Below are 144179 nucleotides of genomic sequence, written 5' to 3'. Positions count from 1 at the left end.
GTGGCAGCCCCTGAGATATTGGAACACTGCTATCATGTCTCCCCTAGTCCTTTTTTTCATCAAACTAGATATACCCAGTTCCAGCAACCATTCTTTATATGTTTTAGCCTCCAGTCCCTTAATCATCTTTCTTGCTCTTTTCTAGAGTCTCAACATCTTTTTTAGATCGTGGTGACCAAAACTGGATGCAGTATTCCAAGTGTGGCCTTACCAAGGCATTATAAAATGGTATTAATTACATATTAATATTCTGAATTAGTTCACTGTGTGAGATGTATTTTATCTGACTTATAAAAGTTACTCTCTCCGAACTGAAATTCTGACTAGACAATTTGCTTCTTCTTTTGTACTAAAAATGTTTAAAAGAGAAGGAGAAACCTTTAAAAAAAAGAACGAAAGAAAGATGATAGATGACTACTTTTGGAATGTGATTTGACTTAGACTTCTAGATAAAAAGAGAACTCTGGCTTTCTGGATGTGTGTGTGTGTGTATGCATGTGTGGTATGTATATATGTGTGTGTGTGTGTGTGGCACATAGATACACACAAACATACATATAAAAATTCCTTTTTCACATTTAGGGGGGAGTATGTGTCTTCATATTATTTGCTGAACCCTTTTCAAAAGAGTAAACAGTTCAGAAAAGTGATCTAGATGTTGATAAATAACATCATATATAAAGTTTATTGTCATTGTACGTATATACACAGTATACCCATACAACAAAATTCACATAACACCCAGAGACCAAGCCCAACACACATGACAATCCCCAGAGACACCCCCACCCACCAAAATTCTCCACCCCTAAACCACCCAAACATCCACACAACAGACCAAATAATGCTGTCCAACAGCTCACTGATGGTGGCCCTTTAGTTCATTGTTGAGTGCAATTCTAACTCTGGGATAAAAACTATTCAGAAGATGTATGGTCCAAGTTTTAATTGTTCTGTATCATCTGCCAGAAGGCAACAGTCCAAAAAGATTGTAAGCAGGATGGGAAGAGTCTCTGAGAATGTTGTCATGCCAATTACTCAAATTACTTGAAGGGATTACAAGGGATTATTAAAATATTTAAAACAATCACCATTACCTAATAGAACACATTAATAACACAGGGGTAAAATATGAAAATGAAAGTATCGAAAAGCCGATATCCCAATTTAAGGGCAGGCATTTAAAATCAAAATCAAAACTAAAATAAACATTAAAATTAAAATCAAAATTAAAAACCAATTCTGGAAAATTGTAAATTAAGTTAAATTGTGTATTCAAATTAACTTAATTCAAATAAAGTTTCAGTGCCACTGATAGGACTGGGTCATAATAAGATGCATTTCTGAGCTCCTACAGCTTGGAGAACATTTGTGTCAAAAGTTATTTGCACATCAAAGTTTTGAAACACTTGGGGATCATCTCTAGTCCCAATGTATCTCCCATTTATCTTTGTTTTGGGAAGCCACAATTTATTTTTGTCTTGGCTTCAGTTTATTGGAAAGTGCAACAACACTGGCATTTTTTAAAAAACCACAGGCTGGGGGAACAGTCCATTTTTCCTACTGCAACCAGATTGTGTTCTCTGTACAGACTCTGCATTTCAAGGTCAACAGAAGTCAAGGAAACAGAGAGTTATTTTCAAACTGCATTGAGGATAGAAAGTCAGGTGGAAGGGAAGTGCCCTCTGGAGGTTTTTTCAGAAGTCTATACTTCCCCAATCTATTTAGATATGCAGTAAAACTCTAGGGGGCGGTGCTTATCTCTGTTTCTTAGCTAAGGGAGCCAATATTGTCTGAGGATGCTTCCGTGGTCATGTGGCAAGCATGGCTATACACCGAGGTGCACAGAACACTGTTACCTTCCCACTGAAGTGGTACCTATTTATCTACTCACATTTGCATGCTTTCGAACTGCTAGGTGGGCAGGAGCTTAAGGGAGCTCACCCCATTGTATGGCATTTGGGTCTCGAACCCAGGCTGTCAGCTTTTCAGTGTCTTTAACTGCCAAGCCACCACGCCACCTCCCCAAAAAATACAATTATTCAATTAATTTTCTTCTGGTTCCTTTTCCAGGAAAAACACAAGGAATTTTTGCAGCACCATCCAGGCCCAACCGCAATTCATCTCATGGTTAAGACTTTATGTCAACAGCTCTTGGTTTACCATTGTATTGATATGACTAAGCAAAATGGTCAGGCCCATTGCTTGCAGTGATAATAAATAATGTGCATTATTGCCACCTGGCTGGTTTTAACCTTGTATGTGTGTGTCCAATCTATTTTTGAAGCCTCCAGGACGGCTTTATTTTTAGTTCAGGTTCACAGCAAGCCAATGAGGAAGTTAAATTTACTGTCTGTTTGTGTGTGCAGGCATGCATGCGCCTACACACCCTATAATGTTCACTTGGTTGCTCAGCTGGCCTGCAAATGTAGCTCTTCAGAAGGTTTCCTTACAACTGAGCCACTTCTCCATGGGCAATGATGCAACGGTGATAACCCTGGAAGTCGGTTTTTATAGCTGAAGGACATCCAGGTTTGGAGGACATAAGGCACTCTTTTAGAAGATGCTGTCCATGATTTTTTTTCCCAAGTTTTTATTTTATTTTATATTATTTATTATCGATGCGTGAATGGTGTGATACCTGAGTTTCATACATTTCAATAAAAATAAACATAATATTATTACGCACAATTATTACATTTCATTTTCATTGTTTCCTATTATTTGCACATATCCTTTACTTCAGTTCTAAACCTTCTTCTTACTCTTTGTATATCTTAATATATTGGAATATATATATACTGTAATTCCCCTCTTATTTCTATCTATTTTAGCTTTCCCCCCTCCTGTCACTATAATATTCAAAGACGTGATAATAACATTTCTTTTCTGTTCCCTACTATTACCGCACATATTTTTCTTACAATACATTCTTTCATTTTCTACTCTCCCATTATTTAATTCTAGCATATTTTTATACTTATTTAATAATACTATCATTCAAATTCTAATTTTCCAATTAAAAACTTAATTCTTCTTAATTCTTAATTCTTCTTCATACCAGATGCTATCCATTATTTTGTGTATACAAGAAAATAATGCCTCTACCACAAGGAACCGAAAATATGTATTTCAGCAACTTGGCTAAAACTCCTCAAATCTGGAGAGTCAATGCTTTATTGGTAGAAGTACTTAGGACCAGGGGTGGGTTCTACTTACCTTTACTACTAGTTCGCAATAGGGCCCTGCGCGTGCGCACTCTTCTGCACGAGTGCAGAAGCTTCTGCACATGCGCAGAAGCATTTTGATGACGTCAGGGTCAGTGGGCAGAGCCTCTTGCCAGTTTTACTACCGGTTCTATAGAACCGGTGCGAACCAGGGGCAACCCACCACTGCTTAGGACCCCTCTGTTTCTGTCTCCTTCCAAAGGCAATTATTATTCTGTTAAACATTGTATTAAAAAAGGAGAATATTTGTAGCTCAGGGTTGAAATGAGGGGTCTTTGGTGCTCTCTGAGCTTGCTTGTTTTCATGCAAATGTTTCATTACCCAAACTAGGTAACATCATCAATGCTAATAAGGAGTGCTGTTTGCCAGGCAAGAAACCAGAATGTAAACTGACAGCAAACTGCACTCCTTACTAGCACTGTTGATGTTGCTTAGTTAGGGTTAGGGTCAGTGGTGGGATTCAGCCAGTTCACACTTATTCAGTAGAACCGGTTGTTAATTTTCTAAGCAATTCGGAGAACCAGTTCTTGGAAGAAATCTTATTTTGTTTTTTCCCCACTTTACAGGGCTAATCCTGTAAGGAAGGCAGGAAGGAAACATTCTGGTGGTGTTTCTAGCCTAATTTTTATTGCCCTGCTTATAGAAACTGCCTCTCTGATTAACCCTTATTACATTGTAACAGTAAGGTGAAGCACCATTGACGTGAGTGACATTGAGTTGGCCACACCCACACGGTCACATGACCACCAAGCCATGCCTACCCAGCTGGTCATTAGGGCAGAGAACCGGTTGTTAAATTATTTGAATCCCACCATTGGTTAGGGTAATGAAATATCTGCAAGAAAACAAGCAAGCTCAGAGAGCACCACACACACCTCAAACATTGTATTATTGTTCAGGCAGTTCCTGGGTTATGCAAGCCATGATTGGCAAAATCCCAACTTTAAGGAATGTACTTGCCATGAGATTTTTAGCATGCATGCAAGCATGCAATCCAGCATATATTAAAATCAGTTTTGGCAAGGATTCCTCAAACTGCCTGTAGACAGAATACAGCACCTTTACCAGAGAATTGACTGTCTCTGAATGGGTGAAAGAAATGCTACAGACTATGTGCCAATTGTGGTTGAAAATCCTTTGCACCCATTCATACTGCTGCCTCCCAAAAAATAATGAATGGAAACTAATCAAGGAGAGAAGCAACCTGGAATTAAGGAGAAACTTTCTAACAGTGAGAACAATTAAACAGCAGAACAGCTTGCCTTCAGAGGTTGTGGCTGCTTAGTCACTGGAAGTCTTGAAGAGACTTTAGTGAAGCGTGCAAACCATTATTTGCATTTCCTGCGTCGGATAAGGAGACCACATCTTTTTTCTTCTGTCCTGGCCACTTTTTGCAGAGGCACAATTGAGAGTGTTTTAACAAACTGCATCCCTGTTTGGTTTGGTGGCAGCAGTGCCTCAGATAGAAAGCCCATACAGAGAGTGGTGAGGACAGTGGAGAAGATTATAGGAAGCTCGCTTCCTGTTATTCAGGATACTGCTTATAAGCGCTATGTGCTTAGGGCTCGAAGCATTGTTAGAGACCAGACACACTCACTTCGTGGTCTGTTTCTGTTGCGCCCCTCTGGGATGAGGTTTTGAAGTATCAATAGCAGGATTACTAGATTCTGTGACAGCTTTGTTTCCTATGCCATCTGTCTTGTAAACTCGCAGGATTCTTTTTTTTTTCGCCATGTACATGTATACATTTGAACTAGACTGTGATGTTTCTCTGTGTCATACAGTATATGTGTGTACAGGTAGTCCTCAACTTACGAAACACAATTGAGCGCAAAATTTATGTTACTAAGTGAGAAATTTGTTAAGTGAGTTTTGCCCCATGTGAAGTGAATCTCTGTTGTTGTTAAATTTAAGTAACAGTTGTTAAGTGAATCTTATTTCCCCATTGACTTCGCTTGTTAGGTCGCAAAAGGTGATTATTTGAGTCCGGGACACTACAACTGTCATAAATATGAGTCAGTTGCCAAGCCTTTGAATTTTGATCACATGATCATGGGGATGCTGCAATGGTTATAAGTGCGAAAAACTATCATAAATCACTTTTTTTTCAATGCTGTTGTAACTTTGAATGATCACTAAATAAACTGTTATAAGTTCGAGGACTACCTGTATATGGGTATGTGCATAATGATTATCTTTTGAGAACTGAATACAAAGAAGTTTCATTTTAATGTAGTATACATTTAAAGTGACAATAATTTTTTTTTTTATTCTGTTCTAAGAGACTGGACAGCCACCTGTCTGAAATGGTATAGAGTAGTGGTAATTTTTTTTTACTACCGGTTCTGTGGGCATGGCTTGGTGGCCGTGGTGTGGTTTGGTGAACATGGCAGGGGAAGGATACTGCAAAAACTCCATTCCCACCCCACTCCAGGGGAAGGATACTGCAAAATCCCCATTCCCTCCCCACTCTGGGGCCAGCCAGAGGTGATATTTGCCAGTTCTCCGAACTACTCAAAATTTCCGCTATCGGTTCTCCAGAACCTGTCAGAACCTGCTGGATTTCACCCCTGGTATAGAGTCTCCTGCTTGAGAAGGGGGTTGGACCAGAAAACCTCCTAGGTCCCTCCTAGCTCTTTTCAGATTGATTAACCCTTGGTTTTCCTTTCCCCACTCCTCATCGTCCCCACTGGAGACAGTTGTATGTTTACATTTTTCTGTCTCCCAGTCTAGATAGCTACCATAATTTAGGCTGTGATTTCCCTACCACTCGCAGAATCCTGGAATTATGTCTGTCATATTGACGAATGAAAGGCAGGATAATGGAACAAACAGAAATCCAGTCTTTAAAAGGTAGGCTACTTCTTCAGAAAGTCATAATGTTTTCAGGCATTCTATACCAGGGGTGTCAAACTCAAGGCCCGGGGGCCAAATCTGGCCCGTGGGCTGCTTAGATCTGGCCCGCAGAACTGCCCTCAAAAAAGCAAAGGATGGACTTGTGGTGCTTCTGCCAGTGAAAACGGAGCTTGGGACACGCTCTGTTTTCACTGGCAGGGGGTTGCAGGAGGCCGTTGCAGCCAGAAACGGAGTTCGTGAGAGCCATGCGCGCCCCCCCCCCGAGCTCTGTTTTCACTGGCAATTTTCACTGGTCAAGGGTTGCAGGAGACCGTCACAGCCAAAAACGGAGCTTGGGAGCCCATTTTCGCTGGCAGAGCACTCAAGCTACCACAGGCACCCCCGACACAAGTGACGTTGAGCTGGCCACATCCACAATGGCCACACCCACACATGACCACACACATACACACACAGCCCCCTGAGGTCAAACACAACCCAAAGCGGCCCTCAATGAAATAAAGTTTGACACCCTTGTTCTATAGCATGTTCCCCCTCCCTCCAACCAGATGTATTGGAAATTCAGTTGGTCTTGATCCTGCTGGCTGTCAGAAAAGCTGCAGAGACTTGGCTCCCTCCCTGAGCCTTTATGTGCCAGAGTCCTGATTGGATGGTGGTGGTCACTGTTGTATATTCTGCCATGCCGGAGCATAGTAATAAGGAAACGCCTCCCATTGGCTGAAGCATGACAGTTCTGCTGGTGGGAAAATGGATGCCCGCTATTGGTCAGCCTGTTTGACAGCTGCTATATAAACAGCTGTCCTGTTCTGTTGTTGCTGCCGGTTTCCCTGTTGCCTGTTAGTAAACTGCTGTTACTGATTAAATGGCTTAAGTTCTAGCCGTCTGTGCCTCACATCTATCCACCCTTGTTCTCCTGAGTCAGAATAAATTGGCGACGAGGATGGGATTAAATTGAGGAGACGGTTCAGAGCTAGTCACGTACAAAGAGCTGAATCCTGTCCTTTTAAGGATGGCAACCCCAACTACGTTCGCGCGTTCCGAACCGGCAATTGAAACTTGGGATGCGTATATGGAGCGATTTGAGGGCTAATGATTATGCGGGGCTCTCCAACGATAGGAAACAAACCCATTTCTTCAACGCATGTGGTCCTCAAATCTTCATGACAGCAAGAGCTTTACTGGCCCCTCAGCTGGTATCCACAGTATCTTGAGATACCCTGCTGGCCAAGCTGAGGGCACATTACACACCAGCCCCTTCCCGCATTGCGTGGCGTTATGGAAGGCGAGTCCATAAATCAATATATGCCATCCCTCAGGACAGCTGCCATTGACTGTTGTTTCATTGTTGTTTGTATTGTGGGGAGGTTTGTTTGTTTTTGTAAGCCACCCAGTGTCACCATGGGTGGCCATCTAAATGTCTGAAATAAATGAGCAGTATTCTAATGTCTAGAAGATTACTCATTTAATATTGAAGTCAAGAATGCCTATCTTGACTAGACTATCTAATCAAGATGGCTTTGAGCCATGTTCTGGAAAACGAAGCCCCAAGACACGTGGTAGGTACTGATATGCACAACCCAGTGGTGGGTTGCTACCAGTTCACCCCGGTTTGGGCGAATCGGTAGCTATGGTAGGAGGCCCCACCCACCAACCCAGACGTCATCAAAAACACTCTACACATACGCAGAACCTTCTGCACGTGCACAGGAGCGCCGTGCTCCTAATAGTGAACCGGTAGTGCCGGAATTTGAATCCCACTATTGGCACCACGCTAAATTTTGTGATAGCAAATTCTGCTGCTTAACAGTGAGATATCTTGAGTTAGAAGATACACAGGGAAACCAAGAAACACGAGGAAAAACACAGTGAACACAATGCAATAATTTTCTCCCAGGTTCACCAAAGAATACATGGCTAATTCTTCTAGCAAATGGGTAAAGCAACTGATGTTTTTGAAAGGATCCAAGGGTAGCAGACACCATGTGGGGGAGGGAGGGCAGGAATCCTAACCATCATATGAATACCCAGACCCACACCCAGGAGAAATGTTTCCAGAATTAACTCAATTTGACAATTTGTTAAATCTTGTAACCAGTGTTGTATTTTGCTCCAATACTTCTTGACAAAAAAATAAGCTATTTGATTCTACTTGTACTTACAGCAGCAAGAATTGCATTCGCCCAATATTGGAAAGAGCATAACTTACCACCAGAGGGATTGTTTATTCAAAAAATATTTGAATGTGCCAAAATGAATATATCAACTTTAGAATTAAAAGAAAAAGATGATTCAGAATATTATGCGGTGTGGGGAAAATGGTATGGATGGATAGACAACAGAAATAAAAATAGGTAGCGTTTATATAGGAAGTTGATGATATATATCATATACATATATATCATATACATATATACATACATACATACATACATACATACATACATACATACATATATATGTAGGTCTTTGGTTATTCGGGTCTTCTCCCACGTAAAATTGGAAGTGTCTTGGCGACGTTTCGACGAAGTCTCATTCGTCATCTTCAGGCTGGTGTTCTCGGCTTCGTGCTTCCAGGAGCAATGTGAGATCGCAGCTGTCTCTTCCTTTTAACTGCTAGTGGAGGTGTGAGCTGATTGGGTGGGAACTTGGCTGTGTTCTGATTGGGTGGAGGTGTGTTCTGATTGGTTAGGGGCTTGGCTGTGCTCTGATTGGCTGGGGTTGTGTTCTGTTTGGGTGGGGGCTTGGTTGTGCTCAGCTTAGTCTGAGTTGCAGGGGGATTTGAGCTGGTGAGCTGCGTTGTTGTTGTTTGGCTTCGTGTTTGTGGCCGTGCGAGCTCTTCATGGTGGGTGTCAGTCTGCTTCATGTATGGATTGGAGGGGTTTAAAGTGGCTAATGATGCAGCTGCGGTCTGGCTTCTGGTCCTTGGTCGTGGCTCATTATCAGTGTGGGTTTGAGTCTGCTTTCTGCGTGGATGTGTGGTGGTGACATCAGGTGTGGCACTCGTGAGTGTAGGTCTGGTGTCATTCGTCGTGTTAGGGACTCGTTTGTCAATAAGGGCGGGTTTCCAAATGGCTGGTAGGCGGGAGGTATCGTCTCGTTTGTTCATGCTGTGTGGGCGTTTTTCTATCTCAATGGCTTCTCTGATTATTCTGTTGTTAAAGTGTTCAGTTTTGGCGATAGTTCTGGTCTTTTTAAAGTCAATATCATGTCCTGTGGCTTTAAGGTGTTGGACCAGGGAGACAGAAGAAGAAGACACCAGCATAATAATCCTACCAGCAGACAAGGGCAATGCCACGGTGGTTATGAACACTTCTGACTACCAAACCAAATTAACCAACCTACTCCAAGACTCCATATACAAACCCCTAAACACAGACCCCACCACCTACCTGGAAAAAACCACCAGATCCAAAATAAAAGCCTCCCCCATCAGCGAAGAGATTCAGCAAAGAATCATACCCAGAGAGAAATCATCCAGATGCCCTAAGCTTTATGGTCTCCCCAAGATACACAAAGAAGGAACCCCACTTAGACCCATAGTCAGCTCCATAGGCTCACCTCTACAAAACCTAGCCAAATTTCTCGCCAAACAACTACAGCCCTATGCAGAATCCATCACCTCATACGTAAAAAACTCATTCCAGTTCATAGACATCATAAAGCAACAAAACTTACAGCCCAGTGACCTACTCGTGAGCTTTGATGTCATATCCCTCTTCACCCAAGTACCAATCAAAGAAGCCTTGACAGTTATCCAAAACAAATATAACCCCCCCAAGCACATCTTAGATCTGACCAACCACTGCCTATCCAACACATACTTCATCTATAATGGACAGAAATTCAAACAAACAGAAGGAGCACCCATGGGATCACCCCTCTCACCTGTCATTGCCAACCTCTATATGGAATACTTTGAAACCCAAGCTCTAGAAAAATCCGATCACAAACCCAAACTCTGGCTCAGATATGTGGACGACACCTTCATAATCTGGCCACATGGGAAAGAAAAACTGGACAACTTCCTCACACACCTCAACAGCCTACACCCCAAAATATAGTTCACCATGGAAACAGAAGTGAACAACCAACTTCCCTTCCTGGATGTCTTAGTCTACAGAAAATCCAATGGCTCCCTAGGACACACTATATACCAGAAGAAAACACACACAAACCGCTATCTGCACGCACTCTCACACCACCACCCTGCCCAGATCAACTCTGTAGCCAAGACACTCATTTCCAGAACAAAACGCTTAGCTGACGAACAACACCTAAAAACCGAACTACACACCCTCACTAACGTACTCACATCCAATGGATTCCAAAGAAATAAGATCACCAACCTAATCCAAAAAGAAACCCCCACTAAAATCCAAGACAGAGAACAAGAAAACGGCAAGGCCCTCCTCCCATACATAAAAGGCACCACAGACAGAATAAGCAAAATCCTCCACAAACATAACATCAAGACAGCATTCTGCACAAACCGAAAAATATCCACCATCCTAAGGAACCCCAAAGACAAAATTGAGTTAGAAAATCAAGGAGTATATGAAATCCCATGCACCGCCTGCCCCACCACATACATCGGACAAACCAACAGACGAATAAGTGCATGCATAGAAGAACACAAGAACTCAGTCAGAAAAGAGGAACCAACTTCTTCCCTGGTCCAACACCTTAAAGCCACAGGACATGATATTGACTTTAAAAAGACCAGAACTATCGCCAAAACTGAACACTTTAACAACAGAATAATCAGAGAAGCCATTGAGATAGAAAAACGCCCACACAGCATGAACAAACGAGACGATACCTCCCGCCTACCAGCCATTTGGAAACCCGCCCTTATTGACAAACGAGTCCCTAACACGACGAATGACACCAGACCTACACTCACGAGTGCCACACCTGATGTCACCACCACACATCCACGCAGAAAGCAGACTCAAACCCACACTGATAATGAGCCACGACCAAGGACCAGAAGCCAGACCGCAGCTGCATCATTAGCCACTTTAAACCCCTCCAATCCATACATGAAGCAGACTGACACCCACCATGAAGAGCTCGCACGGCCACAAACACGAAGCCAAACAACAACAACGCAGCTCACCAGCTCAAATCCCCCTGCAACTCAGACTAAGCTGAGCACAACCAAGCCCCCACCCAAACAGAACACAACCCCAGCCAATCAGAGCACAGCCAAGCCCCTAACCAATCAGAACACACCTCCACCCAATCAGAACACAGCCAAGTTCCCACCCAATCAGCTCACACCTCCACTAGCAGTTAAAAGGAAGAGACAGCTGCGATCTCACATTGCTCCTGGAAGCACGAAGCCGAGAACACCAGCCTGAAGATGACGAATGAGACTTCGTCGAAACGTCGCCATAGTTGGGTGACATCTCAAATCACCACTTTCAGGCTTTGTCAGACATTTTGTGTTGTCTGCTGTGAGACTTAAGGGAGACTGGGATAGATCTATTTCGGCCTTATAAGGCCTCTTCAGCCAGCCACACCCTTATTTTATGACTTCTCCCTGTAAAGGTCAAATATTTATTTTGTTCTTTTATTCGTAGGATTATATGTGCAATACTTTCCTAGTCAGGGTTTTTATATATATATATATATATATATATATTCTTTTTTCATAGGCTTTTATGTGCATATTCTTTCTAGCCAGGTTTTACCTATGTAAAATTTTTTTACATAGGTAAAAATGTAAAAAATTTTTTTACATAGGTAAAACCTGGCTAGAAAGAATATGCATATATATATATATATATATATATATATATATATATATATATATGTATATATATATATATATATATATGTATATATATACATACACACACACACACACATACATACGCGGGAGAAAACCCGAATAACCAAAGACCTACATATAGATAGATAGATAGATAGATAGATAGATAGATAGATAGATAGATATAGATATATAATGTAGATCTTATATGAACTGTTAATCCAACGTCTATAAAAATGACAATGTCTGTTTGATTATGTATTAGAGTTTTGGAAAAGGAAAAATTACAATAAAAAATATTTTTTAAAAAGAATGAATACCCAGACCCAGACCCAGGTAATTCTTGATTTACAAAAGTTCATTTAGTGACCATTCAAAGTTACAACAGCACTGAAAAAAGTGACATGACCATTTTTTACATATATGACCATTGCAGCATCTCTGTGGTCAGGTGATCAAAATTCAGACGCTTGGCAACTGACTCATATTTATGACAGTTGCAGTGTCCCAGGGTCAGTGGTGGGTTGTCCCGGTTTGGACCGGTTCGCAAGAACTGGTAGTAAAACCGGCGGGAGGCCCCGCCCACCACCCTAAATGTCATCATCAGTGATCTGCACAAGTGCAGAAGCTTCTGCACATGTGCAGAAGCAAGGCGCGTGCACGAGCGAAGCAAGCACGCGCAATCAATTTGCGAACCGGTGGTAAAGGTAAGTAGAACCTACCCCTGCCCAGGGTTATGTGATTGCCTTTTGCAACCTTCTGAAAAGCAAGGTCAATGGGGAAGACAGATTCACTTAACAATCATGTCACCAACTTAACAACTGCGTAAAATGGGACAAAAATCCTTTAGCAAATGTCTCACATAGCAACAGAAATTTTGGGCTCAGTTATGGTCGTAGGTCGAGGACTACCTGTACATATAAATTTGATTTGTAAAGAAGAATGTGAATTCCTTCCAAGCCTTTGTTCCATTTTCTTGGTCCATCTTCTGTTCTTCCTCACTTTCTGTGGAGATTCTCAGTCATCCAAGTCATGGTTGTCCCAAAGGTGCTTTTTTTCAAGAGGCAACTGGACTTTCTTGTTTTTCTTTGAAGACGTTTCGCTCACCCAAAAAGCTTCTTCAGTTCTGACTGGAGGGTGGGGAATGGAAGGATTTATACTCCTTGCAGAGAGCTGGTCATTTGCATCCTTTTAGGGAGTCGTTGAGGCCATTTGGACGTTTATCTGTCTCCTCAGGATCACTTTCTTGGTTGCAGGATGTTTTCTGCTCTGTGTTCCTTCACTCTGTTCTTCCTCACCTTCCTCACCATCATCCATAGGATGTCTGTATTGTGGCCATTTAATAATTTTGCCTTTGTCCAGCAAAATCATCTTTCTAAACGGCTAGGGTTAATACAGTTCTTAACCTGGCTGTTCTGCCCCAGCTCCGGATTTCCGAAGATATTGACACACACCAACGGTCCTTATCAAATTTATTAAGTAGCAAGAATAAACAAGACCAGCAAAGGTTGGCAACCAAACCAGAAAGCAAGATATGATAAACCAAAATACTCTGATTATAAATACGAGTTGTTTCCAGCAAGAAAGCACTAGTTGCGTGCGACTTAAATAGGCTAAGGGAGTGGCCAATTATCCTCAAGCCCTACTCTCGAGTAGACCTCCTCGTCCTGAGTAGCCACTCCTGCCTTTTGGCAGCCCTGCATGCTCGAGCATTGAGGAGAGGCTCCTCCACTTCGCTCTCTCCATTTGAAGGAGCCTCTGGAGGTTTTGAAGGCCCTGGCTGAGTCTCTGCCTCTGGCACCACATCCTTTTCAGCGTCCTCGCTGTCCAACACGCGCGCTGGCTGCGCAGGCTGCTGGCGCAACACTACACCAGCCTCCTCTTCGTCGGGATCAGCCATGATCCGCGCAGGCCGCTGGCGGGCCACAACCCTGGCTTTGAAACCAGGAATGAGTTGCCTATTATAAGAAAGGGGGAAATAGGCCCTTTTTTCATAGGTGTAAGCCATGTGGTAGTTAAAAATTTTCCCCCTATGCATATATATACACATAGAGAGGGGGGAGGGAGGGGAGAACATGAGAGAGAGAGACAAAAGAGAGCAAAAGAAACCAGATGTTTGTTTTAGTGCTTAAGGAGAATGTGTCTCATCCATAGAAAAAGATATTTAAATCCAGAGACTGTGATCTTGGGAGGGGGAGGTGTGGTGGTAGTTTGTTGTTGAATAAACAACACATCTGCATTTTTGCATACATATTGCCAAAGCCAAACCAAAACATTTTACTTCCTAAGACAAACAGGGAGGTGACCAACCAACCCCCATTTAAAAATTCTGTTGCGTTGTAGCTTGAACAATTACACTCAGGGGTGGGCTGCTGAGGTTTCACAGGGGTTCGGGAGAACCTCTAGCTAAGATTCTGTGCAGTTTGGAGAACTCCCAAATCCCACTTCTGGCTGGCCCCGCCTACCCCTCCCCTCCCAGGAGTCCACATGCGGCCCATTTTGGATGCAGATAAGTGCAGGGCATGCGCGGAGGCTTGGGGAGGGTGAAAAACAGACCTATCGGAAACTCGGGAAGGCTGGAAACAGGCTGGTTTCCAGGCTCCAGAGGGCCTCCAGAGCCTGGGGAGGCCGTTTTTGCCCTCCTGGAGGATCGAGGAAAGCCTCCGGGGCCCAGGGAGGGCAAAAACGTCCCTCCGCCATGCTGCAGGAGGCCAACTAGGCCATTCCCACCATGGCCACACCCACCCAGCAACCGGGCAGAGAAGTCCTTGCTAAAATTTTTGAAGCCCACTCCTGATTACACTCAGCTACCAGCCCCCAGCCCCCATCCCCCGTTTCCTGTGAAGCTTGTATTGCTGTGTGAATGTCCTCCATTATTGTTTTATGGAGCTTGGGTAGATAAAGAAAGGGGAAAGGGGAAGGACTATTTAAATGGCCAGTAGGGAAGTAAAAAATCAATATTGGCTTTCCATTGAACACCCTTTCTTTGTAATGGGATGTGAGAATAACCTTGGGAGACAGAAGGAAGATTCACAGCCTACATAATAGCCTGCAAAAAAATGACCTCTAAGGGACCTTCCCTAGTTGTCTGGAAAGTAAAGGCGAGGGAGGGAAATGCTTTCAGATCTGCAATATTCTGTTTCTGTAACTGTAAAGTAAAGGTAACCAGGAAAGGCACCCCCATGCTAGAAACCAGGACACTGTGAGTTCTAGTCCCATCCTAAGCATGAAAACCAGCTGTGTGACTTTGGACAGTCTTTCAATCCAACCTGCCTAACAGGACAGTTGTTGTGGGGGAACTAGGAGGAAGAAAGAGATTAGAGATGTTTGACACTTTGGGTTGTTTATACAAATAATAAAGGCGGGACAATAAATAAATAAATAAATAAATACATAAATACATACATACTAATAATTTTGATTTTCTGTCTGGATTACTTTGAAGAGCTGTCACCTCCTTTTCTATGTGTGGGCATCTCTCCCTCCCTCCCTCCCTCCCTCTTTCTCTTTCTCTCTTTCTCTCTCTCTCTCTCTCTTTTATCTATCTATCTATCTATCTATCTATCTATCTATCTATCTATCTATCTACCTACCTACCTACCTACCTACCTACCTACCTACCTACCTACCTACCTATCTATCCATCCATCCATCATCTTATCTATCTATCTATCTATCTATCTATCTATCTATCTATCTATCTATCTATCCATCCACTTGATTGGAGAGGGAAAATTCAGAAAACCAAGCAAAAAGAGATTTTAAGACTTTCTGTTAGTGGGAAATCTCCCTCCCTGTCAGCTCTTGAGGAAGTGCTGCAAAATGTCTGTGCAACATTTTGTCTGGAGCAATTTAGCTTTCCAACCTCTCTGCTAGCCTGACGTCATGAGCAAACTGGGGTTAAGGTGGCATACTCACATGCGGTAGATGCCCTATTTTGACACTGGTAAGGAGTTAAGTTATTTTAGTTGTGCACATGAAAGATACCTGTCACAACCCTGGCAGCACTTACAACTAAAAAAAGCAAGATTCATCAAGTCTTCTTTAATCAGATTTATTGAAAGATAACCGGGATTAGATTACAGAAATTTTGGCAACTGGATATACTGAGCATCCAACTTTATCTCCAAATTAATTAGGTGGGATTCACATACTATAGCAACTGGTTCGCCCAGTACCGGAAATATGCACGTGCGCCATCCGCACATGCGTGCGGCATCACAAAACATGGCAATTAGCGCATGCCATCCACACATGTGTGCGACATCAAACAACACGGCAATTCGCACACGGGCACCATCCACACATGCATGAGGCATAAAAAACACAGCAATATAGGACGGGATTGTGCCCGGGCGGGTGGGTGGGGAGGGCAAAAACGGCCTTCCCCACCACACCGGAGGCCCTCCAGAGACAGGAAACTGCAGGATAGGAAGGCCCAAAAATCAGCTGGCTGGTGCGCGCATGCGCGCTGGATCTGAGCTAGAGCAATGCTCACCTGCCCACAGATATGGCTCCGTGTGCCACCTGTGGCACGCGTGCCATAGGTTTGCCATCACGGATATAGGGTCTCCTGCTTCAGAAGGGGGGTAGACTAGAAGACCTCCAAGATCCCTTCCAACTCTGTTTATTTTGTACTCTGTCTTCATGCTAATTTAGAAGCCTAAAAGGAAATGAGGGGCAGTTGCATACATTTTCTGCCATTCCCAAACATTCAATGATCTTAAGGAAACCACTTCAACCTTCCCAATAATACAAGCAAGACTTCCTGCAACTTTTCTTTACTTCCAACACCATAAACAAAAATATTGAGGTTTCTTAGCAATTTTTCATTATCTGGGGGACTGTATAGCTCAATTAAGGTTGACACTCTTGACCAGCTAATAACAGAGTGTTCCAACTGCGTTCTGCAAAATATAACACCAGCTCAAAGCGCTTGCTATATTTGTGTGATGCATTTTCAATAGCACGTCTATCACTTCTCTAATTTTTTTTTTAATACCTAGGAGAGTGCAGACGAATTTGCTATTTTGCTGTTTGCTGCTTGCTATTTAGCATGCATTTATTCAGTTATTACATAACTTGTTTTTGTAACCTGTGGCTATATGGTCACATGGGTCTCAGCGGTGGAACTAAATAAGATTAGAAAAATGTGATAACTGCGGTTCTGTTTGTTCAGAAGAAAGAATAAATCCCTTGTCACAGACATGAAATATACAAAATGCAACTTGGGGTCTTGTTTCTTCCATTACTTTTTAAAAAGAGGGGGGGAGGTTTGGTACACCCACAGGGCCTCAAAAAATCAGAGACGGCATCTTCGAAAGTCTTTCTCTTCCTTTCCATAAGTTGCACCAGTGTGGTAGATTGTAGTCTGGATTCCCAGGAGGGAGAGGCCACATTCCAGAGGACCAAGAGAGAGCAAAGCTTAAATATTTCACTTAGGAGAAAGAGAGTTAACACTCCCTAGCAATTCTCAGAGTATATCTTTTAGTGATGCAAAAAGTTGCTTCAATTTGGCAAGATTTATGTCTAGTGAGGAACAATAAAGGAAACTGCTCGGAGGTAACTCTACAGTAGCGGCCAAAATTGTGGAAACCTTTTGGGAAAAGTGTATTTTTGAGGTTTGATGGCTAATAACATCACTTTTTTGGAGGGGGGGGAGTTTCAAGATAATCATATTCCACTGCTAGAATGGCCTGGGAATAGATTAAAAATCTATGGAGCCGAAAGAAATTTGGTAGTCAGAAGCGACCCAGCAATAAAACCCAGTTAATAGAAGCAATCATTCAATCTTAGTTTCACATTCTAACTGCTGCAGAACTAAAAGACTTGGTTCACTCCATGGGAAGACGTTGTAAGGCCATAATTCATGCTAAAGGTTACCCAACTAAGTATTCACTGACATGGTGATAATTTTTGTATATCTCGTTTTTTCTACGTGTTTCACTTTTCTTCTTTATACTGTAACTGCTATTCTAATAGCAAATCCTTCCTAAAAGTTATTGCATTACATTTTTGATTAAATTATCTTTCCATTGATATATAATTTTATGGTACTACTCCAAAAAAAAGTGATGTTATTAGCAGTTTTAGAAAATACACTTTTCCTAAAATGTTTCCACAATTTTGGCCACCACTGTACATGTCTTACTTGGTTCTCGGGGCCTGACAAGTTGTGACACTTGTAAAAAAAAGTTGCAAGGCTTCTGTCATGTGATCACAGACATCATTTTGATTTGATTTGATTTTTTTGATGCCTTGGACATACTACTAACACTCATGAAGAAACCTGGGCCAGAAAACATGGTGCCTCCTACTGTGAGAGAAAGTTGATCTTAAAATTTGAATCATAACAAAATGGACCAAATCAACATCATTTTGAAAGATTTTTAAAATAACTAAAGAAACTATTGAGTTATTCCTGATATTTGTATATAGCTTGGGGACGGTCAGATGGTATACAGGTAGCCCTTGACGTACAACCACAATTGAGCCCAAAATTTTAGTTACTAAGCAAGACAGTTGTTAAGTGAATTTTGCACCATTTTATAACCTTTCTTGTCACAGTTGTTAAGTTAGTAACACAGTTCTTAAGTAAATCTGGTTTCTCCATTGACTTTGCTTATCAGAAGGTCACAAAAGGTGATCACATGACCCCAGGACATTGCAACTGTCATAAATACACATCAGCTGCCAAGCGTATGAATTTTGATCATGTGACCACGGGGGTACTACAACTGTTGTGTGAAAAATATTCATAAGTCACTTTTTTCAATGCTGTTGTAACTTCGAAGAGTCACTAAATGTTTGTAAATTGTGGACTATTTTTTATTTATTTATTCAATTTCTGTTGCTGCCTAACTCAACCAAGACAAGGAGGAAAGTACATTTCCTCCATTCTTCCATTTTCCCAATTTGGGAATTACATCCTTTAACTTAGTAACTGTTTGGCAGGTTGAATGAAATGTAGGCAGCACGTAGGATCAGTAAGGAACTAGGAAGATACGAGTCTTACAACCAGGGGTGGGCTGCTGGGGGTTTGCAGGAGTTTGGGAGAAGCTCTAGCTAAGATTCTGTGCAGTTCAGAGAACCCCCAAATCCCACTCCTGGCTGGCCCCATCCACCCCGCCCCGCCCCTTGCAGGAGTCCCTATGCGGCCCGTTTTGGATGCAAGTTAGTGCAGGGAGCGCATGGAGGCTCAAGGAGGGTGAAAAACGGGCCTACCAGAAGTTTGGGAAGGCTGGAAATGAGCCCGTTTCCAGCCTCCGGAGCTGGGGAGGCAGTTTTCGCCCACCTGGAGGCTCGAGGAAACCCTCCAGAGCCCAAGGAGCAGGGGTGAAATCTAGCAGGTTCTGACAGGTTCAGGAGAACCGGTAGCGGAAATTTTGAGTAGTTCGGCGAACTGGCAAATGCCACCTCTGGCTGGCCCCAGAGTGGGGTGGGAATGGAGATTTTGCAGTATCCTTCCCCTGGAGTGGGGTGGGAATGGAGATTTTGCAGTATCCTTCCCTTGCCACACCCACCAAGCCGCGCCCACACAACCAGCAGTAAAAAAAAAATGGATTTCACCACTGCCAGGGAGGGCAAAAACGCACCCCACCCCCCCGCCATGGTGCAGGAGGCTGACTAGGTCACGCCCACCATGGCCAGGCCCACCTAGCAACTGGGCAGAGAACTCCTTGCTAAAAATTTTAAAGCCCACCCCTGTTTACAACCAATTGGCCTTTTGTCCCAAAGGTGCTTTCTTCAGGAGGCAACTGAACTTTCTTGTTTTTTCTTTTGAAGACGTTTCGCTTCTCATCCAAGAAACTTCTTCAGCTCTGAGATCTTGGTCACCTGAGTAATGTTCCTGGTTTCTGACCCTGAGGAGAACCTCCAAGTGCTTCAAGGACCTTCTAAAAGGATGCAAATTAACAGCTGTCTGCAAGGAATATAAATCCTTCCACCACCACCACCACCCCACTATCCTGTCAGAGCTAGAGAAGCTTCTTGGATGGGAAGTGAAACATCTTCAAAAGTAAAAAAACAAGAAAAGTCCAGTTGCCTCCTGAAAAAGCACCTTTGGGACAACCATGACCAGGATGACTGAGAATCTCTATAGACAACTGGCCTTTTGTCTTTACTGATTCAGTTCTGAAGCAGTATTTACTCCTTCCTCCAGAGCAGTGGAAGAAGTCATAGTGGAGAAAGTGAATGTCGTTGTTTCCTTAACCTAAAAAGCACAATCCATGCTGCATTTGCTTGATGGTACATCCTTTAATGCCTCAGCATGTGGGAGATGTGATGTGTGCCCCAGATGGCACAACAGTGATTCAGCCACCAGACGGCTACGCCTTATGGATGGTTTGTTTTTCAGCATAATGAGGCAGGCTTAAATAAAGATATCAATGTTTAGGCCAGCCATGACTATTCAAAAAAGCTGTCCAGAGTTGCCTTGCAGAATGAGATGCGCAGGAAAAATAATAAAATAAATAAATAATAAAGTATAAAATAAAATAAAATATAAATTAAAGTAATAAAAGAGAATAATAAAATTATTCCTACTATCCTACTGTCCCCATTTATTTGTATTCATTCCTTCATTCATGTCCATGTTCATACTTATACCTGCTATCTTGTACATGTTTGACAAACTAATAAATAAAATAAAGTATAGTATAGTATAGTATAGTATAGTATAGTATAGTATAGTATAGTATAGTATAGTATAGGATAGGATAGGATAGGATAGGATAGGATAGGATAGGATAGGATAGGATAGGATAGGAAAGGAAAGGAAAGGAAAGGAAAGGAATGGAATGGAATGGAATGGAATAGAATAGAATAGAATAGAATAGAATAGAATAGAATAGAATAGAATAAAATAGAATAGAATAGAATAGAATAGAATAGAATAGAATAAAAAAATAGTACTCCAAGTACCAGGTCTGGAATAATAAATCAGATTTCTAGGTCCTCAGATAAAATGGTATCTGAGATTATTTTTTATAGATGGAATGATCAGCGGCCTACTTGAAAGCTGATGCATGATTTGAGCTAATTTTGAGTAGCATGACTCAGCCTTCATCTAAAGGAAGACCTTTTTAAAAAAGTGAAAGAGAACGTAATGAACAACATTCATTTAGAACATCCAAGTTCCAGAACCTTCTGAAAGTATAGGTCACTGATTCATAACATCACTATTTTAATCCAGGAATGTTAACTTGCCCTTGATGCAGGAATACTTTTTCAATTTTAATACATCTTAAAAAAAAAAAAAAGTTGGTTTTAATTGTCTCCAGAAATGGCTTTATAGAGGTTTTTAGAAAATAAAAATTGAGCTGTTGAGATTAACAACAGCTGTGTATATGATCCCATTTAGAGCCCTCTTGAAATCTTAATTCTGAAGGGGGCAGACAATATAAAACTCTTGAAACAAATAAAATTTTGGGAAGAAATACCACATCCTACAGTTACATACTGAAACATCCTTTTTTATAATAGATGGAATATAATAATTTTAAAAAAACCCTTACTCCCAATATTCTATGAGGGAGATAGCAATTTCAAAATTTGATAAGTAAATAAAATTATGTCATTCTACGGGAAGCATCTTTCAAACTGTTACAGTTATGGACCACAAAAATAAACACTTGGAAAATGTGTGACCGGTGGCCAGTTAAACATCCTCTCTCATACACTATTGTTACGCCACGGTGAAGGGAGGTGGCGAGTAAGATCATAACTGTGGTTGCATTTATGTACTGCTTCCCATTCCCTCCATTTTAAGAGGACTTTTAAAACTAAATTTTAAACCAAACCATTTAATCCAGAATTATTTCCTTACCAATTGAATCGTTTTATGTTTCCCGGTGCCATAATAACAATCCTAATAGCACACATTTGCTAGTCTGGAATATTTGTCCTTAGAGACTTCTGAATATTAAAGGACTGGAGAAGAGTAGATCTCCACTCAGTGAAATACCATTTTTTACATTTTCATCACCATCTTTCCTATTTGCAGTTGTCTTTGGAGAATGCAAATTGTTGTTGCACTTTGCACAACACACACTGGGTAACTTACACTTGAGAACATCCTCTGTTTTCAACTGTATGCATGTTAAGACTCATGTTATTGCTTGTCTTCTCGTTTCTCTGCTTCAGGGAACCAGTTTCTCAGCCACTGATCCATTCTTGCAAGACAGGGACTGAGTCAGAACCTGGGGCAACAAGCAGGATCTTGTGTGAAGCCTAAGACACAAACAAGGGGGTTAGAATGATACCAATTTAGAACACGGAACACATATGTCCAGTATATTTTTGAAAGCCTCCAGTGATGGAGCACCACCTCTGGAAGGCAAGCTATTCCATTGATTCATTGTCATTCCTCCTTACTTCTAGGTTGGAGATTTCTTTAACAAGCTTCCACCCATTTCTTCTTGTCTTGCCCTTTGATGCTTTGGAGAATAAGTCAATCCCTTCCTCTCTGTGTCAGTTTCTTAAGTATTAGAAGATAGTTATCATGATGTTCCCCCTAATCTTTCTCATCAATAGGCTAGCCGTACCTAGCTCTAACTTCCATTAGATGTTTTTAATGAAGAGGTGGGGTCAGACGTGGGCTTCACATAATTTAAACAACCGGTTCGCCCAGAATCAAAAATGTGAGCGTGCGCCTTGCGCATATGTGCGCTGCATCAAAAACACGGCAATTCACTCACCTACCCCGTCCACACATTATTTTTTTCCCCAGCCTGGACTGAACTATCATTTAGTAGGTAAGCTACTAATAAACTCTTTCCTGATCTTTTAGCTGTTTTTGTCCAACATTTTGTGTATTACTTTTCCATTTTCCTACCAATCTTTCACATGGAAGTTAGCCTTTGGCATATGTGGGGAATTAAGGCCGAAACTAGTCTGTGAAAAGGGAAAAGTTGTAGTGGATCCTTTGCTGAACTTCTGTAGATCACCAACAATCTGCAGGCTATAATTTGAGAATCATTGCATTAGTCTGAACTACATTAAGAAGCAGAATCCAGAATGGGGATTATGCAGATGTGATTTGCAGCAGTTGGGATCAACAACAGAGGTTTAGGGGAAGTTTTCCCAAAATATTTTTGCAAGTGAACTTTTGAAAAAATGATTTATGTCATATTTGAAAATTAATGTACTCCACTTTTTTTAAAAAGCCATTTGAGCAGTTATAAATCAAAGAGTTGTCATGCCAATACCAATATAAACCATCTCTACATTTTCACTTAGCTAGACAACAGGGTTTTGTTTTTTTTAATAATTAAGCATTTTTAACAAAAGGAGAAGGAAAAAAATTAAAACAGAAGAGAACATAGGCCCGAAGAGAAAAGGAAAGCACAAAAGCGGATAAACAACAAATTTACAAGTATCTAAAGTTAGATTAAAATTTTCAGTATTTTATTCATCAGTTTTAAATAAATTTCAAAAATTACAGATCATTGGTAAAATCCAACTAATATGCAAATATCAGCAACAATAATCAAGGCATATAAATCATAAAATGAGGTTAAGAATTACAGAAATTTCAATCGGAACAATTGATGATTTTATATTAATAGAAACCCAAATTCAGAGAACAAGGCTTTCTTGACACCAGCAATTTTCCTCCTTATCCATACAATTTTATCATTAACTACACTTTATTCATTATTAACTAATGTCATCATTAGCTTATGAATAAACTACTATTTATTCATTATTAACCAAGTCCATCATTAATGATTCTAATATTAAAATAGTGCATTCCCCTTATTCTAGCACCATCTAACAATGAGGTCTTTTGTAGACCATTTAGTTCAATAATGTGCTCAGAGCATGAGAAATTAAATGTGGCTTTCTTCCCTCAAAATTCCTGAAATTCTGGGACTTGTAGTCCCAACAAATCTGGAGGCCTTCAGGTTGTGAAATCTTCTATATGCCACTAAAACTCTCATTGTAATGACCTTTAACTGGGAAAAACACTGCATCATAGGGCATAATTTATGAACCAAACTACCTCGAATGGGCTAACATACAGAATGTGTCCAAAATCCAGGACTCCTGAAGGAGTCACATTTAAAGAGGTTGTGGCTGCTTCAGTGCTGCTGGGTTTTGCTGGGCTTCTGCTATAGTCATATCATCCAGTGGTGGGTTTCAAAATTTTTTACTATCAGTCCTGTGGGTGTGGCTTGGTGGGCGTGCCATGGCTTGGTGGGCATGGCTTGGTGGGCGTGGCAGGGGAAGGATACTGTAAAATCTCCATTCCCACCCCACTCCATTGGAAGATTACTGCACAATTCCCATTTCCTCCCAATCAGCTGGGACTTGGGAGGCAGAGAATAGATGGGGGCAGGGCCAGTCAGAATTTTTACTACCGGTTCTCGGAACTACTCAAAATTTCCGCTACCAGTTCTCCAGAACTGGTCAGAACCTGCTGAAAGCCACCTCTGATATGACCTTCATTTTCAATGTTTTGTGATTCCATGACAGTTTCCCAGCCACTCTTGCAATCCCTCAATAGGGAAGCCAGCAGGAAGTCAGAAGTTGCACCCATTCCCACTGCTTTTTTGTCCACCTGTGATTATTCTGTTTCTCTGTTTAGGTAAGAAAATGTCTCTGAAACAATAACCCACCAGGTAAGCATTGTCTTGTGTTGCTCTATAACTTGATTGTAATGGATTTACAGTGATGAACTTAGAAAGTCATTTCATTTCATTTTTATTGAGTAAAGCCCTCAACATCTGTTTGCCTTAGCAATCTGCAATTATGGTTCCACCAAAGCTTACAAAGATAGGCAGCTCACAAGAATGGGATCAATCTATTGGAGCAAATGGAATCAATCTATTGGAGCACAAAAATAAAACTAGTTTTGCTTTCCCGGAAAGATTTCAATTTAGATTCATGATAACCCTGTGTATCCATCTAGCCATAGTTTATAAAGCATCATAAAGATGTTGCCAAGATTGTCCTTACCTGTGTGGTAAGCCCCCAGCCCCCCCCCTCCGGAAAAATGAAATATATTGGGAAATATTTAAAAAGGTAGAATATTGTATTTCCCTAAAGGAGAAATGGAGAAACGTGTTTTTAGAGGCAGAAAGCAGCTCCCAGTCTTTCTTAATAGCCCACAGCAGATGCCAGCACTTAAGAAGATAAAGAGCTTATTGAAAGAGGAAGCCAACTATCTAGATGTCTCCATTCATAAACAAAGCAAATACTGCCGGCAGAAGCCCATTCAAGACAGGATATGTCGAAACTCCTTGCAGCAAAGTTTGACAGCTAACAAAGGCAGAATGGTAGGATTAGAACATTCAGCCCCTCACCCAAGATCTAGCACATCTAGGACGAAAGCCATTAACCACAATAGGAATTGCCGACATCCTTCCAGAACACCAGCCCCTTCATTGCACAATCACCCCCAGCAGCATTTCAGGACCTGTATAAAAATCCTGGCACTCATCTAGCTAACTGGTCAGCTGCCCCAGAACCACAAACCCTGGTGGTTCTGTCCATCAATAAACAGAATATTTTTTTCCAATCAGCCTCCAGCCTCCATTTTATTTCCAGCGACTTTCTCCCAGCTTGGAACTGAACCAGATGGATTTTCCTTCCAACACCTAGGAATAAAATAGAAAAAAAAGCAATGGCTTTGAACAGAATTTTTGTATCATCTGACGCAAAGCTAACCTTGTAGAGTCTTCATGCAAAGTTACCAAGTAGTGGCCAGAGATTTCCTGTCTCTACAGCTAAGTGCAAAGGAAATGTGGCGATCCCTCTTTGCAATATACAAAGCTGCTGCCTAGAGTTTGCTAGGAAACAGCTTGAGCAAAATCTCAACAATCTCTGATGCATTCCTCTTTCTGATTGGTCACTTTCCTGTACAACTGACATCATCTTGTTACCGGGCGAAAAACATCTGAAGCTGAAGCTTTGATGATATTGCACAATGAGCCAGTTGAGGAAAAGTAATTATTTTTGCACTTTAAAAAACAAAACAAATAGCTGTCATTTAGCAGCCTAGTTAAAGGTTAGACAATTAAAAAAAGCTCTTTTTAAACCTGTAGTTTAATATTAGCAGATCATTATTACACAAGCAAGAATTGGGGCATAATTCTGGTGTTTTTTGTTCATTAGGAAAGTAAATAGACACACTTCAGATATGTTGGACTATAAATACCATAATCCTTATAAGGTAGCCAAGAGGTTTGGGATGATGAATATTGTGGTATACCTTTCCATTTGTTGCCAAAGAGTTAACCTTTAGTGAGCTAAAATCAGTGGTGGGATTCAGCCAGTTCGCACCACTTTGGGAGAACCAGTTGTTAATTTTCTGAGCAGTTTGGCAAACTGGTTGTTGGAAAAAATCATTAGGGCAGAGAACCGGTTGTTAAATTACTTGAATCCCACCACTGGCTAAAATGTACTATCAGTGCATTGGTGAAATCCAAATTTTTTTACCACCGGTTCTGGAGGGCGTGGGTTGGTGGGTTGGTGTGGCTTGGTGGGCGTGGCAGGGGAAGGATACTGCAAAATCTCCATTCCCACCCCATTCCAGGGGAAGGATACTGCAAAATCCCCATTCCCTCCCCACTCCTGGGGGAAGGATACTGCAAAATCTTCATTCCCACCCCATTCTGGGGTCAGCCAAAGGTGGCATTTGCCAGTTCTTTGAACTACTCAAAATTGCCACTACCGGTTCTCCAAATTACTCAAAAGTTCCGCTACCGGTTCTCCAGAATCTGTCAGAACCTGCTGGATTACACCCCTGTATCAGTGTCATAATTGCTAAATGAACTTTGAAAGACATATGTAGACTTCATAAACTTCAAAATTAACCCCTGCATATGCAGAAGTGCTCAAATTATTTATTCATATACCACCATATTGTATATAGATGCCTAAAAGGATATACTAAAAACCACAATAATTGTAGGAAGCCCCCCGCCCCCGGAAGAATGAAATATTTTGAGAAATATTAAAAAGGCAGGATTAAATATTTCCCCTAAAGGCAGTGGTCGGATTCAAAAATGTTAGCAACCAGTTATCTGCCCAGTTGCTGGGTGGGCATGGCCATGGTGGATGTGGCCTACTTGGCCTCCTGCACCATGGCGGGTGGGGCGTTTTTGCCCTCCCCAGGCTCCGGAGGCTTCCCTGAGCCTCTGGGAAGGCAAAAACAGCCTACCCCGGGATCCAGAGGCCCTCCGGAAATCAGAAACGAGCCCGTTTCTGGACTTCTGGAAGACCCATTTTTCACCCTCTGGAGGTTCCGGAGGATGAAAACAGCCTTCCCTGGGCTCCGGAGCCCTCCGGAGCCCGGAAACAGGTCTGTTTTTGAACTTCCAGAACTTCCGGAAGGCCCATTTTTTGCCATCCCAGACCCTCCACGCAGGCCCTGTATTTACCTGCCATGATGAATGGGCCGTGCAGAGACTCCTGGGCGGGGAGGGGTGGGTGGAGCCAGCCAGTCCTTTCAACAACCGATTCGGAGAACCAGATGCAAATTCAGACGCCCGAACCGGTTTAAACCGGCTGAATCCCACCCCTGCCTAAAGGAGAAATGAAAAAATCTTAAGGGAGGCAGAAACCAGCCCCAGTCTCCCTGCCCCAAGTAGAAACTGAGGAGGCCAGCTTTTAGAAATGCAGATTTGGTAATCCATTCAAGACAGGGTATTTTGAAACTCCTTGCAGCACAGCTAACAAAGGCAGAATGATAGTATTAGAAAGCAGCTCCACACCCAAGATCCAACACAGGACAAAAGCTGTTAGCCACAATAGGAATTGCCCAACACCCTTTCAGAACACAAGCCCCTTCATTGCACCATTCCCAGAACAGGTAAAACTTCAAAGTCACAGAAACCTACAAAAATCCATCCTCTTATTCAACCATTTTGTTCAGTTGACCCAGGACTGTCTTTGTGGTTCCCCTCATTCCTAGTCTGCGTGGCTAATGATTTGATGAATTTGAATTATGGAAGCTATATTTCAAGAAATATATTCCTGGTGTAGGAAGTTAGCATCCACCCCTCTCCTAGGAAAATGAGATATTTTAGGAAATATTAAAAGGGCAGAATATTTCCCCTAAAAGGGAGGCAGAAACTCACACATCCCACCTTTGTTAATGGGCCATTAAGGCCTGGACCAGTCTATTCTACATAACAAAGATCTACCTCCTTCAGGCAGAGCCATAGTAGGAATTGCCCAAAGCCCTTTCATTACATCATCACCCAGCAAGGCTCAACCAAGCCTGGGACACAGACAACCTACAAAGTTACCCCTGCATGGCCCCATGGGAGTCTGACAACCAATCAGAATACAAGCTCAAATTCAAAAGCCCAGAGATGGCATTAGAACCCAGGCACTCTCAGCATCTCTTCGCTTTTTTTCCCAGGACCTCAAATCATGTGGTCCTGTCCACCATTAAAAACCATCTTTCCAATTAACCACCATGTTTCCAGTGTCTTTCTCCCCACTTGGAACTGAACCCAGATGGACATTTCTTCCAACACTGGGGACAACTGAACAGGTAGCCTCTATATTGAAATATTAATAGTCTCATCACCATGACCACCAGGTGGTACCAAAAAACTTAGTTACTCAGGAACGATAACTTTTTATATTAAAGAATAAAATAATTTTATAAACTCTTGAGTTCCATCCTACTTTTTCTGCCACAAGATCTTAAAAACCTATGCTGGTTATTGAGATTCTTCTATTTCAATTCCTACTTTTTTTCAGTTCTGCTTTTGTCCTCTATCACTTCCTCAATTACACTTTCTATGCTACTAGTCATTTTTAGATTGTGAGCCTAGCCCTAGAGGCCAACAAAATATTTTTAATAGTGCATGCCTCTAGGGAATTAAAGCAGCTTTTGAGAAAAAAAAAGTTACTGCTGTGACAGTCATTGAAACCTATTTCTGTGTTCAGTTTTCTACATCCCATATTGGGCATCAGTAAGCTGCGCTCACTTGCTTTCCTGACGGAGTATCCAGTGCTTTGGAAAACAAGTAAAAATAATAAATTGTACTTAATCATTGGAAAGTCAAGACTGATTTGAAAGACCATAAAAACAACAAGCAATATTGAAATGTTCATGTAGATGTCAAAAGTCAACTCTAGAATCAAATAGATTAACAGATTGGAAAGGACCTTGTACTGTAGGTCATCTAATCCAAACCCCCACCCCCACCCCATCCAAGCAGGAAACCCTACATCATCTTTGACAAATGGCAATTCAATCTCTTCTTAAAAGTCTCCAGTGATGAAGCTCCCACAACTTCTGAAGGCAACTTCTGTTCCATTGGTTGATTGTTCTCACTGTCAGAAAATTTCTCCTTATTTCTAGGTTGAATCTCTCCTTGATCAGCTTCCATCCATTTTTCCTTGTCTGGCCTTCGGGTGCCCTGGAAAATAGTTTGACCCCCTTCTCTCTGTGGCAGCCCCTCAAATATTGGAGTACTGCTATCATGTCTCCCCTGGTCCTTCTCTTCACTAGACTAGACTACAGTTCCTGCAACCGTTCTTCATATGTTTTAGCCTCCAGTCCCCTAATCATCCTGGTTGCTCTTCTCTGCACTCTTTCTAAAGTCTCAACATCTTTTTTACACCATGGCGACCAATTTCAACCAGGGTTAGAGGGAGCAGAGATCAAACCCAAGCCAAAAAAAGACAAACAGGAAGAAAACAAAAAACTTCAGAGTGCTATTAGAAGAAACAAAAAGCAGTGTTCTTGTCAGGCCTGGAAACCATATTTTGCATTGAATCTTCAGGCCTGCCACATTTTCTACTGTTGGAATTGTATGGAGCAAGGGTGATATATAGTCATAATAACATTCCTTTCTCAGAGAGTCAAGGTCATCTTGCCCTGCACCTGGACAGTTGGAATTGGGAGGCATCTCCAGGTTGAGATGGTGCTTTGATTGGACCATGTGGGTGCTGGGCAGGGACTTGGACTTTCCTTTGGGTGCGGAAAACTGGAAGCTTTCAGATTCGGGTTTCCCCAGATGTGCCAATATGACATCTCTAATAAAATGAAACTTTGAGGAAACTCAAGCCTCGGAGTTTTCTTTCATTGGGGATGTTTCTTGGAACCCTGACAGTTACAACATCTGTAAAAATGATGATAGAAAACTGAAACAGAAAAAGAGGATAAGTCTTCGAAAAAAAGAAGGTTCCAACCTCAATTGGAACACTAAAAAAATCTATAGATAGATGATAGATAGATAGATAGATAGATAGATAGATAGATAGATAGATAGATAGAAAGATAGATAGATAGATAGATAGATAGATAGATGATAGATGATAGATAGATAGATAGATAGATAGATAGATAGATAGATAGATAGATAGATAGATTAAAGTAACCAATCGTCCTCTTTTAGGGAGGACAGTCCTTCTTTTGTAAGTTCTGTCCTCTCTCAAAAAGTGTCCTCCTATATGTCCTCCTTTTCGATATTTGAAGACTAATCTGTAAATCTTCATATTTGATCGATGCCGATCCGATCCGTTGCGTGTGATGTGACGTATTTGTATTTGATATGACAATTTGTCAAGGCTCGGTACAGTGCGGCGAGATGCGATTATGAGACACATGCGCTCCGCACAGGAGAATTGTTTTGAGAGAGTGCGTGGCGCGCAAGTGGCTTTGTTTACTTCTTACCAAAACACGACATGGCACACACGCATGTGTCCTCCTTCTCATTGTAAAATAGTTGGTCCCCTTAAAATAGATAGATAGATAGATAGATAGATAGATAGATAGATAGATAGATAGATAGATAGACAGACAGATAGATAGATGAGAGATAGAGAGAAAGAAAGAGATACACACACACACACACACACACGTGTGTATCTATATAATGATTTAAAGAAAATTGAACAAAAGTATTCAACAATACGTTAGAAAATATTCCAAAGAACTTCTAGCACTAGATAATGAAGTTTGATTAGCTATCTAGTCAGTATCCCATTGGAAGGCGACAGATGATTTATCTACAGAAATGTGGCAAGCAACAGACAAATTGGTAGAAATTCCAGCTAAGCTATACTGTACCTGGAAAATTATATTGCTTGATCCATTAGGTCTTTTTAAAAAAAAATCTATCAAAGCAGCAAATAATTAAATAATTTTGTAGCCAGTATAAAACACTGATCGATGGCTGACCAGCTTTTCCTGAAAGCAGCCTGAGCATTGGTTAAAGCGAAGTTTCTCAAGGTAAGAGGCTTTTTTTTTTCCATTTAAATATCTTGAAGAAAGATTTCCCAGAACTAATAACAACCTAATTGGCCTATTATTGACAGGGACTTCAATTTCTCCCTTCTTATATAGGGGAATTATTACAGCCCTATTCCAGGATAAAGAGATTAAATCAGAACTATCTATTGCAGGGAACTCAATTTCATTGAGGGCCACATCAGGGTTGTGTTTGACCTTGGGGGGCCCGGGGGGGCGGGGTGTGTGTGTGGCCGGCTCAACGTCACTCATAGAGACTCTGTTTTCGGCCATGATGGCCTTCTGCAAATGAAAATGGAGCTTGGGAGGGCCACGAGCAGGAGGGCTGCAGGAGGCCATTGAGGCCGAAAACGGAGCCTAAAACACCCGCACATGTCCCTCCCGAGGTCTGTTTTCACTGGCAGAGGCACCGTGGGCCAGTACTTTTCTGTTTCCAGGACAGGCCCACAGGCCAGATCTAAGCACCGTGCTGGCCGGATCTGGCCCACGGGCCTTGAGTTTGACACCCCTGATCTATTGGGTAAACCGGGCTGTTAATAAAAGGCACTGCCCATCGAGATTTTTTTTTAATGAGTTCAATGGATATATTATCCTAGCCAGGAACCTTATCAGATTTTGCTTTTGAAATAAGGTCAATGATCACTTTTTCCAACACTGGTTCCTACTACGGACGGTAAGTTAACTTTGATCTCATCTTGTTTGCCGTATTTACAAAAGGCTGCTCCTGCTCCATAAAAATGGATTTGAAATATTTTTTCCCCAGGTCTTAGATGGTATGCAGCAATCTGGGATGGAGGGAGCAGTGAAAGCTCCGGAAATTAAATTCCAAAAGGTTTCAAATTCTTTGCAAAGAGAAGCATTTATTAATAATAACCAGCGAACTTTTTTTCTCTGCTTTCTGTTTCTTCTGGAGTATTAGCATCTTATAATGTTTCTTCATAATATCTCAAAGGAGGCTGTTGTAAATTAGACGTTCTCTATGCTAAATATAAAGCTCTTAAGTTCTTTTTAGAAGTGGCATAACAACTGGAGAAAGAGAATTGGTGAGGATTTTGGTTATAATGGGGAGAATTATAATTGCTAGATATTGGAAATTAAATGTTGACTTAAAATTAGAAGAATGGTACAATGAAACATGGAAATTTGCATTAAATGATAAATTGACTTGTGATATTAAAATTAGAAGTGGTATATTTTTTTAATTATTATTATTTGATGCAATAGATGCTTCAAATACTACAGGATTGCCTGCTTGCAATCAGAAATAAACCACAATTATTTAAGGATGTATAATTTCTAATGGCAAAAAAAATTACTGAGTTGGAATTAGAGAAGCAAAAGAGAAAGTGAGTAGATTAAAAAACAAGTATTTGAATTTCTGTCTGGAAATATACAGTATTACACACACATCTTTCTACAAAATATTATAGGAAGTGTACATCTTACCGCAAACCTCGGGGAATTTGGACTAGAACGAACATGTGGGGTTTTTTTAGCTACTTAAGAATCAAGAAATGGAGAGCCATTTCTGTTGGTATGAAGAACTTGATGCCCATAAGCTAAAGGAGAGAATTCAATGAAATAAAAACAAATTATAGAATTACAAGTCAAGAAGGGTTCTACCCAGGGGTGGGATTCAGCCGGTTCAGACAGGTTCAGGCGAACCGGATGTTAATTTTAATCTGGTTTGCCGAATTGGTAGTTGCAAGGACTGTCTGACCCCGCTCATCTCACCATGCGGACCATTTTGGATGCCAGGTAAGTGCAGGGCCCACGCAGAGGCTCTGGGAGGGCAAAAATTGGGCCTACGGGAAGTACCGGAAGTCTGGAAATGTGCCAATTTCCAGCCTCTGGAGGGCCTCCGGAGCCCGTGGGAGGTCATTTTCACACGCCTGGAGGCTTGAGGAAAGCCTCTGGAGCCTAGGGAGGGTGAAAAACAGGCCTATGGAAAGTACCGGAAGTCTGGAAACGGGCCCATTTCCAGCCTCTGGAGGGCCTCCGGAGCCTGGGGGAAGTCATTTTCACCCTCCTGAAGGCTTGAGGAAAGCCTCTGGAGCCTGGGGAGGGCAAAAACGCATGCTCCCTCCCTCGCCGTGTTGCAGGAAGCCAACTAGGCCACACCCCCATGGCCACATCCACACAGCAACCGGACAGAGAACCGGTTGCTAAAAGTTTTCAATCCAACCCCTGGTTCTACCTGTATGGATTTCAAGTCCCAGAATTCTTAACCTAGAGTATTCAAGCTGGAGAAATCAATACATCTGGAAGGCAGACAAGTTGAGCAAGTTAGATTAGATTATAATTCTCATCACGTCTTACCACAGACATGCTGGCTGAGGAATTCTGCGAATTGAAGGTCACACATCACTGAGATTGAGAACCACCAACCTAGAACATGTGGGCAGTGAACAAATGGGGTTACGTGTTGACCGCTTATGCATTAGAACAGGATAATAACCACAACCAATTACCAGGCTTCCATAGCAAGTCTGTTTGGAAATGTCTGCTGCCTGAGATTCTGGCTGCTATCTGTTGGATGGTATCATATAACTTCCAGCCTGTGAAAAGAATCTGAATGTCTTTCAGCTACAGGAAGTTTCATTTGCACAAAATTAATTAGAAGGTTCTCTGGCTGTAAAACAGCTTGGCATGCTGAAATTAGGAATTGTGACTCAGCACACACACCATTCTTGAACTTGGAGTAATCTGAAAGACTTTTAAAGCTGCTGCACAAACAGTGCCAGATATTTAGAGCAATTGCCCCATTGCCAAAATCGGTTGCTTAAGGATGGAGCATGATTGATTGGGATTGTTCCAGGTCTTCTTGAATTAATTTCTAGATCAGATGTCAGGAAATAAAAATGCACGAGAACAGTATTTTGTAGCTTATTCTGTACTGTTAAATTTATCTGCAATTTTCTGGAATGGTCACACATTTATTTTAGAAAATCCAGGCAGCATACAAAGATAAACATTTATCAATATGACTTGATTTGTGAAGACAGATAGTCCTCGATTTACGACAATTGAGCCCAACATTTCTGTTGTTAAGTGAAACATTTGTTAAGTGAGTTTTGCCCCATTTTACGATTTTTTTTGCCACAGTTGTTAAGTGAATCATTGACGTTGTTCAGTTAGTAATCCAGTTGTTAAGTGAATCTGGCTTCCCCGTTTGACTTTGCTTGTCAGAAGGTCGCAGAAGGACTCCGGGACAGTGCAACCGTCATAAATGTGAATCAGTTGCCAAGCATCTGAATTTTGATCTCGTGATCTTGCTGCAAAGGTTGTAACTGTGAAAAATGGTCATAAGTCACTTTATTCAGCACTGTTGTAACTTTGAACAGTCACTAAATAACCTTGTTGCAAGTCAAGGACTACCTGTATTCTATTTCATTATGGGTAGTCCTCAATTTATAACCAGAATTGCCGTTGCTAAGCAAGGCAGTTGTTAAGGGAGTCGCCCCCAATTTTACCACAGTTGATAATGAATCATATGAAGTTATTAAGCAAATCCAACTTCCTCCACTGACTTTGTTGGGAGCTCGCTAGAAAGATCACAAATATCAATCACATGACCCCTGAACACCGCTACCGTTATAAATACGTGCCCCTTGCTAAGCAACCAAATTTTGATCATGTGACTGTGGGGTCCTGTGACCACTTGTAAGTCATTTTTTTCAATGCAGCTGTAAATTCAAGCAGTGACTAAACAAATAGGTATAAGTCAAGGACTATCTGTATTCTCATTTTTCATCCTCTGCTCTTATATTGGAAAATAAACAGTGTAAAATACATTTTTGCTTCTTGCTCTGTCTACAGGAGCAGGAAAGAGATGGAGAATTTTTAAGTATTTTAAAAGGTGGGCTTTCATATTAGCTTACCGCAGGGATGTCAAACTCAATTTCATTGAGGGCCACGTCAGGGCTGTGGTTGACCTCGGAGGGAGGGGCGGGGTGTGTGTGGCCGACTGGGGGTGTGTGGCCAACATGGTGGGCATGACCAGCTTGACGCCACTCCCCAAACTGTTGGCATGTTTCCTCTTTGCATTAGATAGACCAGGACGGCCCTGCGGGCCGGATCCAGCCTGCAGGCCTTGAGTTTGACACTTACTGGTTCAAGGAAATTTGGGGGATAGAGACTGGGGTGCAGGACGATTGCAAAAACTAGTATCCATTTCCCTATGTTCAAAAGAAAGTCTGTCCAAGCAATATCTTTGGTCCTTACACTATTTCATTTAAATAATCAGATGCAGTTTTAAAATACTCGTGTCAGCATTTCTCTGTCTCTTCATAGCCGGGCCTCATGGAGAGTTTCATCATTTTAACTTGTTTTAACTTCTCCATTCTTGCTGAAAACAACATTACTCAGGGAAGGGAAGCAGCAAGATTATCCTTATTGGCCCAATTTTTAATTTGTTAGCAAGAGGTTGGAATCCAATGAAAATAAAGCATTAGCATTAAAGTTACCGTTTTCCAACTCTTCCCTAGATGAAATTTCAGCAACCCTGCAATAATTCAATACGGCAACCCTTTAATATAATAAATGAATTTATGTAAATCATCCTCAAGAATAATACTTATTCACACGCACACAATAACAACTGCTGCATTTGGCAGGTAGTTTTATCAGATGTCCAGATCTGCTTGGTTTAGCCCAGGGGTCGGCAACCTTAAACACTCAAAGAGCCACAAAGGTCCTAACCGGAAGCCCCCATTCAATTCTGGAGCCGACCGAAGTCTGTTCCCCCCACCATAGAGTCTCCTCCTAGCGTGGCATCCTTTTTCCTCTACCTGTCCTAACCAAAAGCCCTATCAATTGTGGAGCCGACCAGCAACACGGAGCCGCAGCAGAGGGATGAAAGAGCCACATGTGGCTCCAGAGCCGCAGGTTGCTGACCTCTGGTTTAGCCATTCCTGTCTGCACCAAGTATGGAAACTTTTAATTTCTACCTCAAATTAAGAATTTTTATATTCAATGCAGACTGGAATGAGAAATAGCTAACCTAAACCAGCAGAGTCCAGAGAGCCAAACACAGGAAAGTTGGTGGGTTTATGACTATGGCCACAGAACGATCTATTCAAGACATCAATCTTAAAAATGTTTTAGCTTTTCAGACCCCAATTAACTTGGCAGAGAAGATGTTGACAGGTGTTCAAAACCAATAATATAGTGAACAGCTGCCTCCCACAGAAGTGATTGATTCTATCCAGGAAACAAGGTACAGCTTTTGTTTAAATCAGCCCTGATAGCAGTTCTGAGCAGACTTGAATTTCAAAAGCTGCCTACTGCTTGCTTTAAGGACAAACAGGAATCTCAAACAGGCGAAAATGAATCTTGGAGAGATCAATTTAAATTGTAAAATGGGTCGGCCTGTGATGGTCAAAACCATATTGTGTTGTTGGAAGAAATGTCCATCTGGGTTCAATTCCAAGTGGGGAAAAAGACACTGGATTCATGGAAGTTCAATCTTAATAGCCCCCAGCAGATATTTTGTGCCCATTAAGAAAGACTAGGCCAGCCTATCTACAAAACAAAAGACCTTCAGATCCAGGATGATGGGTTATCCTTCCGGAAAAAGCCACTATATCACAATAGAATTGCCCAACACCCTCAGAGCTGCCCAAACGTCAACCAAACCTAGCTCAGACAAACACCTAGGATTTGTACTTTGCCTATAGAGCCAGCTATGACCCCTACATAATCCCTATGTGGCCCCATGGCAGTCTGACAACAGCCAATAGAATACATGTTCTTGCACAGGAACAGGAAGCTCAAGTGCAAAGCCCAAGAGAAAGTATAACCCCCCCCACACACACACACTCAACTCCATTTTGTCATCTGCACCAGAACCACAAACATGTGTTTCTGTTCATCAATAAATGAACCAGTGGTGGGTTTCAAAATTTTTTACTACCGGTTCTGTGGGTGTGGCTTGGTCGGCGTGGCTTGGTGGGCGTGGCAGGGGGAGAATACTGTAAAATCTCCATTTCCTCCCAATCAACTGGATCTCGGGAGGCAGAGAATAGATGGGGGCAGGGCCAGTCAGAATTTTTACTACCGGTTCTCCGAACTACTCAAAATTTCCGCTACCGGTTCTCCAGAACTGGTTAGAACCTGCTGAAATGGACCTTTTTTCCCAATCAGCCTCCATTTTGTCTCCAGTGCCTTTCTCCTGGTTTGGAGCTGAACCAGATGGATATTTCTTTCCCACATAACTTTCTCTTGACATTTTGCTGCGTGATTAGTCTGTCCGGGAGGTATTCTGAGGTGGCTTTGCAGGGTTGAGAAAACAAGTCCCCATCAGCGCTGTCCTAATTACATCTTCTCACTGCATTAGCACAGAGACCAGGTACTCTGACTCAGCATTTTCACTAACACTACAACCTGAGGCAAACAGACCTCACATACACTCTCCAACTTTTTTTCAACTTCCCCCCCAGAGCCAATATCTAATCTCCTGCTGCCTTCCAGCACAGTTATCTTGTTTCTGCATGTGCAAGCAAGCTAGGCTGTAGCTGTGGTTATTAATTCTTTTCTTCTTTTGCCAAAGGCAATGGCTGTTCCTGAAGAAGTATCATCGGGCTCGCTTGTGCAGTGCATGGTTATCTTCTCCAACCTGCTCCCTGATTTTTGTTATTTTTTTTTTTTGTCATTTCACAAATTCGCTCTACGATAAGGCTGGACTTTCCATATTCCACAAATTAAATATGTTCCGTCCGGGTGGGATGTTAACTTTTTGCCAACGGGAGTGATTTTAAAAGTTATATAAAAAGATATGGATTATCTCCAATGCCGTTGCAAGGAGAGCAAAGATGAGAAGAATTAGGCAAGGAAGTGGAATTTTTTAATTTCAACTGGATTTCTTTGAGGAAATTATTTCTTGGTGTTTTAACTACAGGCAGTCTTCCACTTACAACAGTTCATTTAGTAACTGTTCAACGTTACAACAGCACTGAAAAAAGTGACTTATGACCATTTTTCACACTTACGACCATTGCAACATCCCCAGGGTCACATGATTTACATTTAGATGCTTGACAATTGACTCATATTTATGACGGTTGGGGACATGTGGTCACCTTTCGCGGCCTTCTGACAAGCAAAGTCAATGGGGAAGCCAGATTCAGTTAACATTAGTGTTACTGATTTAAAAACTGCAGTGATTCACTTAACAACTGTGGCAAAAAAGGTCGTAAAATGGGGCAAAACCCACTTAACAAACGTCTCACTTAACAGCATGTTGGGCTCAAATGAGGTCGTAAGTCAAGGACTACCTGTATATCAATCCTGTATGGATTTATAAAACAGTTTTTACATATTTTCTGCCTCAGAAGAAGAAATTTAATGGAAGAAAATGCAAGGAAGGAAATGTAAAGAGATATTTAATGATACATTTGGAGAGAGCTACAGCAGTGGACACAAAGCTGGATTTAGAGAGATGCAAATTGCCAGCTTCCATTATATAGCTTTTTTTTTTTTTTTGCAGCATTTCCTGCCCTTTTGATTTAGTCTTAGGCAGGGGAGAAAGGATTTGCAAGCAGGAAATAATGGGTCACTTTCTTCTTTTTTTGAAGCTGCTTTTCACGATCACCTGTGCAGCTACAGAGCTGTGAATAACCACACGCTATTTTTTTGAGTCTGTAATTCCTGCACACAGTGTACAAATATGTAGCTGGTTGTCAGACCGAAAACGAGAACCACTTCACTTATAGTTCTTTAATAGGGCTTAGGGAAAGTACATAAAATATCAACTGAGCCATGACTTTAAACTCAGTACAACTACCACCATAGGTATTATTGTGGTTCTTGACTGAGTGATAATCACAGAGGACACTGTGTTTACACTTTTTTATCTACATTTTTATTTTATTCAAGGCAAGGTTAAAATACAAAACTCAACACAGAAAACAAAAAAGACAAAAGACAAAAACAAAAAACCAATCAAAGTGTTTAAAAACAAGAACAACACATAAACATATACAATCCACTCTGGTTGAATACTGATTAATACACTACTCAGTGGTGGGTTGCCCCCGGTTCAGACCGGTTCTATAGAACCAGTAGTAAAACCAGAGGGAGGCTCCGTCCACCAACCCTGACGTCGTCAGAACGCTTCTGCGCATGCGCAGAAGACTGTGCGAGAGAGCAAAGTGAGCAAGCGTGTGCGGCCCCATTGCAAACCGGTAGTAAAGGTAAGTAGAACCCACCCCTGACACAACTACAACGTTAGTGTCCCACTCCACTCCTGGGAAACAGGCCCTCTCAAAAATTTGAAACTACTAAATCTAGTTGCAAATTATTGACCTGTCTTCTATAAGTTATATTAGTAACAAAGTAGTTAACAAAAAGAAGAAGAGTAAAACAAAACAAGATTGAAGTTTCAAAACTCTCTGTTAACAAACTTACTATAATCCACTTGTGGAAAATTTACCCCCGGCATCTTATCTATCCCAAGTCATACCAAAAGTTATAAATAGTATTTCTGCCTTTTGAGCACCCATAGCATTTGGGAAAAATACCTGTGCAGAAAGAACCTCAGGGGAAAAAAAAAAAAGAAATTTAGCATAGAAGATGTGTATTCAGCTGTGCGTTCATTTTAGCTGACTTTATACTTTAATTAGTCATTGCAACTGCAGAGCTGATGATAGGATCTTGAAGAGAAACAAGAGTACATAAAATTGCCTGAATCTACAAGTTCTTGCATAGTCCCACAGCCATGCCACAGATGGATCGTTTGAATTGTTGAGCATCCTCATGTAAGATCCCACCTGTATTCTGAAGTGGTACAGTCCAGAAAGCATTGAGCAGACTGTAAAACATTACCCAGGCCAGCTGCTACTGTTTCATTGCTAGGGGGAAAAGCTTTCAACAAAAATGTGATTTATGTCATTGTGATATTAATACAAGAGTTGCATCATGTATACCAATGCTCTTTGATGTGTCATCCAAAGCACCCACACTGGGCTTATGCTCAGGCTGCGCTGCCAAGGAGATATAAATTCTTTCTTCTGTACCCCAATATGTTTTGGGCTTAAATTAGGCCTTCAGGGCACAGCATTTGCGAATCTCAGCTTTGTTCAGCAGCAACTGGATTCTCAGTCTCTTGATTTTGTTTATAGTTATTGTACTGTTCTCCCTAGTTTCCTCTTGTGAGCCAGCATTGCTATTGGCAGTGATTGGGTTAAACATACTCAGTTGAGCCCAGTCTTTGTGATCAGAAGAGTCATGTCATTGTCTGCCTCCTCTCTTAGCATTACAGGGTTCCTGTTTTTGTTTTTCTCAAGAGACACCGGGAATTCCCCCATTAGTACCTTTGAGTTTGCTCCTTTTATTTGAGCAAACATACTTGTGCATTTTAAAGGTAGACAGGCTGTAGAATCATCCGAAATACTTGCATTCTTCCTGGATTTCAATGGCTTCAGTAAAGCCAGGGGTTTTTTTTTAAAAAAAAAAGCTCTTTCAATAATCCTCCTTGCAAGGCTGGATATGTGCTTCTGTAACAAACATCGTACTGTATTTCTTTCTTGGGATCATTTTTGCCCAACCCTTCAGCACAACAGGCAAGAACAAAATTAAAAACAAACTCATGCAAATCCACACAATTGACCTATAAATGGAATCTTGTTCATTCAATGGGCCTTATCACCAAGATAGCAATCTCTTTCCAATTTAACCGGCCTCAGTGAGACAAATCCAAGGTATGCATGGATTTTATTCAGCTATAACATGGTGGTTTTTTGTTTTTTTTTTAGTTTAGACAACTAGTTTATAAATCATGTTCAAGTTTATATAAATCATGTCCTAGTTTGTAAATCATGGTTTGTAGCTTCCTTTGCTGTTTTATTAAAGCATATTATGGATTGTAAACCAATAGTAGGTTTCAAAACCCATCGCTACCAGTTCACTCGTGGGTGTGCACGCACATGCAATGCTTCTGCGCAGAAGCATCTGGGTGGGTAGGCGGAGCCTCCTCCCGCCACTGCGGGTTCGCCCTATCTGGGGCAAATCGGTAGCAACCCATTACTGCTGTGAACCCAAGCATAGGGCTGTATCTCTTACCAATTTAGCTGGCCTCAGTGAGACAAACTCAAGGTATACATGTATTTTATTCAGCTGTAACATGGTTTGTTTGTTTTTAGTTTAGGACACTAGTTTATAAGTCATGTTCAAGTTTATATAAATCCATGTTCAAGTTTATATAAATCATGTTCTAGTTTATAAACCATGTTTTGCAGCTTCCTTTGCTCTTTTATTAAAGCATACTATGGACTATCATTAAGTGTTGTATCTTATGATTCTTGATGAACGTATCTTTTCCTTTATGTACACTGAGAGCATATGCACCAAGACAAATTCCTTGTGTGTCCAATCACACTTGGCCAATAAAATTCTATTCTATTCTATTTACAGTCTGTTTCTGTTGCTCCTCTCTGGGAGGAGGTTTTGAAGTATTTCTAGCAGGACTACCATATTCTGTAACAGCTTTATTCCCTATGCTATTCATCTGCTAAATTTACAGGATTCTTTTTTTCCCCACCATGTATATGTATACATTCAAATAGACTGCACTGTTTCTCTGTGTCATATATGTGTGTGCATATGTGGGTATATGCATAATGGTTATCTTTTGAGAGCTGAATTCAATGAAATTTCATTTTAATGTATGCTGATTAGTGTCCATTTAAAGTGACAATAAAGATTCTATTCTATTCTATTCTATTCTATTCTATTCTATTCTATTCTATTCTATTCTATTCTATTCTATTCTATTCCATTCCATTCCATTCCATTCCATTCCATTCCATTCCATTCCATTCCATTCTATTCTCACACTGTGAACCCAAGCGGTAAGGCTGTATCTTTGCACGTTATTACAAGCCCCAAAAGCTAGAGCAAGCTTTTTACAACCTTGTGTCTTCCTAGTTGCATCTGACTACAATGCCCTGAACTGATTGGGAATAATGGGAGCTGGAGTCTGAATATCTGGCGGATTTGTGGAAGAATGGAACAAACCATTGCGCAATCAACACAAACCCCCTTCCTTGTAAAAACGAGACTAGACTTTAATCATTTTCTGCTCCCATTTTTTGGAAGCTAAACTAAGCTGTGCTTTTTTTTGCTTTCTTCCTTCCCCGGGAGCTGCAAAAGGGGGGCGTGACCGCCCTCGTGCGCGCGCGCGCGCTCACCCCGGTTCCCTAGACAGAGGCGCCTCTGATTGGTTGGAAGGGGGGGGAACGAAGCCCAGCCTCCAAAACTTCCAGCTGGACGTGCGCCTCCCTCTCCGCCCCGCCCCCTTTTACCTTCTGGGGGTTCCCGCCCCTCACTCGGAGACTGCCCGGAGATGAGGACCGAGAGAGAAGAGCCCGGATTGGCTTGCGCTCTCGCGGCGTTTCTATTGGCCGGTCGGGGTGAGCGAGGGGGCGTGGTCGGAGCGCGGCGATTGGCCGCGGCGGAGGGGTGTGCGCGAGAGAGGGATGGAAGTGGCTGTTCCTGGGCTGGGGAAGCCAAGCGGCGCTGCTGGAAGGGGCGGGGGGAGGGGGCGGCGGCCGGAGGCGCTTCTGCTGGGGCTGCAGTCGCCGCCGTCGGGCTCCGAAGCCAGCCGGACGCTGAGCCCTCCACCGCTTCCCTCCTCTGCCCCCCGCTCGCCGGCTGCACCATGAACAGAAGCAGCGGCGCCACGTCTTGCCCTCCGACGGTCCCCGGCGACGGCCACAGCAGCGGGCACGGGCGCCGGGTCTGTAGCAACTGCCGGAAAGTCCTGAGGCAGGTGGGTCTGACTCTGCCCCCCCCCCTCTCTCTCTCTGTCCCCGAAATGCCGGGGAGTGTTTCTGCTCCGCCTGCCTTCCCCGGCCGGTGCCCTCCTTTCGGAAGCGCAGGACGACAACATCCATCATCCGCGGCACTTGGCCGAGGATGACGGGTTATATATAGTTCGGTTACCCCTGGGGGTAGGGGGTGCGGGGATACCCGGCCGAGGAAAGGGTGAGGGAAGGCGGCTGGGGCTGCTTTGCTTCGCTCCGGCCACACCTCCTCACAGAAGGCCTTTTGAGAGGGAAGCTGGGCAGAAATCTTCTTCTCTAAAATAATAATAATAATAATCTGTTATTGTTTTCGGGTTGTTTTATACCTTGGGAGGGTTTTGTAACGATTTCCTCAAAAACCTATAAATAGATGCACATAAACACATGTGTACATATGTACATACATGTACGGTATGTGTGTGTATATATATATAATTTTGTATATGTATACATATATATATATATGTCTTAAGTTACATATATACATATGTATATACATATATATATATACGTATATACATACATACACATATACATATATGTATGTGTGTGTATATATACATACATACATACATACACATATATACATATGCATACACATACATACATACAAACACACACACACATAGATATAGATACATAGATATAGATATAGATATACACATACATACCGGTATACATACCAGTATACATACGTACATACATACATTTATACAAACACACATATATACACACACACACACCCCTCTGCTTCTCTGCTGCTTCATTCAGCTATATGTACATACAAATATAGGAGAAATTATGTATATATAGACGTATATGTATTAGCTTGCTAAGTTTGTTTTATTTTTTTATGGCAATAAATATACAGTCGCATTTCGCTATATCTCTTCCCGTGGTTCAGGGATATGAAAAAAGGCACAGGCAATAAAAACACCTAATATTTTTGTGTCAAATTATGTGCCTGATTGCATGTTGTGTGAATACTGTATGGTAATGTTGCATTCCCATTGTGCCTTTCCTGTATGTGGTGCTTGTGGTTTTGCCTTTTCCCAAAATGTTTCCCAAACAAATGTGTGTTTTTTTAAATTTTTTATTAAGACCTCACTTCTTTAGAGGAAAAGAGTTTGGGGTAATGCATAAGAAAAACAGTTTTGAATAAAACAGTGTATGATACTCAGGAACAAATATAGTAGGTAACCACGTTCATTAAAATTTGAAAATGTGTGGAGGAGATGTTCTTTTGATCACCTCTAAGTGATAGCTTGATATCCAGCTAGAATATAGGGCTTAATGTAAGTAAATATGGATGTAGGAATTGAGTCTTTGTGAATGGTAGTAATCCTTGTGCTAGTAATAAAATACAAGTAATGCTAGTAATATTTATGCTGCAATAAAATATAAAAATAGATAATGGCTAAATAACTGTGAACACTGCAGTGCCTTCTGCACTTCCATCACAGAAAGATAAATGATATTTGTTGTGTCATAGATCCAAGTGCCAAAACAGCAGATTCATGATTTGCAGGTTTTTGAAATCATACTGTGATTCATTTAATATCTTAAAATCAGCCTTCACCAATCTGGTACCTTCCAGATGGACTACAGTTTCTATAATCACTTTATATGGGCTAAGATGGGGAAGGCTGTATTAAAATTTATCCATACATATTTATATTTCATCCAGTATTATAAGCACTTATAAATCCCACTGATTTAAGTTGGAGACTAAACTGACGTGTGTTCAAATTTTAATAACTATAATGTTTGTATTGCTGCATTTCTATTGTTTTTTTTTATATATATATATACTATTGCTTTTTCCCCTATTATTTCAACTCTGCCCTGTTGACCCTGAAGCTTGGAAAGCTTGGAAAAATTCAGAACAAATACTGTGACAAAGTTCTTTTGTTTAGATTGTGTATTCCCCTTTCAAAGCTTTGACCTCTATATATATTGTCTCTATATCAATTTCTCCCTAGCATAATTGTGTGTGTGAAAATTTCACTGTATTTTTCTCATCTCAGCTTTCTTCATTATATAGTTATTGCTAATGAAAATGCTTTTAGACAATACTAAGATTTTGCATCTGATGAACTTTTAACAAAGGACACTAAAGGACTAAATACAGTCTTCAGAATTTATTGTTCCTGTATTATCCATCACAGTAATAAATTCCTTCTGATGGAAGAATAAATTTGAAAAAGTGAGAAATGGCTGGATAGTGGGGTTGGTACAATCAGACTGAGTGATTTGTGTCTTCCAAATATTGTTTTCATCACAAGTCTTGGCGAAAATGGATATGTTTGTGCAGCTGATTGGTTATGCTCCATCAATGTTTTGTGAGATCTTTGTTATGTTGAAGTATACAATTAAAGGAACATTCCTTACTCCCTGCATATCATTGGCTGGGTACATGCATTGCACTAGACCACAATGATGCAAACCATATTATACTCTAACTTGTTATCTAAATCAGGCATTACATCATATAGTATATGAATCCAGTTCAGTAAACCATAGTTTAGCAGACTGTGGTTCAGTTGATGTATAAATACGTTTATTGTATTAATAGCAGTACAGGTGACTTTGTTTTTACTCTATCCAAATAATAAATGTACTATAATTATTGGAGAAAATTTATGTGATTGCGAAGAGTCAGCACTATCTTGATGGCACATAAGCAGTTTAATAAAAACTTCTACACTGTAATTGAAGAGAAATCCATGCATACTGTCCATATTAGTGTTTTTATGTAATCATAGAAATACAAATCTAAGACATATGCATAGATTTGTCTTATCCAATTAATAGGGGAGAGCTTTCTCTGTGGGAGCACCTGCCCTCTGGAACGAGCTCCCCCCGGAGATACGGACCATCCCGGACTTACGAACTTTTCGCCGGGCCCGAAAGACTTTATTTCACCAAGCCGGGCTGGCCTAATTTTTTAAGTTTTTAAAACTGTTTAATTTTAATCTGAATTTTAATGGGGTATTTAAACTGTTGGGCCAAATTATTTAATTTATTTTAAATTGCTTTTAAATTTTGTATTTTGTATTTTGTGTTTTTACCTTGGCTGTTCACCGCCCTGAGTCCTTCAGGAGAAGGGCGGTATATAAATTTAAAAATAAAATTAAAAATAAATAAAAATAAAATAAAAGTTGCCCTGAATTTAAATGGATCTATTATTTTAAATGTATGGAAGATATTAAAAACTATAAATGGTTAATATCTCAAGAGACATTTCCCACTTTTTTCCCAAAGGAAAAGGGTCAATTTGTTGTCATTGTCCACATAGAATGTACCTAACAACTTATTTAATTTGCATTTTGAAACTCTCAATCTCGTTCTAAAAGGGAGCTAAGCCACAATGTCATTGGTTTTCACTTAGCATGCTTGTATTATCCAAGTCCCTAATGCCTTGGGGAAATCATGATTGTCAATATGTTGTGTGAATTAAGGCAGTTCAATAAATCTTGGTAAACAAAACCATGCCTAAGCACGAAAGGCTTCACATTTTGGTGGACGGGTGATTGCAACTGGAATTTCAGGAATATGGCAGGCATTCTTCCAAAGTAACTGCTTGTGAATAGAGTTTTCTGCTCATAAAATGTCTGCTGTGTAAATCCCTAATTTAACAAACATCTTGCTACCTCCTCTCAGAAGTATCCATCTAGGTGGTTCCTAGTTTATGCAACATTTATGCTTTTCAAGCAGGGGTGTGTGTACCTGCCTCAAATCACTGGAGGTTTCCTTCACAATGTTTATTTCCAAGGAGATTTCTGGGGCCCATTTGGATTACAAAGGCATTTTTGTAAATAAAAAAAGTCATGATGGAGGTTGACATTTTGTTTTCGGTATGTCAGCTTTTTATTTTTGGTAAAGCAATTTCCCTAGGAAGGCAAGTTGGCGGGTGCCAAGGAAGGGGGAGAGGACACTTTGAATCATCGTATGCACCCATGTGCAAGTTAATTCAAATGAATGACATGTTTGGATTGCATCCTTTTTGTGGGATAGAATACCGAGGAAAAGAGAACACACTGTGCCCACCTTGAGCTCCTGACAAGGTGGGACATAAATCAAATAAATAAACCAAACACAATTTAATTTGTTTACCAGGTGAAGCTCAGGCAAAAGTCCTTGCAACCGCCTCAACACTGTATCCCATTAGTTGGCAATAGCAGCTACTTTGTTACAGTAATTAGAAATATGGGTTATAGTATACACAGGAGGAACTTTGATTCTAATCTTTGTTCAGCAATGCAATTCACTAGTGATTCTTGGACCACCTGTCTCCTAATTAACCTTATCTTCCACTTCTCTGTGGAAAACAGGCAGGCTGGGGGGAAAAAATGTTAAAAACCCTGGCTAGCTTGTAAACTGGCACGAAGTTGAAACTCTCCAATTAAACTCCTACAAGGGACATTAACACAAGTAAGAATCTAAGCTAAGTAATGATTGAGCACAGGGAGGAGGGGGAAGGGATAAGGAGGAGTACTTGACAGTAATGCTTGTTTCCAGCTCTGTTAAGTAAAGTCAAAAACGATATAAACAATAAACCAAACTTTGCTAATGTCTGCTTTCGCCCCCCCCCAACCCCCACCTCCCCAAACTTCTCACAGCCCATTCTTAACAATATTAACCTGGTCATCTACTGGTTAGCAATATTCCGATCAGTTTATCTCTTAGTACATGTGGCTAACTGAATGCATTAGCTGAGATGTTTTTTATTTGTCTAGTGCAAATGAATTAAAACTGCTGAGCTGTGCAAAAGCATCAACTTACAGCAAAAGTTGTTTGCCTTTGTTCAGCTCTCCCTCCCTCCCTCCCTCCCTCTCTCTCAGAGACAGAGGGGTGGGGAAAACCTCAAGTCTCACTTTGGCAACCTCTTTCTAATTATATCTTTGCACCATGATTTCTCTTGTAAATATGAAGAAACATGCAAGTCAGTGAGCTCAAATATTTGTGCTCTTTGTCCCAAAGCTGTTTTTCTTTTCTTCCTTCCTCTGTGAGGCCAAGTGCCAATCAAAGTTGTTTTTCAAGCCATGAAATTGTAGAATTCTCTCTTCCTTTCTCCCGAAGGGTTTGGCTCTGGAAAACAGGCATGGGGGTAGGGGATAAAACATTTTTTTTAAAAAAAAAGCTGTACTGTAAATGCTTTAGACTCATAAAAACTGTATCCTATGCTAACCAATGTCTATGTTTGCTACGTGTATTTACTTCCAGCTCTCCAGACACTCATGAACTCTTGGATCATATTACACATCCTACTTGATCTTTTCCCCCTCACCCCTTTGCAACTTGTGTGAGAAATTTCATAAACTTGAGAAGCACAGAAATATACAGCTGAATTCCAGTCTTGGCTGAGTTCTCCCTTCATTAGAGGTCTTCTCTGTCTTGGATAAACTCCACCGTGCAGAAAATGGAATAGAAGTGTGAATCGGATAATCCCTGGTTCAGATTTTATTTTAAAAATCAATGTGCAGACCAGGGTAGGAAATGTGAACTATTGCTGAACTAGAAATCCCTGCACTCTTCAAAAGTGGCTAATGCTTCCTGGGAGTTGTAGTTCATAAATATCTTAGTGTCACGATTTGCCTATTCCACTAGAGATGTTGTTCAACACTTCCGCACACCAGAATGATGTGGGAAAGACAGGTAGTCCTCGAATTACAACCACAATTGAGCCCAAAATTTCAGTTGATAAGCGATACATTTGTTAAGTGAGTTGTTAAGCCACGGTGGCGCAGTGGTTAGAGTGCAGTACTGCAGGCTACTTCTGCTGACTGTCAGCTGCCTGCAATTTGGCAGTTTGAATCTTACCAGGCTCAAGGTTGACTCAGCCTTCCATCCTTCCGAGGTGGGTAAAAGGAGGACCCAAATTATTGGGGCCAATATGCTGATTCTATAAACCGCTTAGAGAGGGCTGTAAAGCACTGTGAAGCTGTCTATAAGTCTAAGTGCTATTGCTATTAAGTTAGTAACACTGTTAAGTGAATCTGGTTTTCCCATTCACTTTCTTTGTCAGAAGGTCGCAAAAAGTGATCACATGACCCCAGGACACTGCAGTCATAAACATAAGCATCTCAATTTTGATCACATGACCATGGGGATTCTGCAACATTCATAAGTGTAAAAAATGGCCATAAGTCACTTTTTTCAGTGCCATTGTAACTTCGAACGGTCACTAAACAAACGGTTTTAAGTCGAGGGCTACCTGTACAAAGCCAACCTATATAACAAAAGTGAGCATGAAGCGTCGTATGAAAAATAAGTACCAGTACTATCCTTACGGTTTGTTTTCTATACCTGGAAAAAATTTTCTGTATGGTACATAAATTCTTGGTTCTCAATCAAGGAATTTGGCAGGGGGAGGGTGCACTGTAAAATTATAATAACGGTCTAGAGCAGGGGTGTCAAACTGGTGGCCTGCAGGCCGGATGCGTCACACAGGCCACACCCACCCCAGCTCCATAAATGGGAAAAACATCGTGAAACATCATGTGACGGCAACATGACACAGCGAGTTTGACACCTGTGGTCTAGAGGAAACTGTTGATCCCAGAACCCTTTATGGGAGCTTAGATCTAAAAAAAAATGTGTTCAAACTGGCTTATAATGTGAATTGGATAATAAAGGTTGCTGCTTATCAAGGTAAAATTATCTGTATGTTTATTTGAGAGGAAGTTTTATATACTTTAATGAAGTTATTTTTTTTTTTAAAAAACAATTTGAGTTTGCTAGTATTTTTTTCAGGAGCATTTTAGAATTGGTTTGTTGTTTTTTGCTCCAGATTTTTTAAAGTCTTCAGGATAGCTGATATTCCTGGAATTTCAGGTGACTGTCCACATGCTTAATTCCCAAGATTAAATGACTGCTTAAATCAGACAGGCGGAATATATGGCCTTCCAAGTGTTACTGGTAGTCCTCAAAATTAAAATTCCTGTGCAACTGGCTTATATTTATGATGGTTGCAGTGTCATGAGATCATCCTTTAAGAACTTCTCACAAGCAAAATCAATGGGGAAGCCAGATTCACTTAACAACCGTGTTACTAATTTAACAACTGCAAACTCATTTACTTAACAATCGTGGCAAGAAAGGTTGTAAAAGGGGGCAAACTCACTTAACAAATGTCTCACTTAGCAACAGAAATGTTGGGCTCAATTGTGGTCATAAAGTCAAGGAATAGCTATACTAAAATAAAAATTTTTTGCAGCCAGCCACTATGATTACTGATAAAAAATAAAGAGAGTTATAATAGGGAGGACCAGATTTTCCATTGTGGGCTAAATATACTTGAATAAAACACTGTTATTAGATTTACAGTTACATTAACTTTGCAGCTTTGAGCTAGCTGTTACCCTCTTTCACTTTATCACTAAGGGAATTTCAGAAATCATACTATCCTTGCCAAGATTATTTTGTGTTTAAGGGCAGCTGGACTGCATCCATAGCTTATCAGAGTCAAAGGTTAGCAGTTCAATCTTGGTAATCTTTTAAAAACATAGTATATGTAAAAAGGTGTACATCAATTAGAGATAGTATCAATCCCTACAATAGACATTGGTAGGCTGCCCTGTTTTCCAGCTAAACTGTACCTTGTGTACATTACATGTTAGTGTTTGTTTGCCTTTACTTCTTTTTTAAAAAAATTACTGGTATTAGATATTTTTTAAACAAGCAAACAGCAAATAAGAGATTTTAAAATTTAAAATGTTTATTGGAATTATTTTTTCTTGCCTTCCATTAACAAGGAAGATATAGCAAGAAAAAAAATGTGAAGAATCATTATTCCCAGATTTGGAAATTATAATGGTAAATATTCTAAGAAGGAAAAAGCTAAAACTGCCATGGTTTTGAATAAACTGCTATAGGAAAAATAAATATTTTGCCAAGGCTGAACCTTCTTATATCCAGTCTTCTAATAATAAAAAATTGAAGGCAAGATATTAAATAGTAGACACAAATAACTATCTTTATATGGCCTAATAAAAAGCTTGAAAGAATGGACTGGCAGTACCAATTTTTAAATATTAGATAACTGCTTAACTTGGACCACATCTGGATGAAATCTCTTTAGGGCTAGATTGCTTCTATTGAGGGAGCAGGATTCCCACATGGTTTACACAAATAATTTTGTACATAGAAATTTTACCAGTTAAGAGACAATAACTCCAATAAGCCCAAGACCTAATAAATAACTCAAAGATGAAATCTTTTGAGACTCTTTCTTTGGAATTATCATAATCACCTCACTAGTTTCAGTATCTTCAAATAAACAGCATAGTTCTACGAAGATATTAGTAGACATAAACCTGAGGTTATGTTTGTTTAACATACTAATATGTCTCTCGTTCTGGAAACATTTATGGGCTGTCAGTATCTAACTTTGCCAACACTTTCCAATTTTAGCAGCAACAGTAGAACCTCTCAGGACATACTGTAAAGAAGAGGTTTTTTTTCTAAATTATTGGAAGCCAGAGCAGATAGTTGACTCTGGATGATCTCAAAAATGGTTTAGAGTTGGACATATTTAGCATTTAATAGAAGACCACCAAAAAGTAACAAGTCGGTGGGGTAGATTAGAAAGTCATAAAATCATCCTGGGTGAAGGCAATGGCAAACCACCTCAGTATTGTTGCCATAAAAGTTATATGGGCAATATCCATAAACTTACAAGAAATTGAGTTCATCTCAAAGAAAAACGTATCTATACAGCTGTTGCTTCTACTGTTATCTTAACAGAAGCCATATCCACATCCACACAAACGGGGGATTCATGCTAAATGGCTAGAGAGTTACTATTATAGGTTTTACCTGTCATGCATTTCCAGTTGTCTTGCTTGTTGACTTTGAAAAAGTTGCTCATTTCTTTGGTTGCCATTTGTAAAGTAGTAGTAATAGTGTCCTGCCTCACAGGGTTATTGTGAGCATTTTAAAAAATTATACCTCTGTGTTCACCTAGCGCTTTAAGGATAAAGCGGGCACTAAATCTTAATTAGTGAACTGGTTTATTGCTTTGTAAAATAGGTTATGAAGACTGGGAAGATCAGGCAACACTCATTCTAATAAGGTAATGTTTGGCTCCTGCCTGACGTTAATTTAATTGTATTAAATATATTTTTGGCCAATGGGATTTGTATATCACCCAGTTAGTATATCATCAGTGCCGTATGTCTGTCTAGTCATGTCAATATTTGGAATGACCACCTGTATAATTTTAGTAGTCATTGATTTCCCATTTGGACGCTACTTGTAGATCAGGGGTGTCAAACTTGCGGCCCGTGGGTGGGATGTGTCACTTGCTGGCCCCGCCCCCACCCGGTTTAGCGAAGGGAAAGTTTCGATATGTCATATGATGCTACCGTGACGACGCAAGTTTGACACCCCTGTTGTAGATTAATGCTGTCCATAAAAACTTGGAAATAACTATAATTACAGGCTAGATATGTAGGTAGTAACATTAGATTCTGGATTTAGTGATCTCATATGGGTTCAACTCCAGTAAGCCAAATTTACTGTTTTTGGACAGGACTTTGGTTCTTCCCTAAAGTTTCTGCGTTGTAGCACCACTGTGTGTTTGTAATTGATAATAGTTGCATAAAATAAATCTGGTACAAATTATTCATAGCTATGCTGAATTGCCAGCTTGATTTCTATGGTTCTCATATTCAGTTTATCTAAAATTCTACCAAGCTCCAGAAGCAGGTTAGCTTATATATCACTTAATTTTTACATGGTGTATGGAAGCTGTATCTAGTCTCGTGCCTTTAATCAATATACTCACTAGAGTATAGATGTGTTTTCTGACACTAATTTCTCACATCCATACTTTATATATATATTTTGCTGGAAAGTGTTAGATATGTCTCTTAAATGTGATATTTTCGATTTTCACCTTCCAAAGCAGACTGAGAAAAAGCAATGGATAGATGTTTTGTCTAACTTTGTCACCCCTGGGAAAGTTGAGCTGTTTCTACTGTAATCTTGCCACTCTGGGCCAAGGGTAAACCAGTGTTTGCTGACAGTGTGAACTAGTGATTATTATTGTGTCACTTTTCCCTGTTTTTTTTCCAACAATCCAGAATCTTTCAGTCCTTGCAGGCCACTGAATCATATCTTTTTTAGCAGAATTCTCCAAAAAGAAGCTTTATAGAAGCAAGAAGACACGTTCTCTTCAGTTTCTGTAGAAAGCCGCTAACCTTTTACAGTATTGACCAACAGTGGCAAGTGAATGCCAGAAATGCAGTCTAACAAAGTTAAATTGTTATTGCCAAGAACCAGGCAATTTGAAAAAAATTAAGTGGATATAATGGAAGAGACATGTGTTGGCATTCTTTTATTTTTCAAAAGGCCTTTTGAGTGGTTTGATCAAGGAAGATAAGAAATTCCATCATGTTTAACTGATTAAATGGTGGTTAAGAGAAGGCTGTGGTTTTGATGAGGATTTTAAGAATGCTGCCAAATATTTTACTTTGTAGACTTCATATCTGACTTAAAGGAGTCACAATGCATTTTGTTACAGGAATGTTCTTAGTACAGATCTCTAAAAGAAGCTCAAATGTTTCACCACTAATTTGCTGCTTGTTTTCATTTTACAGTAGTTCTGCCGAAACATTTTGACAGCTGTAACTAGAAAATTATTTGTGAAAGATGCTGGAATTATTTTTTTAAAAGAACTATTAAATTAGATTAACCCTTGTTTAATTCAGTATATAGATGAAAGTGAAATTCTAAGAAAACAATAAATAAAAAAGTAGTCAGTGGTTCAGATGCAATCTCTCTCTATATACAGAGGGTAGGTGTTCTAGAGTTTGCCAGTCTTGATTCTCCTCAGTGTTTCTACAGTCATGGGAAGACTACAGTAGTGGCCAGAATTGTGGAAGCCTTTTGGGAAAAGTGTATTTTCTAAAACTAGCTAATAACACCACTTTTTTTGGAGTAGTACCAATGGTGGGTTCCTCCCGGTTCGGTCCAGTTCGGCCGAGCCGGGAGCGGTGACGATATGATGTTAACTGCTTGCAGAACTGTACCGGTCTACTCATTTCTTTTTGGAGGCATCCGTCTACCCATTTCTTTTTGGAGGCACTGGTCTACTCATTTGTTTTTGGAGACACCGGTCCACCACCATGCTGCCTTTTAACACTGATCAGCTGTAGAGCGGCCCTTTGAAGCCCCGCGGCAAGAGTTTAAACAGTTTTTTTTCCTTCTAGCCGATCATCTGGGACTCAGGAGGCAGCAATAAATTGGGGGCGGGGCCAAATACAAGGTAAGAATAACGCGGGGGTGGGCGGGAGGGCCCAGCTCCCGAACAAAGAGAACTGGTTCGGTGATGTCATATTGTCACCGCTACCAGCTCGGCCGAACCGGGCTGAACTGGGAGGAACTCACCACTGCTACATGGTAAATCTGTGCATTGATTTCTCTTCCTTACATGAAAATGTTTACATTTACTTAAATTTAATTTAAGTCTAATTTTCTAAGCTACCAGAATATCTGTGTGCTTCATTTTTGTCTTTGAGACTACAACCACAAATTCAGCCCAAAATTTCTTTTGCTAAGCAAGACAGCTGTTAAGTGAATTTTGCCCCATTTTATGACCTTTCTTGCCACAGTTGTTAAGTGAATCACCACAGTTGTTAAGGTTTAACACAGTTGTTATGTGAATCTGAGCCATAGTGGCGCAGTGGTTAGAGTGCGGTACTGCAGGCTACTTCTACTGCCTGCCAGCTGCCTGCAATTGGCAGTTCAGTTCTCACCAGGATCAAGGTTGACTCAGCCTTCCATCCTTCCGAGGTGGGTAAAATGAGGACCCAAATTGTTGAGGGCAATAGGCTGACTCTGTAAACCGCTTAGAGAGGGCTGTAAAGCACTGTAAAGTGATATATAAGTCTAAGTGCTATTGTTATTGCTATCTGGCTTCCCCACTGATTTTGCTTGGAAGGAGGTGGCAAGAGGGAATCACATCACCTTTTCCCCAAAATTCCTCAGAAGTGCGGGCTAATGGGTAGTTATATTTCAGTACCTTAGCTACCCCGAGATATTTCATCTATAGGCGTTCCCTGACATTTCCATCAGACTTGAACTAGGATCCTGCTACTTCGACCAATTATCTGAAATCAAATATAGAAAAGTCAGCCTCTTCTCCATGGAGACTGAGCCCAAAAGATAAGTTGAATAGCTCAGGTTTTTCATCATTGTTACCTGTTATTATGTACCTGTCTTTACTGAGCAATGGGCTTGGTGTTTCCTTTTCCTTCATTGCCATATGGTCTGCAAAAAGAAAAAAAAGAAAAATCTGGCACGATTTCATATTCTGAATGTGACACTGTGACAGACGAGAACCGAAAACTAAAACAGATAGTGGGCAGTTAATTACAGGAAGTTTTCAACTTACGACCAAAATTGAGCCCAACATTTTTGTTACCAAGTGAGACGTTTGTTAAGTGAGTTTTGCTCCATTTTACAACCTTCCTTTCCACAGTTGTTAAGTAAATCATTGCAGCTATTAACCTAGTGCAGGTAGTCTTCGACCTACAACAGTTCATTTAGTTGCCGTTCAAAGTGACAATGGCATTGGAAAAAGTGACTTATGACCATTTTTCAAACTTACGACCATTGCAACATCCCCATGGCCAGATGATTTATATTTGGATGCTTGACAGCTGACTCATGTTTATGACGGTTGCAGCATCCCTGGGTCATGTGATCAACTTTTGCAGCCTACTGAACCAGCAAAGTCAGTGGAGAAGCCAGATTCACTTAACAACCGTGTTACTAATTTAACAAGTACAGTGATTCACTTAACAAATGTGACAAGAAAAGCCGTAAAATGGGGCAAAACTCACTTAGCAAATGTCTCATTTAGCAACATAAATTCTGGGCTCAGTTATCGAGGATTACCTGTAACCTGGTTGTTAAGTGAATCCGGTTTCCCCATTGTCAAAAAGTCACAAAAGGGGATCACATGACCCCGGGACACTGCAATCGTCATAAATATGAGCCAGTTGCCATCTTTTCTTTTTATATAATAATAATAAACCAAATAACTTACTACCGTATAATTCCTTGAATCTTATCTCTAGTGTTCAATTATTTTATCAAACATTATTATCAAATTATATAAAGAGAAAAGATGGCTATATAATTAACTGATTTTTATTAAGATGTTGGATTGTATTATTTGGAATAAGATTTAAGGAAATGTATAAAACAATTGGGTTTACTATTTTTATAAGAAATGAATGATTGTAACACCACATAATTAATTGATTTGTATTAAGATGTTAGATATTGAAACAGCTGATGATGGAAAACATTAGTGATTATATTAAAGGAATATAAGGGAATACTAGGAATTATATTTGTGAGATTTTAAATTTAAGGGGTTTAATATAGAGATAAAGGGAAAAATTGAGTTTGGTTAAGATTAGAGGTTAGGATGAAGGGTAATATTGGTTTTTTAAAAAATAGAATAAATATTATGGCAAAAAGGGAATATATAAATTGTAAATTTAGTTGAAATGACTAAAAACTGTTTAAATTTGTGAACCGGCAAATACTCTGTTCAGAAAAAATACATTGTGTGTTTGTTTGTTTGTTTGTCTGTGTAAAAAATAAAAAAACTTTAAAATAAATAAATAAATATGAGCCAGTTGCCAAGCATCTGAATCTTGATCATGTGACCATGTGGATGTTTCAATGCTCATAAATGCGAAAAATGGTTAAGTCACTTTTTTCAGTGCCGTTGTAACTTCAAACAGTCACTAAACGAACTAGAGGTTACCTATACCTCTGGACAAATAGCATCTGTCTTTGTAGTATGCCTCTCATCCAGGGTTGAAATGCTCCCGGTTCGGACCGGATTGCCCGATCCAGTAGCGATGGAGGCGGGTGGTTCGGAGAACCGGTAGCAAAAATCCCTGCCCCCCCCACACATGCCCAGCTGAGCTGCACAATCATCAGAGGCTTTTTTTTTACTTTTAAAAGCATTTTTTCTACAACCTCTTCGGCTGAAAAAATGCTTTTAAAAGTAAAAAAAAAAGCCTCTGATGATCACGCGGCTCAGCTGGGATCGTCAAAGGCTTTTAAAAGCATTTTTTCTACAACTTCTGAAGAGGTTGTAGAAAAAATGCTTTCAAAAGGCTCTGACATCCCAACTGAGTTGCCTGATCTACAGAGGCTTTTTTTCTTTTAAATGCCTCCGGCAATCAGGCAACTCAGCTTGGATCGTCAGAGCCTTTTGAAAGCATTTGTTTACAATCTCTTCGCCGAAGAGGTTGTAAAAAAAATGGTTTTAAAAGTTAAAAAAATATTAGCCACGCCCACCCAGTCACATTCCCCTCCCCCCCAAGCCATGCCCACAGAACCGGAAGTAACAAATTTTAGATTTTACCACTTCTCTCATCCCACATATATTCTTGCTATAACCATACTATTTATCCCCCCAATATGCTTACATTGTTTGCTTGGATATGCTGGTTTCACTACCCTCTGGCAAGGGGAGATGGAATTCCCCATAAATTTGCCACATATAGCATCAGATTTTTCTAGATTTCAGAATTAAATAAAACAGAGAGAAGAGAGTTGCCATGGAAAAACTGTGTAAAAATCAATGAGCGCATGTGCAAATGTGTGCCAATTTTCTGTTAAATAATAACTGAAGTTAATGCTAAACATAAATATGAACGCATTCGCTGTAGTCTCTAAAATGAATCAGTGCAGCCTAACGTAGATTATCCAATACGTGTTTTTTTAAATTTCTATATTTTCTGAACTAGTTAATGTTAACTAGTTGTAAAGAATATATCGAATTATTTAACAGGCATTTTATACTTTTTAAACAATAAGTATACCCAGTATACAGTGTCACAAAGATGCAAGAAATGAAAAAATGAAAAAAGGGTACAACACAAATAATATGTCCTCGTAAACATTTTCAGTGGTGACAATGGCTCCATTGTTTAGCAAAGAGATAATGAATATTTCTTGTCATGTTAGTTTCAAGCAATGCAAAATTAGTTATATTAGGGCTTTTTTTAAAAAAAAAACCACTACGGTAATTTTTAATCGTGGTTTAAATTACCTTGTTTTAAATCAATCAGCCTTAGAAGAGAGGAGGTTCGGCACAAATTTCATGTTGCTTCTCTGCTGAAAAATCATTTGCGCTTTTTTTTATTAATTGAAATGAGCATTTAAAGTTTGTTGCACATGTCTTCATATTATATAGCCAGCGTTACCTGTGATCATTCATAATCCAATGTAATGTATATCCAGCGGTGGGATTCAGCCGGTTCGGGTGAATCAGTTGTTAAATTGCTGGCTGGCCCCTCCCCTCCCCTCCCCTTCCAGGAGTCCCCATGCACCCCATTTTGGCTCCCAGGTAAGTGCAGGGAGGTCTGTTAGGCCCAAAACGGGATGCCGGGGGCGGCGTGCAGCACAGCCCCCACGTGGCCTGTTTTTGCTGCCAGGAGGCTGCAGGGAGGCCGGCTAGATTAGTTTGGAAACCCCCATCTCCAGGTGGAGAACCCATAATTTGTCTTTTGCTGACCATGCGCCAAGGCTTCCAAGGAGGACAAGTGCTAAGAGCTACTTAAGGGGGAAAGATATGCACGTTTTTATGCTTTATTCAATCCTCTTCTTTCTTCAATAATCCCTCACTTCATAAATTTCTGAGCAGTTCAAGCAAAACTTCTGTTGTGATGTGGAGGAAGAATGCAGTGTGCTTCCTTCTCAAAATGGGGTATGCAGTCCACCTTCCCTTAAGCTCTCAGAGATACAGATGTTATGATATGACCACCTTCTAGCTCCATACTCTCTTGGAGGTGGGGAGAATTTTTCTGTTTTTACACAAAGTGTATCCGATGTGGAATTTCTAGTTACTCTGATCACCAGGAGGCACTGCGTGACAGATTTTATCCTTTGTTGCAGCTCTCTGGGTGAGGTGGCCAGATCTTACTCTATGGGATTCAAATCTTCCAGAAATTAAAAAGATTTTTTTTAATGTTTCATGAAAAACAGACAAGTGGCAGCACATCATAACACCAAGGATCCTGTTTAGTGATATAAAAGTAGCAGTTTGCTGTTGTTAACTGCAACTATGGTGTTGTCTATGTGTGTGTGTGTTAATTATTTGAAGTCATGAACTATGTGCAACCCAACAAATATTAAGAGAGTAATAATATCACTGCACCTCTGTCTTGGACAATCCCTTCATACATTATTCTTACCTTTCTTCTTTGCAATTTTTAAAAAAAACTTGCATATCATAATGCCAAGCGTTTATGCAGCCTTTATATGATTCTACATCCACTGTTATTGTATTAACCTTTGCTGTCACTAATGTTATCCACTTCATTAGGTTCAAAAGAAGAATATCCATGTTGACATAGTTAGGCAATGTTAACATAAATCAGGATTTGTTGAGATTCCAAGAATCATATAGACATATAAACATGCTAGATTTAGGCATACTCCTTAATAGGTTCACTTTTGCTAGCTGAAGTAGGCCTGGTAATATACCCTCTCTGATTCTGAAGACAGTTGACTGCTGTTGTATAGTTGAAGCTTCTTTATATACCCGTGATGGCGAACCTATGGCACACGTGCCACAGGTGGAATGCGTAGCCATATCAGTGACATGCCAGCTCAGCTCTGGTGCGCATGCGCACACCGGCCAACTGATTTTCAGGCCTTCTGGGCCCACCAGAAGTAGAGAAACAGGCTGTTTCCTGCCTCCTGAGGGCCTGGGGGGGTGGGGAAGGCCCGTTTTTCTTTCTCACCTGGCTTCAGTTCCTCTCTATGCATCTGGAAAGGGCGAAAACAGCCTTTTTTGCTGTTCCCCAGCCTCCAGAGACTCCTAGAGAGGCTCTGGAGGCTGGGGACAGCAAAAAACATCACTTCCTGTCCAACCTGGAGTTAGGAAATAGGCCGTTTCAGGCCTCCGGAGGGCTCTGAGGGGGTGGGGAAGGCTGTTTTCGCCGTCCCCAGATGCATAGAGAGGATCTAGAGCCAGGTGAGAAAGAAAAACAGGCCTACCGGGCCATTGTATGGCAAGAGAGGGGGAGGAAAGAAGGGGGCGCATGTGCAGGGTGGGGTGCATAGAATTATGGGTGTGGGCGCGCGTGTGAACCTCTCCCCCCCCACGGCACGCGATGGCAAAAGTACAATACACAGAATGGCTATTTTGTCTGATGAAGATAGACTTGAATTAATTCAAGTTACGATCCCTTTAAAAATTCCAAAACAGGATTAAGTCATTTTATCAATTGCTCAGTCATCCTTACATTAGTTGATATATGTTTTTGATTCCCTTGGTGTTTGCAATGACTATTTTTCTAATCTAGCCTGAGAGTTTGTTGGGTGCTTTCCAATTTTTTAAGTTCGTTACACAAGAGCTAATATCATCACGAACCATCCATACGCCTTACTGAACCAACAGTTTTCCTTCCAAATATTATATGAAAATAAGTGAGCACAAGTGTGTCTCGAATCCTTAAGAAATCGCTTGGAAGACGAAACCAGGGATCGCTTTACATCAGGGGCGTCAGACTCGATTTCATTGAGAGCCACATCAGGGTTGTGTTCAGTGGTGGAATTCAAGTAATTTAACAACTGGTTCTCTGCCCTAATGATTTCTTCCAACAACCAGTTTGCCGAACTGCTCAGAAAGTAAACAACTGGTTCTCCCGAAGTGGTGCGAACTGGCTGGATCCCAAAACTGGTTGTGTTTGACCTCGGTGGCCAAGGTGGGCGTGGTCAGGATGGGCATGGCCAGCTCGACTTCACTTATGTCACGGTCACCTGTGGCAGCCTGAGTGCTCTGCCAGCGAAAACAGGCTCCTAAGCTCCGTTTTTGGCTGCACCAGCTTTCTGCAACCCTCTGCAAGTGAAAACAGAGCTTGGGAGGGCCGTGAGATCCATTTTTGCTGGCAGAGGCACCGCGGGCTGGTCCTTTGCTGTTTCCAGGGTGGCCCCGTGGGGCAGATCCAGCCCCCAGGCCTTGAGTTCGACACCCCTGCTTTACATATTAGCACAAGGAACACTTAAGTTGTTAGCGGGGAATTCATTTTCAGCATGAATTTAGAATATACCCCATCGTGCAATTTCAGACCGTCTGGCCCCTTCGTTTTAAAGGATGGTGGCCGTTTTGAGATGTGCCATTTTGTTTTGATACAAAGCATATGCCTTTCTAGTTGCAAGGCAGACACAGTCCTTTCTTTATCCAAACAAGCTGGGGGTGGGTGGGGAGAGGGATTGGGCTCTAACTTCTGCTTCTAATTCCCACTGGGGATAAGAGTAAACAAGTAAAGGGACGCTGTTATTCTACTTGCTGAGCTGAAAATCTGGCTCCGAATGGGTGGGTCAACATACTTTGTCTGGAAGGCTGCCAGGTTCACAGTCAGTTCTCATATCTTCCTTCTCTTGCTTGTAAAACTGGGAAGTCGGGCAGTTTTTGGTTTTTTTTAAATATTTTCTGACCTTCCTAATACTGAAATATAGGGACGTGGTGGCTCAGTGGCTAAGACGCTGAGCTTGTCGATCGAAAGATTGGCAGTTCAGTGGTTCGAATCCCTAGTGCCGCATAATGGGGTGAGCTCCCATTACTTGTCCCAGCTTCTGCCAACCTAGCAGTTTGAAAACACGTAAAAATGCAAGTAGAAAAATAGGGACCACCTTTGGTGGGAAGGTAACAGCGTTCCATGCGCCTTTGGCGTTTAGTCATGCCGGCCACATGAACACGGAGACGTCTTCGGACAAGCACTGGCTCTTTGGCTTTGAAATGGAGATGAGCACTGCCCCCTAGAGTCGGGAACGACTAGAAAATATGCGAGGGGAAGCTATCCTTTTAATACTGAAATATTGTCTATGCAACATCCTTCACCTTGGGTTCTGGCTGAGCTGAATACTAGGTAGTCCTTGACTTGCAACAGTTCATTTAGTGACCGTTCAAAGTTGCAACAGTCCTGTAAAAAGTGTCTTATGGCCATTTTTCACACTTACGACCATTGCAGCCTCCCCATGGTCAAGCCACGTGGTCAAAATTCAGATACTTGGCAACTGGCTCATACCTATGACGGCTGCATTTGTTCCAGGGTTATGTTTACACCTTTTGTAACCTCCTGACCAGAAAAATCAATGCGGAAGCCAGATTCACTTAACAACCATGACACTAACTTAACAACTGCAGTGATTCACTTAACTGTGGCAAGAAAGGTCATAAAATGGGGCAAAATTTACTTAACAAATATTTCACTTAGCAACAGAAATACTGAGCACAATTACGGTCATAAGGTGAGGGCTACCTGTAATGAATACCCTCTTGTAGATCTACTGTGTGTTCCAATTGTCTGGTGTTTTAAATTTTGATAACTATAACTATAACTGCTTATACTTGAACCTTGGCTAGGTGCAATTTAAGAGTTCAGTAATTGCATTCATAAAAATAAATTATAAATACAATCTCAAGGAGATGGTGGTGGAGGGGGAAGAATTCTTCATTACCATTAAACAATATAACTAAATGTCTAGGGCAGTGATGGCTAACCTTTTTGCCATTGTGTGCCAAAAGCGGGGGGAGAATGGGGGGGCCACGGGTGCGGGTGCCCACATACATAATTCAATGCGCCCCACCCTCCCGCGCATGCGCACGTGACCCCCCCACACTTCCCCCTGCTTTTGGCACGTGATGGCCCGGTGGGCCCGATAGGCCAGTTTTTTCCCCTCCCCAGGCTCCAGTGGCGTTCTAGGAGCCTGGGGAGGGCAAAAACAGCCTTCCCCATCCCCCCGGAAGCTTTCCGGAAACAGCCAGTTTCCCAACTTCCGGTGGGACTGGAAGGCCTGAAAATCAGTTGGCCAGGGCGCGCATACACGCTGGAGCTAAGCTAGGGCAACACTTGCGTGCCCACCAATATGGCTCCGCGTGCCACCTGTGGCACTCATGCCATAAGTTCGCCATCACTGGTCTAGGGACTTAAAAGTACTGGAGTTCAGACTATTCATTCAGAGATTTGTACGTCATGTGGGTTATCTGGCTTTAGCTTGGTATACAATGGAAACCAAGATATTTTTGTTTTACGGTTAATCGAACTAGGACTTAGTGCCATCTCTGAACCCAGCTTAGTTCATTGTCCTGACCTTGTGATTATAATGAATCAGCTCTCCAGCATTGATTTAAACAAGCACAGGCAATTCTTCCTGAACTCTGAGATTAACATATGAATATTCATCCATGCATTTAATGTTAGATGAAATAAAGTGTTTTACTTAGGATTTGGTGTCCCCAAACCTCAGGTTTATTATTCTAAACTTCTTCCAAAAGCCCAGGACAAATAATAATAATTTTAGACTGAAGCAGACTCTTCATTCTTGGTACAGCTAGTTAGAATAACCTGGCAGTTTTGTGTCCTTGCTAATCTCCTATTTATTCTGTAAATTGCTGTCTTGAAATCACAGATGTAATGTCTTAATTCAACCCATTCTACCAAAAGATTGAAAACTGTCTGCTTTAATTGTGTTGTTTTGTATAGTTGTTTTGTGTTTCCATGGAGATGAGTGCTGCTTTGCTATTTTATGTCTTACCTATCCTAGATCTTTCAAGCCCAGATGTTTATCCTAAGTTTTTTAATATCCCTGAAAACTATTGGGAATTCAATGCTCTTCCTGGAGAGGATGCATTAGTTAGAAGAAGCATGCATTATTTACATGTATTTTGAGCACTCGCAAATGCATAAACATTGAGAAATAGGAGTGTGTGTGTTTAATCAAAACAAGAACAGTCATGTAAATGAACATGAAAAAGAAATTAGATGCCTGAAGTAAGATGAAGGAAGTATTTTTCCACGCAATCTGCTGAGGACCAAAGTAAGACATTCTGGTGCTTGAGGAGACAAGCATGATGGTGTCTTATTCCCACTGGATATTTTTTTTAAAAAAAAGCATATAGGCAGATACCCTAGTAACAGGCAAGCATCTTCATTCATGCCTGCCCAAGAAAATAGAGTAGTTCAAGAAGTGTTGGCCAAACCAACCCTCAATATCTTAGTCCTTCTGGTGCTTTGCTGTCACTCATTCACTTTTGGTTTGCTGCCCATTCAGACAAAGGGTGCAGTACAATATGCAATAGTGCGCATTACAATGCATGTATTTTGGGCAAAGCAACACATGCAGGGTAATTGTTTTGAATGCATGCTATGAAATGTCTGCCTCCTTGTCTGTCTGTTTATTGAATTAGTCTGCTTTCTCAACAGTTGGTGTCTATTCTTAGTCGTGAGGAAGTGAGTTAATGAAGCGCAATTCAGCAACAAACCAGCATTGCTAATCATATAGACATCATTAGCTTGTGAATTGGGATTTAACAGGGGTTCTCCGAATGAAATATCATCTACTTGTGGCTTCTGTCTCATCCTGACTGGGTTGGCCTAGAACTTGCCCTTGTCTTGCTTTGAAAGGCATTATAGGTCTGTCATTAATGATAATGCTGTGCTATAAAAAGAAATAGCTCGGTATTTAAGAGGTCCTTCTGATACGTTGGCTTTCAGTCTGTTGAGAGGCATAATTATGTGCTTACGGGATCTATAAAGGACTAAAGGGAGGAAATAAAACTAGGGTCACTTGAGGCTGGACAAGCAAAGGTGGTGAAAAGCATTGGCAACAAGGCCTTGGAACGCCATTTGGAATCCATCCTTCCATGATGTATTAGTCACTGGGCAGCACCAACTCTAAAACAGTCAGCAAGGTATACAACAGACAAAATATTGGCAGTGACCCTCTATAAAACCAGGGTAGTTTTAAAGCTGGAAATTACGGTATAGCACCCAGTGATTCTGTGGATTAGCAACTCTTATCTTCCTCTACTTCATTGAGAGCGTAACAGAAGGAGATAGCATAGTTTGACGGAGGAGGGAGGCAGTGAACTCTGAGAGAAAAGCAAGGGAGGTGTGGAATGGTCCAACATTGCACAGACATCCATCTAAGTCCATCTACAAAGAACCAGTGGTGGGATTCAGCCGGTTCGGGCTGGTTCGGGCAAACTGGTAGTTAAATTGCTGGCTGGCCCCTCCCCTCCTCTTCCAGGAGTCCCCACGTGCCCCATTTTGGCTCCCAGGTAAGTGCAGGGAGGCCTTCTAGGCCCAAAACGGGGCATGGGGGTGTGTGGCAGGCCCCCCCCCCGTGGCCCGTTTTCGCTCGCAGGAGGCTTCAAGGAGGCCCAAAATGGGGGGCGGGAGGGGGCGGCATGCTTTTGCTCCCAGGGGGGTGCAGGAGGCCGAGTGCTGCCGGTCACACCCCCTGGCCATGCCCACCATGGCCACGCCCACCCAGCCGGTCATTAGGGCAGTGAACCGGTTGTTAAATTATTTGAATCCCACCACTACAAAGAACTTAGGTGTCTCAAGTAAGTTATCTTTACCTTCCTCTCCTGAGTGATGCAACCTGCAGAGCTGACTTACGTGTAAATCCTGAAACCAGCTCATGAATAATAGAGGTCCTCAGGTAAGAAGAGAGGGAAATCGGCTGCCCTTACTTCCATAATCCTACTCTTCTTCATTTTCTCTCTACTCATGACAACAAGATAGGCAGTACAGGATCCAATGCACTGTTGTCGTCATGTACACAGTTCAATTTTTATCAGCCAAAAATCAGGGCTCTGCATTCTGGATTAATTAATATTTTCAGGCGTCTTCACTGGTAGTAATCTTATTCCTCAGGTTGCGTGATAAATCAGCAAAGACGTTGAACTAGAACTAGGCCCAGCAACCCGGTTCTGTGTCTTTTAAAGGATTGCAAGTACTGTATTCTCTTCATAGCCTAGCGTGGATTTCAGAGTGCTCTTTCCAGATTATTTCACAGAGATTCTCCAGAAGGAAGGGGTGGAACCAGCCAAGCCCAGGGCACCCTCCACATTGGATTAGAAGACCTCCAAGGGTCCCTTCCAACTCTTGTTATTTTATTCTGTTATTCCTGAAAAAGCTCTTGCTCTTACGGAAAAAAATGGTTAACTATTCCTAGGATTTACAAGCCAATAGGTAAAGGTTCCCCCGCACATGCGTGCTAGTCATTTCTGGCTCTAGGGGCGGTGCTCATCTCCGTTTCTAAGCCAAAGACCCAGCGCTGTCTGAAGACGACTCCATGGTCATGTGGCCGGCATGACTCAATGCTGAAGGCACATGGAGTGCTGCTACCTTCCTACCAAAGTGGTCCCTATTTTTCTCCTTGCATTTTTTACGTGCTTTTGAACTGCTAGGTTGGCAGAAGCTGGAACAAGTCATGGGAGCTCACCCCGTTACGCGGCACTAGGGATTCGAACCGCTGAATTGCCAATCTTTCGATCAACAAGCTCAGTGTCTTAGCCACTGAGCCACCGCGTCCCATACAAGCCAATAGCAGGCCTTATTTTTTAGTGACGAGGAAGAGTCACAGACCCAGGAGACTATAGAATAGACCAAGCAGTCCCATGAAGCAGCAACGCAGGGAGCCAAGACTGTAGCTGCATCTCCCATCACCCAAAGTTTGATGATATAGACTTGTGGCCACCTCACAGAATCTGAACAAAAGCCAGATGACTTAAGGGCTGGCACAAGCTAGCTAAAGCATCAGAGTTTGAAACAGTATAGAGTCCACGTATAATGTACAATCAGATTCTTGGCTTCCGGAGTAGTAGCATGGCAAGGGCTGTGTCTCAAAGTAACTGAGACCCTGGCAACAAAGTCCTTCTCAAGTCCTTCTCTATAACTCTTTGAATGTTGGGAGGGGGTGATGGTAATTGGATTTTGTTTTTTGTTTTTTTTAATGTTTTGGCATTTTTATTCTTGTAAGCTACTTGGAGTCACTGTGAGTGAGTTTGGCATTTCTAAATTTCTTTAATAAGTAAATAAACATAACATTGGTGAGCTAACAAACTCAGGGCAAACTAGAAAGCAAGAATGATATGTGGGTGGGTGGGTGGGTGGGAATAGAACCCTTGTCTTCAGCCTTGAAGGAGAAAAAACAGGTACAGTTGTTCTTTTGTTCCAGGGATTATAACATTTGGGAGGCCAGAACTTTGCCAAAAATGCACTCATGCCCTTGAAGTAGAGTCTGCACTTGAAGTTGGTTCAGAGCATAGCAGCTGGATTGAGTGCTTCCTTTGCTGCTAATTATCTTTTTGTCTGAAGCCAGGCTATGGAATTTGGTCTTTAAAGCTTCAGTGTGAAAGGCTGGCTTCTCTCCAAGTAATCTGTCTGTGGTTTTAAAACTCTGATCTCAAACAAATTGTCCCTGCCCCGATAGTAGGGACTACTAGAACACCCTTGTAGAAGTAAGACATTACCTTCTAGCCATGGAAGAAATAAAGCTTATATAAAGGTGAGATCTAGAGCAGTGATGGCTAACCTTTTCCGGACCGAGTGCCCAAAGCGCGCACGAACCCCCAAAGCGAACTCCCAAAATGCAATGCGCATGCGGCTCCCGTGCATGCGTCCCGCCCCCATGTATGTGCAGCCCGCATACTTCACTCCTGTGCATGTGCGCCCCACCCATCATGCGCGGCCTCCCCCATGTGCCCCGCTCCCCACCGCATGTGCAGCCCCACGAATGCGCCCCCCCCATGCATGCACGGCAGAGACCCGAAGACCAGCTGGCTGGTGGGAGGCACACACACATGCGGCAGAATTGAACTGGGGTGACAGCTCGCATACCCACAGAGAGGGCATTGTGTGCTACCTCTGGCACGCGTGCCATAGGTTCGCCATCACAAATCTAGAGCATTGCCATCTGGTCTTCACCTGTACTTCGATTCTCATTGTTTCATGTAAGAAATTCCTGTGTCCTCGGTTTCCTCTCTGACATTGTTGTTCCTCTCTTCCTACTTCAGCCTCTCAAAGCTGGCATCACCAATGCTCAACTGTTCCTTGGCTTCAAAGGTAGCTGTCTGTCAGTCTGTCTAGATTTAGGCACCATTCAAGCCAGCACTTAAATGCTGAGTTTAGGTGCAGATATTTTCTTTTTGGCGTGCTCGCACACACACACACACACACATACACACACAGAGAGCTCTCATTTACTTGTTGCACAATTCAATCATCATTCCTCCTTTCATTGCTCTCTCACTATATCACTTGAAAAAAGTTCTCTCCATACTTCTTACTTTTATCTTCTGAACAAAAATGGAACTTCATGAAGTAAGATGGCTATTTAGCACATCAAGTTTTAGAAGTTTTGCATGTGAATCTAGATGGGGCTAGGGGTGGGGATAACGTGGAGAAAAATGCCAGTTTAGAAATAAATGACTGCCATTCAAATATAAGTATGGAAAAAATCTATAAAGGGGAAGTCTGTGAATGGGTGATGGATGTTCCCCCTCAGTTGGCCATTCAAGAATTAACGTCTGATTGTCAGATGTCAGTCTTCTGCTCTCCCCTGTAAAGGTGGGTGGACCTCAACCCTTCAAAGTGAAAAATGCTTCAAATAGGACAATCCCTAATAATAGGCTTGTTGAATTTTGTGTGGGTAGCAGTAGAGGCAGATCTGTGGGATATGATGATGAACAGATCACTTGCAAAAGAATTTTTTTCTAAATAATCAACTGATTATGAAATGTTCCTGAGTGACTGGCTTGACCTTTAGTAAAATTGTCACTGTTTATTCATTCTTCCTTTTTGACAAAAATAGAATTCGAGTTTAACCCTTCTCAGGAATTGGGGAGAATCTAGTTCTTGAATTTCAGGTTTATGAGGTACAGTATTATTTTTGCATGCCTCGAACTACAAGACGGTCATCACTGATAATGAATTTGTAGCATCACTATTCATTGAAGTACAACCCTGAGAAAAGGGGTTATTTTTACTTGGTATTGTATGACTTTCATGTTGTATCCTTTAGTGTAGACATAATTAAAATGTTGGAAACTAATAGGGAGAGAACCGCTACAAATTATAAATGTGACCTCCAGGAGAAAGGCAGAAAATGGTAACCTCCTAAATCTGTGCATTGAGTATGAATATGGCAAATTAAGAGCATGAAGCAAAACCTGCTTAAAGAATACTGATTTGTTTTTCAGGGGGAAAAAAAACATTACAAGTTTAAAATATCCTTATTTAGCTATGAAATTAATGTTATGTCAGTGCTCAAGAGATGGAGGGACGCAGTTCAAATTTTAGGGATGCATATATTAAATTCCTTGAATTTATGAATTTATGAATGTAATGACCAAATTATAGAGCCGAGGTGGTGCAGTGGTTAGAGTGCAGTACTGCAGGCTACTTCAGCTGACTGCTAACTGCAATTCGGCAGTTCAAATCTCACCAACTCAAGGTTGACTCAGCCTTCCATCCTTCCGAAGTGGATAAAATGAGGACCCAGATTGTTGGGGGCAAGAGGCTGACTCTGTAAACCGCTTAGAGAGGGCAGTAAAAGCCCTATGAAACGGTATATAAATCTAAGTGCTATTGCTGTTATGTAAGCAAATACACAGATAGACACTGCTATAGAATGAGCTAAAAACCCAGTGAAATAGAATAGATCCAATCTTTCCTTCAGGCATTCTGAATGATCTAAATAGCATTCTTTCTTCTGGGTGATCTAAATAGCATTCACCGCCAGCGCCCACGAGCAAACCAGTAGCGACGGGATTTCAAACCCAGTACTGCCCCCAGCCCATAATAACCACCCTGTGGATTGATCTGAGATATATACTAGTGAGCTTTCATGGCTGATATTGGGTCTCCCAGCTTCTAGTCTAACACCATAATTGCTGTACCACCCTGGCTTTCCAGAGTGCATGCTAGGCATGGTTTTTTTTTTTCCTAACTTTTTTTAAAAATATCATCGATCCATTTTGGAAGAAAGAAATGATTAAAATATTTGTTTCTTAAATTGATGCCTTTTTAAAATAAACGCATTCTGTGCCAGACTGTCAGAAATTATCCCAGTGCTGTGATTTAAGCAATTATACCATATCATATACACTCAGCGTATTTTGTTTTCTTTTTTCACCTGTGGTATGGGATAAAAGGTTGAAATAATATATACTGTATATGGGCTGTCTAGCTAAAGAAGAAAGGCAAAAGGCCAAGATCTAAAACCGTGTAGCTAAACTACATCCTAAGTCTGTAAAATGGAATATTTGGATAATTACTTCTTAATTCCTATCAGTTTCAGCAGAAGATGCCAAACAGACCTCAGGAGCTCTCCTAGTAAAATCAAAGCCATCTGCAGAAATTAATGTGGGATTCTGTTCCTCCTGTGGGTTTTCATTATGAGAATGCAGCGATTTAAAGATTATTTTCTCGCTGCGAAACTTTTGTTTCTTTGGGCTTCTGTTTGATGCAGATTGCTCTAATTTTTTCAGGCAGGACATATATTTTCACCCAAAAACTTTTTTAAATTTTTTATTTTTAAATACAGGTCATTTCAAATATATTCAAAAGCAAAATTCTTGGGACTTTTGGCGCATTTGAATACTTTGAATAGCTCCCTTGTACTTTCTACATTCATTCTGTTTGCATAAAGTTTCCTTTTCTCCTAATACTGTGAGGGGCAACCCAAAAGTTAGCTTCCTTCTTTTGAGTGAGAAATACATTTTTGCATGTTATTTAGGGCACAATGGCAGGATGTTTCCATTGATGTAGATGGTGGGGACGAATCCATTGAAGAATAATAATGATGGAAAACTTGCCTGTTTTGTGGCTCCGACTATTTAAAGTTTTAATAAAAGCAAACACTACGTCTTGCAATTCAGTTGCCATTAAGTTACAGTAGACAGTGGTGGAATATCATGTCGCTTTATTTACCCGCTCATTAGAAGTTGGCTTTGAACTGCAGCTATGGGAAGCTGTCTTTTCTTGAGCAGAGAGGAATAGTGGTCAGCAGGCAGTTTTCAGATGTGGCTGAAACACATGTTCTTGCTTTGACATTGGCTGGGAAGCAAAAAGCTGTCTTTAAAAAGCATCTTAGATATCAAGTGTCGTTTTGATGAAAAGATAAGAAAGGGATAAACTAGGATTATGATCCGAACATAGAGGGCATTTTTTTGCAGAATACACTATCCATTTCTGTTTTCAGATTGGTAAGGATCATTTCACACATCATACGGAGGGACTCCTGAGTTTTCCAACAAGTCACTAGGGAGACATAGCAAACTGAAGGTTTTTGATAATGGTATCGTCGTTATGTTTTTCTTCATAAATGCATGATGAAAGATGGTTTTGGAAGGGATCTTGTTCCAGTCTACTTAATTCAGTGCAGGATTTGCAGTTCAGGTTGCAATATTTGACTAAGGTAAAGGTAAAAGGTTCCCTTCACATATATGTGCTAGTCGTTCCCAATTCTAGGGGGCAGTGCTCATCTCCGTTTCAAAGCTGAAGAGCCAGCACTGTCCGAAGACGTCTCCGTGGTCATGTGGCCGGCATGACTAAACGCCAAAGGCGCACGGAACACTGTTACCTTCCCACCAAAGGTGGTCCCTATTTTTCTACTTGCATTTTTTTTTAATGTGCTTTCAAACTGCTATGTTGGTAGAAACTGGGACAAGTAACGGGAGCTCACCCCGTTACGCGGCACTAGGGATTCGAACCACTGAACTGCCGACCTTTCGATCGACAAGCTCAGCATCTTAGCCACTGAGCCACCGTGTCCGCATTAATACTTGGCTAATGGAGCTCTATTTAAATACCATCCTTGAAAGAAAACCTATCAATCTCCATGGTTTACTATTAGGCCTTTTCTCCCAAGGTTTAGCTGAATGCTGCTTTCTTGCAGTGATTATCTATCCTGGCCTCTGGATCAGAAAAAGAACAAGCTGACTTCTTCTTTATTATATATATCTATTTATATATCTAAAGATTTATATTGCAGCTTGCCAGCAGGCTAATTTTGCACAGCTCTTTCAGATTCCTCCTACTTCAGCCAAGGCAAGTTGATTGATGCCATTCTTAAAATGTGGTGCCCACTTCTATGTAGCATTTTCACTCTACATTGTTATTTGTACACCTGAAAAATGAAAGGTTAAAGTGGAGTCCAGTTTGGCTCAGTTTTCTTCATCAGACGGAGCAATGTGTTAATTATTTCTCCAACTTAAGCAGAAATGCTTCCAGACAAAAGGCTACCCACTCAAACCTGTCTGTCTGTCTCTGTCTCTGTCTCTCTGTCTCTCTCTCCCTCCCTCCCTCCCTCTCTCCCTCTCTCCCTCCGTCCCTCCCTCTCTCTCTCTGAAGGAAGATTGAAAAATATAGGAGAGTTATAAATGGAATATAATGATTAAAGTTCTCAGTAAAATTAATGAAGCAAGGCGATTGCAGGGTAAAAGTTTCAGCTGGAAACAATCCGTGTTTTCTTGAAAATAAATCACATTAACTTAATGCATTTAAATTCTTAAAATTACCAAGTTTTCATAAAGAAGCTTACCACCGTTTTATTCTTTATTAAACTTGTTTGTGAAAAAAGCCTTAAGATCAGCTTGATGGCAATGATTTAGTTCCATGCACCTCCGTTCATTTTGTTTGTTTGTTTGTTTTAAACTTTATGCAAAGGTGAAACTACAAAATACGGTATTTTGAGAAAGAAGACTTGTTAGGAAAGATGTATCTTTTTGCCTTATCCTATTCTTCTGACGAAAGAACCATGAGTCAATTTGGCTCTTCATACTGCAGCCTCAGCAATTATACTGACCAAAGGGAAGTCTGGTTGCAAAATTAATGTATAACAAACAGAAGTTCAACTCTTCCTATAGCAGTTTAATCAAGCTTTCTCTTTCTTTCTATTTCAAAATCTATGAAATCGTGCAAACCACTCTTAATTGCTTATGTTGTATACATTTTTGGAAGGTCCAAAATTACTTTTCAGGAAAACAACCTGTGGCATTCAAGGTTTATTTAACTATTCTGTGAAGCATTGCTATTTGCTTTAGAAATTCTTAAACGTGATTCACGTCAAGATTTATGTTGCAACATTTGTGCCAAGATGTAAAGCTGATTTCTTAATCTGTGAAATAGAGAATTGTTCAATGAGTGAAGTGTCCAAGGATTCCTTTCAATTCTGAGGGGTTGGGGGTGGAGCAGCCTCTAGCGTTCTCAAAGATTTGTCAAAACCATGAACTTCAGTTAGTCTTCTAAACTTCTAGGATTCTCCCAAAGAATCATAGTTTTCTACCAATTTCAGCTTTTTGTGAATGTATACTGAAGATTCTCAGTTTGGAGATAGATAGTGGATACAGTCCCCAATCAGCACTGTAGAAGAAATTCTTAGAAGTGGCGCAAAATAGCCGAAAAATGCATCCTTTATTTATAACTGCTCCCAGATCACTTACTGAACCTTACAAAGATGGCTTGGTGATAGCATAGCATATGGTGAGATGTAGTGCACAAGACTTCACCAGCACTGTTTGATATTTCTGGAAATAGGCTGACTTCAGGGGTGAAATTCAGCAGGTTCTGAGAGGTTCTGAAGAACTGATAGCGGAAATTTTGAGTAGTTCGGAGAACCAGCAAATACCTCCTCTGGCTGGCTCCAGGGTGGGGTGGGAATGGAGGTTTTGCAATATTGTTCCCCCAGGAGTGTGGTGGGAATGGAGATTTTGTAGTATCCTTCCCCTGCCACACCCACCAAGCCACACCACGCCCACCAAGAGGAAACAGGGAGAGAGTGGGCGAAAGAGAACACAGATTCTGATCTTTGTCATCACAATCAACTAGCGCTAAAAAAAAAAAGAAAATAGAAAAGTACAGTATACCCAGTTAAGTTGCCTCAACTACTATACATTTTGTGGTATGTATATCTTGTAACAATTTGCACAACAGCCTGAGTTAGAAAAATGAAATATTTTTTAAAAAAGTATATCATTCTTGTCCAGTCTCTGTGTTGTCTAGATTCTATATACAAAGAAGTTTTGTTTTTTTTAAATGGAGATATATTAAATTTAGTATTTCTGTGTGCTTCTACCAGTGGTGGGTTTCAAATTTTTTTACTACCAGTTCTGTGGGTGTGGCTTGGTGAGTGTGGCATGGCTTGGTGGGCATGGCAGGGGAAGGATACTGTAAAATCTCCATTCCCACCCCATTCCAGGGGAAGGTTACTGCAAAATCCCCATTTCCTCCCAATCAGCTGGGATTGGGAGGCAGAGAATAGATTGGGGCGGGGCCAGTCAGAATTTTTACTACCGGTTTTCCGAACTACTCAAAATTTCCGCTACTGGTTCTCCAGAACTGGTCAGAACCTGCTGAAACCCACCTCTGGCTTCCACCCATGCATACAGAAATCCATGGTAATTCTTTCATTTTGCTTCATCTGTAGATCATGCCCAGCTGACTAGCGCTAAAAAAAAAAAAAAGAGCACATTTACCCAGAACCAATTCTCCTTTTTTATTTACTTTGTTCCCAGTAGATGCAAGTTAAAAAGTACCTCAAGAGAACTGTAATGAACCCTAACCAGGAGAACTTTATATATTATCTAATGATTTCATAGCAGTAGCTCTTACTGAAACAGCTATTGGATTGTCTGCTTGTTCAGTATTGTTTTACATTTCTTAATAGCCTCCAGAGAGATTAGATGGGCTATGATATTGGGATGTCTGCTCAGTTTCCTGGAACATATTACAAGAACATTTCTGAACTCTGATCCATATAAAAATAATCCTCCCAGGTTGGTTGCCCTCTAGTCAGTTTCATGCAGCTTTGCATGGCACCAGTCTGTAGCAGTCAGGACCCACACTGTGGAAATGATTGAACACAGAGTGGCCTGGCTCTCCTATGTAGTCTTGAAGTGCCTGTTCTAGTTCCTGCTCTAGTTAATGTAAAAGCAACCCCAAAAAAAGATTACATGGAGTTTCGTTATTAGAATTGCTTTATTATCTGCCAGAGGCAGGAAATGGCTCTGCACTGTTGCCTTTGGTTCTATTGCTGAATTGGAGTTTTGTCATAGACAAGGTTAACCAAATACATTTTCTTCCTTGGTCAATATTAACTCTTCATATGCTGTTGGCCTCTTTCTCCCTTCTAATCTACCAGTATGAAGTCTTGAAATGTGTTACTGGTTTACACATAATCCCTCTGAGATTCCAGGGATTTTCTAATGTACATATGCTTATTTACACATGGATCAGAAATTATTTACCTGTGCATCTATATATATAAAAGCAAAAACCACTCACGCATTAATCACGAAATCTCCAGAACTGTAAAGCCTACAAACTTGAAATTTGCCCCGTATGTTCCTCTTGGCTTCTAGATGCTCACTAAGAAAGTGATTTCAAAGTGATGGTCATTTTTCGAAATGACCATCAGAGCATTAGTATTTCCTAGATTATTATTAACACGCTCTGATGCTAATTAGTTAGATGTTCTACTCCCCCTCCCAACTTGAAAATAACTCTGGAGAAAATGGGATAGCATAGAACAGGCTTCTGTGGGGCAAGTTTCATGGAGAGAAGGGGCTAGAAAGCCTGAGGGAGAGAAGGGGATAGGATAGGAGATATTTCTGTGGGGCAAAGCTGAGGGAGAGAAGGGGATAGGATAGGGGAGGATTCAAGCTGTAAGTGTCAATTTATCAAGCCCAATCACATAATTCCGTAGCGAAGCACAGTGATCCAGCTAGTTTACCATATACTTACAATCAGTTGCTTAGTGACCATTCAAAATTACGATGGACAACTCCAAAGATACTTACAGCCCACTTCCAAAGTTCCAATGGCTGCCCCCTCCATGGTCACATGACTATATTATGGGTGTTTAGCCATTAACCCGTACTTACAGTCATTTGCAGTGTTCCACGGTCACATGATTGTGATTTATGACAAAACTGGCCTTCCATTTTTGGTGAAAATGCCCCATAGCAAACAATGGGTTTGTTTAATGACTGCTGTGATTCACTTAACAGCCACTTCAAAAAAGAAAATCAAGTCGGTTGTATGGGTGACCCCCCTTTGCAGCTATCATGATTTATGACCATAATGGGCACGCTTCAATGCAGTCATATGTCAAGAACTAGCTGGTATAGGATGCTGTACAAACATTTGTTTAAAGAAAGGATTAATCTCATGGCATCTATAACAATTATTTATGACTTTTCTGTATAAACACAAATGGGATTCAGTAAATACAAAATACTGCTTTTTGTTGAATAAAAGTGCTCTGAGATTTATTGAACTTTTTGATTCCCAACACATCTTTCCACCCATTAGTCAAAACAGAAAATAGGAATCTCTGATTTTTTTAAATTTTATTTCAAACATTAAAATCTCCATATGTAAATTCTATCTCCATCAAAATTTTATAGAAGAAGTTTGGAGAGGTCTGTTCTAGGATTTGTTGTCTCTCTTAGTCGATTTAGGTGTTTCCAGGAATAAAAATGGCATACTGTAGGTCCAAATTAATATGTCAGTGGATGTGACTATACATATACTATTTATCCCTTAGGGTAACATACGTTTTTAAAAAGCATTTCATTCTACTAATCGTTCCAAAGTAAATATCCATCAATTTAGTATGAAAAAAAAATGCCATATACTAATAATAAACCCTAATATTTGAATCATTTTCATTATAAGAGGAACAAGAGTTACAGTGGCGCATGGCGCAGAATGCAGTACTGCAGGCTACTTCTGCTGATTGCCGGCTGCCTGCAATTTGGCAGTTCAAATCTCACCAGGCTCAAGGTTGACTCAGCCTTCCATCCTTCCGAGGTGGGTAAAATGAGGACCCAAATTGTTGAGGGCAATAGGCTGACTCTGTAAACCGCTTAGAGGGGGCTGTAAAGCACTGTAAAGCGGTATATAAGTCTAAGTGCTAGTGCTAACTGTTTTGCTTCCAAGAGAATCCAGCTGATAAAAAGTATAGTGTATGAATATTTTAAAGGAATTCAGGAATTCACTAAGAAAAATCATCCTAAATGTGTTAGTCGCCAACAGATATACAAAATGGTATAATTCAAAATTTTAAAAATGAAATCCACCTCCTTTAATAGACAACTACATCTTTTTTTCAGGACTGAAGATCCCCGCAACAAAATAGAAAGATTATATTAAATTTTTGAAAATATATGTTTAGGTTTCCACACAAAATGTACTGTATATGGTTCTCAAAAAGAACATTAACTTTGCCCCAAAATGTTAATGTCTACTGCATATTGTTGGATTTAATGTGAAGAGTTAATAAAATAATAAGAAAAAAAGTATAATATTTCTATTCAACGTCTTTAATGTTAAAAGAAAAAATGCTTTGTTAAAAGTATGTATTACATTGTTTGAATCATTGTTACAGAAAGAGGAACTATTTTGATTTCAAGACAGTCCAACTGATGAAAAATTAAATATATGAATATTTGGCATAAGTGCCAACTTAAATACTAGAGTACTTATATTTCCATGTTTTTTCTAGTCTCTTCTCTGTCTTGAAAAGACTGTTTAGTGATAGGTTGGCTAGGTTTAAAGCCATCTGAACCATTATGTGGGATTTTTCTTTTAAGATTAATCAAAATTCTGACAAGCAAAATTTGGAAATTAAGAAAGTTTTTTGGAAATGCATATGCATTATTTAATAGAAATGTTGGATACCTTATAGACTACTTTTGCTTTTAAAAAAACCCAGATTCCTTGGAAAATTTACATCAATAAACATTTGGGCTGAACATTGATTCAGTGTTTAAAGTTAAGCACTCATTTTTCCCCACTCCCCCCTTACTTACCCTCCTGTACAGAATATTGTCTCCCACACCCATTAAACTGTGCCAAATATATACTTGAACTGGCAGAGCAACTTTTCAAAATGCTTCAATTCACAAAGGTTAATGGAAGAATGCTATCCTATAGCCCATTATTTAGTTGTATGTTTAATTCTAAAACAATTTTAAGAAAGCCTGCAGGGTGCCTAACTGACTACTTTTAAAACTGAAAAAAAAGAGAAAGAAATTACAGATTAATCTCAAGAGAGTTTCAAATGAAATATAAGTCATGCTTTCAAAAATAGTTATTTTAATTGAACAAATGTTAATGCATTCAATTAAAATGCATTTAATTGCATGCATTTAATGAAATGCATTCGTGTAGAGCAGTGTTTTTCAGCCTTAGCAACTCTTAAGATGTGCCGACTTCAACTTCTGGAATTCTGGGAATTGAAGTCCACACAACTTAAAATTACTGAGGTGGCGACACACTTGCCTAGAAGGTGGCTGTTATATTTTGAGTTATCTGGATGCTAACGGTATGTAGCAGTGGTGGGTTTCAAAAATTTTTACTACCGGTTCTGTGGGTGTGGCTTGGTGGGCGTGGCGTGGCTTGGTGGGCGTGGCAGGGGAAGGATACTGTAAAATCTCCATTCTCATCCCACTCCAGGGGAAGGATACTGCAAAATCCCCATTCCCTCCCGATCAGCTGGGACTTGGGAGGCAGAGAATAGATGGGGGCGGGGCCAGTCAGAATTTTTACTACCGGTTCTCCGAACTACTCAAAATTTCCGCTACCGGTTCTCCAGAACTGGTCAGAACCTGCTGAAACCCACCTCTGGTATGTTGGGACTGCATATTTAAAGGATACCTCACTTATATATGATATGCTTAACATATGGAAAAAGTAATGTGATAGAAAAAGCCAAAATAGTGAATTTTAGTTCCACTTTGGGCATGAAAGCTGGCCAGTCATTCTTCTACCCCAATTCACCTCACAGGGTTGTTGTGGGAAAAAGAGGAGGAGGAAGGAGTATTAGGTATGTTCACCGCCTTGAGTTATTTGTAAATATAATAAAGGCAGGATAATTTAAGAATAAAAATAAAAACTTTGGCTATGGTTTGCTAGCTTTTGGTATCAAGCAGCAAACATAATCATTTGTGTGGATGAAGGAACAAATTTATTTTAGAGAGTATATCCATGCAAGCATGCATGCATCCATCCACCACTAAAAGTGTGGCATATTTTTGTACATATTTAATGTACAATTGTACATATTTAATGTACAATTAAATATGTAGCTAACCCACAATTTCACTTTTATTGTAAGTGAGTCACAGCCTAAGCAGATCAAAGTAGATGAAGACACACATTTGTGTCCTTACACCTTTGGCTGACTTTGCAACACCAATAACTTTTCTATATTTAAATCGGTGACCCCAGTCTTTTAGGATGACTTGGCACATTTCCAAACATATTGTCCGTGTTCTCACAAAATGGCTGCCACAGTGGGCACAGCCCATAAGACAACATCCATTTCCTGCAAAGAAAACTGATGAGGATGCTCCCCACAGATTCCTCTAGCTTTCCAAAATACCTTTTATATTTACAAGCTTATCTTTGCTTGGGTAGGCCCGGCCGGGGCTATAGTTTTCCACCACTATTATTATTATTATTATTATTATTATTATTATTATTATTATTATTATTATTATTATTATTATTATTATTATTATTTGCAGGAATGTTTATGGGACTAAGAGGAATTACATTACACCTGATTTTAGTCCAAAAACAGAGAAGAAATTGAAAGGCTGAATGAATATCTGAAAGATGCTACAGGCTGAAACTTGGCAAAGCAGCATGCTTGCTTCCTATTTTATTTTAATAAAAGGATTTTTTTTTAAAAAAAAATGTAAATCAGGTAGTTCTGAGCATAATGACCACCAAAAAAAGAAATCTACATGTACTGGTATGTTAAAGTCTGTAAGCACCACGCTCCAGATCCAGCATAGTAGATGGCAAAATTCAAGCTATATTGCACCAGCCTAGAAATAGGAAGAATGTGCTTTGTTTATTTTTAATTAGTTACATATTAAGTAATATAATTATTGCAACAACAGCTCTGTTGATGAAGAACATAAACTGGTGTTCTCATCCAAATTCTGAATTGATCCAGACCAGAATTCTGTGACATCTAACTGTGCAATAAATAGGATTGTTTTCTCTGTTTTTGGTTCTTGCTTTCATTTTGTGATGTGCAGTTCATCTCCACATCATGCCCCTTGAAAAACATGAGACATCCTAAGGCCCATGGGAGGAGCCCAGAGTGGTAAATCCTGCCTTAGTTAGTTTATCTCCTTGAAGCTCGGCTGAGGCTGGGGTGGTAAATTATGCTGATTACTAGGTTGTTTACTTGTTTACGAGATCAACATGCTCCACCTATTACAACCTTTCCTGCATAGTTAACAGAAACATCATTGCTGTGATTGTCCCAAAGTCTTGAAAAATCTCTAAGCCGAGGGAAGTTAAATAATTAAACATTCATATCTACTTACAAAACAGAAGAAAAACAAGTAGATCATGAAAGAACCTATATTACTTTTAAAGCAGATCTTTTCAGATTATTTATATGAAGCAAAATGTGACATTGGAATGTCTGGTGAAAGCTAGATAATAAATCAGGGAGGAAGTATGTTTTGTAGGAGCTAAGTATGCATAATATGCAAAAAAAAATTGTTGACTGCAATACCAACCATGTTAAAGTGCTTTTGAAGATTCGAGATCAGAGTTTTCTCATCTGATAAATTTGTTTTTTACTTCAGATTACACAAAGTCCTTTTGTCTAACAATTGAGTTAGATTTCAAAGTTTCATGTTTCCAGCAGCACTTCATAGCAAAAGAAGGTTCATTCTATTATTGTAGCTAACAGCCTCTTTCGGGGTGGGTTCTACTTACCTTTACTACCAGTTTGCAACGGGAACATGCATGCAGATCGTCAATTATGACGTCCGGGTTGGCGGGTGGAGCCTCCCACCGCTTTTACTACAGGTTCTAAAGAACCGGACAGAACCAGGAGCAACCCACCACTGGCCTCTTTCCATGATGCTCCAAATAAAATGTTCACAATCCTCATAATCCTCAACTTAAGACCACAACTGAGCCCAAAATTTCAGTTGCTCAGTGAAGCAATTGTTAAATGAGTTTTGCCCCATTTTATAACCTTTCTTGCCACAGTTGTTAAGTGAATTACTGCAGTTGTAAGTTAATAGGATGGTTGTTAAATGAATCTGGCTTCCTTATTGACTTTGCTGGTTAGAAGGTCACAAGGACGCTGCACCTGTCATAAATATGAACCAGTTGCCAAGTTGCCAAGTGTCTGAATTTTGATCAGGATGGGGATACGGCAATAGTCATCAGTGTGAAAAATGGTCATAGGTCACTTTTTTCAGTGACTTTGAATGAACTCTTAAACGAACTCAGTAAACCAGTGTTTCTCAACCTTGGTAGGTTGAAGATGGGTGGACTTCAACTCCCAGAATCCCCAGCCAGCGCTGCTGGCTGGGGGATTCTGGGAGTTGAAGTCCACCCATCTTCAACCTACCAAGGTTGAGAAACACTGCAGTAAACGAACTGTTGTAAGGCAAGGACTACCTGTGTGTGTATAAAAATATAACTTTAGAACTGGTTTTCAAATTAACTACAAAGATCAGCAGAATTCATGTGGTCAGGTATTCCATGTCATTGCTTTAAGCGTGTATGTGTAATGTTTTTTGTTTATGCAGCTATTATACAAACCCAGTATATGTAATTGGCATTACACCACTTTTATGAGCTAGTGAGTTTGTTTGTGTAAAAAAAAGATGTCTTGATTGCTACAAAGGGGGTAGAGGGTAGGCAATTTTCAGTTGGCCATACCTGTATATAACCTTTGGGCCTTGTTTGTCAGGTGGTTGCCACTAGGGTAGATGACAAGATACCACAACATTTTTATTTGTCCAAATGTTTCCACACATTTTCCCCCCAAAATAACCTTGAAGTTATGTCAAAAAGGAAAACGATACTTTTAGCTTGCTCAGAATTAAATATGTTCTCTGTGCCCATGACCCTTGAAGAGCAAGCATGTTTCTGTTTGAATCCATTTTGGATCTTGAAGATACAGGAAAAAACATGCTGTAACCTGTATCTCATACATCTCCTCAACCTTAAGGATAAGAAACATATTTCTAGATAAGCCGAGAACAGAAGTAAAGAGAACCATGACATCTTCATTGAGTATTAGCACAGTTGAAGATTAACCCTGGGAGCTATTTAGGGAAAAAAGGTAGTTGAAGCCAAATTATTTAGAATTATTTATAGCAATTTTATATAGTTTATAGCAATAGAACTTAGACTTATATACCACTTCACGGCACTTTACAGCCCTCTCTAAGCAGTTTGCAGAGTCAGCATATTGCCCCTGACAATCTGGGTCCTCATTTTACCAACCTGGGAAGGATGAAAGGCTGAGTGAACCTTGACACGGTGAGACTCGAACTGCCAGCAGTTGGCAGTCAGCAGCAAAATGCAATAGTTCATTCTAACCACTGTGCCACCATGGCTCTTATGGACAGAATTCCCAAAATGCAAACTTCCCCTCAGTCTTGTGGTAACACTGTAGATCAGGGGTCCCCAACCTGTGGGGTGTGGATTACTAGTGGGCCGTGAGGGGTTTGTAACTGGGCCACAGAAACAGCCGGCAAGCACACGGACATGCACACGCATCCTCATTTGTGCGAGCAGCAGGCGAGCACATGTGCTCCATTTCAATAAGCGACAGGTGTGTGAACACCACTCATGCAAATGGAGCTGCGCTTGTACACACGTGCTTGCTGGCGCTCACACGGAAACATCCCACCCACCACCCACCCCCACCAGTCTGCAAAGCCGGAAATGTTGGGGAACTCTTCTGTAGATTATTCCACTTGAACAAATAAATATAGGGTTCTTGAAGATATAAGCCACACTGATCCATTAAAAAAAATCCTCTGAGTTCCCCCCTCCCCCATTATTATTTCATAAATGAGGACATTAGATAGGCCATACTGGTAACGGTATTCCACCTATAGCAGTGATGGCTAATCTTTTTGGTGCCAAGTGGCCAAAGCATGTGTGTGCACGCACACACCCATAATGCATTGCGTGTGCACCCTCCGCACCTGCACATGTGCACACAACCCCCCTGTACCACCCTCCCCGTGCATGCGTGAGCCCCCTCACGCATGCACACGGGTTCCCCTCGCATGTGCCTCACCCCATCCGGCATGTGCGGCAGTGACCCAAAAATCAGCTGGCTGGCGGGAAGTGCGCAGGCATGCATAACAGAACTAAGCAGGGGCAACGGCTCGTGTGCCCGCAGAGATGGCTCTGTGTGCCACCTGTGGCACGCGTGCCATAGGTTCGCCATCCCGGGCCTATAGTAACCAGATGCCTCCAGATGTAGTGGTTATCACAAGCCTAGATATGGAAACAACATTTCTCCCACAATCACCCAAACATCAGATAGACCAAAGGTTCCATTTCAGCTGTTGTGACTTCAAATTATTGACAGGCTGAGTCTAATAAATCCTTTCAAAAGCTATATAACTGAAAGTTCTCGCACTCATCCTGGGGTAGCAAACTTCACAGGTTAATGATAAAAGTTACTGTGAACAAAATCCTTTTTTTTTTTTTTGTGACAATTTCTCTCCCCACTTACAAACGAAAGAAAGAAAGAAAAGGTCTCACTGAGCTACCTTAGTAGCTCTTCTTTGTTCACATTTATGAATGGTAATTGTCCACCTGCCCTTCTAAAGCAGCAATTTTTGTTCTATTTTGAGGAAAGTGTGAATAGGAGGGTGTTTCCACCGACATGCCTGTGGTTGTGATCAGCCTTTGATCTTTACACTTGATCTGCTACCCCATACATGTAATGCAGGGCTTGGACAAGGCAGAGTAAATCAACAGCACGGCTATCTTGTTGACCGTGTAGTATAGTATAAATTTTTACTTGGATTTTTTTACTGTAGGGGCACTACTTGCTCCATATTTTTATTATCATGTGCACAGTTATATCATGTGCACAATTATAAAGTCCCATAATTTCCAAGATGGACAACCCAATACATGTATGTGGCTGGCCTCAACTGGGAGCAGATTGATTTAAAAACACTTCAGAGAAACATGGTTTGTACCCCTGATGAGATCAAATTAGAGCCTCGGTGGTGCAGCGGACTAAAGTGCTGTTAAGTGCTAGCGCTTAGCTGCCAGCTGTCTGCAATTAGTGCAAGTTCGAATCTCACCAGGCTCAAGGTTGACTCAGCCTTCCATCCTTTCGAGGTAGGTAAATTGAGGACCCGGATTGTGGGGGCAATAAGCCAACTTTGTATAGAACAACACTGCTTAGGGTGGACCGAAAGCCCTAATAAGCAGGTATATACAAAAAAGTATGCAGGCTATTGCTATAATGCATTGTAAGCCACCCTCAGTCTCCGGAGAAGGGCGGCATATAAATTGGACTAATAAATAAATAAATAAATTAGATCAGAGGTGGTATTTAGCCGGTTCGGATTGGTTCGCCCGAACCGGTAGCGGAAATTGGCTCCATGCCATCCTATTTAGGCACTTTTTTTTAGGCCGGGCGTATGTGCGGAAGGTGCGCCCATCAGCAAAGCACATGCACGGTAGGCCGGCTGCATGTGTAGACGGGGCACATGCGAGCACATTTGCGAACCAGTAGAGAAAGTAAGTGAATACCACCCCTGAATTAGATGCTATGTAAAATACATGAACACATTTTCTACCATAATAATTTTTGAAAAATAATAATAATCACATTTGGGCTATAGGGATAGGGAATTTAACACTTCAGTACTTCATGAAAATCTACCCCCAGCTGCAAAGCTGTGTTTTGTGCAAGATGGGTGGAGAAATAAGGGTGTCTCCCCATGTGAAGCCAATCTCTTTGGAAGAGATGGATTTAATCAAAGCAGTAGCATTAGTGTAGGGGATGGTTGAATATTCCATTTGCTCAGATTTCCTTTGTGATCTAATTGGGCTAAAGCAGGGATTCTCAAATTTTTGACCCAATTAATTTTGACCCCAGTGGGGGGTTCCTCCCAGTTCGGGCCTGTTCCGTCGAGCCGGTAGCGGTGACGATATGATGTCACCGAACCGGTTCTGCCCCCCCGCCCCCCCGGCGTTATTCTTACCTTTTATTTGGCCCCATCCCCAATCTATTGCTGCCTCCTGAGTCCCAGGTGATTGGCTAGAAGGAAAAAGCTGTTTAAACTCTTGCCGTGGGGCTTCAAAGGGCTGCCCTACAGCTGATCAGTGTTAAAAGGCAGTGTGGTGGTAGACCGGTGCCTCCGTAAACAAATGAGTAGACCCGTGCCTGCAAAAATAAATGGGTAGACTGGTACAGCTCTGCAAGCAGTTAAAAGCCTGGTAGACCAGTACCTCTGCTAAATCCTAAAGAATTGTCACATGACCATCAAGCCACGCCTACAAAATAAGCCACGCCCACAGAACCGGTAGTAAAAAATGTAGAACCCACCCCTGCCACTTTCCTGGTATTGAACAATGCCATTAGTCCCACAAAAAAACATCTTTTTTTTTAACACACACATCTCAATAGCAACAGTCCCAAACTGGATCCTTCACTCACAAACAAGCAATTACAAATTCTCCACTACCTCCTGGATATGCCCAAAATTATTCACTTGGAGATAATTACCCACAATTTAAGAACCTCTGGGCTTTAGCAACCATTAAAAAGAAAAAATTAAAACTCAGCCATGTGAAATATGCTCATCCTGGTCTGTATTTTTTCCTGTTCTATTAATTTCCTAACTATTTGGTAGAAGTACATTTTCAAAATGCCCTGGATGGGCAAACATGTCACCATTCGAACTGGCCAAGGTAGGAAAGTTCCAATTTGACTTACGGCCACTGGCTGTATCCAAAAGATCAGTTCACCCTCTTGCGTGCATACATAGCATTAAAAATAATGTGAATGCAGCTGAGAGCACCAATTCTTACATGGGGTTACGAGTGTGTGTATTTATGCTTATCTTTGCAGCATCTGCTAAGGTGAATTTCCCTGCAGCTGAACTGCTTTGTTGTAAGCAATAACTTGCTTAGTGCTGCCATCTAATGAGTTCCCTTTTGACTGATTTGCCAGTAGAACATTGAGACTCGTAGTCCCAGCTGCTCAGAAGTACTGTATGGAATAATTGTTGTTCTAATACTCTGAAATGCCATATAACAAACAAGTTTATGGTTCTGGTTTGCGCTTGACATGGTGTTATATATTTGGTCTTGACTTTAACCTGCAATAAAATGTGGGAAGCTGGCCCTTCCTGGATTAATAGTTCAAAGGTGTTCGCTGTTCTATAATGCTCGCACCTTTATTTGTTTCTTCCCTCCAAAATAGAAACAGTGATCTCAAGCGATTTAATATTTTATATAAGAAAAAAAAAACTTGGAGAAAAAAGTTGAGAGATTCACAATTGCTAGCCCTGGGACCATACTTGGCCTCTTTGGATTGACCTATCCAAGAAATATAATATTTTTATTGGTTGTCTCTATAGACATTTCTAGACCACTCCTGTCTGGTGTTCATGGGAGGAGAACCAGACATCACTGCACCATCACTTCCTCAAGGAAAGTCTCCTAAAACGATTCTTGATGGGGAAGAAAGACCCAAATGTTTCAAATGCAAATCATACAGATAATAGTTCCTGCCTACCTAGCAGTTTGAAAGCATGCAAGTGTGAGTAGATAAATAGGTACCACTTCGATGAGATGGTAGCAACATTTTGTGCGCCTCAGGGTGTAGTTAAGATGGCCATATGGCCACAGAAGTGTCTTCGGGCAACGCTGGCTGCCTCAGCTAAGAAAAGGAGATGAGCACAACCCCATGACTAGACAGGGGACCTTTACAGACAGTAGTTAAGTTCAGATAGTAGTTAACTTCTGAACACTATCCAAGAATAAAATAAAACAACTGAGACTTCTGATTCTTCCCCTTTTCAGTTAGTTATTGTCTAGTATCTTTTTTAGAAAGTGAATCAATGTTTGTGTTTCGTATAGAAGGAAGTTGGAATTCTGACAGCTCTTCATTGCGTTCTTTCTTTTTTAATCAAAAGCTGCATTTTATTAGAAAAACCATTTCCCCCTTCAAAACTTTCACTTCACCCACACCAATTTAATGTTTTCCTGGAACTAAATTAGCAATTAAAGAATGGCCCTGGTCCAGCGAACAGTTGGCTCCGTAATATAGTTCCATCTCTGAAAGTATGCAGGTCTGGACTTGCTTAGTACCTGGGTGGAATAATGTCTTGTGGAAGAGTGGGTAATATGAGGAATAATTTAAAATCACACAAATGCACATACACATCCTTCAGAGTCAGACTCAAATATTTCCTGTTTGATCAGACTGATATTTTTACTGGAAGTTTAAGTAGGGTTTTGAGAAGGTGGTATCTCCAAAATGACCTTCATGAAAGAGGCTGTCTTACTGCCAAGTTGGTATTAGGAGAAGAGAAATAAATTTACACCCTTCTTGTAACTGATCTATGATCTATGTGTAGTCACTTGAGGATGACCCCCAGTTACAGTTGTTCTGGCTAGTACTGTAATCTAAATGATGGAATACTGGCTACTATATTTTAGATGACTTTTTTTTTTTAAAAAAAAAGTTCACTTGTAAAGAAGACGATTGTCAGTAGCTGCTAGTTATAAAAGCTGTAGGGCAGGGGTATCAAACTCAAGATTCGCAGGCTGGATATGGCCCACGGGGTGCTTAGAACTGGCCCGTGGGGCCACCCTGGAAACAGTGAAGGACCAGCCAGTGGTGCCTCTGCCAGTGAAAACAGGCTCCCAATCTTCATTTTCAGCTGGGACGGCCTCCTGCAACCCTCTGCCAGTGAAAAAGGAGGTCGCGGGCGGCCCTCCCAATCTCCATTTTCACTGACAGGATTGCAGGAGGCCGTCCCAGCCGAAAATGGAGATTGGGAGCCCGTTTTCTCTGGCAGAATACTTGGGCCAGCACAGGTGCCCCTGACACGAGTGACGTCAAGTTGGCCATGCCCCCTGCCCACCCCCCCCCCAAGGTCAAACACAACCCTGATGCGTCCCTCAATGAAATGTAGTTTGACACCCTTGCTGTAGGGTATTGCCGGTGTCTGAAGTAGTATGCCACTGAACGTCAGCTGTCTGAGAAGTAAAAGTGTTTGGAAAACCACCTCTCAGCAAAACGAAGTTGTTGCTGTGAGGAAAAGTAGGACGACTAAGTGCAGTGTGTGCACCCCCTTGAGCACCTGCATGAAAAGCAAGACATAAATCAAATTAATAAATGACTAGTTACAGTAAGTCTGCCTCATTAAGATATTTTAATAAATTAATCCCAGTATCTCAAGATGTTTATGTTCACTCCCATGTTCCTAGATCCTGACGAATAGCTATGTAAACACTTGACCATTTTAATGTTGCCATTAGTTTATTAACAATATATTATTTTATGTTAATAACAAACACATACATACACACACACACAAGTTTTTTATATCTCTCCCACTTTTTTAATGATGCTAATTGACAGGAGCTTCAACGATTTTCAAGTTCAGATCCGTCATTTTTAGGACACTAGGTTTTTGAAAACTCAGGTAGTAATTCTTGATTTTGCACTGGGGATACAGCTTTGAAGATCAGTAGGGGAGTTCGAAACAACTTCCTCCTAGAATCAGGGGTGGGTTCTACTTACCTTTACTATCGGTTTGCAGCGGGGCCGCGCAAGAATTCTTCTGCGCATGTGTTTTGATGACATCGGGTTCGGTGGGCTGAGCCTCGTGCCCGGTGCGAACCGGGGGCAACCCACCACTGCCTAGAATGAATGTAGACCGGGAGTGCACTTAAAGATTGATTTGGAGCAGTGTTTCTCAAACTGAACAATTTCAAGATGTGTGGACATGCTGCTAGGGAATTCTGGGAGTTGAAATCCATACATCTTCAAGTTGTTGAGAGACTCTGGTTTTGAGAGAACAGAACTAAAATGAATTTCTCATAGAAATGCAGTAGTCCAGGAATTACAGGGAAAATGGCCAATGATTTTGCAGATTAAGGATATGAGGTTCCAACAGATCTGGAAGGCATTATGTTAGGAAAATTTTCCATGGAGGGAAAGTCAAGATTGAGAAGGTGCTACATTACATTTTTCTGAATATTTAATATTGTTTTTGAACTTGAGAGTAAAGTGACAAAAAAAAGAGAACACACTAAAGTACCAAAACATGGGAAATTTAAAATTAATAATCAGCTATCATGGAACAAGCATACTGCTTTTTATAGCTTCAACTCTAGTGCAAAATTTTCAAGAGTTGGAAACAATTTGCATTAATTCTTTACATGTCTGCTTTTTCTGCTCAGCAAGCTTGACAGATGCATTTTGACTTGGCAGTTCTTCGTTTTATTTTATTTTTTTCTTGTTGGAACTTGCTGCAGCTTATTTTTCTGATACTTTCCAAGAACTGACATATTGTTTGACTGCCTTGGAGCATGTATTTATGTATTGTTGAGATGTCAAGATTCGTTTTTGTGCCCACCTGGAATAAAACACTCCAATCTTACATCAGGCCTGTGGTTAGTGAAAATTGCTATCGGACCAGAAGGGTTTCCAAATACTTTGTTTTGTCATATTACTGACATAGCAATCTGTGGGTGGTAGAATTCAATGTGAAATAAATCTGACTTGTTTAGAAGGCTTTGGTTAAGAACAGTGGTGGGATTCAAAAATTTTTACTACTGGTTATGTGGGTGTGGCTTGCTGGGCGTGGCAGGGGAAGGATACTAGAAAATCTCCATTCCCTCCCCACTCCAGATGAAGGTTATTGCAAAATCCCCATTTCCTCCCGATCAGCTGGGATTCGGGAGACAGAGAATAGATGGGGGTGGGGCCAGTCAGAGGTGGTATTTACCGATTCTCTGAACTACTCAAAATTTCCACTATCGGTTCTCCAGAACTGGTCAGAACCTGCCAAATACCACCTCTGAATCGGGTGTCTTTTTATAAATTCCGAGACCACTTTTGTTGCTTTTGTAAATTATCGTTATCTTTTCCCACCTATATCACCCATTCTCTCCAGCAGGCCATCTCTGCAATTGGATTGGAACAATGGAAGTTGAGTTGGAAAATAGCACTTACAGATATATATTTTTTTCAGTTTGTAGAAGGGTTTGTGGGCCATGCCATGGGCTTCCGACACTGACCTCTTACTTAGGTTAGTCGTGAGACAAGATATTAAAATATAGCCATAGGTTTCATAAAAGTTTTTGCAGTCAACATCAATTGATTCATTACTACCTGGAAATCTTAATATTAAAGAGGACACAAGTAAAGTTATGCTAAAAATTCCATCTGTTACTTTCTTTTACAGGAAAAGAAAATCAGAGTATCTCTGCCTTTAACAAGAGGACCAAGTGCCTTTATACCAGAGAAGGATGTAAGTCGTTTTTGTTTTTTCCTTTCTTTGAAGAAATGAACATGAAGCAGCAAAGTAGTGCAAAGAGATTATGGACCTATTGAATAATTTCCACCATGGCCATTTCAATTTACGGAATATCCCAACAGTTTAAAATCCCAAGCTTTGAATCAAGCTATTGAGGCTTAGTCTGATGTTCAGGAAATTCAAAAGCTTAATCTTTGGTAGCAAAACTTACTAAAAGTTCTATTTTTTTTCTCTTGTGAATTAAAATGGTTATTTTGAACCTGGATATTTATGTATTGGATTTTAAATGATTTGAATGCTTTTGGTTGTTAAGAATGTATCAGCTAGAGTGGACTGCATGTTATGAATATTTATGGCACATTAAATTATGCATTTTAATAATAGTCTAAGCTTCTTTAACTTTTTGAGGGGGAAAAAACTGTGTCAAGGAGGAGGAATATTAGGATAGATTTGAAAATAATATGAATCTGGTGGTGACTAATGATAGATCTTTATTTGTGCTTGTTGTGCAGGAATGTCCCCAAATTGTGCAATACAAGAATATGGCACTGAAAATTAAGGGGTTTTTTTTCCGGGGGAGGGGTTAAGGAAGAATTAGGATAAAACTGCAGCTAAATAGTCAGAATATGGGGAGATAATACACAGAGCAGTACTTTCTTAGTAATGGCTTAGCAATGATAGAATGGCTGGGAAAAACTTGTTTGGCCATTTCACCAGTGGATTTGGGCAATTCTAATTACAAATAGTCTTCAACTTACGACCAGAATTGAGCCCAACATTTCTGTTGTTAAGTGAGACCTTTGTTAAGTGAAATTGACCCCATTTTAGGACCTTTCTTGCCTCAGTTGTTAAATAAATCACTGCAGTTGATAAGTTAGTAACCCGGTTGTTAAGTGAATCTGGTTTCCCCATTGACTTTGCTCGTCAGCAGGTCGCAAAAGGTGATCACATTACCTTGGGACAAAACAACGGTCATAAATATGAACCAGTTGCCAAGCCTCTGAATTTTCATCACGTGACCTTGGGGGGGATGCTGGAAAAGTCGTAACTCTGAAAAACGGTCATAAGTCACTTTGTTCAGTGCCATTGTAACTTTGAACGGTCACTAAATGAACTTCTGTAAGCCAAGGACTATTTGTATAAGCCATAATATAGTTGTTTTACTTACAACAGCCTAGACCAATCCTAAAAAAGAACCATAAGGACTTTGTCTTCTGTTTTTCAAATCCTTTCGTATTTTATTTTGCTGTATCTGGACTTAGGATATTGCTTCATTTTTGTTCTTTGCTCTGCCTACTTTTTCTGGTATTGGCCATAGAACAAAAAAAAAATAGATTGCTTGTGTCAGAATTGCCGCCTCACGCCTGTGCTCTGCAGTTGTTTCGGTACCAGTCTGCCATGAATCCGGTGGGGAAGGGGAGGAGGAAGGGGAGCACTTTGGGGGGAAAGTGAAAGTTAAGAAAACGAAGTTGCCTGCCCGAGACGGTGCTTCAAGGTCACTCCGCGATGAGAAGAATGCAGCTGCAAGCCAGCCTGCAATCAGAGTGGCCGTTTCCAAAACCTCTTCTTCAAAATTGATTGGACGATGGGGGATCAGCAATGGGAAGGGTCGAATAAGCGGGGAGAAATTTTCACTTGGGGTTTTGGCGCCCGAATTTCAGTTCTGGCTTTGCAGTACTGTAATTCACTTGACTTCTAGTACACTATACCTTTCTCACCAAATGGAGTTAAGGATCGTTTTTAGTGAGAAGATCAAGCTGAGGCAGGTCTGACATCAAGCCAGAACTACATTACCAATCCATCTGGAGAAATTATCTGCCATGGGGGGTTGTCCAAACTATACCTTTCTCAGCCCGATCGTGTTAAGGATCATTTTTACTTAGAAGCCTAAGTTGGGGCAGGTCTGACAATTTATCTTCAAGACTGATACTAGCTTTGTTGAACAGATTTTAGTTTAGCATTATGCTAAACCACTTAGGATAAACTACTTGGTTTCTTCCGATGGCCATCAGTGCGGCTGAAATTCTGTCGTACTATGGCTGATATTCTATATGTTTTGTTATTTTTTTTATTATTTTAGTTCTCTCTTGTTTGCATGAGAATATGCATAATTATGTATGTATGTATGTATTTTGTCATGTTTATGTAGTGTATATTACAGGTGGAGACCCTTTGAGACCTGCATGCAATGAAATTTCATTTTAATGTACAGTAGTGGCCAGAATTGTGGAAACCTTTTGGGAAAAGTGTATTTTTGAGGTTTGATGGCTAATAACACCAGTTGTTTTTTTTTAGAGTTTCAAGATAATCATGTTCCACTGCTGGAATGGCCTGGGAATAGCCCAGATCTTAACCCAATTGAAAATTTATGGAGCCAACTAAAGAAACTTGGTAGTCAGAAGCAACCCAGCAATAAAACCCAGTTAATAGAAGTATTCATTCAATCTTGGTTTCACATGATAACAGCTGCAGAACTAAAAGAGTTGGTTGACTCCATGGGAAGACATTGTAAGGCCGTCATTCATGCTAAAGGTTACTCAAATAAGTATTAACTGACATGGTGATAATTTTTGTATATCTCGTTTTTTCTACGTGTTTCACTTTTCTTCTTTATACTGTAACTGCTATTCTAATATCAAATCCTTCATAAAAATTATTGCATTACATTCTTGATTAAATTATCTTTCCATTGATATATAATTTTATGGTACTACTCAAAAACAAAGTGGTGTTATTAGCTAGTTTTAGAAACTATACTTTTCCCAAAAGGTTTCCACAATTTTGGCCACTACTGTATGCCAATTAGTGTACATTCAAAGTGACAATAAAGTTAGTCTAAGTCTCTTCACTTAATCTTATTTAAACTTCCACAGCTGCTGCTTCTTAAAGCATGTCTTGGAATAATTATTTATAACCTATAAAACTGAATCAGATCAATAATGTCTTTTTTTTTTTTTTTTTTTTTTTTTTTTTGCTTTTGAACCTTCTCTAAAGGTTATGCAAGCCAATAGTTTGAATGAACGTATGCATCTGCTGGTGGAAGAATATTCTACATCCGGTCGCCTAGACAATGTCACTCAGGTCATGAGTTTACACATTCAGTACCTGGAGTCTTTTCTCCGCAGTCAATTTTATATGTTGCGTGTGGATGGTCCTCTTCCTTTGCCCTACCGGCACTACATAGCAATCATGGTAAGCCCTGAAAAAGTCTTGATTCATCTCCCGTCATAATTACATTAGTATGTTTTCCACTAGTGTCGTAAGTTAAAGCAAGTGTCACCTGAACTGAAAGGAGATAACCCTGTCACCCACATCTAGTTGATCTTTCCTTCAAGAGCTGGACATCTATCAGCTGGACCTAAGACACACAGACACACCCACACATACCAGGGATGATAGTCACTTACCTTTGCTACCGGTTCGCAAATGCGAGTGCTGAAGAGTGTTAAAAATGGGGCGTGATGATGTCTGGGCAGGTGGCCAGAGCCTCCCACAACCCCCTGGTACCGGTTCGCCCGAACTGGATAGAACGGCTGAATACCACCACTGACACATACTATATACCTAGTCTAGAGTCATAGATGGAGTTTCTTCATTTTTAACACTTTATGGATACAGTGTGCTTTGTTCACTCAAAATGTGGTTGTGAGCTATCTATGATCATTGTGTGAGATATGTGGCCAGTAATCCATAATAATATGTGGTCAATAATCCCTTAAATCAGGAGTGTCAAACTCAATTTCATTGAGGGCCGCATCAGGGTTGTGTTTGACTTTGGGGGGCCAGGGTGGGTGTGGCCAGCTTGTGTTGGGGCCGCCCGAGCGCTCTGTCAGCAAAAACGTGCTCCCGAGCTCCATTTTCAGCTACGACGGCCTCCTGCAACCCACTGCCGGTGAAAACGGAGCTCAGGAGGGCTACACATTGCCCTCCCGAGCTCCGTTTTTGCTGGCAGAGGCACCGCGGGCTGGTCCTTCCCTGTTTCCAAGGCGGCCCCATGGGCCATATCTAAGCACCCCGTCCCCCTTCTTTAAATAATACCATCCCAAACAAGGAACTCTGAATTCTGCACTTGGAATCAATTAAAACTATAATCTATAATTTTCAAAATTTTGCAATAACTAAAATACAACATTTTCAACATTCATAAATAATTTTCCCACTAGTCAAAACTTCCTACTGCAGTACAATATATTGTTATTCTCGTGGTATTGGAAGAGTTATAGCTGAATAATACCCGTTTTCGTAAAGCCACAATGAATTCCTGGGAAAGGCAAAATTTAAGCAAATGGCTTTTATACTTAACAGCTTTGTGTCATAATTGTTGTGGCAGAGTTCTTAGTTTTGTACAGAACATTCATGCAGTGGGGACACCTAGCCTTAGCCGTTTTAGGCTTGGCTACACTCACATTCGGCATCAGCAATATACAGGTAGACCTCGACTTAACAACCAGAATGGAGCCCATAATTTCCTATGTTAGGTGAGACATTTGTTAAGTGAGTTTTCCCTCATTTTAGGACCTTTCTTGCTACAGTTGTTCAGTGAATCACTGCAGTTGTTAAGTTAGTAACAAGGTTGTTAAGTGAATCTGGCTTCCCCGTTGACTGCTTGTCAGAAGGTTGCAGAAGGACCCCGGGACCAGAGGTGGTATTTAGCCAGTTCGCACCAGTTCGCGTGAACCATTGGCAGAAATTTGGCCAAGGTCGCTGAACCGGTAGTGATGGCCAGCTGGCCACGCCCCCAAACCGGTTCCCTGGCCGCCACTTGCTCACCCCGCCCGCCATGTTCTTTGCGCATGCGCATCTCATTGCCTTGCAAGTCCAATGGGATGTGCATGTGCAAAGAACATGGCAGCGACAGCAGCAGATTTTTCCGCAACCTCCAGTACTTTTCAGCAGCCTGCGGCCAGCTGCCGCAGCTCCACAACAGCTCTCAAAGAGGCTGTTTTGCCAGCTGCTTTCCAGCAGCAGCGGCTGGCTGGGGGCGACCAAAAGCTCTAGTCAGCTTGCCTTCCCGATTCTGGACCAGCCGCTGCGGAAAGTAAGCAACCCGAACAAAGAGGCGGTGGTGGAGGAGGAAGCGGGGCTAGGGCCGGGGCTGCTAAAGGAGGGGAAACGGGGGCAACTGGCAAAGGGAGGGCGGAGGTATATAGGTGGAAATTCTAAAAATTTTCCTAGCTTTTCCTGTGGGCATGGCTAGGTGGGGATCATGTGACTGGGTGTGAGTGATGTCAAGTTGGTCACGCCCACTCAGTCACATGCCCTCCCACCTAGCCATGCCTACTGAACTGGTAGCGAAAATTTTTGAAACCCACCACTGCCCTGGACACTGCAACCATCATAAATATGAACCAGTTGCCAAGCATCTGAATTTTGATCACATGACTATGGGGATGCTGCAGTGGTCATGAGTGTGAAAAATGGTCATAAATCATTTTTTTCCCCAGTGCCATTGTAACTTCAAACAATCACTAAATTACTAAACCAACTGTTGTAAGTCGAGGTCTACCCAAATACGTTTCACACATTTTCTTTTCTGTTAAAAACAATTGCAGCGAAATTTCTCATAAGATTTTCTTGTGGAAAGATTTGAATGCAGGTTTCTCTCTTCCTTGTTTTAAAGCTATTTTTTTTTCCCTCTTACATCTGCCTATCTGTTTTCCAATCTGCCTTTTTGGGTTTTCTCCGTAGGCTGCTGCCAGGCACCAGTGTTCCTATCTAATAAATATACACGTGGAAGAGTTCCTGAAGACTGGAGGGATACCAGAATGGCTGAATGGCTTAGAATACATTCCTCAAAGGCTGAAAAATCTGAACGAAATCAACAAGCTGCTTGCACACCGACCATGGCTGGTTTCCAAAGAGCACATTCAGGTACTTTAAAAAAAAAAAAAAGAATTGGCTAGAGAAGGCAAAGCCAGATTTTCAAGCATTTGCATGTGCCAAAACTTTACAGCTCTTGCAAGGGTTTGATGGGAATGAGATCTCCTTACAACTGACTGTGAGCTCTCTGTCAACTTTCTGTAAATCAGAGTGCAGAGGAGAGCAACCAGGATGATTAGGGGATTGGAGACTAAAACATATGAAGAACGGTTGCAGGAATTGGGCATGGCTAGTCTAGTGAAGAGAAGGACCAGGGGAGACATGATAGCAGTCTTTCAATATTTGAGGGGCTGCCACAGAGAGGAGGGGGTCAAGCTATTTTCCAAAGCACCTGAAAGCCAGACAAGGAATAATGGACGGAAACTGAACAAGGAGAGATTCAACCTAGAAATAAGGAGAAATTTTCTGACAGTGAGAACAATCAATCAATGGAACAGAAGTTGCCTTCGGAAGTTGTGGGAGCTTCATCACAGGAGACTTTCAAGAAGAGATTGGACTGCCATTTGTCAGAAATGGTATAGGGCAGTGATGGCTAACCTTTTTGCTGTCACGTGCCAAAAAAGGGAGGAGCGCCGGGGGGGGTCACGCGCACCCGTGTCCACACCCATAATTCAATGCGCCCCCCCCCCTGCGCATGCAACCCCCTCCCTGCTCCCCTGCTTTTGGCACGTGATGGCACGGTAGGCCCATTTTTCACCTTCCCCAGGCTCCAGAGGCATTCTTGGAGCCTGGGGAGGGCGAAAACAGCCTCCCTTCCCCACATAGGCCCTCCAGAGGCTGGAAATGGCCTATTTCCCGACTTCCAGTGGGACCAGAAGGCCCATTTTTTGCTCTCCCCAGACTCCAGAGGCTTTCTAGGAGCCTGGGGAGAGCCAGAATGGCCTTCCCTACCCCCCGGAGGCCCTCCGGAGGCCAGAAATAGCCTGTTTCCTGACTTCTGGAAGGCCTGAAAATTAGCTGGCTGGCACACTCATGTGCACTGGAGCTGAGCTAGGGCAATGCTGGCGTGCCCACAGATATGGCTCCATGTGCCACCTGTGACACGCGTGCCATAGGTTCGCCATCACAGGTAGGGTCTCCTCCTTGGGTGGGGGTGGTTGGACTAGATGACCTACAAGGTCCCTTCCAACTCTGCTAATCTGTATCTGTATCTAAGTCAGGGAATAGAAGAGCAGTCAGAAGGAACATTTATAGATGCAGCTTCTCTCCCGTCGATACCTCCTAAAGCCGTTTTTCCTGTTTGGTTGAGGGGTTTGGGGGCTTTGTTATGAAAAGACCTGTCAGGCCATGGGGAAATCTGTTTGTTTCTTTTCAAAGGAGGAAGAGGTTTGCAAGGCATGGTTTTATCATTCCAAGTGAACAAAACTGCACCTACCGAAACTCCTCCTTGCACCTCTAAGTCATGTTGCAACGCCTGGGAAGTGATAACTCACCCCTTTCTAGAGGGAGTGAGACGGAGCCAAAAGAGAAAAGTGTTTATGCTTTTGACCTTTTTTTTCCAGAAAAGAACTGGTTCATTTTACAGTTTGTTATAAACCAGGTATGGCTTGGCTTTCTGCCAATTCCACTTGAAATTTAATATGATTAAACAGTAAAATACCTGAAAACGGGCATGCACAAGGCTAAGGCCACCCTTGCCTTTTCAATGGCACCCCAGAGGCAAGATTCCAGTAAAAGTAAATTAATTTACTTTTAAAAGCAATCTCTCTAAATAAATTACATTAATACGATTTTTAAGTTTTTTATTCACGATGCTTCCCTTTCATATATAAAAAAAAAAAAATCCTACCATCTTTGGAAGGACTGTGGCTTTGTGGATGAAATGTAGCTGAGGAACCCTTATCTATAAATATTCCATAGGAGACATAGCCAACATGCACTGTTTGAGATTTGTAACCATCATTTTTGTTCAGAATGTGGGAGCTAAGAGCCCTTGAGCTTTTCCATTTAAAAAATGAATCTGTCTGAGATATCAAACCATTTAATTACAATCCTGGTTAAGCACGAAAGAGTCTTGTTTTTCCATTTTGATTTATATTTTGCAGCGGAAAGGGTGGGAAACACGCAGTATCTCTAAATTGTGCTGCAATGATTCAAGGAGATTAGACTAGAAGGCTTTCTGGCATACTCTGGTTTTGCTGCTTCCAACTCAGAAATTAAAAACTCAGCCGAGGAAAACACATCCTGCCTGTTTCTTGTGCCTATATATAAAAAACATAAATTCACATACGTAGTGTTTTTTTTTCCCCCTCTTCTTTTGTTTCAGAAACTTGTGAAGACAGGGGAAAATAATTGGTCTCTTCCTGAACTGGTGCATGCTGTGGTCCTTTTGGCACATTATCACTCCCTGGCAAGTTTTGTTTTTGGCAGTGGCATCAATCCCGAGAGAGATTTTGGGACCTCCAACGGCTATCGCCTCATATCAGTTAACCACTTCTGCGTCTGTGATCTCGCCAATGACAACAACATTGAAAACGCAGCCCTCAAAAGTAACAGCTTTGGGGTTAGTTGTTTGAAGTTAGTTGTTCTTTTCTTGTCTCTTCTCTGACTTTTTGTTGATGTTATAAAAGCTGGCTTGGAAGGGGAGATCATTTCAGCTTGCGGTTTCCTCTGGAGTCTATCAATGCTCGGAATGCGGGAAGCAAAATGCAAACCCCAGCAGAACTAAGATCCAAGTGTTGGATGGAGAGCAGGGTCTGAAAAATCAACAGAAGTATTAGTCGTAGGGCAGTGTCAGTTCTCGGAGGAGAAAATAGCCTGGCTCGGTGGCTAAGACACTGAGCTTGTCGATCAGAAAGGTGAGCAGTTCAGCAGTTCGAATCCCTAGTATAGGTCTCCTGTATGAGCAGGGGGTTGGACTAGATGACCTCCAAGGTCCCTTCCAACTCTGCTACTGTTATTATATTGCTGGGATTCAGATGCAGACAGTTGGTAAAGATTTTGAAGAAATGACCTATTGGAAGGGAGAGGACAACATTTCCCAATAATTTTCCTTTCAAATTTCTTGGCAATAGTGATTTCCTTCTTAGACAGAAAATATCATTGAAACCCAAACTGGAAAGAAAAATAAAAGTTTTCATTAACTTTTAAAAAAAATGTTATTAATACAGATTACATAAATAAACTACAAAATAAATAGTGTAGAAAGGAAAAGAAGAAAAATAGGGAGGAAAATTAGAACATTGTAAAGAAAAAACCAAATATATAAAGAAATGAATTCCCTTTCACAACAAGTATAAACAATTTTAGTAACTTATCACCATCTCTTAAAATACAATAATCTCTTTTTCTTGTAGCTCATCTCTTATCTACTAAAAAATTCTTAGATTCCTCGCTCAATCCTCATCAGCAAAAGTCTATTAACGGGTTACCGGAAATATCAACATATCTATTTTAAGCTTGATTTTTTTAAAAAAACATTTTAAATTCATTCCTTTTAGTTGTAACAGTCTTGATCTTTAGTTCTTTCAAACTCTAATTCTAGAACTTGTTTTTTTTTTTTTCATTTTTTCCTTTGACCCTTTCACAAAATCCTTCAGAACTTTAAAAAGTATTTTTTGTAAATCCAATGTAAGAGAGTTATCCAAGCTGTTCTTTTGGTTTGCCATTTACGCATCCCCTGTAATTATTAAGACATTAGCTGGTTTCATTTGTAAATCCAGTCTAGCATCTTATTCCATATCATTCTTGTAGCTTATCATTTTTAAATCCACTTTCAGTTTGGTGTCAGTCTTATCCAGTAAAACTTGCTCTTCTTCCATAACATCTTTTAAACACAGTCTATCTACACTCTTAAAGCAGACACTCTTAAAATTGACTTCTGGGTCCATTGTTCAAAAATATCCTCCAAAACATCCAGTGTTCAAATATTCTGTCCCATTGTGTGATAACAAGTGAAATGTAAGTGTTCTTCCCTTATAATTGTAATCTTTAGTTTCTTCTGATTCCTTCTAATGTCCAAGATTCAATTTGCCATCCTATCATTTCTTTCAAGACAGCTTTTTCTAATGAGAAGGATTGTAACAATAATTTGAAAAAATTATTTCAAATCCACCATAACCCTTCATCCATTTATTACAAATTTCTGAAATCAATATTCTAATCATCCTTAAATTTATCTATGAAACTTCTTTCAAGATAGATTAAAATAGATTTACCTTGTGCATGACATCAAATTTGTGGTTCAGAAGGCTTTTAGCAGTTGAATTATAGCTAAGGAACCATTTCAAAAAGTGATTAAAAAATATGTTTCCACAAAACTTTGTGTCCATAAGGCTATATTATGGCTGTGAACTTGACGGAAATCTCTTGACTCCCAGCCATTCTAATCATGAGCAGTCCACTTATGAGGAGCTGCTGTCTGGAGTGCAAATGGGTGATCCCATAATCTCTCCTTTATCAGAAGCTTCGTTAGCCAGAAACCCCCCATCTGGTCCCCAATCTGTTCCAGATGCTTTAATTTGGATTTTTGCATGAAGCGGAAATTTGAATCCAGTAGCCTAAATTGTATTTTCAGCTCTTTAACTCTTTTCTTAATAACTTGTCTACTATGGCTAGGAAAGAATACAATTGCCCCTCCAATTAATTTAGCCAGGAATCTCCAAAGAATACAATTGCCCCTCCAAATCTCCAAAAAATACAATTGCCCCTGCAATTAATTTAGCCAGGAATAGAACATAAGTATCCCTCTGCCCCCCAAAAAACTTTGGTGAGTATAAAGTATAAAAAGCAGAATAGCCATATAGAATAGAATATAGAATAGGGATGAGCTGCCATCACACTCTCCATCTCCTGCTGACCCAGCTGTTTGAAAGAGGGCAACCATGGGTAGGTAGATGGACACCATGTCAGTGGGCAAGTTAATGGGCACATGAAAGAACCCGTCCCCCACAAACTGGTGTCCCCCGGGCAAGAGTGGTGTCACTGTTTAAACCTTTCAACCTGGAAGCGCTTCGGTGCTCCCGACACGAATGTAATAGTAGTACTGTGTTTCCCCAAAAATAAGACAGGGTCTTATATTAATTTTTGCTCCAAAAGATGCATTAGGGCTTATTTTCTGGTTAGGTCTTATTTTTGGGGAAATACAGTACTAAATGCACCCATCTGACTGACAATCTTAACTGGGGCTTATTTTGGGGGGTAGGGCTTATATTATGAGCATCCTGAAAAATCATGCTAGGACTTATTTTCCAGTTGGGTCTTATTTTAGAGGAAACAGGATAGTAGAATAGTAAGCAAAAATTACCATATTTTTCAGAGTATAAGACGCTCCAGAGTATAAGATGCACCTGAGGTTTGGGAGAGGAAAATAAGAAAACAAAAATTCTGCCTCTGCCTACCAGCATCCATTGGTATTCATCTGGCTAGTGTCCTTAGCAAACAGCCTAGTCAGCTTCAGCACATTAGCCTGATTCAGCACAAGCAGTTGATTGACGGGTAGATCGGCCTCCCGGAATACCCCCAATCAGCTGTTCCCAGAGATGAACTTTAGCAACAGGTTCGCTGGTTGTGAGACTCACTACACTCGCATGCGCCTCGTTGGGGCAGATACGCAGTTTCAAAAATTCAGCTGATTGTCGCAGGACGCTCCAGTGAGTCCAGCGGGGGAAGCCCAGAATCAGTCTGACAAGGCAGCAGCTGTTCCAGGTTGCCATTTGGCCTCTGTGCCTTGCCTTTTCACTTCCAAAAGCTCCGTTTGAGAGGCTACCTTTGAGGGGACGGGTGGAGGCCGAAGGGTGGGCAGGGCTACATTTGGTGTATAAGACGCACTGAAATTTTCACCCTCTTTTAGGGGGGAAAAAGTGTGTCTTATACTCAAAAAATATGGTAGTTTCATCTCAAAAAAGAATCAATAACTGGTAACATTCTTCCACCTTGTGGTCTGTTTTAGCTCTCCGATTCATTAAGTGAGCTGGAGGCCTTGATGGACAGAATGAAGAGGCTGCAAGAGGAGGACGAGGCTTCCCCAGAAGAAATGGATACACGCTTTGAGAAAGAAAAATCAGAGAGCCTACTAGTTGTTACTGAAGGTATTACCCTCTGTGTGCTCCAGTGGAGCTCCTTTCATAATTCAGATCAGTTCCCTGCATTAAATAAAATCAAGCTAAACTATAGATGCATTTCTCACTTGCTGGAGGTTGTTCTGACATGCAGGGAAATCTGCTTTCTTCAGACTCGGAGTATTTCTAAGTGGGACACTCTTTGCATGTTCCCCTTAACACTGGCAATAAATCTTTAATCATAAAAAAAAAAAATCTGGAAGGCTTTAGCTCATCTTCTCTCTCTGACATGCTAACTTTGCAAAAAGAAAATGAAAACGAAATTAAAAGGTGTATGAAGAGTCTTGGAATGTTCAAATAGCTAATTCATCACTGGGAATATGAAATGACATATTCAAATAAAATAAAATAAAATAAAAGCTTTGCCCCAGGTAACTCAGTGAAATCTTGGAGACTTTAGTGCAGTATTTCCCAACCTCAGCAACTTCGAGATGTGTGAATTTCAACTCCTGGAATTCCCCAGGCAGTCATGTAACCCCTTTGCTCTGCGAACTGCATTGGGTGCCAGTTTGCTTCCAGGTCCAATTCAAGGTGTTGCTTATGACCTTTAAAGCCCCTACATGTCATGGGGCCCAGGCTACCTAGGGAACCATCTTCGCCCCATTGCATCAGCCTGTCCCACCCAGTCAGGCAGGGAAGGTATGTTGCTGAGTTGAAGCATTCCAACTGGTGGAGTCCAAGAAAAAGGCCTTCTTTGCCATCACCTCTGCCCTGTGAATTATTATTCCCCTGGAGATGAGGCAGGCCCCTACTGTCCTGGACCTCCCAAAAGGAGTGAAACATGGCTCTAAGGCAGGGGTGGGCTTCAAAAATTTTAGCAAGGGGTTCTCTGCCCGGTTGCTGGAGGGGCGTGGCCATGGTGGGCATGGCCTAGTCAGCCTCCTGCACCACGGCTAGGGGGCTGTTTTTCCCTCCCTGGGCTTCGGGGGCTTTCCTCGAGCCTCCAGGAGGATGAAAATGGCCTCCCCAGGCTCCGGAGGCTACCTGTACTTCTGGTAGGCCTGTTTTTCGCCCTCCCCAAGCCTCCACGCATGCCCTGCACTTACCTGCATCCAAAACAGGCTACGTGGGGACTCCGGGAGTCCCGAACTGCACAGAATCTTAGAGGTTCTCCCGAACCCCTGCGAAACCCCAGCAGCCCACCCCTGCTCCTTGGGTGCGGAGTGCGGAGGAACATACAGCCATGGGGCTGGTTAGCAGCCTGAAAGCACTTCCCTCGCCTTTAAATGCATTTTTAAGTGCTTTAATCAACCTTGACTTCTTTTTTTAAAAAATCTAACTTTTATATACTTTTTTATTTTTTAATATTCTGCGAGGGAGATGGAGTGCTTTCAAAATGTGGTAAATAAATAAATGTACAGCAAAGATAGGAATTTTTTCCCCTCAGTGAAGCGGTACACGTCTTTCAGCTAAATTTTCAGCCCTTAATAGAATAACGGAATTGGACGGGCCTTGGAGGTCTTCTGGTCCAACCTCCTGCTCAGACAGGAAACCCTATACCAGTGATGGCTAACCTTTTTGCCATCACGTGCCAAAAGCGAGGGGAGCACAGGGGTGTCGTGCGCACGCGTCCCCACACCCATAATTCAATGTCCCCCACCCCCCGCACATGCACGTGCGACCCCCCCCCCATATGCAACTCTTGCTTTTGGCACGTGATGGCATGGTGGGCCCGATAGGCCTGTTTTTCACCCTCCCCAGGCTCCAAAGGCTTTCTTGGAGCCTGGTGAGGGAGAAAACGGCCTTCCCCATCCCCCTGGAGGCCCTCCGGAGACTGGAAACGGCCCATTTCCCGACTTCCGGTGGGCCCCGAAGGCCCAAAAATCAGCTGGCCAGCGCGCACATATGCGCTGGAGCTGAGCTAGGCAACACTCGCGTGCCCACAGATATGGCTCCGCGTGCCACCTGTGGCACTCGTGCCATAGGTTCGCCATCACGGCCCTATACCATTTCAGACAAATGGTTGGTCCAGTTTCTTCTTAAAAACCTCCAGTGATGGAGCACCCACAACTTCTGAAGGCAAGACATTCCACCGATTAATTGTTCTCACTCTCAGGAAATTTCTCCTTAGTTCTAGCTTGGGTTCTCTCTGTTTCCATTGCAAAGGATCCGAACTGATTGCTTGTAAGGATCTTTTGAATTGAAGACTGGGTGCTTGAAGTTTACCTTCCTAGGCCGTGGCCACCTTGGAAATGCTTCTTGTGGTTAAATTCATGTTATACAGGCTTAAAAACAGAGGACTTGCCAAAGCTGAGCAAATGGGTGAGAAGGCAGAAAGATGATTTAGCATTTTAATTCGGGTTAGGTTAGACAAATTATGCTCACAGCCCCCAGGCATTTGCTGAATGGGGAGTTTGGCCTGGCATTTTATTTGAATGTGAAGTCACTTCACTTCCTCCAACAGAGTTCTGTGCCAGTTCTTAAACCTGGACATCCACCCAATATTTAAACATCAACTCCCTCAATCTCTTAGCTAGCATGTTCAGTGTTGCGAATTCTGAGAAATAAAATCTACATTTAATTTAATTTAATTTAATTAATCATATTTCTATGCCGCCCAACTCCCAAGGGACTCTGGGCGGCTTACAACAAAAATAATACAAACAATGAACATATATTTTTTTAAAAAAAACATTATAAAAGCATTTTAAAAACATTAAAAACACATGCACACCATCCATGGCCAGATCTCGCAAGATTGAACAGCGAGATCAACGGCCCCAGGCGGAAAAGCCAGGTCTTCACCGCTTTCCAGAAGGCCAATAGGTCTTCTACATATGTAGAAGACGCGTCAGATGGAGAAAGCTGGGCTAGTGGGACGAAGGAGAAAAATCTAGGCTTTCAATTATTGTAGAATAAAACATTCTCACATTCTTCCTAGGATCACAGAAGCTCTTATAAGGGAGCTACCTATGCTGACATCTTTGTGATGCACAAATTATTGCAGTTAGTCCTTGACTTAGAACAATTCATTTAGTGACTGTTTGAAATTATAATGGCCCTGAAATTCACTTAACAAATGTCTCATTTAGCAACAGAAATGTTGGTCTCTCAATTGTGATTATAAGTCAAGGACTGCTGTACAGTGGCTAACACAATAGAAAAATCCAGCCAAGCATCTGGAAAAGCTGCATTTTGTACCCCTGCACTGTGCATATTTTTTAAAAAATAATGTTTTTGAAGCAAATTATCTCATACAGTAAACATTTTTTATACCACTCAGAATGGAAAAGGAAGAAAAGGATATAGGTTGCAAAGACAAGGCCGATAGTGACTCTTTTACTGCTTAGTTTCTGCTTTTAATAACAAGTTTGGGTTGTTGTTGTCTTTTTTAAATGCTGTCACAGACTTCCTGTTTCAAAAGAGATGGCAGGAATCAGTCACAAAACAAAAAAGTAATTCAAGGCTTGACAACTTCTGATTTCTTAAACTGCATTAAGAAACTATTTGGATGCTTGCCAATGAGGTTTCTTCCCACATACTTATGTTTTAATTGGCTAATGAGCCAGAATAAAAAAAATAAAGGTGGCCTTGTAAATAGCTGGGCGAACTGAAGGGTTTCTTTTTAATGTGGCTACTAAGAGACACAGAGCAGGTTCCCCACCCAATTTCATTAGGATGCCTGGGAGTCAGCCCAGATGGGGAATCAAGATAATTTGCAAACACCTTTGCAGCAGTCAACCTTCCAGAAAGGGTATTTAGCAAACTTAAATCCTTTGAACGTTTAGTTGGCAGAGAGGAGAAAATGATGGAGGGTTTCTTGGTAAGAGAGATGCCCTGCCTTTAATTGTTGGTACTGGTAATCCTCCACTTACAACCCTTTGTTTAATGACTGTCTGAAGTTACAACAGCATTGAAAAAGTGACTTACGACCCGTCCTTGCCCTTAAGACCATCGCAACATCCTTGTAATCACGTGATCAAAATAAGGGTGCTTAGCAGTTGGCATGTATTTATAGTAGTTGCAATACCCAGGGGTCATGTGATCACTATTTGTGACCTTCCGCCCTTTCTTTAATTTATTGAGGTCTCTTTTAAAATATTCCTACTTTGCAGCACATGTCAAAACAACATCTCTAACTGAGATGTGACCAACTATGTTTTTGCTTCATAGCGTTAGATGTAGCTCAGACAGTAACAGTTCCCTTTCTAAAATAGGAAGTTAGATTAGGTTGGGGGAAGCCAATGGGGAACCAACCCCGGGCTTATGCCCCATTTGTTAACCTACAATTGTTTTGAGATGAATCCGATGAGGAAAAAAAAAAGGTATATTTTACTATCTGCTGTCCTTTTCTTTAATAGCGTTCGATGACGAATTAATTTCCGTGGGTGATGTTTCCTGCTATGTTGAAGACCCCGGGTTTGGTTACAAAGATTTTGCAAGACGGGGAGAAGATCATCTCCCAACATTTCGAGCCCAGGTAACTCTTACGTGACATGTGTAACTTATGGATGGAGAACCAAAATAAGAAGTAAAGATGGCAGCCTCTTGTCAGCCCTAAGTTTTTTGGAGTGAGCATCCTTGGGCTTTTGTTCAAAATGACTCTGAACACAGGAAAGCTGTTCTATCCAGGCCAGAATTGAAAGCTCCTTTCTGAAACGTAACACTAGGAATCCTCCCAGCCTTACCTAGAGATGCCTGGGGTGGTCCTTGTGATTTTTTGGCATGCACTGTGTTCTCTGTCTGTGATTAATAGATTCTTAAAGAGGCATTATTGTTGGAGCAAATATATCTCAAAGGATTCTAAAATAAATTAACGTAAGGAAACCAAGTTCCCTTTTTTTCCTCCAACAATGAATTCATTCATTTACTGATGAAACTTAAGATCTTTCTCCAAACAAATTAGAACAACTTCCAGGGAGCAACCAACATTATTTATTTATTTATTTTATATCCAATTTATATACCGCCCTTCTCCCTGAGGACTCAGGGCGGTGTACAGCCGAATAAAAACATAAATTTTAAACATTAAAATAGTATTAAAAGAATATATATAAATTTGGCCCCGTAATTTAAAAACAATAACAAACCAATTTAAAACATTTTTACAAAGTTAAGCCAGCCCGGCTTGCTGAAAAAAGAAGGTTTTAAGGGCACGGCGGAAGGCACCTACATAAACAGGTAGTCCTTGACTTACGACCACAATTGAGCCCAAAATTTCTGTTGCTGAGTGAGACATTTGTTAAGTGAGTTTTGCCCCATTTTACGACCTTTCTGGCCACAGTTGCTAAGTGAATCACCGCAATTGATAAGTTAGTACCATGGTTGTTAAGTGAATCTAGCTACCCCATTGATTTTGCTTGTCAAAAGGTAGATCACATGACCTTGGGCCATAGCAATGGTCATAAGTATGAATCAGTTGCCAAGCATCTGAATTTTGATCACGTGATCATGGGGCTGCTACAAAGGTCATAAGTGTAAAACATGGTCATAAGTCACTTTTTTCAGTGCAGTTGTAACTTTAAATGGTCACTAAAGGACTACCTGTACCAGAACTGTTTAGGTCGGGTGTCGGCAACCTGTGGCTCCAGAGCCGCATGTGGCTCTTTCATCCCTCTGCTGCGGCTCCCTGTCGTGGCAGAGGGATAAAAGAGCTGTCGCCCTGTTGTGGCGGTGGTGATGGGCAGAGCCTTAGTTCAGGAGCAAAGGGCCCCTGCACTTGCCTTTGCGCAAAGCAGCATTCCGCCTTCTTCGCGGTGCATTTGCTCTTGCCGCTCTCGCAGCACAGTAAAATTTAGCACACTTCACAATGGAGAGGGGGTCCCCTCCTCCTGGAGCCCATTATGACACCTGCCCCACTCGCCCCTGGCAAGAGCAGCGTCATCGTGGGCTCGGTCCCACCTCCCAGATGTCAGTTGCTATTCCTGCAGAGCTGCCAATGTTTTGATGCCCCACCTCCCTGCTGCCCAGCTGGTCTTTGGCGTGCTGCTCCTGGGCTCTTCGGCCTCCGGACATCAGATTCCCACCACCCAGCATCAATTCAGGGGTTCCTTCCCCCACACCCAAGGGAGAAGGAGAGGGAAAGAGAGAGAGAGAGAGAGAGGGAGAAGGAGATGGAGGGGTGGAAGAGAGAGAGAGCCACAAAATCTGGGAAGGCATGGCTGGGGGGTCATGTACCCTGTTTCCCTCAAAATAAGACATCCCCCAATCGGGCTTTTGAGCGCATGGCAATAAGGCCAAGCGCTTATTTCAGGGTTCAAAAAAAATATATAAGACAGGGTCTTATTTTCGGGGAAACACGGTAACTGGGTGAGTGACGTTGAGTTGGCCAGGCCCACCCAAGTTTTGTGGCTCCCAATGTTTTCTTTTCTGTGGGAAATGGGTCCAAATGGCTGTTTGAGTGTTTAAGATTGCAAACCCCTGGTTTAGGTGTAGAAAAGGACTGCTGAACCGTAAACAAATTGGTGGAATTCATTTCTTTTATAGGACTACACTTGGGAAAATCATGGATTCTCCCTTGTGAACAGACTGTATTCTGATATTGGCCATCTCCTGGACGAGAAATTTCGGATGGTCTACAACCTCACCTACAATACCATGGCCAGCCATGAAGATGTTGACACCACTATGTTAAGAAGAGCTTTATTTAATTACGTTCACTGTATGTTTGGAATCAGGTAGGTTATTCACCTGGCTGGGATAATGGATGCATTCCATAGTTTCCGGACTTGTAATAGTTACACTCTACAATCAGCGGATGTTATGTATTGTAGTTAAACAGTACTTTTATGTTTGAAAAATTAAATATGATGCAATAGAGGCAATTATAACCATAATCATAAATATTACCCTCTGAGCGAGAGAACCTCAGTATATGTTAACTTGCATTCTCCTGAATACGAGATAGAAAGGCATAAATTACTATGCATTTATAATGAAAGAACACAAATAAACACAGTCAAAAGTAATATGATGGCATTCACTCTAGATATGGTAAAATCCAGCTACTATTTGTTTGTTTGTTTTCCCAAGAACTGAAGAAACGCTGTAGAATAAGGAAGCTTTCTTTTTCCATTTAGGGGCGGAGTAAATATGATGTTAACTATGCATTGTTATTTAATACTGGTAGTCCCCGACTTATGATCACAACTGAGTCCCCAAATTTCTGTTGCTAATTGCTCTGAAGCAGTTGTTGAGTGAGTTTTGCCCCCATTTTACATCCTTTCCTGCCACAATTGTTAAGTGAATCACTTGCATTTGTTAAATAAGCAACATGGTTGTTAAGTGAATCAGGCTTCCCCGTCAACTTTGCTTGTCAGAGGGTTGCACATGGTGATCACAGGACCCCGGGACACTGCAACCGTCATAAATATGAGGCAGCTGAAGTTGTGAATTCAATTCCTAATGATGTTCTCTCCATTCTAGCAAAATACGCTGGGTGAATTTGATCCTAAGGTTTTTTTTAATGAAAATTGGCTTTTTTCAAAGGCGTTTCAGGGTTAAAGGTTTGACAAAGCTAATTAAACTTACATGATACTGGAACGGTAAGATTCACAATCAGGCATTTTTATCCTGATGCGCAGTTTGAAGGGATTTTCCAAAACCCCCATCTCCCCCCCCCCAAAAAAAGGAAAATAATTGCTTTTTAAAAATATCACATGCTCAGAAAATCTTAAATCTCATTTAGATACGATGACTATGATTATGGCGAAGTTAATCAACTACTTGAACGGAACCTGAAGATTTACATTAAGACCGTGACCTGCTACCCAGAGAGAACTACCAAGCGCATGTATGACAGCTACTGGCGCCAGTTCAAGCACTCAGAAAAAGTGAGTCCCTCAAACTCAGGATGTTGAACTGGATTTCTTTGAGAGCCGGATTAACATTGTAGTTCTCCTCCACGGGCCGGGGGGGGAGACATGACGGACACCTCCTGCAGTACCTTGCCGGCCAAAATGGGCCTCACAGGGGCCCCGTGTGGCCCGTTTTCGGCCGGCAGAGTGCTGCAGGAGGCCATGGAGGCCAAAAACAAGGCATGGATAGGTATCTGGGAACACTCAGCTGGTGCTCTTTCATTTCAACAGGTAAAAACTATTGAGGAAAGGTTTATCTCTAACACATTCAAACTCTGAGCCATGTGAGGCCTTATGAATCATAAGCATCTCCAATTGCACATGGAAACCTATTGGTATCCAAGGTGTAAAGTAGAATACATCTCCAGATAGAATAGGTCATTCATTTAAACCTCACCTCTTGAAAAATCAAGCACCTCTTTGAGAAACATTCTTAACACTATGAACAGCTCTCTAGCAATAGCATTTAGACTTATATACCGCTTTACGGTGCTTTACAGCCCTCTCTAAGCGGTTTACAGAGTTAGCATATTGCCTCCAACAATTTGGGTCCTCATTTTACCCACCTCGGAAGGATGGAAGGCTGAGTCAACCTTGAGCCTGGTGAGATTTGAACTGCCAATTGCAGGTAGCCAGCAGGCAGCAGGCAGCAGAAGTAGCCTATAGTACCACACTCTAACCACTGCGCCTATATCCATATATTACCAATTTGTTTGTCTCAAAGGTGCTTTTTCAAAAGGCAACTGGACTGTTTTATTTTGAGGAAGAAAAAGGAGACTTTTCGCTTCTCCTCCAAGAAGCATCATCAGTTCTGATGGTGGTGGGATGGAAGCCTTCTTTACATCCCCCCACCATCACGACTGATGAAGCTTCTTGGAGGAGAAGCAAAAAAAAAAAAAAAAAAAAAACCCCAGTCCAGTTGCTTTTTGAAAAAGCACCTTTGAGACAACTATGCCCCAGATGACTGAGAAATCTCCATAGACATTTACCAATTTGCTTCACTATTTCCTTAGGTCCACGTGAATCTTCTCCTGATGGAGGCTCGCATGCAGGCTGAGCTGCTCTACGCCTTCCGTGCCATCACCCGTCACTTGACCTGACGGGCCCAACGTGGTCGTAGGAGCCAAGCTTCCAAATGAGACGAGCAGTAAAATGCTCCCCTTTTTGGGGTGGCATCAGGCCTATTGGATTCCGTAGTGTTGAAAGCTGAAGCTGTGTGTCTGGCAGCTGTTTACCGTGCAATGATCTCTCGCTTTTTTTCTCTGTCCCGTCTATCTCTTTCTTGATGCTTAACTTTACTAGCAATCGCAAAGATAACACTTGTGGAATGCTTCTCCTGAAGCGGTTTCCCGTTGAAGTATTGCTCGCAAACTCCTAAGCTGGTTTGCTATCTCTGATCCTTTGCTGTGTGTTTTTTTTCTTCCCCTCGCGCTATAGTTATAGTTGAGGTTCCAACTATCGCACCCGGCCTCTCCTGTAGACGGTATCGTGCAGGGGATTTGTCTTGTCTCTTCTCCCCTCTTTCTTTCAGCTCTTTCTGGAATATTAACATGCCGTTTCCCTTAATACGGTGTACGCTACGTTTCAAGCTGAATTGCTCAGTTAGCTTGTTCTCGCATAACTCCCAAGAAATGTTAATTCTTCGGCGGTAGTTTGGAGGTCGTGTGGAAATGAATGCAACTATTGTGTTTGCCTTTTTTTTTTTTTTTAAAGAAAAATGTGAAAGCAACCGCGGCAAACCCCCGCGGCATGCTACTGACAACCCGGCATTGGAAGACTGTTTTCCTGAATGCAGTGGTTCTTCCCCTATCCATTTCAACTGTACTGGTTCAGGGACGGCCTACCCTCTTTGGCCCCTATGATTGTGTCACTTTCTGCCTCTTCCGGTATGTTGGAGGATCTTGGCAACCCAGGTTCAGCAACTCAGTTTTAACTTTGGCATGTGGGGACTTTTTTATTTTATTTTTTTTTAACCTAGTCACTTTGTAACTTTTAACTGGTGCACGGATCAGGCTGTACAAGTTCAACACGCACTGCCTGATCAAAAGGAAAAAGAGACCTACACAAAGTTAAGTTGGTTGGGTCCAAATTGGAAAGTTTGTGTTAACTCATATCGCCGGAGAGTTGAGGCCAGCCCTGCTTTTTTTCTCCTCTTCAGTTTCTCCAACCTTGTACACCTGAAGCATGGATTCTTTTGCTGATCTGTAGCAGTTTCCCTGAAAGTTTCATGTTATGCTGCCTTCCCGTTGGGTGAGATCGTTGTTCCGTCTCATCCGTTATTGTGCTTTCTGGTTGGCGGTTGCTCCACTAGAATCTCAAGGCGGGCCTCTCGAAATTCCCTTGTACAACTTGAGATCGTTTCTCTTGAGATGCCACCCACTGCTTCCACAAGCAGGGAAAGTGCTTTCGTGAAGTTACATCTTTCTTCCATTGCTGTTTCTTTTTTTAAAAAAAAACAACCCTATATATATAGAAGAGTAATGACGGTGGTGTTGATTCAAACTTTTAAGAAATTTGATTCCTCTCGTATTTCCCTGAGTGATAGTGTCAGAGCAGGTTTTTATATATACATATATATATATAATCTATATTTTAAAGCTATGAATCATGTTTCTATGTGTTGTCATGAGTGAACAAAGGAAGTGCAATATTTGAGCAGAAAGGCAAGGTTTCCCCGCCCCCCCTAACAAATTTCCTGCTGAAAAGTCCTGTTGAGAAGAGCCGGGGAACATCAGTTCCCAAACATTGTTCCTAACCTCGGCTTGCTTGCCTTGAACAATCACCTATTCCCACATTGCCAAAGCCGCTTATTAAAACAAAACTGGGGCAGAGCCCAGATCCCCATTTGTTTCTGTAGAGCCTCGGTTCCTTCCAATGGAGACGCCAGGTTGAGTTTCCCGAGAAGCGACTGTGGCAAAAGTGCCACAGCCGCTTCGGAGAAGTGGTACCCATTGGTGGCTGGCCTTTTTTGAGGGAAATATGTGAATTGCCAAAAAAAAAAAAAAAAAAAATTAAAAAGATCCCATTTCTGTGGTGCTTGAGCACACACTCTTTGCAGTTTTAGAGCACAAGTTATCTGCATTTTTAATAGCTTTAAGTGTGTTAATGTTGCGTTTCAGCAAAGTGCCTGAATACTGACCCACGGAAGCAGTGACTTTTCAGTGATGGGCTTATGCCAGGGAACGTTAGTCATAACTAAGTCCCATTGAAATCTAAGCTGCTTTGGCCCAACTGTGACTGTCTTGTCAAAGTTGACAACTTGCCCACTGCCTTCGAGTGGACTTAATCTCCCAATAAATCTTTAAGCACTGACCAACATTTTGACAACAAAGATTGTCAGTTGTGACTTAACTTCGGCTCGACTTGGTTTGATGTAGATTCTTCCCTCACCCACCCACTCACTCACCTTCCCCTTTCCTGGCTTAAGACTGACTCCAGTTTGTTTTTCTGCACTTTGGAAATGAACGAAATGGGTTTTCTAAACGAGCTGTAGAAAACAAAATAGAATCGTTCAAAAAAAAAAAAAGTGAAAGATTTTCATAATGGCTTGTTTTATAATAGTACTTTCTGTGTTTAAAAAAACAAAAAAACAAACAGACCAGACCAAGGTTATTTTGTTGAACTTTTCAAAACTTTACTTACCATCCTTTGTGATAGGATATTGTTCTCCTCCTCCCTTCCCCCCCCTTTCAGATGTTGAAATGATTGTGTTCACTTTCCTGTGCAGAGTTTTCTTCTGTATGTGGAACCGTAAGCTATTTTTGATATCCGCATTCTCTGGGGGATACATTTACTGTACACTACGGATTGCTATCAGCTGCATCGTTGCACAATTGTGATTTCTCTTCAAGAAATCTAGAAATTGTAAAGACCAACTTTTTAAAAAATAAATAAATAAATCTAGTATTCCCCATCCAACCCAAAACATTATCTCCCTCCTGCTGTTATATTTTCTGCAGTTCTGCCTCCTGGGTAGACATTCAGTTGAATGGAGAGAGCTGTTAAATTAAACTGGGACAAGAATGGGGACTGGTGCAGGCACCAACCACACACCGACCTACCGTACTTTTCGGCGTATAAGACACACTTCCCCCCCCCCAAAAGAGGGTGGAAATGTTGGTGTATCTTATACACCAACTACAGCCATTTTTGGCCTCCCAAACCCCCCCCCCCCCACATGTCCCATTTTTGTGAAAAACAGGCCCGTTTTTGGCCTTCCAAACCTGCCAGGCATCACATTTTTGCTCTCCCCAGCCCCCAGGAGCACTCTGCAGGCCTCCCAAACCCTCTGCGTATCCCATTTTTGCGAAAAACGGGCCAGTTTTTCACAAAAACGGGATGCGCAGTGGGTTTGGGAGGCCTGCAGAGTGCTCCTGGGACCCGGGGAGGGCAAAAACTTTTTTTTTTCTTGTTTACCTCTTTGAAATCTTGGAGCGTCTTAATACTCCGGTGTGTCTTATAGTCCGAAAAATATGGTAAGCTAAGATTGTTGCCGCTGCTTAACAAACTTCCAGTCCTGCTTCCTTTGTAGGTGGAGGTAGCACACAAATTTCCTAGGCAAAGGGAGAGTTCTGCCAACTGCTTTGCTATGGCAGAAGTTTGGGCACATGTTCTTCTCCCAGCGTCGGATTGCTAGACCCAGAATCGCATTGGAGCAGTGGGAGAACTGAGCACCCTTAAGAGGGTCAGTAGCATTTTTAGCTTTGAGTGGCCTTTGGCTTTGAACAAGGGTCATGTGGGGAGAAAAAACTGATGAAGAATGGTCTCCCAATATACAGCAGCAGACCAACGTGTGGAGAGAAAAGAGAAATAGAAGCAAGGACTGATGTCTTTCCTTCTATTTGTCTCTCTTTGCTCTGTATCCTCAGTCATATTCTCTCCTCCACTGGTGGGACTTGAATAACTTAACCATCAGTTTTCTGGCTGGGTAGGTGTGGCCAGTTGATCATGTGACTGGGTGATGTCACTCATCACATCCAGCCCCGCCTCCTGGACACTCGCCTCAAAGGCAGAGTTAGGATTTAGCCGGTTGGGGCTAATCCCACCACTTCCTGGCCCCGCCCCCGCCTGTGTTTTGGCCTTTTTTTCGGCATTTTTGGCCCGAAAAACAACCCAAAATGGGCCAAAAAATGTGCAGGGGCGGGGCCACCCAGTGGTGGGATTTGCCGGTTCACCAAACTGTGGAGAATCTTAACTACCGATTCACCTGAACCAGTGCGAACCAGCAGCAGCCTACCTCTGCTCTCCTCTTCATCACTAGATAAGAAGAGACGTCAGGAGGACCGACAAGTGATGGAAGTTCAACCTTTTCCATCACTTGCCATTCCTCCTGAGATCCCTTCAAGAAGGGCCCACTGTCCTACTGTTATGCAGATCATTTGGTCTGTCTTAACAGGGATGATTACTATATGTGATCTGGTTTCTGTTTTAGATTTTATGAGCTTTAATTTTTCTTTCAGAGGGAGATGGCGTTTTTTTTTTTAATGGAAACCGGTGTTCCAAATTCAGAAGTAGTAATGTCTTTTCTTCTAAAAATTTCCTTTTATTATAACAAAATCTTACCAAGACACAAATAGACTTTATATTTCTAAGACCGTGTTTAGTTGTTGTTTTTTCCCCCCTTTCCTTAGTGAAATATCTCAGTTCTAAATTCATCAGCGGAAGCAAAATTTCACTTGGTACCTGATCTTCTTTTGGCATTTAAGGCTGGACTCTAGTCTTTTGAGAAATAGAATGGCAAGTCTAAATGTTACAAAGCATTTCCAAGTTCAGACCAATATGATCTGGTGTGATCAAGTAGAGCGGTTAGATTTATCTACTTAAATAAGTTGTAGTTGTGACAGTGTTTTTACATTGTAAATGTTCAGAATAGACATCCATTTTTACTTTGTTTTTTTTTTTTATTTGATGTATTGCTTAAACTCACAAATGTGCCAAACTTATAAGTGTGCAAAAAGGGAGGGGAGGAGGGAAACACATGAGAAAGAATCAACTTTTAAGCATTAAAATCTAACACAATTGTTTGTTGCATAGACATAGTTTTCTGGTTTGCTTCTGGTTTGCTGCGGTTGTAGCCATCGGCAGCTGGCAGCCCATGGACCAAAATCTGTTCTGTTATCAGCTAAGGGGCAGACAAGTAACATCAGCAGTAACATCGATCTAGAGAGAAGGGTTGGAGAACCTCTGGCCTTCCAGATGTTGCTAGACTACAGTTCCAGGCATTGTGCATGACTGGCTACGTAACTGGAGCTAGAAGCAACACCTGGAGATTGATTTTTCCCCCTCATTGTTGTAGAGTTAGGCAATCCAGTAAACTTCCCCAGGTATGTGGGGGGGCAGAGGTTGGGGCTTTGGCTCTAAATAGGACATAACAAGGCCCTTACGCATTTATTCTGCTATATTCTTTGGTCAAAATCTAAATTGAATTACTTAATGATTTCTCTCCCACACCTCAATTTCTATCAGCTGCACTGAGTTTATTTTCAGGATGGGAGAGATCGGTTCACAATTAATCAACAGTTGGCCAAGAGATAATATTTCAGTAAATGGAGAGAATTATAATTTGAATTTGCATGCAGCTAATCTCTGCATCATAAAAGCACAGATTCTGCAACTGAAATAAGATGTTCTAATGCCATACTTTCATTAAATAATGGGCTTCATGGGAAATGCTCTAGTCTTCGAGTAGCTGACATGTCAGAGGAGATGCCAAGTTTCAAACTGAACAATTCAGCAGCCTGAATGTAGCCATGTAGATTTCCAGACCTCTTACATATTTTTATTCCACGACTAGATTCAGCTTCAGCTTAGAAAGGGCTGGAGTGCCATTCCGGTCGTTATTGGGCATCAGGCCCCACTCATTCCTCCTGCCAGCTGGGGAATTCTGGGAGTTGAAGTCCATACATCTTAAATTTGCCAAGGTTGAAAAACACTGGTCTAAGAGCTTCTGGACTGGGGCCCTTTATAATAAGATACGATCAAATAATAAATATTTCTTTAAACCAAACAACCCCAGTTGGAACCCTTTAATTTGTAAAAAAAATGAACAAATTCGCTTTGCAATTCCGTTTGATTTTTCAACTTTTTTTTTATAGAATGGGGGGAGGGGGCTGTCGTTTTAATGTAATGTTGTATATGTGCTTTTTCTTTCTACATATATAAAGAGGCCAGTAGGACTGTTTTTTTAAAGACGCATAAGTGCAGGAGAGGTTTAGATAGATAGGATTTTTGATTCAAGATCTTTTTTCCCCCCAAGGACAGGGAATTTTTTTTTTACATCCATTCTTTGAACGGAAAAGGAGAATCCCAGGAATTCTTTGTTCTGCTATCTGTGAAAAAATTCAAAGCAAAGTTTCAGTGCACATGAGCTCTTCTTAAGTGCTGTTGTTCAGGTGTGCTTTGATCATAAAAGAGGTGTGGCTTGCTTTAAAAGGGCACATGTTATGGCGAGGAATTGCTTAGAAGATCAGATTGTCCCGGCAAGAATTTTGCACAGAACTGCACAACAGACTTTCCACCTTGCCAGATCAGCGATGCGTATATTTCCCTCTTGAGGAGAAGACATGGCAACTGTCAAAAGACTGTATGTCTGTGGAGATTGTCAATCTTCCAGGTGGGTGGGCTTCAAAAATTTTAGCAAGGGGTTCTCTGCCTGGTTGCTGGGTGAGTGTGGCCATGGTGGGTGTGGCTAGTTGGCCTCCTGCACCACGGGGGGAGGCTTTTTTGCCCTCCCCGGGCTCCAGAGCCTTTTCTTGAGCCTCCAGGAGGGCGAAAACAGCCTCCCTGACTCCGGAGGCCCTCTGGAGGCTGGAAACGCATCTGTTTCCGGCCTTCCCGAACTTCCGGTAGGCCCGTTTTTCACCCTCCCCGAGCCTCCGTGCGCCCCCTGTACTTACCTGCATCCAAAACAGGCTGCATGGGGACTCCGGGTGAGTGGGCGGGGCCAGCCAGGGGTGGGATTTGGGGGTTCTCCGAACTGCACATGATCTTAGCTAGAGGTTCTCCCGAACCCCTGCAAACCCCCAACAGCCCACCCCTGCATCCAGGTCATGATTGTCCCAAAGGTGCTTTTTTCCAAAAGGCAACTAGACTTCCTTGGTTTCTTCTTTGAAAACAAAGAAAGTCCAGTTGCCTTTTCGGAAAAAGCACCTTTGGGACAACGGTTGAAATATTTTTTCTGATTAGGTGGAGAAATCTATATGTGGAAATAGTTCTTTTTTAGAGCAGAAGCTACATAAATTCTTAGTTTGGATAAAAATTTCTCTCTGAGGTTGTGCTTTTTTAAAAAAAAAAACCTTTCTGTATACATGCATGCTTCAAGATCTTTGAAATTAGAGTGATCAGTTATTTGGGGAAATGCTAGCTGGGGATGATGGTAGTTGAAGTCCAACATGACCAGAAGGGGGCCAGGAAAAGGAAGGTTGACTCAACCTCTTGCAGAGTACCTCTTGTCTCAGAGTGTGTGAACTTGAAAGAAGGAGAAATTGCCATGAAAGATCTTAAACAGTGGTGGTATTCAGCTGTTTCTATCCGGTTTGGGCAAATCGGTAGCGGCGGCTGAGGGAGGCTCTGATGTCATCACATCCCGTTTTTGACGCTCTGCGCATTCGCGGAGGACTCCGTGAGGCGCGCATGCTCACATTTGTGAACCGGTAGCGAAGGTAAGTGAATACCATCCCTGATCTGAAGGCTTCCTGACTAAATGATTCAGGAGAGATCAGCATAGAAAAAAGATGGCTGTTAGATCTAGATTGTCTTTGATCTTATGCACTTCGGTGTCTACTTCGGCAGCCTCCAAATAAAGGAAGCTAGAGGTCAAGATTTGATGCTCGTGGTTGCATCAAATTTTAACCAGGGAACACCAAAGCTTAGATTCCTATGAAACAGAACTTCAGAAATAGAATAATATATTCTTTTATTTGTTTGTAGACTGATTGGCAACATTATATATATATATATACATACATATATATATATATTGATAATATCAATATATATATATATATATATAAATTAATTAATTAAAAAAAAAACAGATGGACATCAGTTGATCTCCTGAATCATTCAGTTAGAAAGCCCTAAGATTTTTTTCATAGCAATTTCTCCCTCTGCTTTCAAAACCATCATGCATGGTTCCCAAACAAGCTGTCTGAATATGTATAGCATTTGGAATTTGGTGCTCTCTTCTAAATCTGACTTGTATCAAGTTGTGGTTGGATGAAGACCTGAGGCAAGTGGTCAACCCTACAAGGGGAGCGAGATTTCACCAAAAGCACTCTTCTCCCCCCCCATCACTACCACCACCAAGACTTCTCCTCCAGCAGCCCTGCCAAAACCCTTTTCACATCCATGTGAAGATGGGTCTTTCCAGTTTAACTTCAAAGGCAAAGAAACCGTGGCACGCTCAGCTGTGTACGTAAATTCTGCTGAATTGTTCACTCGTAAAAGGATAGAAACGATCCAGGAGGATCCTTCAGAAAGTCCTTACGTTCCTCGGCCACCACATCCCCTAATGGCCTTATTGCAATCCCAATGGATGTGGGCTCCGGTTAAAACACCCCCCCCCCAAAAAAAATTATCAAAATAAGCAGGTCATCACAATCTGGACTTTCCCACTCTCCAGATGTACTGAGATCTACACCTCCAAAGCCTGTCTAGAGAGTGGGAAGGCTGGTATAATCCTCCTTGATGTTCTCTGGGACAGAAATAAAATGGTGCCTGAATGTATGCCAAGTGGCCCAACCAACAGGCTCTTGAGGTTGAAGTTGCATGTATAAACATCTAGTTGCACTTGATGAATACTCAAAAAAAAAAAAATTAATAAAAAAATGAAATCACTTTTTTCCAATGGGCTTTTTGGGGAAACGTCTTCTCCTCCCATTAAATGTAGTGTATTTCTAGAAGCTGTGATAGGCCTTTACGGTCCTTGACTTTGTTACTGTAACTTTTTTTTTTTTCCTTCACAATTTTGTGAAATGTAGAGCGGCAGCCAAGAAGTGAGGTGGGATTACGTCCACCTTCAAGTTGTGTACTGTGTTATGGCTGTACGTAGATTAAGCTGATATTATTTAGAATTTCCACAGCTGTATTATGTATGTGTATTTGGGTTGTGTTTGTGTGTGTGTGTTCTGGTCCGTGGGGAGAGAATGAAGACGTGTCTGTGGGTTTAAGCTTTTTAGGGTTTGGTGTCTCTGGGTTGTTTTTTTTATATATATATATATATAAGTGACTCAATAACCCGTAACCATTTAAAACTGTCCTTTCCTATTAATTTGAGATCATGTGTTTAGTATGGGTAATGTGAACTTATGTATGTGGGAAGAGACAAAATCATTTGTACTGCTCTAATCCTGTGGGGATGGTTGGTTAGCAATGTAAGAATCCAGGTAGAGATTTCACATAGGAATGCCTCTTCATGCTTGCTCAAAAATGTTGTAGGGAAAAATGAGAATTATAACCTCAGCTTCTGCTCACATTTAAGAGAAACCACAATACAGGACAGAAAATGTCGAAGGGTGAGGACCAGAGGGAAGTCTACGGTCCATTTCCCTTTTCACCCACTGTCCAAAGTTTATCTCCAAAAAGATTTGTCAGACATGTGGGACGAGCAGGAGCTTTGGGTATTTTCAGATTTCCCTGGTGCCAGAAGTAAAGAAGTAGACAAAAATCAAAATACACCTTTGATTGGCTACAAGGATGCTCCAGTATAGCATCACCTGAGTGACCCATATCTGGCCCACCACTTGCTTGTAACTGACCAACAGGCTTTTCCACCAATAGTTTAATCCCAGTAAAGAGGGTGAGATTGGGAGGAATGGATTTTTATAGTGTTCATATGGTCTTGGATAACTTTGATTCTGTTACCTCAGGATGTGTTTGAAGTTATTCCAGAGCAACAAAAAGTTGACTGAGGTGTCCCTTTCCTACACTCCAAAAATATAAATATCACAGGAATAACTGATGTTTGTGGGCTTTAGATTACCCTTAATAACACCAGCAAAATGAAGATAGCAACATAGACCCATTCTTTTTGAAAATGTGCGGATTTAAGATCTAACCAAGTTTTCTAACCAAGATGCATATTGAACAAGCCAATCCTACTGGATCTATCTGTGTGACTTACATTTTTTTTTTCTGTCTTTCTTGGTTTAAGCTTTTATTTACTCATTTTGAATTGTATTGGAGCAGATCCAGAAGAAGAAAAAAATTCTAGTGAGCTGAAACTGAAACGTATTTTTCAATAAAGTAATATGAGTGTGCATATTAACCTGTTAACAAGCAATTCATAAAATCTGCACTTTTTATGAGGTTTTCAAGAAAAAAAAAATCTATTTATAGGTACGGAAGAGTGGGGTTTGTTTAAACTGTATAGCATTTATACTTGCTGAAATCTCTTTCATTGTTATCAGCAGGAATTTTACTGGTTCAATAAAACTGGCTAAAAAAAACCCCACCTCTTGTCCTGTTTCTTATTTTCAATTCAATGAATGCTATCGCCTCTTTTATTATGTTTTTTTACCTGACAGGCAAAGGTATCCAGTGGTGGTGAAAACTACAGTGTGAAGCAGGAGTTCAAGATAGGCAAAAAAAAAAAAAAATTATTATCAACTAGTATTAGGTTGAACCACTGTTTATTGAATTAAATCCCCACTGGCTGGCTTCACAGAATATCTCCAGCCTCTGACAAGCAACCTACTTTTTAGTTTAGCCAACTGCGTGGTCTAGTGGTTAAGATATCGGGCTAGAAAGCCAGGAGACTGTGAATTCTAGTCCCACCTTAGACATGAAAGCCAGCTAGGCGACTTTGGGCCACTCACTCTCTCGCAGCTCAACAACAGGGTTAGTGTGGGGAAAATAGAAGGTGGAAGGAGGTATGTACGTCACCTTGAGTTATTTATAAAAATAATAAAAGCAGGGGGGTCCTTCGTGGTCTCGGAGCTTGGCTGTTTTCTAGCAGACGTTTCATTACTCAAACTAGGTAACATCATCAGCATTGATAGTGTTACCTAGTTTGGATAAGGAAACAACTGCAAAAAAACAACCACTAGCCCTGATGATGTTACCTAGTTGGGTAATGAAACGTCTGCAAGAAAACACCCAAGCTTTAGAGAGCACCAAGGACTCCTCATTTCAACCCCCTGAGCTACATATATTCTCCTTTATTAATAAAAGCAGAATATAAATGCTGAACATCATTCTAAGATGATTGGCAGCCATGTATCCCGATGGTTGTCTGTTACTTGTAAAATCAGCACAAGCATGCTTTTGAATATAGATTTCTGGGAAACCAACATCAAAGAAGGTGATTCTTCAGGGCTTCTCAAGGAGACCTGTTGGCCACTTTGAGAAATAAGATCTATATTAGAATACGCAGAAATGAACAGCTTAACACTTGCAATTATGGAGAAAGAACAAATGGAATATTATATGATATGGGAATTATTTTATCAATGGTTAGAGAATAAAAATGGAAGTTGGTAATAAAGGAAGGATATTAAAGAAGAGTAGAAAATATAAGAAAGAGATGTAAACAATATGATGATTGTTATTACGACTATTAGGATTATTATGCTTATTCTTATTAGAAGATACATTAAGGGGGGAAAATAAATAGGTTTACTATGTTCAATATTACAATTGTAAGCCAATTTCTGATTCACAGAGTCTTAACGTTCCTTCTCCAAGCACGAATGAATTCTAGGCCTTTGTAGCATCCCCAGCAGTCCTCAACTTTGTGAATCAGAAGCATGGTGTCTCTCATGTAGTACAATGTGTCTCCCTTAAATTGGCCGAAGTTGGAAAAACATCCCAGATGATGTCAACAGTAAACTAAATTTTTTGGTATATATCAGTGATGGCTAACCTTTTTGTCATCGCATGCCAGGAGCAGGGGGTGAGTGGGTGCATGCGCGTGTGTGTCCACACCCATAATTCTATGCGCCCTGCCCCCATGCATGCGCGCATGATTCCCCCGGCTCCTGGCACATGATGTAGTCCCACCGGAAGTTGGCAAACGGGCCGTTTCCGGCCTCCAGGGAGGTGGGGAAGGCTGTTTTCTCCCTCCCCAGACTCCCAGAAAGGCTCTGGAAGCTGGGGACAGCAAAAAATGGGACTTCCTCACCACCCCCTCAGGCCCTCCGGAGGCAGGAAACAGTCTGTTTCCCTACTTCTGGTGGGCCCAGAAGGCCGAAAAATCAGCTGGCCAGTGCGCACATGCGCGCCGGAGCTGAGCTTGCATACCCACCGATATGGGGCACGCATGCCATAGATTCGCCATCAAGGGTATACATTATTGCCCAAAGAACTAGACCAACATACCCCAGAGTTTGCAAAACTGAGGCAACCACACATATTGCAGCCCAGAATTCATTACTTCACGCAACATGTTTAAAGCTGTCCTATGCACGCATCCATCATGTGTATCCAATCAAATTATATGATTCAACCATCCAATTCTGACAAAGGAGCTGAAGCTATTTGGGGTGTTCTCTTTTGCTATTAATTTTTTTGACTTTTTAAAATCAAGAATGTGTTTGACATGTGCCACCGGTCCTTTGCATTACAACAAAAGGTATTTCAAATATTAAACTGGGAGCTTTTAATTAACCTATCCCGATCCCTAAACCCTTTCGGTTTGGTTTGGGTTTTTTTGAAATTAGCAGGCTTATGTTGTCCCTACTCCTTAACACAAGGGGGCGATGTTAAGTTAGAAATATTTGTTCCAAGCCTAGAAACCCTTTTCACACTAACAAAGGGAAGCTAGTTTTATCTAGAGCTGCAGTTCATGATAGCTTGTATCTTTTAATAAAATTTATTATTCTGAAAAGATCCTCACACCTACAACCATTGCAGCATCCCTATGGTCGTGTGATCAAATTTCAGGCACTTGACAACCGGATCCGGGCCCCGGGCCTTGGGTTTAACACCTCTGTTCTAATTAGTAGTAGAAAATACATTTATATAAAAATGCAAGAGGATTTTCACGGGCTATCTTCAGTAATGTAATCTCCAGGGTAAATATTAATGCTGGGTGTCTGATTTAGGAAGCTGGTCTCCTCTCCTGGGAAATAAGAAAAAAAAAATCAGGGAAAGGAACTTTCCACGAAAAATGGGATTCCCTGCAGATTAGAGAAAGTTTAACTTTTTTTAAGGCTTAGCTTGATGTTACTACAGAATGGACACCACACCAGTTGTAGTTCTGGTGCAAGTTATTCTAGAGTTGTTTTATGTGTGCACATCATCAAGTCAGTGTTGACACCTGCCAACTGCCTATACAAGTCCCTGTGGTTTTCTTGGCAAGATTTCATAAATAGTTTGCCATTGCCTTCTACCTTGGGTTGAGAGAGGGAGCTGGCTTTGTGCCTCAGGTGTGGCTAGAATTCATAGTCTCCCATTTTCTAGCCCGGTTCTTAACCATAACACCAAACTGGTTCTCTTTAAGTCTTACGATTCCCCTCAAGGTGATAAATTCATCCAAAACTGTCTTTCCATTATGGAAGTTGCCTTTTTTTGCCATTGCTATTTTTCTATCCGTTTCGCATCAAACTCATTCTCATTCCTATCTTAGTTTGCGTATCAAACAGCAACAAAACATGTATACTGTGACAACAGAAACCTTTGTACTGACATGCATGGGGCTTGAAACGTTTATGCATGTACTCTCTCTACAAATAGCCTAATACAGGGGTGAAATCCAGCAGGTTCTGACCGGTTCTGGAGAACTGGTAGCGGAAAATTTGAGTAGTTCGGAGAACTGGCAAATACCTCTCGCTGGCTTCAGCTGTGGGGTGGGAATGGAGATTTTGCAATATCCTCCCCCCCAGGAGTGGGGAGGGAATGGGGATTTTGTAGTATCCTCCTGGAGTGGGGTGGGAATGGGGATTTTGCAGTATCCTTCCCCCAGGAGTGGGGAGGGAATGGGGATTTTGCAATATCCTTCTCCTGGAGTGGGGAGGGAATGGGGATTTTGCAGTATCCTTCCCCCAGGAGTGGGGAGGGAATGGGGATTTTGCAGTATCCTTCCCCCAGGAGTGGGGAGGGAATGGAGATTTTGCAGTATCCTTCCCCCAGGAGTGGGGAGAGAATGGGGATTTTGCAGTATCCTTCCCCCAGGAGTGGGAGGGAATGGGGATTTTGCAGTATCCTTCCCCTGCCATGCCCACCAAGCCACACCCACAGAACCAGTAATAAAAAAATTTGAATTCCACCACTGGCATAATATCTGGGCCAAGCTGGAATGCGGAAAAAATACCAGTGGGTAAATTGTTGCTCCAACTAATACTAACTAATGCCAACCTCATGTGTCAAAAGACCACATATGAGCCAGTACTTTGGTGTTTCTTGTGCCAACTCCTTGGATTGCTTGCCGAGTATCATGAATTTTGGGGAAATACAGGTAGACCTTGACTTACAGCCATTTAGTGATTTTGAAGTCTGCACTAAAAAAAATGACTGTTTTTCAATGTCGGCATCCCCATGGTCATGTGATCAAAAATTCAGACGGTTCATATTTATGTGGTTACAGTGTCTTGGGGTCATGTGGTCACCTTTTGTGAACTTCTGACAAGCAAAGTCAATGGAGAAGCCAGATTCACTTAACAGTTGTGTTACTAAGTTAACAACTGCAATGTTTCTCTTACCAAATGTGGCAAGGAAAGTCTTAAAATGGGGCAAAACTCAACAATTTTCTTACTTTGCAACATAGATTTTGAGCTCAATTGTGGCCATAAGTCAAGAACTACCTGCATTTATTTAATGAAAAATAATAATGCACACATACATAGTATTACATACAATATACATGTTCATTTCCTAACTATAATTATTTGATACACTAAAAATTTATCATTTTACAGAAACTTCTTAATATCACTTTTTTGAGATTTAAATTCTTTTCATGTACATCTTTCTGGCCTAGCATCTCAATTTTAGATGCTAAAAACTTAAAAGTCAAAACAGTATAAATCTCTTAATTTTGTATTCTGTTAGGAGAAGTTAACTATTTAAGAACTAAGTGGACTTGTGCATATTTAGGGTGACCAAACATGTTTTAGCTCTGGTAGTCAAACCTCAGGAGGGGTGTGAGAGCACCTTTTCAAATTAACCAGTTTTATTCAAAGGCATACACTGTTGTGAACTGCAGTGGTGAAATCTAATTTTTTTTACTACCAGTTCTGTAGGCGTGGCTTGGTGGGTGTGGTGTGGCTTGGTGGGCATGGCAGGGGAAGGATATTGCAAAATCTCCATTCCCACCTCACTTTGGGGCCAGCCAGAGGTGGTATTTGCCAGTTTTCTGAACTATTCAAGATTTCCACTACCAGTTCTCCAAACTGCTCAAAATTTCCGCTACCGGTTCTCCAGAACCTGTCAGAACCTGCTGGATTTCACCCCTAGAACTGCACCAGTCTGAAACAGTGTCCCAGGCTCTTCCTGAAGTGAGTTGTGGCAAAAAGAAGCGGGACACATCAGTTCCACAATTTGGAAATGGGACATCTTTTCCCTTGCTCCCAAAGTGCATTAATTAAATTACAGCTTCTTGCCAAACCAGATCATCAGGAAAGGTAGTTTACCGCTCACTGCATTTCTGGATTAGAAAATGTTGCCTCAGATAGATTTTCACCACTTAAGTCAGTGTTTCTCAATTTTGGCCACTTGGAAGATGTGTGGACTTCAATTCCCAGAATTCCCCAGCCAGCATGCTGGTTGGAGAATTCTGGGAGTTGAAGTCCATATATCTTCAAGTGGCCAAGGTTGAAAAACATTGATCTAAGCCGATGCCAAAAAGAGTGTTGTTACTTCAGGTCCCACCTGGTTGCCTGACAGACGTTCCCAGAATGGACCGATGGTTGAATACAAGTTCAGCAAACCATTTAAATAAAGCCATTGCCATACAAGTAGCAATGCTCCAAGCGGACATTCAGGAAGCAGACAATAATAAAAAAAAAGTCTGAATGCAATTGCCAATTGTGACTTTTCATGTGTTGTGCAGGGTGCAATTGTAATCAACTCAAACTGAAAAAGCTGAGTGCAAATGGGAACTATGAGGTACCAATAAAGGAGAACAACGAGGGGATTCCCCACAGAGGATCTCAATGAGCTGGAGATCTACTTGCTCCTGGTATTTCAAGTAGCTGAAGTTTTCCTCAGAAGAACATTCCTTGTCAGGTTTAAGGCACAGGCAGAGGTGGTATTCAGCCGGTTCGGACCGGTTCACCCGAACTGGTAGCAGAAATCACGGGTGGGCCTGCCCACCCGCCCCAGCTCCATGCCATCCTATTTAGGCACATTTTTGAGGCTGGCACCAGAGGTGAAATCTAGCAGGTTCTGGAGAACCGGTAGCGGAAATTTTGAGCAGTTCGGAGAACCGGCAAATACCACCTCTGGCTGGCCCCCGAGTGGGGTGGGAATGGAGATTTTGCAATATCCTTCTCCCAGGTGTGGGGAGGGAATGGGGATTTTGCAGTATCCTTCCTCTGGAGTGGGGTGGGAATGGAGATTTTGCAGTATCCTTCCCCTGCCACACCCACCCAACGACGCCCACCAAGACGTGCCACGCCCACCAAGCCACACCCACAGAACCGGTAGTAAAAAAATTGGACTTCACCACTGCCGGGTGCATGCGTGGATGGGGCGCGTGCGCGCACATTTGCGAACTCGTAGGGAAAGTACCACCCGTGGGCACAGGGTATGTAAAACGACTCAAGTGATACATTAAAACTTAATTTTGGACTATACTCTCTTGGTAAACAATGCTTGGTTTAAAAAAGCCTCCCAAAATCGAAAGGATGGAAAATCAGTAACCATTACTTTACAAAAAGTGGAAAAAGGCAGCAAGGAAGGACATTTAATTGAGTGGTTCTTGCATTTTCCAAACCTTTCTTCAGTGTTCCGTAATTGCATAAAATATGACATCTGCTGCCCCAGAGGAAATGCTGTTTGTTTTCTTAGCAGACGTATTTCTGTGTGCCTTCATCCAAGATGTCCTGCAGCAACTTCAAAACTTACATATGTTTTTAAGAAACCAATATGCAGAATAAAAATAGCAGGGGGTGCGGGGACTGCCAAAGATAGCAGAGCTCTAGAAATCTGCAAGAAAACAGTTTAAAGCAATGCTTCTCAATGCTGGCAGCTTGAAAACACGTGGACTTCAACTCCCAGTATTCCCCAGCCAGCAAAGCTGAAGGAATAGGCACCTCCCAAGCACAGCTAGCTGGGGAATTCTGGGAACTGAAGGCCACACATCTTCAAATTGCCAAGATTGGGAAACACTGTTTTAGGACCTAGGCTCCTAGTCCTTCAATGGAAACTTTATCCAAGATACTCCATTCCATTAATTCTTCTCAATTCCTAGGGCTGCATCCATACATAACGTATTTCTTCCTACACACGCCACATTAATTGTTGGTAAGCTATTAATTTGCATGATCAGTCAATTAATACATTTATGTATTAAATTTATTTGCCACCCATCTTACCATGAGATGACTCTGGGTGGCTTACAATGCTCTTTTTTGCATTGCTGGTGCTAAATTTTGCCTACATATCATCACGTTTCTGGAAATAGAGGCAGTATATTACTATATATCCATGATAGCGAACCTATGGCACGCGTGCCACAGGTGGCATGTGGAGCCGTATCGGTGGGCACACGAGCGTTGCCCTAGCTCAGCTCCGACATGGGCATCTGATTTTTGGGCCTTCCGGGCCCACCGGAAGTCAGCAAACGGGCCATTTCCAGCCTCTGGGGAGGTGGGGAAGGCCTGTTTTCGCCCTCCTCAGGCTCCTAGAAAGCCTCTGGAGCCCGGGGAGGACAAAAAATGGGACTTCCGGTCCTACCGTAAGTCAGCAAATGGGCTGTTTCCGGTCTCTGGAGGGCCTCTGGTGGGGATGGGGAAGGCTGTTTTCACCCTCCCCAGGCTCCAAGAAAGCCTCTGGAGCCTGGGGAGGGTGAAAAACGGGCCTACTGGGCCCAACGTGCCATCGCGTGCCAAAAGTGGGGGGAGCGTAGGGGGGGGACTTTGAATTATGGGTATAGGCACACTCACATATGACCCCCCCACGCTCCCGGCACACGACGGCAAAAAGGTTAGCCATCCCTGCTATATATGATGTCTTCAAAAGCTGGCATATATTACAAAAAGCCATTCCTTTCTGCACAGAACACACTGAATTTGGGTTTGGTCACTCTGCCTGGGAAGAGCATCCTGAAGATTAAAGATCTCAAAAGAAAAAAAAATATCCCTGTTTTGGGTGCTGCACAGAGGTGGGTTTCACATAATTTTACCACCGGTTCACCGCGCACCAAAAAATGTGAGCATGCGCACCTTCCTTGCATGCGCACGGCCTCGTGCGGAAGTGCTTTGCTCACACGCACGGCTTCCACGCACACGCACTGCTTAGAAAATGTGACTAAATAGGACGGCCCGCACCGGCTGAATACCACCACTCGTCCTGCATCATCTCAGCAGACAGAAGGGACTAAGAAAGATTTTGTTAATGTCTCTGCAGGAGAAGAGGGGCATCTCTGAAACTACCATGCATGAATACCCATACATTTCAATAAATCCTTGATTCTTTGAATCTCTCTTTGGTAGACGTCAGATATAATATTGCTTTCAAGTCAGTGATGACTGCTGAAGATTGCCTGGACAGGTCCCTGAGGTTTTCTTGGCAAAATTTTGGAAGGGAGTTTGCCATTGCCTTCTTCCTAGGGTTGAGAGAGAGAGGGACTGGCCCAGTGGTGAAATCTAAATTTTTTTTACTACCGGTTCTGTGGGCGTGGCTTGGTGGGGCTTGGTGGGCGTGGCTTGGTGGGCGTGGCAGGGGAAGGATACTGCAAAATCCCCATTCCCTCCCTACTCTGGGGCCAGCCAGAGGCGGTATTTGCCAGTTCTCCGAACTATTCAAAATTTCCGCTACCAGTTCTCCAGAACCTGTCAGAACCTGCTGGATTTCACCCCTGGACTGGCCCAAGGTCACCCAGCTAGCTTCGTGCCTAATGCAAGTTTAGAACTGACGGTCTCCTGCTTTCTACCCAGGTACCTTAACCACTACACCAAACTGCCCTCTCTCTTCTGTCATTTAGAAAAATGTTTAAAAGAGCTGCTTGTTCTCCCACACCTCAGAGACAGGGTGATTATGGAGCACCCATGCATTATGATTGGTTTATTGTTGGTATTCTGTTCTTCTGGTTGGTTGGGTTATTATTTTTTTTAACATATACTGTCTTTTTATTTGTAACCCCACCCAGAGACAGACTTCGAAACCAAAAAACTACAAACTGCCAGAAAGGAATACAGCATATGATAGATACCAAATTATACATAGCAGCAATACATGAACAGTATCTTGCACTTTACATACATTATTTGGCTCAATATAGTAAGTAATTCTCTGTATTTGCTCAATACTTTCCTCATCTACTCTACACTTTTGGGGCGAGGAGTTGAACTTGATGGAGACAGTTGTCGTGGGCCTCCTAAGAGACAAGCGGCATGATTCATGCCATGATGTCATCATGCAAATTGCATTAATTATGCAAGTAGCATCATTTGCATGATGACATTGTGGCAAGTATGACATCATGGCGGCTTCTACCAGAGATTCACAGCAATGATTGGCTTTGGCCATGATCAAGTCCTAAGTGATTTGCTTGGCTTTGGCTTAGTATCTTATATGAGCCCAGCCACTGTAATCTAAAAACCATACTTTAGAGCTTAGTTTGTTGTGTGAAACAAGATAATTATGGATCATTCATTTAACCAGTTAAGCAACCAGAAGCTTTCCACAATGTGTGAATCCCATTCATGCCCAATGTGAGATCTAAACGAAGGACTAAGCCAATCTTTTTGCACGTCTTCACTCTGGAAATTTACTTTTTCTTTAGCGAGCTTTGGTTACTGGGGTTCCTAAAATACTGCCCTAATTTACCACCCCCATTAGCAGCAATAACACTTATATACCGCTTCACAATGCTTTACAGCTCTCTCTAAGCAGTTTACAGAGTCAGCCTATTGCCCCCAACGATCTGGGTCCTCATTTTACCCAGCTCGGAAGGATGGAAGGCTGAGTCAACCTTCAGCCGGTGAGAATTGAACTGCTGAACTGCAGCTAGCAGTCAGCTGAAGTAGCCTGCAGTACTGCACTCTAACCACTGTGCCACCTCAGCTCTTACTTGCCTTGAAGACGATGAAACAAGCATAATGTACAGATCACGAATTAACCCAAATTAGATTAGTAGCATGGCTCAGTAACTGGGGTGTTAAGCAGATGGCCTTCTCCCTAATCACACTTATAGTTTAGGCAGCATTAAATTTGGGGTCAGTGAATTCAAACCTCTCTATCATTGTACTAAGATGACCTTGACTTACAAAACCATTAAAATCTTTCAAAAACCATTTGCACCCACAGGAAAATCCCTTCCATATTTTAGAACTCGACTTTCTCCATCCCAATGTCCTCCAGAAGAGTTGGATTACAACATCCAAAATTTCTACCCAACACAGTGGAGGATTATTCTGGTTGAAAATGATGGCGACTGCAATCCAGCACAACTCGAGGTTGTTGGATTATCCAGAGAGCCAAAAGATTCGGGCAACCACGGCTTGCTAAGAACAATGCAATATTCACATTTTTAGATGTTTTAGTCAATCTCAGATCCAAAGTGTTCCATGTTTTTTTTCCCCAAAAGCTGGACACAAGAAGCAAGAAGCCAATAAGTTCAACAGCTTGACAAGTTCAACATTTTACAGTAAGTGCAATTTTAATTTGCCATTAAATTCCCATTTCAGGTTTTACGTAGCTCACCCATGTTACCAGAACATCGGTTCATCACTGAAAATGTCACCACAATAAATACGTAGAAGAATAGCTGAAGATAAGCAATAAGAGAGGACAAGTCTTGCTTTGGAAGATAATCTCTGGAGTCAGTCTTAAAAAACACTCGTGGGAAGAATCTTGCTAGCTAGGAAAGACACAACATGGTTTAGGCCCTTCACCAAACTTGTGATAGCATTGATGATCAATAAGAATGCGCCCCCAATGCCTGAAGCAATATCTTTGAGCACACCAGGAATGGCACCCAGGGTGTAAAAAGGGAAAGAGACAATATCCAGGATCAGATTCACAGGGACGCTAAGAATCCTATAGGTCACCATGAGAACATTGTAGATGTTTTTCGCAATGCCATTCAAGATGCTGACACCCACTCGGGCCAGGCTGATAAAGATATCCAGAAGAGCGATAGATATCCCTTTGATGAAGGTGCACACTCCGCTGAAAATCTTCTGGACAATGCACTTTAGCAAACACCACACACCTTTCACAAGTTGGCAAATCAGATAGCAAACAAATTTAACCAGTTTCCAGATAGGGCTAATAATGAAATGACAAAGATTCTTCAGAAAGCCACTCTCCTCCTTGACGGTCTGAGTGTGCTTACTTTGAGTGGGCTTTTTTGCACACGTTTTGCCTGGTTTCTTCGCCTGGACTTCCTTCACCGAGCGCAACACGGCCTCCAGCTTCTTAGGATCCTGTCTGTCTTGACCACAGTGGTTCTTGAAGAGCTCAGTTCCAGCAGGAAGCTTCTTCTCAAGGGCTTCTACCGTTAGGTCTTCGAGACGACTCTCAACATCGGCCTCTTTGATAAATCCCAGCGACCAGGTCTCGGCACCATTGTCACAGCAAGCTGCCAGCCAGACAGATTTGGGGACCGCCATTTTGTCCTTTACTTTGAGAGAGGAAGGCATCGCTCCGGTGAGGAGATGGAGGTCTTTCCCATTTTGACAGTTAGGAGCCAAACTGTGGCTGACAAGCTGCTCAACTTCCCAGTGCCAAAGTTCCTGGAAAGAAGGGGAGAGTGGCACGGCATTGGTCAGCGTGTGGGTGGCAATGTGGTGATCATCCTTATGAAGACAGCTGGGGTTCAGGTTCCCCCGCTCATATCCAGAGTCTACATAATCTGCCATGAGAGCCTGGTTTCTACCCAGATGTTCCAATGACTCTCCAATCTCAGCTTCGGGCATCATTTCTTCGTGATCATTTCCAGGGTCATCAATCTGAAAAAGAGATAAGAGAAACTGCTGAATTCATAATTCATATTTAAGTCAAGGTAAAGGTTCCCCTTGTACATATGTGCTAGTCGTTCCCGACTCTAGGGGGCAGTACTCATCTCTGTTTGAAAGCCGAAGAACCAGCGCTGTCCGAAGACGTCTCCGTTGTCATGTGGCCGGCATGACTAAATGCCAAAGGCGCACGGAACGCTGTTACCTTCCCACCAAAGGTGCTCCCTATTTCTCTACTTGCATTTTTTACGTGCTTTCGAACTGCTAGGTTGGCAGAAGCTGGGACAAGTAATGGGAGCTCCCCCCGTTACGCGGCACTAGGGATTCGAACCACTGAACTGCCGACCTTTCGATCGACAAGCTCAGCATCTTAGCCACTGAGCCACTGCGTCCCTTTAATTCATATTTACCATCTGAGTCATTTCCTGTAAGGTACGAATTCCATCCACCATCCCCAAATAAATGGTTGGAAAGGATATTTTGGAAATATGCAACGATTATGTTAGTTAGGTGGGCAATGAAACATCTGAGAGCCAGTTTGATTGAGTGATTAAAGCACCAGGCAAGAAACCAGGAGACTGGGAATTCTAGTCCTGACTTAGCCATCAAATCCAGGTGGGTGACTTTGGGTCAGTCACTTTCTCTGAGCCCAACTCACTTCACAGGGTTGTTGCAGGGAAAATAGGAGAAAGGAGAAATTTTAGGCATATTTGCTGCCTTGGCTTATTTATAAAATTAATAAAGGCAGGATATAAATAAATAAACCTGAAAGCAAGTAGCCAAGCTTAAAAGAGCATCCCAAACCCCATAATTTTGGAAATCATACATTAGTTCCGATATTTTGGTGATGGCTGTTTTAAGATAATCCTGGTATTGTCCTTTTAAATTTGGCAGATTGCTTTTTTTATAACAAAGCCTATGTCCAGAGTTAGAACTTGAAATTATGCATAATTTTAAATGCTCGAGTTGAATGCAAATTTCAAACATACACTGCAATTTTTGAAATCTAGAATTAACAGCTAGCAATAGGGAACAACTGAACTTTCTGATTTTATATTTGTTTTGGTATTATTTATTGGTCATGGACCAGTTGATTCATGAGCACCTTGGGGGAAAGAATGCTGGGAAGATTTTGAGGCAACCCAAGAAAAATTAGTACATACCTATGATGTTATTTTTAAAGGTCATCCTAGTAATCTTATGACATAGTTAGGTATGATTAATATAACCATGATTTATGGAATTAACCCAGAAGGATGCTTGCTTTGTACATGCAGAGACCTTACTTTGACTGATTCTTCAATCATGAAGCTATATAAACCAATGGATCAGCCTTACACATAGACCTGCCTTCCCGTTTCAGATTTTTGAAGCCTTGTGTCATGGATTGATTCTTCTGACACCTATTCCATAGTCAGAAGATTTTACATTCTGTAACATTCCTGGATACCTCAAGTAAAAAGGCTAGAAGTCTTCACCACCACAGGCATCAGAACATTAAACAAAGATGGAAATCCCCATGTCATTCTTAGGAAGTTAAAAATGGCTACATAATTCAGCAATGTGTTGGCCGTTGATAGCGCCCGTTGTACTCCATTAAATAAACAAGAGTGCCAAGCAACGCAGGGTTTTACTTCCATCAAGAAATGCTCATTAGCATGGAGGATTTTGCATAGGACCCCTGACTATGATTTCAAAACCATTGCTAGAACCAGAGGTCTTCAAACTTGGCAGCTTTAAGACTTGTGGATTTCAACTCCCAGAATTGAAGTCCACAAGTCTTAAAGCTTAAGTCTTAAAGCTGCCAAGTTTGAAGACCTTTGGCTAGAACAGTTCTGACCAATCTGACAACTCCGGTTTCTGATGGCAATGGCATTCTGCACTCGCCTAGAAACCACCACTTGCCTATTATTACAAGTGGTCCTCGACTTATGACCATAATTGAGCCCAAAATTTCAGTGGTTAAGTGAGACAGTTGTTAAGTTAGTTTTGCCCCATTCGCCGATCTTTCTTGCCACTTCTTAAGTGAATCACTGCTGTGGTTAAATTAGTAACATAGTTATTAAATGACTATGCATCCAGATTTTGAACATGTGACCATGGGGATGCTGCGACGGTCGTAAATGTGAAAACCGGTCATAAGTCGCTGCTTTTCAGTGCTGCTGTAACTTCAAACAGTCACTAAATGAATGGTTGTTGAGTCCAGACTACCTGTATTTATATTTTTCAGGTCAACATTTCATCCTTCTTCAGCCTTTAAAAAATAGTGCCCTTGTTTAGCCAGAATAGAAGAAAAGAGGAGAGGAGAGGAGAGGAGAGGAGAGGAGAGGAGAGGAGAGGAGAGGAGAGGAGAGGAGAGGAGAGGAGAGGAGAGAAGAGAAGAGAAGAGAAGAGAAGAGAAGAGAAGAGAAGAGAAGAGAAGAGAAGAGAAGAGAAGAGAAGAGAATTAGGAATAACATGGAAATGTTATTGTTTTGGCTAATTATGCCTAATTGTTCTCACTAGCAAGCAATCATTATACAATGCTATTCAGGTTCTGTTGGTGTATTTTGGACATGAGATATGAACTTCTGCCTGGAGTTTGACTACGTGACGCCCTATTCAATTACAGGTAGGTCTTTGACTTACAACCATAATTGCTTGAAATTACAAAAGGATTGAAAAAGATGTAGAGATTCTCAGTCATCCAGGTCATGGTTGTCCCAAAGGTGCTTTTTCAGGAGGCAACTGGACTTTCTTGTTTTTTCTTTTGAAGATGTTTCGCTTCTTATCCAAGAAGCTTCTTCAGCTCTGATAGGATAGTGGGGGATGGAAGGATTTATATTCCTTGCAGACAGCTGGTCATTTGCATCCTTTTAGAGGGTCCTTGAAGCACCCTTCAAGGTTTATCTGTGTCCTCAGGGTCACCTGAGTAGTGCTTCTGGTTCCTGTAGCCTGCAATTTTCCTTCTGGAAATCCATTCCTACTCCCACACCATTCAAACAGTGTTCATCCCAAATTTTATAGCTAAAAGTCTGTAGAGATCCTCAGTCATCCAGGTCACGTTTCACTTCTTATGCAAGAAGCTTCTTCAGTTCAGAGCTGAAGAAGCTTCTTGGATGAGAAGCGAAAGGTCTTCAAAAGAAAAAACAAGAAAAGTCCAGTTGCCTCCTTAAAAAGGGACATTGAACAAAAAGTAACTTAAAAGCACTCCTGGCCTTTGCACGATGGTTGCAGCATTCCCAACGCCACATGATCAAAATTTAGAGGCTTGGCAACTAACATGTATTTAGGAAGGTTGCAGCATCCCAGGGTCATTGCCATTTGAGATCTTCCCAGCCAGCTTCCGACAAGCAACGTGGGAAGGCAGGATTCACTGAACGGCCATGTGATTCACTTAGTAACAGGTAATTCATTTAACAACAGTGGTTTTTAAAAAGTCATAAAATCAAGTGCAACTCACTTAACGACTGCCTTGCTTAGCAAATGGAAAGCCCTAGTCTCAACTCCGGTCATAAATCGAGGATTATCTGTATATAAGATAGCATTTGGTTTTATAAAGTGCCCGGTCTAGACCAGGGGTCTCCAACCATGGCAACTTTAAGTCTTGTGGACTTCAACTCCCAGAATTCCTCAGCCAGCTTTGTCTCCTGGGAGTTGAAGTCCACAAGACTTAAAGTTGCCAAGGTTTATTGTTTGTTTGTTTGTTTGTTTGTTTGTTTGTTTATTATTTATTTATTTATTTATTTATTTATTTATGATTGGTTCGATTTATATGCCGCCCTTTCTCCAGAGACTCAGGGCGGCTTACAATGCGTTAAGCAATAGCCTTCATACTTTTGTATATACCTGCTTAGTAGGGCTTTTGGCCCCCCCTGAGTGGTGTTCTATTTTATACAAAGTCAGCTTATTGCCCCCACATTCCGGGTCCTCATTTTACCTACCTCGGAAGGATGGAAGGCTGAGTCAACCTTGAGCCTGGTGAGATTCGAACTTGCAGTAATTGCAGGCAGCTGGTGCTACTTAACAGCACTTTAGTCTGCTGCGCCACCAAGGCTCTTGGTTGGAGACCTCTGGTCTAGACGAGTGAACCAGGCCTCTGCCATTATATGAATCAGGCATTCTTCTATTTCTCCCAGGACAAATGGGGGGGAAAAGGTGGGGGGGGCAGGACAGAGCTTGACAGCTGATTATATGCTACAGAAATAGTAACATATCTCCCTCCTGAGGCAAGTTGCTGAAATATTTCTTAGTACAACACTATCTATAAGACCCCCTTCTCTCATAGCTACTGGGAGGCATGTCCTACAACCAGACAATACAATCAATTAAAAGCCCAATAGCTCTATTCATACAACATCTTAAGCTTGATTAGAATTAATCGAATTCTTACTGGGATTCTTAGCACATGCAAAAATAGTTTTGTTTGTTATCTTGCTGGCTAATGTAAAGTTCGGTCCACTGTACAAATCAAGAAAACGGGTTAATTTAGTAACCTATTGTATGAAGGGAGTGTTACTGGGATCCCTGTGCATTCATCTATCCAAGCTAGACTAACAATAATGTAAAGTGCAGCCTGGGGATAATGGATGCTTTAGTCCAATTATCTAGAATGGGGAAAAGCAGCTACTGTATACATTGCTATATATAGCTGTCTCACCGAGGTCCCAGGGGAACCTGGATGAAATATTAATTTGTTGCTTTATGTTTTGCCACCTCAGAATGATGATGCTCTCCTGGGCCTCATTCTAAAACCCCAAACACCCCACCTGTTGTCATGTCCCATCAGGAAAAGCACACAGAGCTAAGGCAGTGAACGTAGCATGGCATCAGCTGGTTCTCCAAACAGGCTTCAGAGACTAATTGGCTCCCCGGACACACAATGCTTGCCTTGAAAGAGCCCTGTTGTAAGCCAACTGAGTCGTCACAATGGGATATGTTTGTTTGAGGGACTCCCCCGGTTGTTTTTTCCCTTCCCTATTCATCTTGGAAGTCAAACATCCTTCTGTTTTGAGAAGAAGCTTGTTTGCAGACCACCATGGTCAGGGCAGAGGTTGGTACAATCCTGGCCTCCTTCATGGGAACAAACATGTTATCAGGTCCTCAGAGAGATCAGAAATAGCCTGAGAAACTTCGGGGAGAGAGAAAAAATAAGCACATATGCCCTCTGCTTTCTTTTCAATATAATAGATAAGAGGCAGGTTACGTGGTGGCTCAGCGGCTAAGACGCTGAGCTTGTCGATCGAAAGGTCGGCAGGTCAACGGTTCAAATCCCTAGTGCCGCGTAACGGAGTAAGCTCCCGTTAACTTGTGCCAGCTTCTGCCAACCTAGCAGTTCGAAAGCACATAAAAAATGCAAGTAGGAAAATAGGGACCACCTTTTGGTGGGAAGGTAACAGCGTTCCGTGTGCCTTTGGCATTTAGTCATGCTGGCCACATGACCACGGAGACGTCTTCAGACAGCGCTGGCTCTTCGGCTTTGAAACGGAGATGAGCACTGCCCCCTACAGTCGGGAACGACTAGCATATATGTGCGAGGGAGAACATCACCAACATGAGAAAACTCTCTGATACCACCAGTCTTGTTAACCCTAAAAATGATGGGATTAGGTCAGAAGCTTCTGCAGCCATGTTAAGTGTTCTGGAAACAAGACAAGCCAGATTTTAGTTTAACTTTACAGAAGAGAAACATCTCAGGAGGGGTTTAATTTAATTACAAGCATGGGATTATTCCAAGAAAATAGCAAAATGGAAAGGTGGTCTTACATTCCCAACAATCCCAAATCAGATCCTGTCAAAAGCACCCTCTCTGAATTTGTACCAATTGGGAACATTTCCCCCCCACCCCGCTTCCCAATTGTTAGGCAACATTATCCTTTCTCTCCTTTGTTACAATCCACTCCCTGCAACACTTTCCTTTAAAAAGGTAAAAGGTTTCTCCTGCCCAGGGGGTGGTCACCAGTGCTCACCTCCGTTTATCAGCTGGGGGAGCCAGTGTTGTCCGAAGACCCTTTCCATGGTCATGCGACTATATGCTGAGATACACCAAACGCTGTTACCAAAGTGGTACTTATTTATCTACTTGCATTTGCTTTCAAACTGCTCTGTTAAGGCAGGAGCTTTCCTTTAAATACTTTCTGACACTAACAAAATCTGCCGCCTGTAGGATTCAAATAATTTAACAACCGGTTGTCGGCCCTAATGACCGGCTGGGTGGGCGTGGCCATGTTGGGCATGGCCAGGGGGTGGGACAAACAGCACTCGGCCTCCTGCACCCCCTGGGAGCAAAAACGGACCACAGGGGCCCGCACCGTACCTCCCCGTGCCCTGTTTTGGGCCTAGTAGGCCTCCCTGCAGCCTCCTAGGAGAGAAAACAGGCCACAGGAGAGAGGGTGCCAGACCCCCTCCGCACCCCGTTTTGGGCCTAGGGGGCCTCCCTGCACTACCTGGGAGCCAAAATGGGGCACATGGGGACTCCTGGAAGGGGCGGGGTGGGAAGGGGCAGAGCCAGCCAGCAATTTAACTACTGGTTCTCCCAAAATGGCCCGAACCGGCTGAATCCCATCACTGCCTTCCAGTGATTCCCTTGATCTCATCCTAGCTGAACTCATCCTTCCAGTGATCCCTTGTTCTCATCTCTTGATCTCCTCCTAGGTCTCATCCTCTGCCCAATGACCTCCTACCCAATTTATTTAGCCAGGCTGGCAATAAACAACATTCTTATCTTCTTGGCTGATGGAGCATGTCTACAGTCATAGCTCTATCACTATCACCACCTGTCTCCTCTCCCTAGATAGCGGGGCCCCAGATGCAGATCCAACGATCCCACCTTTATGTTGCCAATAATTAAGGATAAGGACCGAAGGCAGAAAGTAAGTCCTGCCTGCCTAAAACACTTGCTCCGCATTGCAATCCAGAAAAGTGTTTATAATTAAGTGTTTAAAGGAGCTGCTAATAGCACTGTTAAATTAACATCTAGCAAGTCCTCAGTGATGAAGTCAAAGTGGAAAACAGGCCATCTTATTACTAAAAAATGCACTTCGTGTGTAAAACTTCCAAACAGTGGCTTCCCCTGAGTAAAATAAAGTCTCAAATGGTAGCAAAATGGGACAACCCTGGAATTGTTCTTGGAGATCTTAGATGGCTAAACAGTCTTAAACTATATGAATCCCAAGGTCAGTTTTAACACAAGCTTCTTCTTCTTGTGCCATATCCGTCATCAGACATTGGCAATCATATTGGCGATTCTATTTTTAATCAACAGCCACACGAAAAAGTGCTGTTGAGTTTTGTCCAAACCAGTCCCTTAGATTTTGAATTCATGATGTTCTTCTTCTGCCTGGACTTCATTTGCCTTCAATCTTTCCCTGGAGGATTAAGTGAAGGATGCCGTATTTTTCTGGGTGTCGCATCACATGTCCAGAATATTCTAACATTTGCTTTTTAATGGCTTTGATGATTTCCCTTGGCTTTCCCAGGCAGATTATCACCTCCTCATTTCTGATTTTGTCAACCCAGTTTACACATAACAGCTGTCAGTAAATCCACATTTCAAATGCTTCTAGTCTTTTCAAGTGGCTTTCTGTCACAGACTAACTCTCTGCTCCGTACAGCAGGATAGGAAAGATGTAACATCTGAAAATTTAACACAAGCAGCATCTCATATTCATCTGAAAAAGTTTTCATCAAAAAGAATGGCCAGCCTCTCTCAGCCAAATCGGACAGTTTTTAGCATGTGGCAGAGCCAATATCTTGGCAAAGTTAACCAGCCCTACTTGGGAAGGAAAAGCAGGAATGTTAAGTTCTGGGCCACTGGCTGAACTTCTCCCTTCTGTTGGAGTTGGGAAAGGTGGAGAGAAAGAGAAGGAAGATGATGGGCAGCAGCAAGGTGGATGGACTGAGTTACAGTGGGGATGGGTGCACCATTGAAAGACCAGGTGAGGGACAGATCACCATGGAGAAAACCTATCTAGGTAGTCACTAAGGATCTATACCATGCGTGATGGAGCCATCGCCCCAACTCAGCTCCACCATGCATGCACATGCACCTCCCACTGGCCAGCTGGTTTTGGGGTCTCTGCCATGCATGTGTGATAGGCGGGGCGCATGCAGGAGACATGCACACATGTGCGGGGGTCGCGAAGCATATGTGGAGGTCGTGTGTGCATGCAAAGGGGTAGGAGGAGCGCAGGGGGTCACGCACGCATGCATGGGGATGGGTCACACATGGCGGGTCACATGCGCATGTGCAGGGGCGGGGCACACAGGGGTGGTCATGTGTGCATTGCATTATGGGTGCGCACATGTGTGCTGTCAGCACAGAGCTACGAAAAGGTTAGCCATCACTGGTCTACACCAACTTGATGGGACCTAATCAATTGATCCTTAGCCAGAGATTTTTCTGGGCATTAGATTAAAACTACTATCGTCTTTTGCTGGCAAGGCCAAACCCTGAAGGGAATCATGTTTGGGGAAATCTGAATTACAACATCAGATTCATTCTTTTTCAATCCGTTTGCCTTCCCCAAACTGACAGTGCATGCCGGTTTTATGCCTTGCTTTCCCTCAAGGGGAAAAGCTGTGTCTAGCCTGTTCCATTTTTGGAATGCATTAGAGCCACTCCTCCACCTGCATACCTGCTTCAAAAGAGATAATTAGCAAGTTGCAGAGAAGGATTAGCATTGAATTTCCTAACATTCCCTTCACATTTCCTTTCCTTAAATCAAGCATCTGCATGTCGAAACATTCACTCCTATCAGATGCTGTCAGCCTTCCCTGGTAGATCCGATAGGAAACGTATCAGCTAATTCTATTTTACTGTAAAACAGCAATAAAGTTTGCAAGTCTAAAAGTACAATTCTCCTACCATCTCCTTTACAACGCAAGAAACTAGGTAGGGTCCCTTTTGAACTTCTTGCCCTTCCCATTTCATAGCTGTGGGCTATGCGGTCTCTTATCTAACTGTTCCCTAGGCAGTGTCTCTTTCTTCAGTCGCCCAAGGTCTTTCTCACATACCACTTACACATACTTCCTCTCATTTAATTGATACAGCTTCTTCTACACAAGGCTCTAAATTCACCTTTGCTTTACAGCACTTGGATTATGGCCAGATACTGGGATACCAGCTTTCTTTTCAAGGAAACTTTGTAACTGATTATGTTTATGCTTAGGGACATAAAACTATGGATTCTACATTGGGAAATGGGTATAGGGAATAAACATGACTGCTCTTGAAGCTAAATCTGTGTTTCAAAAAAGTGCTTGCACCAAATGATTAAAATAACCCCACCAATTAAAGTAAAAGCTATTGATTTTTATTTGTTATTTTTTTTTGTCCCTTCAAATCAGCATTCTCCTGCCAGCAGCCCAGACAAGTCTCTTCAATTTTCTTGGCAAGATTTTGCAACTGCCTGCCTTCTTCCTTGGTTTGAGAGAGATTTGTCCAAGGTCACACTGGCTTTCTGCCTAGGATAGGACTAGAAGCCACAGTCTCTATTCTGATGAGTTCAGAATTCTTTTTAATTAAGGCACAAAAAAGGACACTTTTATCGTCCTTTCAAAATTCTAGGAATGGATGTTATCTTTTTTTCTGAAATCCCCAATTATTTTTTTTTAAAAAGTCAAACTTAAAATAATAAATTCCTTCCAGCTGCTCTTTCTCCCTCCTTCCCCCTCCTTCTCTATCTCTATGTTTTTGTCCTTATAACAGTACTTACTACAGTAACTATTATACGAGCTTTCCTTAATTAAATTTGCTAAGCAATCACTCTCTGTGCAGTAAGCAAACTTATAGGACGGATGTGACTTCCTAAAATATTAAATTGTGCAGTTAATAGGATTTCACAAAGCCATTCAGCCATTTGATATTTTACAATGCCAAACGGACATCAAACTCCGGCTGATGTATCCCATGAAAAGCTATCAATGACGAGATACGCATTGTTAAAGATACACATTTTTAAAAGTCGGCACATATAGTATGCAATTAGAACACCTAAACTGAGGGTAACAATGTGTCTACAGATAATATTATATAACAGTGATGGCTAACCTTTTCTGGACTGAGTGCCCAAAATGCATGTATGCGCCCCTGAATGTGTGAGTGCCTGAACCCCAAAAATGCAATGCATGCATGGGCTCCGTGCATGCGCTCCCTGTGCATGTGTGCACAGCCCCCTGCATGCACCCCTGTACATGCGTGCACGCACCCCACATGCGTCCCACCCACCCCCACATGCACCCCACTCCCCGCACATGTGTGGCAGAGATGTGAAGATTAGCTGGCCGGCGGGAGTCACATGCTCGTGCAGCAGAGCTGAACTGGGGAAATGGCTCATGTGCCATCAGAGAGGGTGCTGCGTGCCAACTCTGGCATGTGTGCCATAGGTTCGCCATCACGACTATATAATCATCATCATCATATTTGTGATACATTTTTAAATGTTCAGTTGACTGAGTTTCATATTTAATAATAATAATCAAAGTTGCAACAATGATGCATTGGAAGATCTGCAAGAAATATCATTTGCCTGTAAGCAAGAACTGATGGGACCACAAAATAGAAAAAAATCATAGAAAACGAAGAAGTTAAATTGCTCTGGGACATCAGGATTCAGACAGACAGGCACCTGCCACATAACACCACAGACTTAACAGTTGTCGATAAGAAAGACAAAAAAAGCCTGGATAGTGGACGTGGACGTGCCTGGAAGCAGCAGATGATAAGAGAAAGAACTGAAGAAGATAACAAAATACAAAGACGTACAAATAGAAATAAAACAACTGTGGCAAAGGCAAGCAAGGGTAATACCAATAGTAAATAGGCGCCTTGGGTGCAATCCCAAAAACAATTGGAGCAGCACTTGAACACCATTGGCATTGACAAATTTGCCATCGGTCAATTGCAGAAGGCAGCTTTGCTTTGGAACAGCTTCCATCCTGTGACGATATCTGTAACACGGTCAAACATCCCAGGTCCTTGGTCAGGACTCGGTATTTAGACAAAAAATGCCGAACCCAGTCTGAACATCTGGCTGACTGTGGCGATGGTCAATAATATACAATGCAATAATATTTGTAAAAAGCACCAAGCTGCTTTTAAAAAACAACAGACTGGCCGGCTGGCTGGTTTAGGAAGGAAAAAGCCTTCTCTGGAGATTGTTGCAAATACACGGAATGAATGGAATGCACATGTGTGTCCATACAGAACCACATGGCAGGAAACTGTTCCAAATGCTTCTTCTCTTAGCACAGTTCCCAGTCCCATGAATCATGCTTTCGGTCAACAGAGGACTCCCTAAGCCCACCCATCATCCCCTTATAACAGATGAGACTGCATCAAGCTTTTGCTGGCCTGTTAGCCCCTCCAGGT

At 41.6% G+C, this 144179-nt stretch overlaps 2 protein-coding genes across 2 annotated transcripts in view; one reads left to right on the top strand and one right to left on the bottom strand.

Annotated features, from left to right (window-relative positions):
* The first annotated feature begins 42614 nt into the window (after positions 1–42614).
* On the top strand, positions 42615–111474 carry SESN3 (sestrin 3). The gene is made up of 10 exons (XM_034408801.3): positions 42615–42845; positions 89963–90028; positions 93029–93226; positions 95723–95905; positions 98181–98417; positions 101805–101943; positions 106275–106393; positions 108400–108590; positions 109601–109745; positions 110783–111474. Exons 1-10 carry the CDS (start codon positions 42735–42737, stop codon positions 110867–110869), a joined length of 1476 nt encoding a protein of 491 aa, XP_034264692.1. The 5' UTR covers positions 42615–42734; the 3' UTR covers positions 110870–111474.
* Positions 111475–129973: 18499 nt separating this feature from the next.
* The window catches only part of ENDOD1 (endonuclease domain containing 1), a 17326-nt gene continuing 3120 nt past the window's right edge, over positions 129974–144179 (bottom strand). The window contains exon 2 of the mRNA XM_034408774.3: positions 129974–132823. Within this exon, the coding sequence (XP_034264665.2) occupies positions 131699–132823 (1125 nt within the window). The 3' untranslated portion in view covers positions 129974–131698. The remainder of the gene's footprint in view (positions 132824–144179) is intronic.

This window comes from Pantherophis guttatus, chromosome 5 (genome assembly GCF_059756535.1).
Source record: "Pantherophis guttatus breed Tessera chromosome 5, ASM5975653v1, whole genome shotgun sequence".
NCBI lineage: Eukaryota > Metazoa > Chordata > Lepidosauria > Squamata > Colubridae > Pantherophis > Pantherophis guttatus.
The sequence above is the reverse complement of the archived record's forward strand: the minus strand, read 5'-3'. Positions and strand labels throughout refer to the sequence as shown.

Excerpts from the sequence above, each read along its gene's own strand:
- SESN3 (XM_034408801.3), top strand. The coding sequence starts at position 42,735 with ATGAACAGAAGCAGCGGCGCCACGTCTTGCCCTCCGACGGTCCCCGGC. Across the intron at positions 90,029-93,028 it reads CCTTTATACCAGAGAAGGAT|GTTATGCAAGCCAATAGTTT; the intron begins GTAAGTCGTTTT and ends CCTTCTCTAAAG. Across the intron at positions 106,394-108,399 it reads TCCCAACATTTCGAGCCCAG|GACTACACTTGGGAAAATCA; the intron begins GTAACTCTTACG and ends TTTCTTTTATAG.